This window comes from Meleagris gallopavo, chromosome 8 (genome assembly GCF_905368555.1).
Source record: "Meleagris gallopavo chromosome 8, MGAL_WU_HG_1.1, whole genome shotgun sequence".
NCBI classification, from domain to species: domain Eukaryota; kingdom Metazoa; phylum Chordata; class Aves; order Galliformes; family Phasianidae; genus Meleagris; species Meleagris gallopavo.
In genome coordinates, this window is record NC_139411.1 from 19,094,143 (window position 1) to 19,238,321 (window position 144,179).

The 144,179-nt window shown below is 38.6% G+C and overlaps 2 protein-coding genes across 12 annotated transcripts; both read left to right on the forward strand.

The window, feature by feature from the left end:
- The first annotated feature begins 1,036 nt into the window (after positions 1-1,036).
- On the forward strand, positions 1,037-58,313 carry PCGF5 (polycomb group ring finger 5). 5 transcript variants are annotated; one of them, XM_085229053.1, is made up of 10 exons: positions 24,499-24,650; positions 25,079-25,387; positions 35,154-35,250; positions 40,765-40,820; positions 40,942-41,001; positions 42,150-42,298; positions 42,884-42,982; positions 44,299-44,388; positions 46,236-46,295; positions 48,829-55,774. In XM_085229053.1, exons 2-10 carry the CDS (start codon positions 25,276-25,278, stop codon positions 48,874-48,876), a joined length of 771 nt encoding a protein of 256 aa, XP_085085179.1. In that variant the 5' UTR covers positions 24,499-24,650; positions 25,079-25,275; the 3' UTR covers positions 48,877-55,774. The 5 variants fall into 5 exon arrangements, with proteins under 5 accessions (XP_085085177.1, XP_085085179.1, XP_085085176.1 ...); XM_085229051.1 differs by lacking the exons at positions 24,499-24,650; positions 46,236-46,295; positions 48,829-55,774 and adding exons at positions 1,037-1,234; positions 56,742-58,313; XM_085229050.1 differs by lacking the exons at positions 46,236-46,295; positions 48,829-55,774 and adding an exon at positions 56,742-58,313.
- A 36,043-nt stretch (positions 58,314-94,356) lies between these two features.
- Positions 94,357-129,370, forward strand: HECTD2 (HECT domain E3 ubiquitin protein ligase 2). Of its 7 annotated transcripts, none has more exons than XM_085229272.1 (22): positions 94,357-94,944; positions 98,435-98,491; positions 99,803-99,891; positions 104,617-104,755; positions 106,928-107,030; positions 107,763-107,852; positions 108,465-108,529; positions 109,589-109,634; positions 110,740-110,849; positions 112,246-112,394; positions 114,499-114,622; positions 116,970-117,066; positions 117,968-118,075; positions 118,586-118,718; positions 120,544-120,632; positions 122,040-122,198; positions 122,669-122,743; positions 123,747-123,834; positions 124,091-124,197; positions 125,378-125,493; positions 126,036-126,179; positions 126,872-129,370. In XM_085229272.1, exons 1-22 carry the CDS (start codon positions 94,862-94,864, stop codon positions 126,990-126,992), a joined length of 2,292 nt encoding a protein of 763 aa, XP_085085398.1. In that variant the 5' UTR covers positions 94,357-94,861; the 3' UTR covers positions 126,993-129,370. The 7 variants fall into 7 exon arrangements, 6 of the variants coding, with proteins under 6 accessions (XP_085085398.1, XP_085085399.1, XP_085085400.1 ...); XR_014884647.1 differs by having other exon boundaries at positions 94,358-94,944; positions 99,762-99,891; positions 125,993-126,179; XM_085229273.1 differs by having other exon boundaries at positions 94,358-94,944; positions 98,459-98,491.
- Positions 129,371-144,179: the final 14,809 nt, after the last annotated feature.

A 144,179-nucleotide genomic window follows, 5' to 3' on the forward strand; every position in this document is an offset into this window, starting at 1 on the left:
GACTCGCAGGCAGGCGTCCTGCAGCCACTGACCATCTGCAGCGCGACCGCTGCTGAGTGCAGGGGGCTGCAGCCCAGACCACACACGGGAAGTGGCACGGCGTTGTTCTGTCACAGCACGCAGAAGCCGACTGCTGTATCGCTGCGTTTCAGGGAAAGTTGTTGGAGGTTACTCCCTTACAGATGAGTCGGGGGAACTCCTGCAGCGCATGATGGGGATTCCTGTTGCAAAGAGCTCTCATGGCATATATTCTGTGTTTTGACATTTTGCTTATTGTTACTGTCGACCGTGGGATATAACGGAAGGGGCTGCTTAATTAGAATTAAAGAGCACGAGTGATGTCACAGAGTTCTTACACACTCTCCATTAAAATAAGCATTTCACCGGGAATTACGATGGGTAAAATGAGTTACAACCCATTCAGCGGAAAAAGCCAGCTGAGGAGATAACATCCAGCGCTTTTGCTACGGGCAGCCGCAGCCCGGAGCTGCGTCTCAGCGGAGAGTGCCCCCCGCTCGAGGCACACGCCCCACTCCGCATCCCGGGCGAAGGCACCTGCCGGGACAACGAGGCCGCCCCGCGCCCACTGCTTGGGACGGAGAGCAGACGTCGCCGCCAGAGCGACGCGCAGCACACAACTCCGCCCGTACCCACTCGGGCGCGCACGCAGCGATAGCGGAGGACACCGACAGAGCGGCGCCCGCCGCCCCCGCAGCCATGCGCGGCCGCAGGAGCGCATGCGCAGCCGGCCCCCTCTCCCTCCCCCCCAGCAAGAGCGCCGCGCGTGCGCAGAGCCGCGCCGGGCGGTGTTGGGGGCGGGGGCGGCGGTGGCCGCGGCGGCGGCGGGACTCGTAGTCGTGCCCGTAACCGTACCCGTAACCGTACCGCGACTCGGCCCGGCGGAAGCTGCCCGAGCGGCTCCGCGCGCTGCTGGTGCGGCCGCGCCCACACCGGGCCGCGCCCCAGTTTGTGTCCAATCAGAGAGCGATGTGCGTGCACCGAGCGGGGCGGCGATGCGTAAACAACCCCGGGAAACTCCTCCGCCCCCCGCCCGCTCCCCGCGCCGCCCCGCAGCCTCCCCCGCCGCCCGACAGCTCCGGCGAGGCGCGCGCTCCCGTCGCCCAACCGCCACGAGCGCCCTCCCCGCCCCCGCCCGCCCTCCGCCGGCGCCGCCCGCGCCGCCGCAAGCACCGCTCCCCGCTCCGCACGCACCCGCGGTGCCGCGCAGGGGAAGGTAAGGGCCCGGCGGGCGGGGCGGTGCGGCGGGATCCCGTGTCATAAGTAGTTGTGGGACGTGACGCCGAGCTCGCGCCGCGGCCGCCGAGTAACTTTCTCCGAGCGCGGGGCGGCGCGGGGCTCCCGAGGGGACGGCGCTGCCGCCGGGGTCGTTGCGGCGCGCGAGGATCCGGAGCGGCCCTCGTGCGGGGCGCCGTCCCCGGGTGACGCGCGGTGGCGGTGCGGCGCTCCGCGTTATGTAAGATGTCACCGCGGAGGGAGCGGAGCCGCCGGGCCCCGCGCGAAGGGGCCGTGTCCCGCAGGTACCGGGCCCGGCCCGGTCCTCCGCCCCCACCCCACGTGCGGCAGCGCGGGGCTCCGCCCGGCGGGCTCCGTCGTTCCTCCCGCTCCGGTGCAAAAGAAATAAACGTTGGAGCGTCGTAAAGTTTAAGAACTTGGTTTTTCCATTCGTGCTGTGCGCGTGCGGTGCGTTAGCGCGATCCGGAGCCGGCGGAATGAATCATCGCTTCCATGGAATAAACGCGGGTGAATCATCTCGTGCACACGGGCGGGGGGAGCCGCGCGGTCGCTGCGGACGGAGGCAGAGCCGCGCGGGGCCGGTGGGCGCGGAGTCCCAGGGGCCGTGCGAGAGCCGCGGGGCTATGCCGCACTCCGGGGGCACCGAGCGCCCCACGTCGGCCGCGCCGGGCGGCCCTCCCTCCGTACTGAGTCCGCCAAGGATGCTGCTAAGGGGCTTTGAGGAGCTGTGCTAATCGAACTGGATGATGAAGTTCAATTCAGATTTAAACAAACAAACCAACAAACCAAAGCCCACCACCGCCAAACCAAGCACCTGAAATTGTATCGCACAGTGTCCATAGCCTAAAACCAGAGACAGAAGCCAGATCCTTTCAGTCTGGGATTTGTTTTGTTTAGTTTTGTTAAGCAAAAATACTTAGTCTGCATTAGAGTAAATACGTAAGTAGGTATTTGGAAAACAAATGAAACCCGTTTGTTTAACAAACACATTGGAGTTGCACTCAGATGGAGTCCTGTTCCTGATCCTCCTGCCTGTTGCTGTTCAAATGGGATTAAAGCTAGCTCTCTGTATAGTTTTTCTTTCAACTCTGACTTGATTCTAGAGTTGTCTCTTTGACATGTTTATCTCTCCTTGCACAGAGGTAGTGCTCGGATTTTCTGAGATTTACTCCTTTTTCCTCTCTGGATATACCTGCCCAGGTGCAGAAGTGAAAGAGGGGAGGAGGAGCTTCACAAACAGGTGGTTTCAAAGTATAAAAGCATGTGAGGATCACTAAGCATCTTGCTGCTAGGCCTGTCTGTTGCCTTGGGCATCAGGGATCCTTTACTTAGCTGTGTGTTCTGTACTACCAGCTGTTCTCCAAACAGGAGCAGGAAAATGAATTAGCCATGGAAAGGGTTGGTATTTGTTGCTGTTGGGAGAAAGGGCATGTTGCTGGTTTGGTTTGATCTGAGTGCATTGGCCCTTGACAAACAGTGTTGTAACATTCATTCATTCTAGAGTTGGAGCAGCTGGGTGTAGGAGAACTGTTACTTCAGCACTCGTGGCGTGGCTCACAGCTTCCCTGCAGCCAGAAGGCTCTGTGCTTACCCACACTAGGGCTGTGTGTGGCTGGATGCACTGCTGGTCTCTGGTGTGGCCAAACCAGCAGACGGGAGCCAATGGCATTCTATTTCAGGTTTAAGTCAGTAGTCGGTCAGCATTCAACCTTTTTTATCTGATTTCTTACAAAGAAGGAGCAAACATACGGTGTCTGTAGCATGTTGAGTTCAATTCTAGAGTTCAAAAATTGTAAGCCCACAGAGTGTGCAAATGAATTGAGGTAAAAAAGATTGCTTGAGGGTTGCTTCTGCATGGTGCCACTGTTAGGGCTGACAAGCAGCAACTTTGGGAACAGCAGAGGGCAATGCAGCTCAAAGGGGAGCACCTGAACTTTGCATCCTGGAATGCAAAGTTGGGATACACAGTGTTTATTTTAAATGAATGACACTTTGCTCAGAAAATGGCTTGTGATGCACCTGCTTTGCAGATTATGTGCGCTGAAAGGCTGATGCTGCAGCACTTTCACGGGTTCTCCTTCCAGCTCTCTCAGCTGGAGATGAATGATCCCAATGCAATTTGAAAAAAAAAAAAATTAAAAAAATTAAATGAATTAGTGACTTTCCTCTCTGCAGTTTAAAGGTTTTCTCTAGATAGATGCAGCTTCTCATGCAAAGTTTTGAACTACAGTGCAGGACATGGTTTTAATAATTACAGTGTAGGAAACAGCTTTAAACTGGAAGAGGGTAGATTTAGACTGGCTGTTAGGATGTTAGTAAAGAATTTCTGTGAGGGTGGTGAGACAGAGATACTGAAACAGGTTGTTCAGCAAAGTTGCGAATGTCCCCTCCATGTAAGTATTCAAGGCCAGGCTGGATGGGACTCTGAGCAACCTGGTCTAGAGGCAGGTGTCCCTGCATATAGCAGGGGGTTGGAATGAGATGATCGTAAAGGTCCTTCCAGCCCCAACCGTTGTGTGAGTCTGTGATTCTATGACATACTGCTGGGTGTTGAAAAATAGAATCTTTTCTTCAACTTCCTAGTGAAAACTTGGTAACAAGTACACATTTGCTCCCCAAATCCTCAATTCGAAACATTTGTTACAGTTAAATAGGTTTAATTTCTAATAGTAGTTCAAACAGGGTTTCAAAAAACCGAGAAAATTACTAAGTTAAAAAAAAAAAAAAAAAGTTGACCCTATTACAAGGCTGTATCTCTTCGTGTTACTTTGTTACTGGAGTTGTAGCTGCTCCATTCTTGCATGTTGATCAACAGCGCCCTGGATACTTCCTACAGGGAAGCTGATTTCTCTGATTACCAGGTCTTTCTCATTTTTTGTTTGTTTGTGTGTTTGTTTGTTTGTTTTCCAGTAAGTGTAGTGCCATGAAAAGTACAGCTTGACAGAGGCTGAGGCTGGCAGTGAGCGGAGCAGGTGTGGTGCAGGCAGTGACCAGGCTGCATGAAAGCTGCACGGGTGCATGTGGGAAACAACACTGATACCCACTTCATCTTAATTGTTGTTTATAAAATAAAAATTGTCATCTGCCTAATGGGGCACTTCTGGAATGAAGGATACATGGTGTTACTTGACCACTCTGGTCTCAACAGCTGCCACTGTTAGTTCTTGCATGTGAAATGCATAAATCTGGCTGGTTACCTAAAACTGAAAACATTTGTCCCATTTTAATAGCTGAATTCATCTATGTCTCAGCAAATTTCCTAACATCTGGCCAAACTGGTCATTTGCTTCTGCTCATCAGTCATTTATTTCCTGTTGGGAAGAATTTTCTTCCTCTGTTTGTCATTACTTTGTATGTTTTTAAGTTTGGCTGAAATTAAAAATAGTCTGCCAGTTTGCCGTAGTGCTAGTAACCATCTTATTTTCATAAAAGACCTAACGAAAATAAGCTTTTCTGTCCCAGAACAATTTAAAGACGAGAGGAAAAGTTTTTGGAAGGATCTTCACTTCGTTGAGGTACTCCTGCTGATGGGAGGAGGCATCAGGCTGCGGTTGGTTGCAGCGTGCTGTGGGTCACACTGAGCCTTCCCTGGTGGCTGGGGTTGCTCTGGCTGTTGTAAAGAGTGTGCCATGAGGCACTGAGCAGGGACTGCTGTGTTTCTACACTATCCAACAGTACAAATGGGGTGTTTTTGATGACCCCCCCATGTGTCAGTGCTGGCTCTTCCAGGAAGAGGAGAGCCACATCACAGTCTTAGCATTTCTACTCAAAGCAAATTCTTATAAATAAGAACTCTTTCTGCACAGTAAGTCACTACTGTAGATGCACCAAGAGACAGTGGTGGGACTTAAATGGTGAAACTGTATTCTTATACTGATTCATTGGTATGATTCATTCTATGCATATTATTGATGGCAGCTTTACAAAATTATTTTCTGACAAAGATGCATTGTTTCTGGCAACTTTCTAGCAATTACCTACTTCTCGGAAAAATCTGTGGCTCAGTATGGATAGCAGACAGCTGAATCAGAGAGTAAAACGTGATACCAGCAGGGAGGGTCAGAGTCTGTAATTGCCATAGAATTGCTTGCATCCTTTTCCTCACTCCCGTCTTCCCAACTCTGCCCAGTGCATTTGTTTGGTTCACCTGTTGCAGCTTAGTTTTTGTACTGTGACCTTTGGGGAACACTTTGTCATTCCTGCTGCGTTGGTAAAAATTTCAGCACTTTGGTGTCCTGGTTGATTTGGCTTCCAGTCTCTATGGAAATAATAGGAATACCATCTGCTTTAGATGTTTTTGCCTGAATCTCTACTGTATTTCTATCCCAATGTGCAGAAAAAAATGAACAAACCAACAGTTTTTTAAAAGTTTTACAGTTTTCATAGAATATTTGTCCAATGACCACCACTTGGAGTAAAATAAGACTGAGTAGACAATAGTTCAGATGAAAGAGAATAACAAATCTAAATTGCAAAGCACATGTGAGGGAGCCCATGAATGCCACCAAAAGCAAAAACAAGCTCTAGCAGAAATAAAACTTCAGTATTGTTTTAACATTGTTCAGCAGGAAAAATCTCATAGGAATTCTTAAATGTGATGAGAATGAAAACAGTTCTAGTGATGACCTTCTGTAAGGCACAGATTGCTTGTAGTTTATTTATGCAATTTTTTTTTATACCATCTTCTAGACCTTCTTTAAAAATTTTCCTTTGTAGCCAAAACACCCCACAGTGCCACAAGTAGAAGTTGGTTCAGCTGTGGACTTGGAATCACACAGTTCTTTACGCACTTGAGCTTCCCTTTGCAAAGGTGTGGAGTTAGAGGTTACTTAAGCTGAACTTATAGATAGGTGAGTTTGCCACAGCTGACTTCTTCCATGAGATACCAAATGACATGGTGATAAGTAGATGATGGAGAGACAATTTATCTTCGATTTGTAATTACAAGGGTGATTTCACATTGGCACTACATCAAGTATAGGGAATATATAGGTTTACAGTGTAGGGTTAACTCATACACTTACATTCATCTTTACAGTGATCCTTGGAAGCATGGCTGTCCATTGATTACATTTTCCAAACTAGTGTCATTGTTCTGTAGCAATTTCAGCCAGGACTAACGAATTCCATATTACCAGACCAAACAAAAAAAAAAATGCCCAGATCCATTTGCAACATCTATGATCTTGTAGTAGGATCACTGATGATTTTTTGACCTTTTATCAGACAGTGGCTGCAGCTGACAAACTAATTTTCAGAAGCAGAATATCCAAGATTTCTTTTTAGAATTATAAAGTAGAACATTTTCATATGCATTAACATTTGCATTTTTTTTTTTAAGTTTATGCCATCATATAAGAAATCAGTGTGTTTTAGCATGTACTCATAGAGATAGGATGAATATAGGAGGGCACAGTTGCATTAATTTTTATGCTTCCATCTGTCTACAGACATTTCATTTTTGTTTTCAGTCATATAAAAGTGAGGATAAATCACAGAAGTAAAAAAATGACAAGTCAGGAACATAGGCTGTGATGTATATTGTTCCCCAGTTGTTTTGAAGTTCCCACTGAGTGTCCTAACCCGTGAAAAAGATGCTGTTATGCAGTAGTCCCAGTTTCCAGTCTTGGCTTTCTTCTAATCACTGCATTTTTGCACAATTTCTAAATTTGTGATGCATAAAGGAGATACCTGCAGATTGAAAGTATTTGTAAGGTCATAATTTCTCTTGTAGCTTTGTCACTACAATGACAGCACTTGCTGGCCTTGATCAATAGCAAGGATTGATTCATAAAAGAAGCTCTCCAAATATTAACACTCAGTCTCCTTAGCAGTTTCTGACATAATAATACAATGTAATACTGATTACATGACCTAGAACAAGCTATTAATTTCCTGAATCTGGAGCTGTATGTAAAGTGTGTGTAGAGACACTGGAGTTCCTTTCAGTAGCAGAAGACTTCCCATTGTGCTTTCTAGTTTTGGTTCCTTTTTTTTTAACAGCACTGGTAAAATATCATTGCCTGATTAATTTTCTTTGATTTGGTGGCTTGTTTATTAGATTATTACAGTCTGTGTTCAGAGAAACTATCACTTTCCCTTGGGATGTGAAATGTGTTTGGATTATCTGTTTAAGTTTCTCACGTGCAATTTTCAGATGACTTTTTGCGTTGTGTTGTATCTGGTGGAATCTTTATGCGCTAACAAAGCACATTACAGTAACAGAGTCCAAACATTAAATATTCTGAAGACATATTTCAATGCTAGTTGCTGCTGATCAGATCTGACAGACAGATAAATTCTTTCTGCCACAAAAAAGCAGTTGATCTTGAGATAAGAGAAGTCTTGATGACTTTCTTAGAGAAATGCCACCCTAATTAAAGGAAGTGTAATTATATTTATCTCCTTCCTCTAGAAGAAGAATGGAGCACGTAAGGAACCAGGCTTTTGATTATTTTCATAATGAAAACGCGTCTTTTTTTGTGGAAGATCAGCTCTTAATAGCCAATGTGTGGATTAAATGAAGTTAAAGATTTTTCTTTCTTTCACAGTTTTATAAAATTGTTATTTACTTCTTTGAAGAATCATCAGTGGTTGCAGCAGAGACAAAAGAGCTTTTATGTGATATAAATGGTATTTTGACTAAGTACTCTTGGTTGATTGTGGCTGTAGAATTTTCCTGCTTACAAAGTGATTTTGAAGAGCTGTTTAATCAAACCAGTATTTTTCAGCTTCCTATCATAAGGCTTCTGATATATCACTGTATGGTAACTGTTGAGTGATGGCCTGAACCACTGATTGAGCACCTGGGGAAATGACCTGGTCAGCCCTGGGAGCACAGGTGAATGCAATTCAGCTGTGTAACCAGAAGAGATGGAGCCTGCTTGTACTTCTCCTAGAACCCATATAAGGGCTGACTGCCAATGAGGAAAGATCTCTTTCTGGAGATTCCTCCTTGGTGAAGCTTTCCCCTGGGAACCTGGAATCTTTTTACCTTTTGGTATGGGTGAGCAATCTTCTTCCCTTCCTTTATAGTGCCTTTTTTTTGTGCTAGTTCTTCTGTCATCACACATTTGTTGTAATGCCTTTCCCATTGTGCTGATCTGTCCAATTGCTACAGCTTGTGTATGGTTAAGCTTTCGCAGACCTTGCCTTCAATTGCTTATAAAACTGTGAATTTTAAAATGATTGCAAGAGTAAGATTAGGGGAAAGTTGACATTTTGCCCAGTTAAACAATTTTTTGTAATCTTTTCATTAAGCCAGGACCTAAAATCTGGCTTAGATACGGCCCTTATAATATGATTTTGTGTGTGTGTGTGCCTGTGAAAATAGAACAGTTTGGTCAAAGTACTGAGTTTATGTCTGTTCTGGGAAGAGTTTGGCAGCTATATGTTCCAAAGACACCTGCAGCCAAGCAGGAGTGGAGCTTTCCCCATCATTGTTTGTCCTCGAATCGCAACATGCACTTTGATACAAATATTGAAAAGGAAGAAATCAGCTGTGTGCTGAGGTACAGCCATCATGAAGGAGGAAGAGGTAACAGTTCTGCAGTGGGGTAAAAATGCAAGTGGTGTCTGTTTGTAAATATCAGAGAGTGGAGGAAGCTGGTAACTACATGGGGGATCTAGACACAGGGAAATGTGAAGATGTCAGTTGAGTAATTGGTTAGGGATCTAAGACCAACAGGGAGCAAATTTCTTAAGCCTCATTTTATTCTCTGCTATCAGCAAATAGCAGAGAGAACAACAGAGAAAAGCGTCTCTTTCCTTGAGGCCTTACTGTTTTGTGTTGATCCTCTTTATGCACACATGTGAGGTGCGCTTGGTGGGTGCAGAAGTCAAACTACTGCTAACCAACAGTGTGGAGTTGTACCAACTGCAGTGGAATTTGAGCACGGCAAGCTACCAAACGTAAAAATTGGGCAGTTATAACTATTTTAAGACCAAAGGACTAAAATTAGGATGCTTCGTAGTTTAGGCTATTGACGTGACCATGGTTTATCTGTTACAGTACTTGTAAATTCTGCTCTCTGAAAGTTATCGCTGCAGCATGCTCTTGTTTATGATACTGGTGCAAAGTGTTTATGGAATGAATTGGAGATTCATCAGTTGGATTTGTCTGCAGAAGAATATAGAATGTGCTCAGTTTGAGGCAGAAAGATGAAGATATCCTGCTTAGGGAATCAAAATGCCACTATGGATCACTAGTTTCTGCCCGTCTTGCATGCTCAGTGACTATTGGAACAGATTTTATTTTGGAACCCTGTTGGAGTCTGCATTTTTTTGCTGAAGTTACATGAATCTCAGAAGATTCCATCTAGCTGTGGGACTCAGCTGAGTTTGCTTTCATGGAGACATGTAAGAGATTGCTTTGTCCAAAGATTGTCTATTTAGACAAAGGCACGTAGTAGACAAATAAGTTCAGGGAGAAGTGCTAGTTATACAGGTACATTTTTTTCCATAAGGTAATTGATTATGCTGTTTGGAGGTACAAAGTTTCTATTTTCCTCAGAGTATATCTGTGTTAAGGTACATCTGTGGGATTTTAGCAGTTCCAAGCTCCTATTGCCTGAGCTTGGAGGAGCAGGGGAGATCCATCCCTGCTTGTGGTCAGCAGCACCAAGGTAGTGCTAACTGTGGCTCAGTGCCATGGTAACACCACAGCAGTTTCCAGCCAGCTTACAGCACAGGCAGATCTCATTGTGTTGAGACTCAGCATTCAGCCTTTCTTGTCACTCAAACAAGAGTCAATAAAATACTTTATTAAAGAAACAAGCTGTAGCTTGGAGAGCTGCAACAGTGATCTCATGGATGAGGTCTGAACGTGGTATCTGTGGGAAGGGACAGGCAGAATGTAGGGAAGAACTAATGTAACTGTGTGCTTAAAACCCACAGTGCTTAAAACTGGATGGTGCTTTCCTCTATACCTCACTGAGTGGGATGGCACTGGTAAGCGCTTACTGGAGGGAGTGAGATTTACCTTGTTTGCAGAGATAAGCCTAATCACTCCCCAGAAGTAGCAACTGACAGAAAAATGTTGATTTCTGTGTTTTCCTACCACTAAGAATAGCATAAGCATACCTGAGCATCATGTGCTGAAAGATGTGTTGGGAACCTGTGCTGTAGGAGCATTCTGTAATTGGGGGAAGTCAGGCAGCTCAGTGCTGCACTGCTCTAAAAATGAGTGGTAATATTTTGGCATTGGTGATTGTGAATATTCAGACAAGTATGGGAAGACTCTTTCTGTATCACTCTGTTAATTTAGCTGCTAAACAAGAGCAACTCTTCTTTTAATCGATCACTTTTATCCGTGTGTTCTGTGGGCTGCACATTTTAAGCAGCAGCTAAAAAGCCTGGTACTCCATCGTGCTCATTTCGTGATGTTAATATGTGCAACACTCACTTGGAAGTCACCAGCTCTGCATGCATTAATTCCTGGAGCTATACCAAATACATGGATGCAGTGATTCCATATGAGCTATAGAGCTAAACGGTGCAGAGATAGCAAGTTCATAGTCAGCAGTTAGATGTCCTTTTTCACCATGTACCAAAAGCAATCAGTCTAGTATATCCAGAACCAGAATAGAGCCAGAGCCTCAAAACTTTTTCAAGTGCTGCTAACAAAGGATGAGATTTCTATTATGGAGTAGTTGTTTCAGCATCTCGTATTCTTCTCTGGACCATACACAGATGCTGGAGATGAGTAAGCTGTTTTCCTTCTCTAGAGGAAAGTCAGTAGATCAGGTGTTTGCAGGATACTAATCTGAAGGATTAGTATAGACAGAAGGTCCTTCCAGAAGCGAACTGCATTGCAGTGTGTATCAGATAATTACCTGTGCCAGAGACCACTGAGCTTAATGACTTAAGTGTCTTTATCAAAAGTGCTTTCCTCTAAGCAGATAGGTGCTAAATATTTTCAGGGGGGAAGGGCAGGGGCTGAGATTGCTCTTAGTGTAAACAACTGCAATCTTTTGGGTTTGATGTCTTAAGCTTGTAACTTTCTCTATAACACCTATGTTTCTGAGTTAGCAGGGTTTCATATCCAGCATTTAGTCTTTTTATTTATTCGTTTGTTTTATTTTGCTTGTTCTTGTTCATATCACAAGTACAAGGAGCAAACCAGAACTCAAGGTAGAAGATAGATTTCAGAATAAGAAGAAATTTGAGTAAACTAAAAGAAGTCACAAGAGGACAGTGGAGCAGAATATAGAGTATGAGTCTGGTATGAAATTCTAAATATTTTCCTTGGAATTCAGATCACTTCCCTGGAAGACAAACCTTACTTAATATGGAGCATGTAAAATAGTTCCACTGAGTCAGTGCTGGCCAGGCAACAATTTTTTCTTACTAGAAAACTTAAGTTTAAATGGGTTCAGACTAGCATCGTTCTTACTCTGTTGTACAAGATAAAATACTGTGGTATTTTTCATGACTTATCTAAAGGTTAAAGTATCTTATAGATAAGAAAAAAATTATAAATGGAAATTGTCCGGAAAGACAGGACAACTTTCTAGTACAAGTTGCTGTTGTCTTCATTCACCAAATTCCAGAGAAATAGCTTGGTTATTCTGTATCTTATGTAGATGGACTTAGTGGTACAATTACCTAAGATTTTTATGTGCAACAGAGTTGACTGGAAGGTTGCAGTTTATGTTTTCTAGGCCCCTATCCTAGCTGCTGTTGCATAAAACCACCCATTTTTGAGCTGAAATTCAAGTTATGTTCTCAGTGTTGCTAAGTACTGATTTAAACTGGTTTCAAATGCCAGAGGTTTGTTACTTCTGTGTGCAGGTTTCCTGTAAAAATACTGTTCCCCGTTTGTTCTATATTAAACCCTTCTCCGTTTATATATTTATTTTCAAAGAGTACAAAATACAAAAAAGTGTTGTTTTACCAACTGATAAAAGCGAACTAGCTGGGGTGCCAAATGGTCCAAAATCAGTTTTCCATAAGTTTCTTTCTTAAAGAAGAAAGCCTGACTTAAGTGAATGTCTTTTATTTTGCAAGCAATCATAGAATAGTTTGGATTGGAAGGGGCCTTAAGAATCATCCGGTTCCAACTCCTTCAGCGGGCAGGGACACGTCCCCTTGTGCCAGGACCTGGGATCCCATCCAACCTGGCCTTAAATGCCCACAGAATGCCCCAGACCTGTAGGCAATTTGTGCCAGTCCATCCCCACCTTCATGTAAAGAATGTCTTCCTTATATCTAATCTCAGCCTACCCATTTTTAGTTTAAAAAATTTGTGAAGATCTGTCTTATACTCAGGTTTTCAAAAAATCTCCATAATCATTTAATACAGGAATTTATACGCTGCATTTTCCATTAATATCTAGAATGAAAGAGATAATAGTGAAATAGATTCATCATAATCTTTACAATGTTTAATACTGTGGCTGAATTCTCTTAAATTTAAGTGGTCTGCCCCACTGAAGTTACTCAATACCTGAATGAATTAAAAAACAAGATTTGGTTTTTTTGGACACAAATTTGTACTTTAATCAATAAGTGTAGAAAACAAACTATATGTACAGTTGTGTGCATTGCACAGTAACTGGGGAAGTATTTAATGCTCAACTTTTGCCAAACAGATTGTTTATTTTTTTTTTTCCTGCGGGAGTCTCATAGATGTTTTGCTTCCACCTACTCGTGTTTAACATAACATTTCTTTCATAGAGAAATGAGATCTGAAAATTCATGTTTGGCAGTTGTATCGAGTGAAACTGATTTATTTTTTTGCTGGAATCTCGTAAGTGTTGTGTAGGTTTACCAACAGTGCTCATTTAGGAGAATAGTGAACAGGTGCATGTTATTTTTGTTGACGTGGAGTCTGTAGGGATGTAAGCAGTCCAGCATTCTTCATGTAAGCATTTTTCCTTCCAGAACAATGTCTGAATCTTGTGTGAAAACCTTATTCTTATATCTGCTCTCACCTGTCATTAGTGAAATGGGGCATTGTGAACTGGAGTTCACTTGGGTACTTATGAAGTATTGAGGTATTTTAGAAGGCAGGGAAGGAGGTATTTAGTATGTAAATATCCTATTCTTGGAAGGTGCAAGGAGGGATCTAGAAAAAGGGATGGAAATGTGTATTCAAATGGGCATTTTTGCATGTACAGTGTTCATCACAACTTAACTATATGCTCAAACATAACATGACATCTGCAGGATTCAAATACAATCTCTGTGGCTTCCAAACTAAGAGCTGTAATAGAGCAGAGGATTACCTCAGTTCTTAACTGTGTTCACGTCCTTCCAGAACACTTTTTTATTAGATAGCGTAGTGTAGGGAGTCTTACAGGAGCTAAAAGGAACAATACTTGTCTGCTCAGAGTTACTAATGCACTATGTGGACACTGGTGTTATTTTGTGCTTTGCATCTTCCCTCCTAGTTGTTGGGAGATTGTGGTATTTCTAGAATAAGATTAGGCATCTCCAGACTACAAGTACACTTCTAGCTATGCTGCACAGAGTGCAGTGATGAAAATGTTATCTATAACCTAGCTGCAGAGCATAATGTGTGTGCTTGAATCTGTAATAGCATTCCTTTATTTGTCACCAAAGGTATTTTCAGTTAATTACAAATATACAGTGAGACAATATTCCTTTTCCTGCTACTGTTTAACTGCTGCTTTGGAAATGAGCCTAACTGTGCATTTTTATTTCCTTTTTAATAATGAATATGTAGCTGTAAAGCAGTCTATCAATGCTAGATGTATATTGCCCAACGACTTCTTCATCACAACACTGGTAGAAGTATATTTAATTACATCATAGGGACATAAAAATAATTTGTTCAAGGAAGTTGTGTCAGCATTGTGTGGGATTGGGCTGTGTAAATGAGATGTTTGTTAATAAGAAAAAGAAAGATGGGTTGATGAGACTGGTGCTTTGTCATCTTAAGTGGTCATTACTCCTGCCTAAAACTGAAAGCAAAAATTTAATCAAAGCAATGTTCTGTTCCATTCCCATTTTGTGAGTGTATAAAATTACATACATAAATACACAAACTGGATATTGAATGAAGTATGAAATTCTGCCCAATCCAACTTTTACCTTTCAACTATTTTTTCTTGTAAAATGTTTCACATGCCTCCATTTTGAGGAGATTGGAGACTTACCTTTCAATTCTTTACTGATCCTGTTTTAAAAGTAACTGCTGATAACTTCTTTGATCATTTTCAGGATCTAGTATCAACAGCAGTATGAGATAATGGGTAGGTTTAGTGCTCAATATAACTATTTTATGCAAAATAAAATCCCTCACCTCAGAGATTAAGTGCCTGGTTTAAATCCATGTCAAATGAACATTCAGATGAAGAATAATGTTGTGATTAACACAATGTATTGAAACTTGAAAGTTAGAAGTTTTAATTCCTAGGCAGTACCTGTCTGTGTGGCTGGCATCAGAAATTTCTTAGGAAAGCAACAAGAATATTTTACTCTTTCTGTAAAGCAGGCTCAATAATGTATTCTTGTCTTCATGAAGCTAAACTGCAGCTGAAGGTATGTTTGCTGAATGGATATATTTGTACTGATTGTAATCAAGCCAGGTTTGTTAAATAACAATAAAAATAGTGTCAGAGATTACGGTAAATGGTACCCAGCTTGTTCTGGACCCCTATGTGACTAGGTTGTACTGATAGATGTTCTTTTTGTTTGCTTCCATAGTTGCTGAAGCTAGAGAGATCAAAAAAGTAGATCTGCTCTTTCCTTTCTAAAATTTGTTTTATTTTGCTCAGTTTTTGGGTGAGGACTGTGTACTTCTACACAGTAGTCTAGGAAACTTATTCTAATGATAAATGTGTCCTTAAATTATTTAGCATATACAATAGCTGCTTAATAATTTCAAGTTTTTCGACATATGGAACAAATGGAAACAGATTCAGAGCTGATGAGTGATAGAATCTTACTGGTCTGTAATGATTTTTAGGAAAACTTGGTGGCTCTTGTCTATTTTACCTTATGATGCTAACCAGAACAGATCCCAGGGTCCAGTACTTGACACTAAGGTCAAGGTAACAGAGACGTGCATGCTTGAGTGTATCCCTATAACGAGCTTTGGTACAACTGGGACATACGCTTGTATTGAAGCTTGCTGTGGGCCCAATTGCCCTAGGTTGGAAGTAAGGCTAAGTTGGTGAAGAAAAAACTGAAGTGCAGGGACACATAGAATCACAGACACAGGGCTTTTAGTCTTCCCTGCATAACTTATTCTTAGCAACTTTTCATACAGGGAACTTGCTGTATGTAAAATGACTAGATATGCTGAAACTATGTTTTTTTTTTTTTTTTTTTTTTTTTAGATAAATGTGTGTTTCACTTTGATAAACAACGTACTTTGCAGGTTGTTTGATCACTAAGGCTGTGTTTTTCCCCGATCTGTATCGGTAATTCCAGATAAGTCTGTGTTGTATCAGAGGTATGAACTGTGATGAATGCTGAGCTCTTGTCTCGTGGCCCTCATGAAAGTACAGCATGGGAGGATAGGAAGATACGTGCTGAGGTGTGGAGATAAGGCAAAGACGTTCACACATCAACCTTTTGAGATTGGCAGCTCAACCAGGTTTCCGTCCACCTCTTTGTTTATCTAGTTCATACAGTTAGTGCTGAAAGGTTTGCTAAAACCAAGGTGAGGTCCCTTTATCTTCAAAGCCAGCCGTCTCCTCATAGAAGGCTCTTGTTCTGATCAGGTCATTTTACCATTCACAAACCTGTGCTGGCTAATCCGTTACCTTGTTTTTCATGTCTAGGATTTTGCATTCTCACCTTCCACTGTGATTGAGGTGAGACTGACCAGTCTGTGTTCTCTGGATACTCCTTCTTGCCTTCCAGACATTTGCTTTCTTCCAGTCCTCAGGATCAGTTTCAGACACCTATGATCTTTAATGGGTAATTAAGGATGGGCTTGAGCAATGTCGTGTCCGCTAGCTCCGTCAGTGCTTGTGAATGTATCCTGTCAGGACGCATGGACTTGATTAGGATCATCTAGCCTGTATAAATGCCTTGAATGTGCCTTTATTGCCTGAGATCTCACAATCTCGGCCTGGCTGCAGCCAAAGCTGTCCCTAGCCTTCACTGCCCTAAACAGTTCTTCTCTGTAAGAATCAGATCCAGCAAAGCATTTCTCTTTATTTCTATCAGAAAGGAATTGTCAGTGCTCTGTGAAAGCCTCCTTGGTTGCTTGTGCCCCCAACTGTGTTGCTCTTCTAGCAGATACTGGTATGGTTACAGTCCTGCATGAGGACCAGTGCATGCAAATATGTGATTTCTTCCACTTGTCTGATGAGGACCTCATCTACTCTTTTCTTTCTCATCAGGTGTCTGTAGCAGATGTTTACCACCTACAAGTATAAAGTATTTGCTTTAGCACAGAAGGCAGGCACTGAGAGGTTGGGGGGCTCTGAGTTACAATAGGCCCACTAATGGCAACAGGGCTGCTCTGGCTGTTCCCTGTGAAGTAATAAATGAGAAGCTAATATTCCCAAATGCTTTAAGTGTTTCTGGTCCTGGATTATTACAGTAAGTAGTGTATAACAAGTACATGACCATTGCTAAACTGATGCTGCTGGTGAGCTTGTTTACAGATATGCTGTTAGAGCATTCCTGCCCTTAGCAAAGGTACAGCTTTCTTTAAATTTGGAAATTAGAATAAACTATTGTCTTTAGAATGATTGATTTATGAGATCATCACAACATCTATTATAGAGTGTTTTACAGTAAATTAATTATTTTTACCTCACAGAATCAGATCACGTTTATGGTAGGAAAAACAAAACAGTTTTATGTTTAAATGGGATTTTCCTGTTTCAATTTGTGTCCACTGCCTCTTGTCCTGTCACTGGACAATATGAAGAAGACTCTTACTTCATCTTATTTACTTCTCCCCTCAGGTATTTATATGAATTGATTGTTTCCCCCCTGAGCAAGGCTGAAGAATCTCAGTTTCCTCAACCCCTCCTCATATAATACATGTTCCAATCCCTTAATCATTTTACTGGTTCTTCAAGCACTTTGTAGGATGAAAGCCATAAACAGGAGAAAATGATGTGGTAGAACAGCAAAATGAGGAAAATTATGAAACAGATTTAAAATATGCTGGATACAAGTCTAAATTGGCAGTCTCTGTTTGAAGGTACCTCTTTTTGATGTCTTTTGTAACAATGGTTTCTCTTGTGATTTTTGGTAAGATGCTGCTTAGCAGAAGATGTAGCCTCAACATACATATTTTAGTTCCTGACTGACAGAGGGTTATGATGGCACAGGCATTTCTGACAAGTTTAAAAGACACGGGTAATACACCAGACAGCATTCCAGATTTCTCAGTGCGAAAATGTAAATCTCCTTAATTTTATTCCTACTGAGCAGTGGCAACTAAGGTCTTGTATTTAAATGTGAATTATTAAATAGACAGCACGATGATGATAGGAGCAAGATGTGTTATATGTATCAACAAGTTCTCATAAGCCTGATACCTTGTCAAAAATTAATATTCCCATCTATGCATTTGTGATAAAGGCAAATCATTTTAAGAGTATTATGCCTTTTATTCTTAAAAGCCTACCAAGGATTTTAGATTAAGGAATGGAGTGAGATTTGCCATGTAAATTGATAGATGAAAACTCCTAGCTTTAGGCCTCTAGAAGCTTAACTTACCACAACACTGAACAATCACATCTGAATAATCTGAGCCAAGTGTTAACAGGTTGTAGTGATGTAGTCAGATGTTGTATGACATCTTCATAATTTATCTTCTGCATTAGGAAGCTTTAACGAAATGCATTTAATGGGCAGCTCAAAACATTACTGATGATGGAGAATCTTGAAAATAAGGCTGTTTTTTTTATGAATGGATACAGTTAAATAGTACAAAAGCTGCTAGCAGTCTGAAGATGCAGTATTATATCTGAGATCAATCTTGGCTCTTAGAATCCAGGGTGTTTGACAGTGACTGCAGGACTTGGAACTGTAGCAGTTCAGATTAGAAATAGCACTATGGCATAAAACATAGAGCACAAACCATTCTTTACCTGTTCATTTTATGCACCTTTGAAAAATATGAGAAGATGAGCATTGTATGTCTGCATGTACACTGCTGCATGGACTTTGGTGCTAAGGTTGATGCATGTGAATAGTCACCCATTTGAATGAGCTCGATTGTGGACTTGTATGGACCATGAATGTGCATAGTGAAGCACGAGTGATAGTGTTTGTAGAATCAGGGACTAAGTAAGAGATATAAACATAGTTGACTTTGCATTTAAATATAGTACTTCTGCAGCAGAATGCTTGAGGCTTTTTGCACACACAGTGCTAAGTAATAGCTCTATGGAGGTCTCTTTTTAAATATAAATATCTCCTGAATTATTACCTACATTTCTTAGCATGTTTTTCTTCCTACAGAAGTAGTTCATGATCCTATCTAGTTGATGAGATTGGATGAGTTGCTAGGTTGAGAATGAGCTCCTGAAGACAGTTCAACTTTTTTTTTAAAGCAGAATTATGTATATTAATTGTATCTGGGAGGGAATCAGTCCTCTTCTGTCCAGAGCCTAAAAGGAGTCCAAACTGTAATACTTTACGCAGCTAAAAGCCACGTGATCTCACTAGCACCATGTTGAGCCCAGACTTCTAACTGCTGTAGTGAGAAAGCTCAAAATGTGGGGACATAATGGAAAGCTGGAAACTGTTTCATTTGATGCTCGGTCTGATCAAATGTACATCAACGCAGAAAATGCAGTTTGAATGCGAACTGAATCTGAAGGCTGTGCTTTTTTAATCATAAAAAAAAAACCTCTGAACATTTTGCATATTTGAGAATTGTTTTATAAATGATTTCTGTAGAAAACTCTACAGATGATCTGTCAAGCAATGGCAATACTTATGCAAACTTTTATGATTTGTTGCAGTCATGGGAATAAAGTTGTGAAACCAGCACTGTCAGCTTCCTAAGCTAATATGACTTCAGAACTGGCATATGGTGCCAAGTTCTGGGCTGAAGAGTGATTGTTCACTTGAGAATAGCTTCTGGCTAGAATCCTCAGCTTGTCTCACCCTAAAACTGGTCCATTATTGAAATGAGGAATCAATTAAAAGCATCAGTTTTGCTTAATCTTTTCCCACCAGCATATTGATAAGTTATTAATATTGAGATAATGCTTTCAGCAAAATGTTATCTGAAGTGACTCTTGTTTGTAAAAGTTAATGTTAACAAACATCCAAAATACAAGATGACATTTTTTTTTTTTTTTATTAAATAGAGGGGAATATGGAACTAATGCCTTTTATCTAACTCGGTAGGTTAAATTCATCTGTGACCATAGTTATATGATTGGGTAGAGACGCATGGAAAAGCTTGACTCAGTATATATTCTAAAGTGCTGTTAAAAAAATATAGTGTGAGGATATGAAACTAGGGCTGGAGTGTCTTACCTTACCCCCTATTTTTACTTAATTTGGGGAAAAAAATGTCATTATTTTAGGAAGTAAAAAATGAAATTCACAAATACCTGTACTAGGTTTCCTTCAGTGAAATCTATTGTTTTAATTGGTACCAAAATGGTGTTTCCCATGAATGAGAGAGTCTTCTCATACAGTGCTAATGAAATGTAGTCTATCCAATAACATGTTATTGAGTTGAAGGTTTTATTCTTGAGAGAGCTGGAAATAGAACTCCTGTTGAAAATCAATTGAAATAGAATGCTTCACTTACTTAACAAACCCTGAGACATTTTGAATGTTGTTAATTTGTTTTGCAAAATATGAGGAAATTTGTTTGTTCCTTCTCTATTGCTTTGTTTGCTGGTTCTGACATTGAGGGGTATGAGGAGCTTTCTTGAGGATTGCTTCTGCTGAGCTTATTGGAGTTTCAAATTTGCTTTGACTTAAGATCTAGTAGTCTTGTTTTTAATTTGCAGTGCAAGTTGATTGCATAATTGTGAAGCTGTTTGACATGTGTGATACAATTTGATTTGCATTCCTGCCAGCTTTCAACTGTAAGAAACAAAATCTGTTAGTAACAATTTTAGCAGGAGCCATTGGAGAGTTTCTACAGTTTGTTTGCCATCTCCCAGAGACTGAAAGATGAGGCTCTTTTAAAGGTATTTGAACACTTCATGTGATTGCTTGCTTGAGCTGCAGAGTATGGTGGTGTGAGTGGCTTTGATATATTTAGGGAACAAATACTAGAAATGGTATAATGTATGTGTGATACCATACATATAATGAAGTATAGAGTGGAAGAAACGTGATGCTGGCTGAAACAAGGATTAAAAATTAAAATAGTCATTAGGAAGTATTGCGGGAAAGAACTGACCAGAGAACTTAAACGATTGTATTGAAAGAGAACTACTTTGTGCCTCAAAGGATGTGTATATGGAGAATGACCAACATATCCTGGACATCTACAAAGGAGACACAGTCATGCTTGTGCAGACAGCAGCCATGTTCAGGCTGCCCTATGCATGTTATATTGCTTCAGTGTTTCCAATAATATCACTGATTTTCACGGTCTAATACTGTTCTGTCTCTCTTCACTGTTGTGCAGTAGTAGGGATACTTGAGGTAGGATTAATTCCTGAGTAGTTTTTCTCTGGAAAAGCCACAGAATAGGCACTTGATTCTCTTGTAGAGAACAGAATAGAAGGAAACAGATTGGCCAGAAGCATATAGTCAGACAGCATGTAGGTAGAGAAGTAGTATTTGAGTATACAGTAGTAGCAATGGCAATGCAGTTAGTGCCATGAATTCAGAGGAAGACTAACAAGCAGTGGAAGTGAAATAACTGGCCAACAGAAACCAGAAGAGTAATTCTTTGTTGTGCATGGAGAGCAACTGGTTCACAGCTGATGTGGGTCATTTCAAATTATGACTTTAACCCATTATCAAAATGGGTGACCTTTACTTGCCTCAACTTTACACAGAATTGATGTGAGTTTACATGAAACATAGGAGTATAAAGGACTACTTTGGTCATTCTGTGGTTCCCCACAATCACAGACAACTGTGAAATAATGCCTCCTCCATTTCACTCTACAGAGGATACCACAAGCCACAAAACACTTTTTCGGTATCCTGTAGGAAACTAAAGATGATGTATAGGAGATCAAAGTCCACTGAAACTGTAGTCTGCCATAATACAAAACAGGAGAGATTAAGTTTATCACCAGTATTTTAGTTGCTAATAGTTGCTAACCCCATCTCAGATCACTGTTTTGAAACTTGGTGCCTAGGCAAATGGATGCACATCTAGTGTCCTTCCTGCTGTTGCAATCTTTAGTGGTTCAAAGCAAACTCCCCTCTTTGTTTTGTCATCAAAAATCAGTTATGTGTGAAAAATACTGTTATGGCACTATGCAAGACTATACTAGATGGAAGAACTGCTTCTGAAGCCAAAATAATGCCAGTACATTAGATCTGTTTTTTGTACTTGAGTAAATATGTGGTGATTTCACTTAAGCTGCTAGCAGGTCAAGAGAGGTGATCCTTCCTCTATGTTCAACGTTCGTGAGAACACATCTGGAGTGCTGTGTCCAGGCCCAGGCTCTTCAGTAAAAAGAAGATATGGAGCGAGTCCAGCACAGGGCGACAAAGATGGAGCTGGAGAAACTTATGTATGAGGAGAGGCTGAGAGCACTGGGCCTGCTCCCCTTGGCAAAAGAAGGCTCTGGGAGACCTTAAACAATGGGTGTAAATATTGGAGGGAATGAAGATGAGCAAGTCAAACTGTTCTTTGTTGAGATCATTGATAGGGCGCCTGAAATTCCATCTGAACACAAGAGAACACTTCACTAAGAGGGTGGTCAGTCACTGGAGTAAGTCACTCTGAGAGATTGTGGAGTCTCTGCCTGTGGAGAAACTCAAAATCTGACTGTACACAGTCCTGAACAGCTTCTGTAGCTGGCCCTCCTTGGCTTGCACTAGATCTCTTTCAAGCTGAGCAATTCTGTGATGTTTTCAAGTTTTGAAAGTCTTTAAATTCCCATCAAATGTATAGGTACCTTTCAAAGACGTCAGAGTTGCATTAATGAGTAAAAATAATGAAATGCACAGAGTTCTCAAGTTATTGTGTGTTCCTTTAAATATGCACTTATTCATATCAAATGTGAAGAATTACTTTGTTTTGCATTGGGATGATTCAGCAGTTGTTTAAGGCTTTCAATAAACCATTGCTTTTTTCAATAATGCTTAGACAAAACCTTTTTTTTTTTTTTTTTTTGTTAGACCAGCTCAGGTATGTAAAGGGCTTAATAGATTTATATTAAAAATAAGTAATTACTGTGTTAGAGGACAGTGAGTATAACTCAGACAGTAGTGAAGTCAGGTTTAAGACACAGAGAAACGAGCTGTATTTTTATCACTGTCTTGAGGGCCATAGCATGCTCTGTAGCACATTTGCTGCTGTAAATATACAATACATATTTACCAGAACTATCTCTGTTAATTTTGTTTTGCTCTTAACCTGAAAACAACCACTTTGATTCAAACACTGCACTGTTACCTTCTAACTGCACTAAGTAAATCCAAGTGCTCACATCAGTTCTGTAGCCCTGTGCTTTTATTATACCTGAAAGATGCAATGTTGGGAGTTAACTACTTTTGAAATAACAATAAACTCGGAAGCATTTATTAATGCAATTTCTTTCCTCCTGATGTAAAGTAGGAACAAGCATCAAAATATTTTTGAACTACTTTCCTCATGTAATAAGAGTTTCTTTTTTTACAGTGCTTCTCATTTCTGCTTTATGCTGTGGTCTTAAGAGGTGCTAAGTGCCTCAGCCTTGTTTTCAGAGTTAAAAGCATTCAGCGTCTCATAAGTACAGCCTGGTACCAGCAGGGCCAGCCTCCTAAATTTCAGGGAGATGGAGCAAGAAAATGTCATTTGCCCTCTGCCTGGGATGTGACTGGTGCCCCTTCAGAAAGGTGTGTGGGAATCCATGCCAATGGGCAGGTCTTCCAGCACCTTAACTGCTGCACAGTTACTGCTATATGGGCTACACAGTAGGATAGAGACAGGGCTCTGTTTTTAATGTGTCTGGTTAGAACATTGTGTATCCATTATTGTGTAAACATAAGCTTTGTTGATAAATTTAAGAAAATATCTTTTTTCCAGTAGTGAGATTTGATAAAATGTGTTTTGGAATATTGAACTTAGAATCCAGTTTATTTTTAAAGCAAGTCTTACTGGCCACAGTCATGTTGAAACAGCCAGGAGAGCATTGGCAGATGTTTGTTATAAATGTGTGTGTAGTCTAAGCTGGGTTGCTCATGCTCATTCTGAAATTGTCAACTTCTGCTAAACTGCCAGAATGCAACTGCTGACTAAAATACTCCCTTTTGCTAAGTAAAATGTTTACATGAAGAACTTATATTCTCTCCTAGTAACATGCTTCACAAGCTGTGCTTTCAAAGGAGCAGTGTTCATTTAACAATGATCTTGCCACCTTTCAGGACAGTGCTTTCTGCAATTTTGACTTTCAAGAGGGATTACCCTCGGTGTCTTTGTGTCGGTGCTGTCTGTTTTGTTGTGCACTCACCGTGGCACCGAAACGTTAATGAGAACACCTTTCTGCCCCCGGCCCGGCCTGACAGGCGGGTGCTGGAGGGCACGGCCGGGGGCAGAAACCGAGGGGAGGGAATCCGAACGGAGCGCCCTGCTGCAGAATGGCCCGGGTGCGGTGTCAGGCAGGGCGAGGACATCGCAGCTAACAGAGGAAATGCTTCCATGTATTGTCGTCTTCAGTGTTTTACGAGAGTTAACATTTTCTAGAGATACCGCAGTTGAAAAAGACCATTAAGGCCGCTTTGGTTTTATGAAGAATTTCCTGGTGCCGGAGCGTTCTTAGGAGCAGGGTGCTGAAAGCGAACGGGTTGGACCACAGAGACAGTTTTCACGCGTGCTTAGCGTTTCCCCGGCTGGTTGGAGGCGGGGGGCCTAACTTGGTCTGGCGCCTCACTGTTTCTCCGTGAAAGTACGAGAGAGGGAAGGCGAAGGCAGGGAAAGGGTCCGAAGCGTCGCTGCCCCATGGGCAGAAGCTGAGGTTGCCTTTAAGGACCTTTAGGAACCCCGCAAGGACCGGAGCTGTGCAGCTAGGTGCCGCCGAGGCGGGGGCCGCGGTGCCACTCCGCTCGCTGCCCGCTGCGGCACTTACCTGTGGCCCCCGCGGGGCCACTCGGGGCTGCGGGCGGCTCCCGGCGCGGCGCTGCGGGCGGTGGCGCAGCAGGGCTCGGCCGGGGAGCAGCGCCTGCGCGCCCGTCCCGCCCGCCCTGGGACCGACCGCGGCAGCCGGCGGGGAGGGAAGGAGGGAGGGAGCGCTCGGAGGGGGCGGGAGGCGCACGCCGTTTCCCTTTCTCTTTCGCTGGGCGGCTACCCGCCCGAGGCCACGGGGCTCCGCCAGGTACGGAGGGGGTCGGTGGGCGCCGCGGGCGGGGCGGGACGAGAGTTCGAGCTGAGCGGGGAGAGCACGCCCGCGGCGGGGCCGCCCCGTCCGGAGGGCCGCGGGGGGGTGTAGGGGGGACAGGAAGGGCACGGCTCCTCCCCGCGGGGGCCCGGCGAGGCCTGCGAAGCGCGTCGTGCCTCCTCGGGGCCGGGCGGGCGGCGAGACGGCCGCGGGCCCCGGCGGGGCGGGCGGGAGCTGCACCTGTCACCCCGCGGCGGACGAAGCCCCGGGAGGGCAGCGGGGCGGGCCCGGGGCTCGGCTGCGGAGCGGCCGCCGCGGTTACATAAACAGCGACCCGCGCGCCCGGCAGGCTGATGGCGACGCGTGTCAGCGGGCGTCGGCCCACACCGCCGGCTCACGCGGCTCTGCCTCCACGTGTGCTGCAGGTCCCGAGATGGCTCGCCTGACGCCGCGGCGGGAGGTGCGAGCCGCGGCCCCCTGAGAGCTCCCGCACCGCGAGCAAATGCCTGGAAAAGTCCCGCTGCGCAGAGCGGCACCGCAGCTCTCCTGAACGGCGGGCAGCAGCACCTCCCGGATCCGCTCCCTGATCCCCGGCACTCCGGCAGCCTGTCCTGCCCCACGAATGGCTGCGCAGAGGAAGCACTTGGTGAAAGATTTCAATCCTCACATCACCTGTTACATCTGTAAAGGCTATCTCATCAAGCCCACCACGGTCACGGAGTGCCTCCACACCTGTAAGTACCTCACAGCGCATCTGTCCTTTGTAAGTGGCACCCCTGCGAGTTTCAACTGATGTCTCCTTGGACCTCTGTGCAGTGCTTTGTTTACTGGTGCTGCGCTGCATGGAACGCTTGGTGATTTCTGGCGGGGTGTACCTCTGTGCCACTTGGGTACATCTGAGGCTGTGGATGTTCTCTTCAGCATCCCGTAGGGCGCGGATGCCCCTTTCCTCCTCCCTGAGCAGGGTGGTGGTGCTGGGCACAGCACACACGTGTGTCACCACAGCCTGCTCAGAATGAGACTATTGATCGGGTGTGGTACTCTGATGATGAGGCTGTGCCGCTTTGAAACTGAAGCAGTGCAACTGTTGGTGTACCACAGTGCACACAACTACTTGGGTTGGGCCTAGCTCTCCTAACTCTGTAGTGCCCTCCGTGGCACAGTGAGTAGAAGTACTTGAAATTTGGTAGAATGCTTACTTAGGGAGAAGATCTCTTTGAAACTGACTCAGGAGAGATTATTCAGGTTATCTTATGCTCCCAATGCTTCTAAAACATTGGTGTATGAATGATGCTGGATGTATCAGTGATCCTATCAGGCCCAGAAGACTTACTTCTGTAAGTGAAATTGCTTACACGCAAGTTTTTTTTTTAAGATTAATTCTTGAATATAAAATAGCTTGTTTGGGCCTTCTTGGCAATTTGGAGTATTTCCAAATAAAAATTGGAATTCTCTAGAACTGCGTGTTTTCTGGTAATCTTCCACTTTTAAAACCCGTAGAAAATTCCAGTTCAAAGCTTTGTCTTAGCATTTCCTGCCCATTCAGTGTAACATTGTTGTTGTAGTTGTTACTTTTGATGCTATGTTGTTACCAAGCCAAAACCTTGTATGTTCTAGTCAGCAGGATATCAAGCACATAAATAATTAAACCTCTCATTCCTATGGGTTGTTCATGGTATAGAGACAGTATTGTTTACCATTACAACATTCTTATTATTAGCTTGCTTTCTGAGAAAAACTAATTTTGAACAGATTTTTCCCAAGTCTAGTATCAGTATCAGCTAAGGGTTATAAAATTCTTTTAGTTTGGGTTGTTTGGTGAAGGAACTTAACTGCCAGAGGAAAGAAGTTAAGCAGAGCACCCTTATTTCATTTTGAAATGAAATGGGAGGGGGGTATATTAGCTGTTACTGTTAATCTTTCCCTTTAAAGAAAATGGAAAGCTTCCAGCATTAGTCTTTTTTTTTTTTTTTTTTTTTTTTTTTTTTTTTTTTTGTGGCTGAAGTTTAATGGACAGTACTAGCTTTTAAAAAGTTGGGATGAAGCAAAGATGTTACATCAGAAATCATGTCGGATTCCAAAAATAAGAAACAACAAAAAAAAAACACTTTGTTTTTATTTTGGGATTTTTCTGTTTAGATAATTTATTTGTTTATTTACTTTCATTCCCATTCCAAAGCAATAATGGCAGAAGAAGCATTTTCTCTCAGCAGCATCTGTTGCTTTTGTTCACTTGTGGATTGTGAGCTGTTTGCTGAGACATCTCTGTTACTGTCTGCCCCCCATTCTGCAACTGGTTAGTGTAAGTAAAGCTCACTGAGCTTCCATGTAGGTACACAGATCTCCTCCAGCAAAAGATGTCCTGTGTTTGAGTTCATTAAGTAGACATGCAAGAAAGAAGGTATTGAATCTTTGTAGTGGCTAGTTGCCAATATATGATGCTTACAATGATGGAAAAGAATTTAAAAAACTTCAAACGTTGATAGGGAAGCCCTATGTCTGTAGAGGAAGAGATGATATGTATATTGCAGAATTTAGAAGTGTACTGTGAGGAATTATTTTACATTTGGGCTTTTAGAATACTTTTTTTTTCTTTTTCTTTTTTTTTTTTTTTTCTTTTTTGACATGTTGGTATGATTTTTCATCCACAGCCAAATAGTGATTACAAATTCTAATACTTTTAACTCTTCTTTGGTGCTTGTCTTGCACTGCTCATTGCTGTAATTCAAAACTGTACAAATGATTAAAATCTGCAGATATGAACAGTTTAAAAAGCAAGGTAAACTCTTTAGATGCTGGGAATGAGGTCTATTTTTATGGAAAAAATGGCAAGTGCATATTGACATAGATGTTCTCTGGTGATCATAGTAACTAATGTGATGAACAGTAATCAAATCAGTTAGTGGTTAATTAACATCTGTGTTTACTGAAAAATGTTAAGTAATGAAGTTCTGTGTTGAGAAATGTGTGTCTTTTTAAAAGCAGTTTTTCTAATGAGGTTTTTGTAAATGTTGGACAGACAAATGAACTCCACTATTTCACTATTTACTGGAAAGATTAAATGTAACTTAGGCATCAGTGGTATGAATTTCCCTGCATTTGTTGGGAAGGAAATGCTTACAACACTGCAAGAATAATGCATTACTCTACAAATGCACCTCTTCGTTCCTTTGCTACTTTCAACAGAATGATTTTGCCTACTGTACTGAGACCTTTTTCTGTTCTCTTACATGATTGTCAAGGACGTGTAAGCACTACTGGCTGAAGCAGGCTAGATGTGAGCTGGGGGTATGTCCCATTATCTTCTCCTAAGTCACTCCATTGTTTTGCACAGTGCACGCTTAGAAAAATTGTCCCTGAGGAAAGTCTATTTGCCAATCTTTAGCATCCTACAGTATGTTGGACTGTTTAAGTGACTTCCAGAGGTGTTGGTTGGAAGGGATGCGTGAATCTGTCTCAGCCAACTTCATGTATGAGGCTGTTTAATTGCCAGCACTGCAACAGGTCGAGCCATGGCTCTGAATAGCTGAGCTGTGAAAACTTCCAAGTGTGGAGTCTCCACAGCCTCTCTAAATAGCATATCAACACTGCATAATTCACCTTGTGAAGAAATGTTTCTGAATGTCCACCCAAACAACTCGTGACTGATGCTTTTTGTTACACTATTTGCCACTACCAGGAAGAGTTTGGCTCTATCTGTTCTATTAGTGCCATTCAAATGGTATAGGCTGTAATTAGTGGCACCTGTCAGCCTTAACAATGATTTTCTTTTGCTAAATCTACGTTAACTGCTCCTGATTGCCTTTTTGTCCTTCTAATTGATTGGACATGATTCCAAGGGACATGGGATGTTCTGTTGTCTTTCCTGGGAGTTAGGGCAGGCTGTTTAGCTGTAGTTGCCCCAGCTGTCCTTCTTGTCCTTAAAGCTGAGCATAACACACTGCCCTTTTCCACTCAGGCAGACACCGTGCATAACCACTGTGATTAGGGAGGTAGCTTTCAGCTTAGTGAATCCTACCTAGCCCATAGATTTGAATGCATCTAGTTTTTGTAAGTAGGCCCTAACCTGCCACTCCTTGGCTGCTGGTCATACCTCTCCTTCCTAAATCACTCTGGTGCACTTAGACATCTAAGTTCAGCCTCTGAAAGCAAAAAAGACATTGGAGACTTCAGGCCTTTTGATGTTACCTATTCCTGAATTGTCTCCCTCATTCATTATCTGGCCCATGTTTTCTATGAACTTCATACAGCCACTGGTCTACTTGTAGAATCCCCTCTAAGTCTCTCATTAGTTTTAGCTCTGGCCATGCTTTGGCCTTCCTGATTTGATCACTAAATGCCCGACCAGTGATTTTACATCCTTTTGTTTCCCATCCTTGTTTCTACTTCTAATATGTTCTCTTTTTGTGTATTAATTAGGAAGCTTTTGCACCAAGCAGTTCTTGTGTCCCAGGCAACTGACAGAATTCCCTGTACATTAGGCTGCTTAGCTCTTGACGTCTAAATAAATGTTATTTAAAAAACAGCCAGCCCTCCTGGGTACCTCTCTTTCTAATGACAGCCTCCTTGGGAATTCAGACTGGAAGGTGCTTGAAGAAGCTGAAGTTTTCAAACTGGGGTTCAGAATCCTAGTTGCTGTTTAACTTTGCAGCCTTCCTCAGAATCCTGAGTTCAGTTACATTGTTGTCACTGCAAGGCAAACTGCCACCCATGGCTGCATTCATTGCCAGGTTTTTACTGTCTCTGAGGAGGAGATGAAGTGATGCATTACTCCTACCTGGCCTCTCTAGCATTTGCATTAAGAAATTGTCAACCAGTACAATCTAGGAGCTGTGGAAATGCCCTTCCATCTGGAAAACATCCAGAGATGAAAATTTCAATATAAACTTCAGTGTTTTTCAGGTGTTGCTATATGCTCCAAAAAGCTAGTGCTCTCACCAGTATATCCCAAAAGAACTTTATTGGAGCAAAGCTTCACATCCTCAGACAAGCAAGCTGAGCTACTTCTGTGCTCCTTGTCCTGCAGCAGCTCCAGTAAATGTCATGGAGCAGCTTAGCAGATCTATCTTACCTTGAAAGAGATTTCAAACCAAGTGAGCTTTCTTGGTCAATGCTCTCTGCTTTCTAACAGAAGGAAACATGCCTGACTGTGCCTGATAACTGTAATTAATAGCAAGTAGTCTCACGTGTCTATTTTCTGAGAAGAGCAGTTAAGTATATTAAAGACTTTTGTCCTGGTTTTATGCAGAGACTTTCCTGGAACTGCTTTTAATGCGTTTTTAAGGTAGCTAATTAAGTACTTGTTACATGTCTGTGCCATCACTGAGATGAGTTTGATATTTCACTAGCTGTGTGTATACTGCATTCTTCCTTTCCCCCCTGGCTGAAGGAGTGCTTAAATTTGAGAGAGGACATTCTCAGAAGAATTCAAAGGATCAGTTCTAACAAAGAATTTATCCCATAATTAACTAATTAAACTTTTTCTTGTGGGATATTTAGAAGAAAAATGCGGTAATAACTTTATTTCCTTGGTGATCAATATTTTAAAAATACCCTCTTTTCAGTAAACAGTATCTATGGGTGCATCAGGCATGTACCTCTTTGTTAGTTTAAGATGACATACAGTACAATCTTGACACTTGTATATGTATTGTGCAGGTGGGTACAAAGATCTAAAAGAATGTGTAAACCAGATAGCTCTGTACTGGGAAATGCAGCATTGTGTGGTATGTTATGGTTGCCAGCCAATTAGCATATGTCAAACAAATACCTTTATCAATTGTAATAAATTATCTTTTGTGAGTTTAAGCTTTATTATGGTTCACCTGAACTGTCATAATATAGTCAAGAAATACAAGTTCTCTTTTCACTGGCATATGATGTATGAACCTCAAAATTCTACAGACTGAGCAACTATTGGGTAAACTGCTTTCTTCTGCCTGTTCACCATCGCTGTAACCTACCACAAAGCAAGTGCAAACCATGTCATTTTGTTAATCTGAACGAGAAGTGCTAAAGGTCTTCTTTTTTTCCCTGAAGTTGTGAATTAAATATATCTGTAATTTATTTTTATTTAATGAGTCCCTTTTTCCTTCATTCATAGCACTTAGGCTCCACCCGATTCTCTGAAGCTTCAAAGTGACAGGCTTTAATGTTCAGTGTTATACACTGGGAAGAGGAAAATTATACCTATCGTATCTGAAATTACTGCTTGATTATCCTCCTCCTATTAGGAATATCACGTATGAGTTCATTGTTAGAATTTGTGTATATTTTTTACTATATTGCTATCAATAAATCACATTTGGCCTTTTTCAGGGAAATTCTCCTAGCACCATAACTTTACATGAGAGGGGGAAAAAAAAACGCTGTGTTGGATTATGACAGTATTGATTTACAATTTCAGTGTCATGTTTTTTAATGGTACAAGATGACTTCATGATTTGTGTTGGCTGTACAAACACTTGGTCCAGCTCTTTATCTTTGTTGGGGGTAGAAATACATCCATGTAGGTTTGGCTTACGATTCATAGTTCTTCATGATGATGTGTCAGTTTGTATTCTACTCCAAGACCTCTCACACCGGACACTGAACTTTTGTTGATTATTAGTACCTTTCTTGGACCCATGTGGCTTTCAAGGCTGCCATCTTCTCGCAGAAAATGTTTGATGAGAGCATGTAAATATATCCATATTGAGGAATTTGATTTCTTTCCATAGATTAGTTTATATAAATAGTTCTTCAAGTTGTATTAGTTTGGATTTTAGTAAGCTTTATGTTTAATACTGTTTAGTATTTGTGGGGGTCAAGGAGTCTATCACCTCACTTTAAATAAACATGCTAATTATCTGTGGTTCTGTGGCATAGAGTTCTTTTGAGCGGTAATCAAATCCTTCCAGCAGTAAACAAAAGTCACAGCTCAGATATGTCCCTTCTGTTTGAAGAACAATCACCAGGTCCAGCAGAGTAGGGTTTAATACATCTTTACAAGGCGCGTCAACAAGTCCTTTTCAAAGGATCACTGCCATCTTCTCACAGACTACAAGAACTTCTCTGACTTGATATCCCAAAAGCAAATGGGAAGAATGAAATTCTCGAAGAACTTCAGACATTGCTTTCTTGAAACACAGAGAAACTTCTTCTGGGAGTTTTTGTGCTAATCTTTTTAGAATCTTTGTTGCAAGAAATTTCCCACAGGAGAAGAGATGGCTAGGATTTAGGGCCTGTCCGTTCGAAAATTAATGGTGACTAATACTGACTTTTTCCAAAACTTAAATTCTTTATCAATTGTTGAAAATTGGCATCAGGTAGGAAAAGCTGTATAGATAGGGACAAACACTATTGTGATCACCAAACAGGAGGCTTACAAAAAAAATTAGACCAACTCTTTCCTTTATTAAAAGAATAGCAGAACAGAATTTTTTTCACTTGCTGGGTTGGGGGTTGGTCTCGAGGACCTCTAGAGATCACTTCCAACTCCTACAATTCTGTGATTCAATACTGTGTGCTGTTCTCCATTGAGATAGAGTTATCTCTAGCTCAGTTTCTGTGAAATTAAGTCACAAAAGGTCTAGAATAAACCAAACCCTTATGTTACTTACCACAGTGACTTTTGGTTGAATTTCCATGTGGCTGTTGTTTATGACTGTCAGACTTAATGATTTCATCATCATACTAGCTTCTCAGCTTTTAAAAAATGTTTAAATTGTGATTCTTCAAATAATGGACTTTCTTGGATAGCAGACGGTTCTTAACCTTGAGTTTTTATCAGGATTGTCATCTCCTGCCAATAGTTAGTACTTTCTCTTGTCTAAGGTAGAATATTATCTCCACCTTCAGCACAGTATAGATGCCACGATTGAGATACCACGTGCTGCATTTGAAGAGCTCCAGTGACAATAGCACGTTTCAGATTCCCTGTGAAAACCGGGCTAAGTAAGGTTATTTAGATTCTCATTCAAATCATCTAGGAGATGCTTATCTTAGGACTTTTGTTTCAGACTTTTTATTACCTTTGATTTGAGGCTTAATGGGCTCATCTTCATTAGACCTTTGACTTACTTCATCCCTACATCCAGTATCTACATTTATTTGCTTTGGTGTTCTTTGCTTCACTAGTATATAGGAATCATGCACTCAATCTCCTGATTTATTATTATTAGGAAGAAGGCACCTCCGTTGCTAATGAACAGGAAAGTTCTAATTTTCAGCAATGTTAATTACTGCAATTTTGGCAATATTTCATTTTCTAGGCTACCTTCTCTTAAAAACTCTTGCCTAAAATAAATGTCTCCACACAGTCCTGTGTTTGAAATATTTTTCACTTTTCTACAGGGAGCACAATGCACATTACTATTAATTAATAAGCCTTCTCGATCAAGTTTTATGCCACATGGTATACTTTTTCTCTTTTTTCGTCAGTTCAGAACCAGACCTTTTAGTGGTTGGCTTGTTTCTGCTTGCTGGAGAATAACAAGATGAATTAATGACTTGATGCTGGAAGTGCCTGTTTCAGAAAGGCAAGCTCATTTCATATTTCATCCTACCTTTCTCCTGAAGAGTATATCAGAATTTGTATTCATCAGCATTATTGGGTGTTGCTTGTTTTTTGTTTCTTTTTCCAATTCAAATGACTTTGCGTGTTCTGGAGCCGCTTCTGGGGGGCAATCTTTAGTTCTACTGAAGTATCAAAAAATTAAAATTATAGTAACTAGTATTTGAAGGTGGGCTAGAATGTTTTTGGAGAGTATCGAGTTATGTTGTTTGATCAACTAATGAAAATCTGTCTGTGCACATTTATATAAACTCAAATGGTGTGGTCTGTTTGTAAGTAGTTCAGGTCTGGACACTTGGCTTCTATCTGTGCCCTAGTGTTATGTTTTTGCAGTGCATTATGTCTTGTAGCTACATCTGTTCAAAAAGTATGACTTAAGGAAAGTGATGCTGCTTCATCTGTGATTTTGCTGCTTGTGTTGCTTGGTTGACCTCGGGATCAAGCACCCTGCCATCCAGCTACAGATGAGAGGAAATGGGATTTTTTCAGAATATTAGTTACAGAAAGTATATAGAAAAGTAAAGAAATTTTGTTGTTACAAAACATCACACTCATCGTTCTGTAATTGATTTCTCACCCTGTGGATGTGTTAGGAAACACACGTGCTAAAATCAATTAGGTGCAATAATTCAACAAATTACAAAAATTCTATGACATAAGGAGAGTTCTGTGATTACAAGTTCCTTTATTTGTTTGCCAGTGCTAAATCTTCACACCTTTGGTTTAAGAAGAAATGCACTCATGTCCTAAGTGTTGAACTGAGCTCTTGTGCATCTCTGTTTGGAGGTCCCTGTCTGCAGAGGGCCGTGCCTTGCTCCCTAGACATAGAAGGGGGGTTGAAACTAGATGATCATCAGTCCTTTTCAACTCAGGCCATTCTATTCTATGACTTGGTTGGCAGCACTTAGGGGCTTTTACCAGATCATCAGTGATCTACCAAGTATGCAGCACTGCTGGAGCTATTTCACTTGAGGAGAGTGCCAGGAGCCACGCTGAGCTATGCAACCAAAGCAATGAAGTTCATGCCTTTCAGTCAGTGTCTGAAACCACTTTGGAAAAACCTGCGCCTACACAGACTCAGCTGACATGTATTATCATTACATTATCAGAGTCAGCTGATGTGTAGTAACTCTTTTGGGCATTTTAAGGCAGATAAGTGCAGCCTGAGCACATTAGGTGACATTTGCTTAAAACAAACAAACAACAAAACCCAACAAGATTGTCCTTAAAGACTATCATATAATTAGAGCTTACCAGTTCACTTTAGTGGTGCTATTAGTTCTTTAGGTAACTGATCAAAGAAATTAGTGTTTCAGCAGAAAACATATTGCAGTTGCAGCAATCCATTTATTTTTTTAGTCCATTTGCTGTTGAGTTTGCAGCTCTCGTTTCACTTTAAGTAAAGTAATAATAAACAGAGTATAGAGATTATCTCCATCCTGAATGTTATAATGCATTAATAATAGCAGATGTATTTGTTCTTGTCAGCTCCAGTTACATGTTCTTAATAAAGGCAGTAAAATCTACAGACTGCAATTAATCATTTGAAAGCAACAGTAGTGCAGCACCTTCTTTAGTTTGATTTCATTTCATTGGATTTTAAATTCAAGTTGTTGTTCTGAGTTTGTCATGGTCATGACTCTGTTTTCTTTTTTTCATGATAATATTCAAGTATTAAGTATTTTCTGTAATTTCAGTCCAGAGGCAAACATCGCTGCTTTGAACCAGTGTAGAGTTTCTGTGAACTTTTCTCTTACAAAGAGCTTGCAGAGCTGGCTATCGCTTTGAGGAACAGGAAGTGTAAAGCAATTAGTGCTTTAAAATAATACTCCTTCATCTGTGATACATGAATAGTTAGCTCAATTAGCTGGCATCATTAGGTTGTGTTCAAGGAATACTACTTAGATCTTGGCCTAAGTTCTTTTTCTTTCTTTTTTGTCCCTCAGTTTGTAAGACTTGCATTGTTCAGCACTTTGAAGACAGCAATGACTGTCCCAGGTGTGGCAACCAAGTGCACGAGACCAACCCACTAGAAATGTTAAGGTAAGATGACATTACACAACTTTGCTGACGTGAAGGGACTCAAAAATTAAAACAACCAAACAAAAAGCCCTAAATATCATTGTCCTAAAATGAAATTAATTTTTTTGCCTGTTTGTAAAATGAGTCAACTTTGCTTGACCAGAGACTATCAGTTTCTCATCTTGTAGCAGACTGGAATTTTTCACGAATAATTTAAGGAGGAAAGACAAAGAAAAATTGCAGCAAGGTTCGTGTATGTTGTACAAATTAAAATATTTTAAGGCCTCTATTAAAGAAATGAAGCAGAAACCTTTTATGCTTTACATGATTACGAACTTTATTAATAGTCTTTCTTTCCTTCCTTCCCCTCCTCAACAATTTAGGAGATTTCAAACTGCATGAAACCCTTCTCTTCTTCCAGCGTTGTATAAAAAGGGTCATGCAAATAACTGAATGTTTTCCAAGGGTTATACTTGCCAATCTATATTGTCATCTGCCGGTCAGTCAGGAGAAGCATAAGAGATGGTTTGGACACTGAAAATGTCCATTCTTGGAAGTTAGTTTCTATATAACATCACCAAAAGAGAACGCAGAATTTCAAGAAAAATAATTGTTAGGACAAGATGCGTCAGTTATTACAATATATGGAAATGCAAAGTGATAGCTATCCTAGAGAAATCAAGAAATGTCATTAAGAGTAAAACTTCACATTTTTCTAAAATGATGAAGCCACCACCCTCATTCCAACCCACTCTCTGCTTTTCCCAAGGTAACTGATTTACCTGCTTTCCACAGTGTATGTGCTGGAAGTCCACACGTGTTAAGCAAGAGTTTAAAACGTGAGAAAGTCCTGCAAGAAAGATGACAGGATATCAGTACAGGGCTATGAAGGCAGATGGACAGACTCTGAGGTAGTAAAAGTAGTTTTAAGGTGTACATAAAAGCCAGGTTGAATGGGGCCCCTGGGTAGCCTGGTCTAGTATAAGATACGGAGGTTGGTGGCCCTGTCTGCTGCAGGGGGGTTGGAGCTGGATGATCCTTGAGATCCCTTCCAACCCAAGCCATTCTGTGCTTCTATGAAAGGGAGATTTTTGTTTGTTTCTTTTAGTCGTATTTAATGAAGTAGATTCAAAAATAAGTTAGCTGGATTTCTATTCAACATTCACTTTTCTCTTGATGTTTGATAACCACAGCAATCGTTAAAAATTTTATTGCAGACCTTAGAAGGGATTTGAACTCTTCACCTTTTTGCTTGTTATATCATATTACTGTACTTTTGCTATTTGCATAATGATGATTATTTGTGAATAAAGAAAAGTGCTTCCCACCAACCAATGGATAGAAGCGTTCACTGCTAGGGACAGTGTATTGTCCTTGTAAGTTTGAGCTTTTACTTTGCTACGAGCATGAGAATTTCTGGAAGTTGTCATGAGGGCACTTCGTTACAGTACGCTGGGATCTTCTGGCTTGGATTTGCTTGCCTAGAATGTCCCTGTTGAGCTACAAAAATGATGTATTAGCTGTGATTGCATGGGACTACTGGATGTGAATAATTTTAATTACTAATTGCATAAAAGGAGCTGTTTTTACTCTCTTGATCTGTTTTCTTTGGATTTTAATTCTTAGAATACCTTTATAGGCTCAATTTTCATACATTTTATACTTTGTTTCTTTCATATACATCAGTATCGCCAGATGTGATCCCACAAGTTTTAGGGGAGATATTCTTTAGTTGATCTTTCACGTGATTTTTTTGGGCCTAGAATTTGGATTATTCAAATCACAAACTTAATTGGCCAGACACTGAGAGAGTCAGAGAAAATGACAGCATAATCGTGCCTATGAGATCTGATTATTTGTTTATTTTTCATGGAATCTCTTTGAGATTTTATTTTTTTAGCTGATAAAAGAATTGAATGAGCTAGATTTTCAGAGGACTCCAGATAAACCAAAGCAGTAAAAAGGAAACTAGCTGTGTACTGGTCACTGCATATGCAATGAAAACAACTAAAACTAATCACCGTTTGCTCAGTTAAGGCTATCCTGAGTGTCTCATTCCAGTGCTTAAAATCATAATTTCATGTTACTGATTGGTCCAAAGGAAGCCTTCCTGCCTCCTCACAGCTGCCTTTTGTCTTTTGTACAATTTAAAAACAAACAAAATAAAACACCAATAACAACAAAACATCCAAAGGGTACAATTTTTCTTTGAGACTTATGTAGTTTGTAGCACTGTTGTGAACTCAGGAAGAAATACTATTGTGTCAGTGCTAAGATAAATATTTATACCTGGAGTTTACGAGAGGTGGTATTATTTCCTAGTTTACTGGTGTTTGCTACAATTTGCTGTATTTTGCTTTGATTTTTGTGACAGATGTTGTGTTTCAGATAGATACCAAGACAGTAGGTGAGAAAGAGTAAATCCAGCAACTCTAAGTGGTACCATTAGCTGAAGTCTTTGTGATCCAAATGTTTTTGGAGAGGTAGAGCTAAAAGGGTTTGTGTAGATGTTTACCACAAGTATATTTCTAATCTCCTATCAGTATAAGGAGCATTTTGTCTGCCATAGCAGGAGATGCTGTACAGAGTATATAAGGCTGCTAAATACTGGAAACAGAAACATTCTAGAAGTACATATTTCATTCTGACAGGACTATTACAAGTGAGCTAGAAAAATATTTTAGAAAATGTCTAGTAGATGTTTAGTAAAATAGTAACGTGCTTTAAGTAGGAAGGGCTAAAAGGGTGAGATAAGTTAAGCTCAAAAGCCAGAAACGAGGGAAGACCTATTTTCTTTATAATTATTTCATGCAACTCCTTCTAGAGTAACTAACTGGATCAATTTTCCAGCAAACTGCATGTAACTTCGTTTGCTGGTTGCTTTTTATGTTTGCGTTTGCTAAACTAGTAATCGGAAGAGCAGTATAATGACATTATCTTTTTTGGATGTTGCCTGTGTAACATTATGCACACATTATACTTTGACTTAGAGATGAGCCCCATCATTGCTCAGGAATGCAGCAAGTTTCTGAGAAATGACACTGACCACCCTAAGTAGTATTTTATTGGAGATCTTTGAGATATACTTCATAAACTCTTTTATAAACTCAATTATGACTAACTTCATAGCTGTCTGAGTTATTTAGATGCATCTTTCAGTTGGCAGTATGGAAAGGCTGTTGAAATGAAAAGGCTGAGTCTGAAATTCAACTTTGAACTCCAAACTGATATATAGGAAGAGTATTAAATTTTGGAATTCACCTTCCAAGTTTAAAAGAATTCTGTGTTATCAATGTTCAGTAGTGTTTGGGTTGGTCATACTATAAAGGCACGCTTCTTAGCAAGCTTGCTTGGATGCAAGTTTTCCTGACTGACGCCTTCATTTGCTTCACTTTAGATAATTAACAGTTATTAGAGTTGCTTTGTTCATAAAACTCATTTATTACAGAAGGTGGGAGAGACGGGATCTATTCAAAGCTAGCATAAATACTTGGTTCTTCTTGCCAGACAGGTTGTTTTGATGGTTGGAAGATGTGGGGATGCAAAGAGGTGTCTAAAACAAATGATTCTCAGTTTGGCCTCAGCAGGAAGTGTCATACTAAATGACTGAGCAACTTCACAGTTAGGTCAAGCAATTTCATTTTGGAATGAGTTTGATGCAAAATACAAAATCACTTTTTGAGTTCTTACAGGCTTGGAGGATAGGAACACTGTTGAAAGCACCTAAAATTGAGAATATTTTTATAATTTCCTAGGTTTATTACTATAGTTTATGGTTAGTTTCCATGCACTTTAAGATTGGATAGGTATTATTTTTTCTACTTTTTTCTCTGTAGCTACAGGGATATTTTCCTTCTATTAGTGTTTCTGCTTCATTAGGAAGAAGTAGTTCTTTTAGTTTGCTTTTTCAAAGAAAATAATTGTCAAGTAGAGTATGAGTGCATGGTGCTAGCATTGTAATTGCTATGTACACAGGTTTCTTGCTGTGATAGCACTGCCACTGACTTTTCTTTTGGGCCATTGAAGACCAGTTAAAAAATGAAAAATGGAATTTCTCAGAAATAAATGTAGAAAAAACAGCATGTATGCAGCATCACAAGGAATGTTTAACAGGATTTTTGAAATAAGGTACAATGTGATTCTCCTTTGAAATCCAAATTTTTCTAAATGAGTAAGTTATGAAGATTAGAACTTTCTTGCAGAGTGGAATTGTTTCCAATTTTTTTTCCATTTTCTGGATAGATTCACAAGTTCCCAATGCTCTGCTCTGGGGACTTTAAAGAAAGCAGTACCACCTAGTTGTGTTTGATCTTGAGAGGTTAGAAAAGATAACACCGTTTGAAAAAGTAGACCTACAGTTTCTCTATTCAGACAGTAAGTGCTTTGGTGTCATATGACTTTGTTTTCCTTCTTATCCATGAGAAACTGCTTTCCATGCATCTTTGCTTTAGGAACAGTCTGCTTCACCTGGATTTTCTTTTTTTTCTTTTTATCTTTACAAGAAGAAACAATTGAAAAATGGATTACAGTAGTAGCTTAAATATAAATATTCCTATGATATGACTGTCTCCAAGAAGTGAGATAGAGAACTGGTCTCAAAATAGACGACTGGTTAATATGTCTATTTGTAAGCTTTAGATTACAAACGCAAATAATGTAGAGAAGAGAAGCTGGAATGCTGTTGTATTTATTCTAAGAAGTGAATCCCTACCTACTAAAATGCTTCTCGGTGTTCCTCAACTTTAAAATCTTCGGGTCATCTTAATTTGCCACTTCTAGCAGACAAGAGGTAGTGAATTGTCATATGCTTTATAGCAGACCTAGTGTGTATTATTAATGGTGTGTACACATACGTGCATGTATATACACAAATATAAGTATGTATATATAGAGGTACATATATATCATTATATATATATATATCATTATTGAGAAGACAAATCAGAGCAATTAAAAATGTACCAAAGGAAGATATTGCATTGTGGTTTTTAGCCAGGGCAGAGTGGATGCTACAGTGTGAGCTACTTTATCCTGCCCAGATTGATTTGTATGTGTTATCGTGAGTAGGGAATCTGTTCAGCTTTCATAAAATGTATTACAGGGGATGTCTACACTTACTTAAAATCAATATGATAATGGAGTTTATAGTTTCCATGCTTGTTATGCATTACTCGGTCTTTAAAATTTGGTACTGCTTTTCTAATGTCTTCTTTTTGACAGTATAATTCTTTCAGTGTAACACAAAAACAACGAAAACTTGTCAGAATGTTTTTTCCCTTTCCTTTACTTTTTATCTATTAGAAAGTGAATTTCTTGGTAATTTCAAGAAGAAATCCATTTGAGCAGTAATTCAGATAATCTTTAATGCATGTTTTTCTCCTTTATAGCTAAAATCAGCTATTTTTCCATGGTGTATTATTTACTAGAAATATGCAATTCATTTTGCTATTAAAAATGTATTTGTTGTTTAAAGGCTAAAAATATTTAAAATGCAAGTTTCTACTTAATGTGAAATGTATTTTCTCCCCTTGAAAGGCTGGATAACACGTTAGAGGAAATTATATTTAAGCTGGTGCCTGGACTTCGAGAACGTAAGTTCTGATTTGGTTTTGGGTACTTGCTTGGGGTGATGGAGGGAATATGACTGTTTCTAATGCTATGTCTGTATTTCTGATTTAAAAATTCATATTACTGTTTTCTGGTGTTAACTAGAGGAACTGCAGCGAGAGATTGAGTTTTGGAAGAAAAATAAACCTCAAGAAAATGGGCAAGGTGATGACTTTTTTTTATGTCATATTTTTTTCCCTTCCTCACATGTACGTTAGGTAATGTCACAGCTCCTCATCAAACCCCAATTCTTCAAACGTTCATGCATGTACTTTATTATTACTGAATTCAAAGATAATGCACGATCTCTTAAAAATCTTTCTTAGTGTCATCTGGAGTCTTATTTACTACTGCTCACCTCTTAACCAGTTGATTTAAAGTGCTAGCTCTTTAACTGTTATTTTTGTTTGCATTTCCCTTAGCACTCACAGTCATCATTCATGCAATTTTCCATTTGAATTCTTAATTTTTTTCATATTACATAGAGTAAAATGTAGAACTGCTTGAGCATTTTTTACAGATTATTTTATGTTACTGAGTTTGACCAGCTGTTAAGTAGGAGGTTGTCAAGAATTAGTAACGACAAGTAGTAAAACAGTTTTCCGCACAATCTAAACAATTGTTTTATGTAGATTCCAAAATGCTTTAAATGCTTTTTCTTTTTTCTTTCTTTTTTTTTTTTTTTTTTTTTTTTGGTAGTTGACCCATGAACTTTGAGAGTTCATTATTAAGCTGCCAACGGAGAAGGGCATCTGTTTTTGAAGCCCCTTTGATTTCACTTCAGGGTTTTGATACCACTACATGATTTGGGCTTTTAAAATACCTTTTGAAAGGCTCCTTTGCTTTATTTCACAGTTATGTTTCAGGAACTTGTCTCTCCTGTTATTAGAGCAGACAGTTAATATGTGTTAATTATGCATGTTGCAGGTGCTGAGATTAGTTGTTCCATGGTATATATACAAGCAGTGTTTTCTGGAAGTGAACTGCCACACCATAGAGTGGGTTTGCATTTAATACATTCAAGGTTGCAGCCTTTAAAAATCAGTGGACACAAACAACAGTAGACAGCTTGAACTATTAGGGGCACATTATTTCCTATCATATAGGAATCTGTTGTGCATTTTACTTCAAAATGTCAGTAGTAAAACTTCATTTTCATAGGTTATAATTGATCAATTTAATAATACACAAAATTAAAATTGAAAAGTTAATTTGAAGGAAAGTGTGCTCTTGAATATTAAGTATTACATCAAACAAGTGTTGGTACTGTGACTTTTGTTTTACACTTAAATAATAATCTTCATATTCCACAGAAGAAAGCCCAAAAACTGATAAACCCAAAGTTGATGAGGAGTGTGATGAAAATGAAGAAGATAAAGACTATCACAGGAGTGACCCACAGATTGCCATCTGCCTCGACTGTTTACGCAACAATGGGCAGTCCGGAGACAATGTAGTAAAAGTGAGTAATAATAATAATTTGTGGTGGTATTGTTGGAACTAAATCATTCTATAACAATACATTTTAGTGAGACAACATTGACCTGTCTTGATTGTACCTTTAGTTACTCTCTTTTGTTTGAGGTGTTTCAGTGCATCTTGGAATTTTAGAAGAATTTCATAGCATTACCTATTGATTATTGTGGCTATATTTTTTTTGTAGCTCCAATATCTTCCATCCTCAGTGGTAAATAACTGCTTCCTACATCAGATTAGGGCATACCAGGGAGTTGCTTTAGAAGTTAGTTGTGAGAGAGCTGTTTCACACTTTCAGGATAGTTGTCTTAACATGCCAACATGAAACTACTTCTCATGTAAGTTGTGTACTGAATGACTGGAATACAAATCTTTTAAAGATGTGAACAGGAACGAAGCTACAATGCTATTATGAGTTAGAAGAGAGAGTAGTAAAAATGGTTGCTGATTGGAAAAAAGATTTCTTACAGCTGTCCCTGGACTGGAAATTGCTTACATGCTATTTAATGAAAAATGAGAAGGCATGGTTCTGTAATTTCTAACATGTTTTTCTCTTCTGTTGTCGCTTTAGGGTTTAATGAAGAAATTTATCCGTTGCTCTACTCGAGTGACCGTGGGAACTATCAAAAAGTTTCTCAGCTTAAAATTAAAACTTCCAAGTTCTTATGAGGTACATTTGGAAGAGCATTGCTTATGTTTTTATTTCACTGCAAAGTGGTATTTTTTAAAATGAAATTGAGCCATATTTATGCGTGAGTTTACACTAAGTATTCTTCAATATTTCTAAGGTATATTTCTGCCCTTAAGTAAGGAGTCGTTGTTTATCACAATGACTAGAAGTTGTAATGGTGCAACTCATGCAGTTGTAGTAAGAATCCAATCCTTAGGAGAAGTGACAAAAATGCTATCAGAATTTTTTGAGAGGAAGATGCTGCTTTTTTTTTTTTTTTTTTAATATGTCATTTCCAGAAGTTAATAGAGAAAGAGACATGTCTTTTCTCTGTGAGTGATATGATTTTGGCCATAACTGTTTTCTGGAGAGACTTCCTGACATGGTAGAAGTTGTGATGTAGAGTTGAGATAGGGAGCCTGAAACTCCTGCATTAACTTTCCTTCTTCTCAGGAATACAGGAGTTTTGACTTCAGTCAGTTCTCATACAGAACTCAATGACTCCACATGTTAGGCTTGCTTTAATGAATAGCAGCATCCCAGCTTCAGTCAGAGGTAGGGCTGAGTAAGATCAGGTCCATAGGTTATTGCAGAGTTGTCACAGTATTATGATGTTCCAACCAGCCATTTTGGTGTCACTGGTTTTGTTTTAAAGTGATTTAATCTATCTCTGACATCTTAATGTCATGCGTTATGTGGCGCCTACTTAAAATTTTTTGACATTTTTTTTTCCTCTTGAAAATAGGAAAGCATTATGGCTATTGTAATGAAAGAATAGTCATAGATTTTCAGTGAATGCTGTAATATCTTTCACAGTAAGAGAAGTACTTGTTTTTTCTTATGCCTTTAGTCCTTCCAGATAATGAAGAAACATGTCTGTATACATGCATTTTCCATAATTATAGTTATTTTTAAACTAAAACATTTAAAGTTAGCTCATAATTTATTTTTTTAAGATGAGAATTACAACACCTGGATTTTGTATGTTTGGTTTTGAAAGAGCATTGATGTAGCAAGAAGGCCTTTAATAAGCAACGTACAACTTTCTCTTCAGAGAAACACTGTGTAGTATTGGTAAATATAGACAAGTTTTGTCTACTAATAATTTCCTATTTAGTTTAGAACATTACAAAGAAGTGAAAAAGTATATTGGAACACTACTGTACGAAATGGCCTGTTATCAATATGTTGTATTTATTAAGCTTTTAATAGTAAGAGAAATTCTGGGCTTAGTTCTCAGAGATGCTCTTAAAAGTTCATTTAGTCATTAATTTTTACATCAGTTTGTCTTACCATTTGTTCTGTTGTATTTTAAGCTGGATGTACTATGCAATGGAGAAATCATGGGAAAGGATCATACTATGGAATTCATCTATATGACAAGATGGAGACTAAGAGGCGAAAACGTAAATGCTGTTCTATTACTAATAAATGGTGTTTGGGGATTTTTATTACCTTATTGCTTTCATAGCTTGATACAAAATATCTTCTGTGATCTTTCAAAAAGACCTGTCCTTAAGAATACGTTTTGCATGTTTTCTGTATTTCTTATGTGAGACAGAATCTAGTGAGTGGAAAACCTGCAGCAAATATATTGTGTAGATTCTGAAGCTTAAAACTGAAAGGTATACTAAGTTTGCATGAAAGGTCTGCTCAGAATTTCAAGTAAGCTATCTGAAAACCTACACACTTTACTCATTTTCTGCAAGTTTCCTGTTAGTGACATTTTATGTCACAATATTTACAAATCTACATACAGCAGTTCTTTATTTAGAATCTGTTTTATTCAGTCAGTAATGAACTGTAACACTGGCAAATTATTGGAGCAACCTGATTGGTTTATGGTTGTTTCAGTGAGTACCACATTCATGGTTTTTAGTTGCGCTGCATAACAAAGACTAACAATCAGGTAATACAGCTAGATGGATTTTCCTTATTGTGAGCATACATTTTAGAACTGCAACACTTCACTTACTTGTAGACCTTTCTTTCAGGTATGCTTTTGTTTAATTTAGTAGACCTTACATTGTCCTGTATACCTAGTAGATTTTGTTAGGACTCATATCTCCATTTCTTCTCTTGTTTTTTAAATTTATCCATTTGTTTATATCTGGCTGTTGGTTGCTTTTTGCTCCTTATTGCTTAATGCTACGAGCAAGTTTGTTGCCTGCCAGTGGAGGTTATACTGGAGGAGTGATAAGTTTAAGCAGTTAACATAATTTATTAATCTGTATACTCAGATGTAAAATGCAGTGGGAAGTGGACAGAGAAGACAGGATTAAGCATACTGTGAAATTAATAATTTGCAAGTTTCTTTATTTTACCTTATGTGAGAAAAATCAAGATGTATTTCATAGGAATTAAGAGAGTAATATGTATAGGCAATTATTAGTTAAATTTGAACGTTGTATTGCACTGGAATTTGATGGTTACTGAAACCCCAGAGTTGCATCAGTGAGTACCATTTTTCCAGTACTGCTTTGAAACCAGCAGTGTCTGTTTGCCTTGCCATTTTATTTTTTATTAGCATTGGCTGTACTAGTAGGAAATTTTGAGGCAACAACTTAAGTGATAATGGAATTCTTCTCGTAAAATTTAAACCTGCAACCCCTGCTTACAAATGGACCTATGGTCCTTGCAGTCATTTGTAAGCAGCAGTAACTGTCATCTTGACAGAAAGGATACTATTTGTATGGGTTAATTTTTTTTTTTAATCTCAGAATTATCATTTTAACCTTAAATGAGTAGAAGAGTTGACAGCTCTTGCTTAGATTTGTAAGTTATGTTTATATACACGGTACATCAGCTATGTGTTCATCTTTTCTTTTATGTTGTTTAAGTAATTCCCCTGAAGTCAGAGATGACAGACTAAATCTTGTAAAAATTGTGCTGGGGATAAATCCAGTAACATCTGGGCTTTTCTAATTTTGTTTTCTTCAACTGTGTTGGATCTTCTAAAATAACAGTAGTTGCAGTGCTAATTAATTCTCTTCCTTTGGATGAAGATCAAGTAAATTCTTTATTTTTGTCTTTGGTACTATTTGCCACCAGCTTTTACTGGCACACCTGTGGACCTTACAAGAAGTAGAGTAGTTAAGTGGAATATCCATTTATTCATTAGAGAAATCTTTCTTGTTTTAAACAAGGAAATAAATTTTAAACTTTACAACTGAATTTTTAAAAAAGGAAAGATAAATGTCTATGTCCAGCTGTGGATGCCTCTTATCTGATCAGAAAATCATCTCCTTCGCAGTTTCGGTGTCAGAACTGCTCATCTTCGCAAGTCTACTCACAGGATGGCACTTTTTATCAGGTAAGAGGCACTCACGACTGTACATATTACAGTCAGTAAGGTCCTGTAAACACTATGGTTATAATCGAAACTGGAATTTTTATGATACCTCACAACAAAGTGCAAAAATACCACAAGAAAGACTCAAGCATTTTTGTTCATTGAAAGAAAGCTTAATTAAATTAATATAACACTTTCAAATTACCAGGTTTTGTAGGTTTAAAATATAAGACTTCTATCTTTTATTTTTCGTTAGGCCAGTTATCTTGTTTCATTCTTCAGGCTGATACCTGCATCAGTATGGAAGGGTTATTCACCTTCCTATCTCATTTTTCTGATAGGTAGCATTGGGCAGCCACTGACTAAGGACCAAAACTGAATGGAGTGAAAAAAAAGAGAATGTATTGGTGATTTTGTATCTTTATGACAATTCATATTTTCTTTTTAAACAAGTAGAGAAATTGCAAATTGAAGCTGATTCCTAAATCTCATTATCAGTTTGGTATTCTTTTTTAGTATATATCAAAAATCATAAAGATTGGAAAAGACCTCTTAAGATCATCTAGTCCAACCATCCACCTGCTGCCAATAGTGCCCACTAAACCATGTCCCTAAGTACCACATCTTCACGTTTCTTAAGCACCTCCAGGGACAGTGAACAGTATTTCAGATTGTTCATTGGTAATATTCAATTGAACTTTCTTCTAAAAATTGCTGTGAAAGTAGTAATAATTTTTCTTGAGCAAAAAAATTAATGATTGAGCATTGCTCTCATTACGGATGGGAGTGATCTGTTTTACAGTCATAGCTACTTCAATAATTAGAATCACTCCAACCTGTTTCATTTGTCTATACAGTTTTGTCATGGTTTTATGTTTTTTGTTTTTGGTTCTCAGTATTCCGCATCAAAACATCATGTAGTGTACTGGGAGTTAAGTGTTAATGCTCCAATTCCAGGCACCTATCCCTATACATTACAGAAGTCATGGGATAGGTGCCTGGAATTGGAGCATTAACACTTAACTCCCAGTACACTACATGATGTTTTGATGCGGAATACTGAGAACCAAAAACAAAAAACATAAAACCATGACAAGTTTGTAGTTTTTCAAAGTAGCATTCAATCTTGCAAAAACACTTAGTGATGTGGGTTTGCATGATGTGTTTTTCAGTGAGGTGACTGCTTTGTCTCTGCCTGTATGGACTTCCAGTTAGAACTGAGTGCTTTTAGATACAATTTATACAATCAAAATATTTGTTCTGAAAAAAGGAAAAAGCGAAATAGTATTTAAATAATATAGTCATATCCTGTGTGGAAAAAATCAGGGACTAAGTCATTTGGACTGCAAATACATTTGTTAATTGCTAATACAGACTACACATGGTGCTCCATGTCTTCTCTTCCTAAATGCTCTTGCTGCTGTTGAATACCTCTGTTTTTATGTTTTGATTTCTCTGCACTCCAGTTTGTAAATCACCAGCAACTATGGTCACGTTTAGGTCTGCTGATCATTTCTACCCAACACAAAAATTTGTTAAGCTGTGAAGGTCTCTGCAGTGATCTCTTTCTTTCTTGGTACCTGAAGTTCATCTATCTTGCATTAGAAGGATGCAGTTTTTTATTGTTTGTTTCCAAATTGGGAAAAATCAAGACTTAAATTAGCCATGCTCTGTAGCAGAGGCCCATACCATTTCTGAGTCAGTAAGATTAGCCTGTTTTATTTGCAATCAAAACAGATCAATAAGGTAAGAGGAAAACATCTTCAATAAAATGCTGAAAGACTGATAAAAATGAGATGTTAACAGAACAACAGCAACAGGTGTTCAGCTATTCCGCAGCACTTCTTGGAAACCCTCTGTTATCACAACAGCCAATTCAGGGATTCCATTACGTTATTCACTTCCTCCCTCCGCCCTCCCCCCCCCAATTAATAACTACTGAATGTGTATCATTAATTATGAAGTTGAGGAGCTTGGATTTCAGGGAGGGGAAAATGTTAGCTGTCATTTTTTCAGTATGTCAGTTGACAGCAATTTTATCTGATTCTTTCTTTATTATTTAATACCAAAGGAACCTAGCTCCATTTAACTAGTGCTAACTACTGCCATACCTATGGGAATCTCTGTATATTTAAAAATCAAACTCTATGCATCATCTGCAAATAGACCTTATTTTACATAGTATAAAAGTTAAAAATTGCTTATTCTCAGTCACAGCAACACAAATAAAAGTTGTTTGAATAATCCAACATATTTGTTGTAAACCATAAAAGTTACTAAATATGTAAAAGTCAGATGTAAGAATTTTATGTTCAAAACAAATAATTATAGCTGATTTAGAAATAAGATAGCTTTGAAGTACAGCAATGGAATTGTTGAAATGTATATTGCAATCATTTTATTTATATTTTAAATAGTTATATATACATATGTTTGAGGAATAAGTTCTTACTGCTCTTCAGGTAAACTTTAACAGCATTCTTTTGTATTTTTAATGAATCATATCTTGACGTTATTCTTGTCTTTGTTGTTTTTCTCTTGCTTTTGTTTTTAGTCTTACCCTATGGTACTTCAGTATCGACCTAGAATTGACTTCGGTTAGACCAAAGGGCCAAATCCCATTGTGATGAATCCTGCACTATTTGTTTACCCATCGACAGATTGCACAATGAATGGATGTGCCTGGATTAGGGGGACACAACCAGATTTTCAGCATGCAAATAAGGACATTGTCTTTCTTAAAATTGTCAACTGCATCTTTGTTGTTTCTATTAGAGCAAGCCAAGTGCCATTCTGCTACTGAAATGTGCATAAGATATTTGTGAATTTTATGTGTGCTGCAAGTCATAGCCAAAATCATGAAGTGTACAGTCAAGATTCAAAAACTCCGGAATATTTTTGCTTGCGTGTTAGAAAATCCTTCTGGTCCTCGTATTGATCACACTAGCAAAATGGCAGAGTGCTCATTCCATGTGGTGTTGCAGTTTCACATGCTTACTATTTTACTGAATATTGTTGTTTAAATCATAGAGTACTGTACAAATAGGTAAGGATTATACCTTGACAATATTTTGTATAGAAAATATATTTAGAGAAGTGGTTGTTGGGCCACTATCTTTTTCTCAGTAAGCTTCTTATGGGTCCAGGTATAGCTCATTCATGAGTGTGCAATGGTCCTTTTGCAGTGTACCTTTAACAAAAGTGTAGAATGTGATAATTCGAAAAAGGAATTTTAAAATAGTCTAAATAGATTCTACCAGTATTGCTTAAAAGCATTGGAGCTTTCATGATTGCACTTTTTTGCGGCTACCCTAAGGGTTGGAATTTGGGATATGGCTTTTCTTTGGAAAATGGTTTCTAGTCAGATAATATTTCTTCTAATAAAACCTTTATAGAAATGAAGTTAAAATCATCTGTCTATGAGATAAATTTCATTGTGAGGTTACAGTCAAAGCAGAATCTACATGTAGTTACTGCATTTTGTGGTAAGCACTTCCTTTTAAGATTGGGTAAAGATTTATAATAAGCTTAAGAAAAAAATAACGTATAGCCTTAGTTATGCTATATATCTCTCTTGAGAGTATCTGGAGCGTAGAATTCATTGTAGAAATGTTTCACTACTTGAAGTCGCATCATACAATTATTTCCATAAAATTAGAGGCAATACAATACTGAAGATAAGCAGTCTGACCAAAATAATTCTTTGGGTCATTGTTTTTTCCTGAGACCTGATAGTACTGGATAAAGGAGTGATTGTTGCCTTAGATACTGCAAGTGTAATCGTTCTGGTATAGAATGTTTATTGAGGTTTCTGGTAATGTTGCAGGGGGCATAATAATGTGTATGTTTTCTGTAGTCTTCCGTTGTCTTGCTCTGCTTACAAGTCAAATGAGTTTTTTACTTCAAAAGCTGTGGAGATAACTGTAGTTCAGCACCTTTTATATAATTCTTTTTAGTGCACACCCACTATATTGTAGATAGCTACTTATGTCCTTAAGCCTTCTGCATACATCAGAAAGGAACCAAATTAGTGTTTCAGAAACTACTCTAATCATACTTGGGTAGGACAAAGTGAAAATTCCATATTGACTACCATGGGATCAAGTATAAAAGGTGGAAACAAGGCTGTAACTTCTTTGTAAATGTGTATTCACGTATCTTATGATGTTTCTGTAGGAGAAATGCACATGTTGTGGATTAAATTTGACCCCTTTAGTACTTGCAGGAGTTCTAACATTGATGACTTGAAGAATTCTTATATCGTTGGGTTAAGTCCCACCACTGCACTCCGAAGCCCATACATCATGCCGAAATAGCGATGCTGTCAGTAGCAGTCTGTTTAGGAAACCTGCCATTGCAGGTCAAAGTTGCACATATTGTGCAGATGCCAGTGAACCTGGGGAAGCAAAATGTTAGGAAGCTGCTGCTCTGTTCTGCAGGCATAACGTGCCAACTGGCGTGGGCATTCTTTTGCCCATGCTGCAGTGGGAACAGGTGCGCTTGTGGGCTGCAGGAAGTGGCCATCTTTTTGCCCACCTGAGCTGTGGAGTGCTGCTTCACAGAAACAACCACACGCTCCGTGTTAGGAGGGACCTGCTCATCTGTGTACGTGGAGCAGCTTGTCAGATCAGAGCATTCATTCTAAGTGCAAGTCATTGCTATCTTTGTTATATACAATTGTTTTGTATGGTAGAAATAGATATTATTTGTAAATATTGACATGCACATGCAAATGACACCTTACAATTTTATATACTTCATGTGATTTTATACCAGAATTTTCACTGTAGATTCACTTAACATAAAATGCCTGTTTCGTTTTATCACAAAACTAGCATTAGGACTCTTAAGCATAATTTCTGCTTGATCTGGGGGACCCTTTTTCTCAACTTTTGCTGGTTTGACAAATTTGAACAGATTTGGTGGAAAAAAACCAGCGCATTAATTTTAATCCATTTTCAGTTACCTTACACAGAAGTCTGCATCCAGCTAATGGGACCCTCGAAATTTAGTCTACATCGTAGCGGCTTTTAAATGACATGCCAACAGAAGATTTGACTGTCTGATGACTTTCTGTAGTCACAGTTCAGAGAACTGTGAGTTTGTCTTGATCAAAATTGGATAGTGGCAATTTATGGTATTTTCTTGATGAAACTTCAAGCTAGGTTACAGAAGGCAAATCTTCATTTTAAGCATGGAAATTACAGACATACATGATTCAGTGTTCCCAGCTGAGAATTATGCCTTTAAATGCTTTTAAATGTGTATAGTTTAGACAACTACCTACAATTAATGCATTTCTGATTTGATGGCAAAACTCCTGAGTGCTGTTCTAGTTTAATAGTTTTTGTATCAGCAAAATACCAGTGAAATACATATCTTAACTGGGCAGCTTGTTTAACACAGGCATTGCCTTTCTTTTTCTCTGTAGTACATATGTGCCATGTATCTACATATAGGCATATTTGATTCCTTTGTGCCAATTAAAGATATCTGAACAGCATAGGAAGATTGCACGTACAGATTCCTATGTGCCAAAGATGGAGTAAGTGGAATAAGTACTAAGCATTCCATTAAAACTACACCATATTCCATCACTGAGCTGATTACTGTGTACAGTCACACTTGCTGAACTTTTCCATACTGCCAGAATCTAGCTGCAGAGGAGTAAGACCGAAAAAAAAATATTATATATATATATCTCCATACTACTGCCTAACCTTGCTATCTCTTATCTAGCACATTTGGTGCTTTTTTTCCCTGAAAGTGAAAAAATTTATCTGCTTTTCACTCTGGGGTAACTTATTAATGAGTGTTTTAAGCAATTTTTCATTGGACATTAATGTATGCTGCATTTGTCCAGCAACAAACTGTAAGATAAAATTTACAGGTGAAGTCCTATAAAATCTCCAACAGTAGGGAATTCAATAATCAAGAAATGCATCTTCCATTGTGCATTAATAAACTGCATGTAGTTGAGAGCCTAGTGCTATAAAAGACATTTATTTGGATGAAATGCCAAATAAGATTGCTGTAATTTTCTTAAGTGACTCATCACTATATTAGTTACTGCTCACGAGTGCTTCTGGGACTTGGGTCCTAGCAGTATGCAATGACTATTGTTCATACTTAGCAAGCTTGCAGCTATTGTGCAAAGAAAAGTTCTAAAAAGTATTATTTTTACTTTACTGAAAATATTATATAAAGTGCCTGATTATTAATACAGAATATCTTTTATACCCATTATTTGTATTTGGCAGGGTAATCTTTGCTCCTCTATCTTGTCAATGGTCTTAATATTTTCAGCAAGAATATTTCATGATCGCTCTGTATTGAGAAGCCTTCTTCCACATGAAAAAAGCAGAAAAATAAATGTTATTTTTTTTCAAATTGTCTATCTCAGTAGAAACTATGTGAAAAGAATACTTTCATATTGAAATTATTTCATTTTCGCTATGAGGTGACCTTGAATTCTGAATCTTTTTTTTCTCCTAGGCTCCAAAGATGTGATTGTACTTTTCTCTTCTGCAGTTATCAAAAGCAGTTCCAGTATATCTATAGGTGGAAAGAGACTGATCGCATTCCCTTTAGGCATAAGCTAGACTTTTCTCCACTGCAGACAAAGCAATGGTCCAGAGTTTCCATCTCTTCCCTTCTATGTGCAAAGGCATGACTTTGTTAGAGAAAAGAGGAATTTTTCTTTCTCTGCTGCTTTCTGAAATAACAGAAGGTACCAGTGTTTATAGTCCTTTCACTGAACCAGTCTCTGAATTGTGTTGTTCCTTTTGTTTGCAGCAGAAGGAATAGCCTCCAGCTCTGCCAGGTACTATGTCTGATAGATATTCTGCAGAACAGGTAATTGTTCAAAACCAGTCTTACATAGCAAAACAAACAGGCTGAGGGGCTACATTACCAGTCAAATACATAGCATACTCATACTTGTCTGTAGTTGCTTAGAAGAGGTAAGAATTAAATATGTTCAAGGAAGTGAATAGTTGCAGAAGAATAATGTGCTAATTCATCTGTCCTCGCAGAGGGACATTTATATAGGTACAGCCCCTAATAATGTGGAAGAACACATGAAGTGTCTTTTCACAGTTATATTCTGCAAGTCTTCTGGTCTTCCCATTTAAGAATCATTTAATAGGTAAAACTGAACAGGATGGAGATTCTCAAAAGAACTTGGGACCTTCTTGGAAAAGAGTTTGCAGATGAAAGCAAAACAAAACAATCCTAGAGTATGTGACGGAGACCTCCTTTTGCAGTGCAGATACTAAAATGCTGACTGTTAGATAGAAGGTTTATGGGCACGCTTTAATCAAGTCCAAAAAAAGCTCCAAAGCATCCGTTTCCTAGCTCTGGGAAGCAGTAGGTGACACTCTGGAACTCCACTGTATGTCTTAGAACAAGTTAGAATCAGGTGCCACCATGATGTTAGAAAACTAGTGCTTAATGCCAAAGAAATTCATGTTTTCTTTTGGGATTAAGTTAGTCTCTGCTGGATTTTGGTGAGATTTTCACAGATCTGCATTTTGAATCCTTTATAGCCAGTCTGAACAAGGTCATATTTCCATGTGGTGTTCAGCTAGAGATACCTGTTTGAGGAAGGATTGACATCTACTGGAGCATGTTCCAGTATTCCAAGACGTGAGCTTTGATCCACTCTAAAGGAACAGTGAAAAGCTTCCACCTTCTCACTTACCACCACTTTTATAGCATATGGGAAATCTGCCCTTCAGACCTCAGTTGAAACATCCTTTTGTAGGAGTGTCCCCTAGATGATTATCTTATAATGGTAGCATTTTTTTCTTCATGAGCAGGTCTACCTGTTGAGGTTTTTTTTCCCCACTACTATGCTGTCTGTAGATCAGGTAAAAACAGCAGGTTCCAGAACAGGTGATTTAGTAAGGGATTTCTAATGGAGATCCTTCCAGCCCAGGTGTGTGCCATAAGTTTGAATTCAGGTGGCTTGCTGATGCAGCTGTGTAAGGATGTTGTTTCATTCTCTTGTAAGAGATGTAGATCTGTGCAGTGGTGGGGTGTGACAGTGGAATGGAAGAGCTCTATAGGCTGCTGGGAAGGTCCTGGCTACCTGTTGTACTTGTAGGGAACCAGAACCTCCTTCTGTAGGCTCAGGATGGGTGAGTTGTACTGGAATGTCTGCAAATGTAATCTTTTGCAGTTACATTAATTTTAACCAAAGAGAGGCATTGGTTGGAATTTGCATGTTTATCTAAACTATTACACATACTTTTCTTTGAGGTAAATTTTGCATGTATTTTTAGCAAATACTTCTGACAGGGTTATTAATGTGGCAATTGACGGGGTGAGATGGATAGGAGCAGTTACTGTGCATTTTTCATAAGAGTGAGTGAAAGGCAATTGCTATACCATAAACAAAATTGCTGCAACAGTGACACATTTGTGCTGCTACTGAGGTTTGTGCTACAAATGAAGTTGTAATAAAGATGTTTATTATCAAAGTGCAAGGCACATATTTTCTGATGGTATTCTACTCCTCAAATTGTGTTTTGTATTATAGTATATTGAGTAAATAGACGTTCTTGCTGTTGTCTCATGAATGCAGTAAAATGAAACATGCTCCTTTCTTTCTGAAAAATATAACTTACTGAATGATTCAAAATTATTCTTTGCCGTTAGATACTTAGTTTGTTCATCTAAAAAAAAAAAGAAATTAAAAGAGAAATAAACTATTTTTATGGATAATCTGATTGCCTAGTAGTTTCAAGGGACTTACTTAACATCAAAGGTAAGCCACCCAGAAACTGGTGTGAGTGAGGCAGTGCCACGTTCCTGCAGTGCAGTGATGAGAGTTAGCCTTGGGGCTGGCAGAGAGGAGCTCCCTGCCTGGGGATGTGCTGCACCACACGCCCAGCAGTCCCAGAACAAAGCAGCCAACAGAAGTGGGATTAGTGTACAGGTTGAGCTGGCGCACTGCAAGCGGCTCTGTGGGCATAACTAATGTTGGAAAAGAGGAGTGCAAAGGTTTGCATTACTGATGTGTCAGCTATACCTGGCCTGTGAACTGACAAAATACTTCAGTGTGTTGTCAGTCCTGTGAACCTTCCGAAGCACAAAATATTCACCAGGCTACTTTGGGGTTTTCTAGCTGTAGTTCAGTGTTATTTTGGAGGGTGGATAGGACAGACTTGGAGGATAATGAGAAGATACTAAGGTTGTCTTACAGATTTTTATACGTATTTTTTTAGCAAAAGGCATTGCTGTACTCAATGTGAGACCTTTGGTTAGCAAGAAGTCAGTTATTTTATTTGTGCAGAGGAAGATAGAATAAAGAAATCTAAATACCTTCATTTTCTTTTCCAGGATAGTAATTAGCTAAACTGGAAAGTAATAGAGCAATTTAATTATTTAGCTGACTGAAACATTTTGATCTGTATACTTACTGATAGTCGTTTCTCCTCAAATACAAACTTAGAGTAAGCATGAAGCAGCGAGTCTTTTTTTTTTTTTTTTTTTTTCCCCTTACTGCAGACTTAACTGTTGAGAGGAAAAAAACTTCTTTTTTTTCCCTTTGTTTTTAATTAATGCAGATCCGGAATGGTTGGATGTTCCAGGCTGCTGAATAGTGTTGGTCTGAGTGGAATTTTTTTGGGATGGGGGCCTAAGTGTCCTTATATAAGCTGTGATCCAAGTTACGATAAGAAAGGAGCCTATGGTGAGCAGTAATAATGTTCTAATGCTTCCTTGCGTTTGATCAGTAGCTATCAGTTTTTAATGTTACAGCCCTCACAGTACTTAGAAGCTCATAGAACATATTGTGATGTTATGTTGCTAATTTGTTTTAAAATATAAAATGTTTTAAGCTTTTTGTCAAAAGTGGTAACATCATATTACAAATAAACCTTTTTGTGGTTGTAAAACTTAGCTTATAAATCATTCAAATTGAAGTGAAAAAACACAGGTCATTGTTAATGACAGTCTATCCTACTATGAAAAATATATGTATTTTTGTAAAGGAAAAGCACTTGTAGATATTTAATCGGTCCAATATCTGTCTATGTTAATGTTTTGAGAAAAAAAAAAATGCTGCTTAGAGAATCACTTACATATGTTTTATCTTTTGTGCTCAGATGCATTTTCTGTTGATTTATTGAATGTTTCTTCCGTGTGAAGCTGTATAGTTAGTACAGCTGGGCTAAATGCATTTCTTACCTTAATGGGATGCAGCATGTCTGACTATGCCATTACATATTCTGTCCGATCAGAAACACGACTGCAAAACATGGATTAGTGGTGCTGTTTTTCATCTTTGATATTAGCTTCATCCTGCTGTATATCATTACTACTTCATAATGATTATAAAAATGCTAACAATTTTTTTTGTGGTGTTTGTGTTTAATGGATGTTTTTAGGGCATATTTGATTATTCATTTGCATTTTATCAAACCTACGAAGATTTATATGTAAATATATTTACATTTACAGATGGTATTTGAAGTACAGTTCCTCCAGACAATAAAACTTTTCTCTGGAAGAAGCTTCAGCCAGGTACATGCATGGAGTATGATTGCATCACTGAAGTATCTGAGCACTTATACAAGTAGTATTTTTCTTAAATTCAGAATAATTAATTTCTTGTAATATTGTAAGGACCATTGAAACTTCATCCTTATCTATTTAAATTCTGCATAGTGGATTTAATGTGTTTTGATTCTGTGTAGGGGATTTACATAGTTTAAAAAAGTAAAGCAAGGAATTTTATTGAAGTACTAGTAGAGAGCAGTGAGCGTATTGGTTTACGGTTTGTGTATAGTCCACATCTATTTAATTTCAGTGGGATTCTCCAGGATCTTCCCAGTGTTGGAAATCATCAGTGGAGTTACTTTGCTTATCCTTCATTGTAGTTAAGACTTGAAATGGCCTGGAGGTCCCTCCCTCAATGAGTTTCCTTTCATTGGTGGCTTGTTCAGTATCTAATGCTAATACTATCTAATACTAGATGTAATAGCCTACACTAGCAGTAGACTCAGTGGTATGAAGTCAGTTGAATAAATACTTGCGTAGTTGTGAAATAAGCAGAGAATTTCACTCAGACAACAAACATTGGTTGTGCCACCTTCTCATTAACGTGCATGCTTCACAAAGACCTGTCAGTGATCAGTTTCTAATGTGTTTTACCATTTGAATATTGTATGTTTTATAATTTTTAGTAATTTATATATGAATTCACTGGGGGTCAAATCTCAGGTTCTGCAAAGTAGCATTTAAAAACTTCAATCCATGTGAGTTATGAAAGGAATGCAAGATTGCAGCCTTTTGTTTCTTAAAGGGACAAATAGGTTGGGTTCAAAGGATTTTAGAGTTCTGTAAATTTCACCCAGTGAAATTTAATTCACCAAATGAATATTCTTTACATCTGTGCTAAAATCATCAGAAACTGAGTGATGGTCATGGGGAAAAAAAGAAGAGAGAGGGCTCTAACTGAGTTAGCAGTAGTGAGCAGTTCTACAGTGCAGTAAAGAGAATGCTGGCATTAAGTTTCATTTTGGCAGAGTGCCGCAGTTCCTCTTTTTGGTGCGGAGTGACGTGTGCCTGTTTGAAATTGCATCTCCACATGTGTTAGCAAGGTTTATTTCAGAGCAGAGCTTGTGCAAACTGTAAATGGACCTTTTGGAATCCTATGTATTACATATAATTGATCTGTAGTATTTCTAATGATCTACCTACCAATAAGGTTCAGTACCAGCGATGTTAAATCGAGTGCTTCACGCTAATGTCAAGAATGTTCACAGCACCTTTATAACTGCTGATAACAAATTACAGTTTGGTATGGCTCATGTGCTGCAAGATGCCTCTAGCCCAGTTGGATTAATTCTATGAAAAATATAGATGAGCAAGAAGTATAACTAATCTGCTTACTAGCACTGAATTGCTCCTTTCTCAAAGCAATAAATATATCCATGTTGTGACATCTGTTGTGCAGCCTACAATAAGAATTGTTTTGTTGCATTGTTTCTATATAATTTATTTTGTGCAATAAAAAAATCTCTGGTTTTATCTGACTTTTCTCTAATTTTTTTATAATACTTCAATTAAAACCTTTGCTGGCTTTATATCTTCATCATATATATATGATATATATAATCATGGAAGTGTGCTATCAACTCACAGAAGTGCAGAGCAGAAAATGGAATACAGAAATATCTCACCTCATAGGAAAAAACAATGCACTTACACAGCCTGATTTTGTTCACATTAATGTCATAGAGAGTGTTACCATTAATCTTAGTGGGTACGAAGCCAGCTGAACACCAAAGTTGACTGAATTGATGCTCCAATCTGTAAAATACACGTGCATGCTGAATTACTAAGATGAAAAACAAAGGAGGAAGAGATGTTATTCAAGAGAAGTTGTATTTTTTTTTACCTGAGATGCTGCTGTGAAAGCTGTGCTACCACCTCTTGAGATCTGAGATATATGTTTTGGATTAGGAAATGATAGAAACGGTTGCTGGTTAAAATGACCTGAGACAATGAGCTCTTGGCATCCTCTCGTAAAATTCTTCTAGATGACAGCAGAAAAAAGGTAGCAGCTGCTAGAACTCCAAGTGTGAAGGCATACATGATATGTTGCAATGCGTACATATGCTTAAATGCAGCACGCTTCCCATGGCTGGTTTGGGTTTGTCAGAAGCACAAGAGCAGTCATACGGTGGTATTTGTTGCTGTGTGTCAGCAACAGGGGCACAGCTTCTCTGGCTCTCCTTGGGACCTTCTTCATGTCGAGTATGTGACCTCTGTAGTTTTGAAATATGTAGGTTTTGTCTATTAATCATAGACTAATAATTTCCCTTTTCTTAGAAGCGTTCTTGAGACTTTGGTCACTTAAGAAAAACCTTTGTGTGATGCCTCTGCAGTCTTAATGAAACAGATGTTTGTTGAATGGTTCTAATAGTTCTTAACTGCAAAGTTCTGCTCCTCTGCAGTTTCTAAGCAGTATTTCCTCAAACAAGATTTCCAGGAAAAAAAGTTGATAAAGTTATTTTAAAGGTTTTCCTTGTTCAAGGCAGCTAAGAAGAGGAGGAGGATAGAAAAAACATAGGACATAGTAACAAATGTATGATCAGTTACCTGCCCTGCCTGTGGTTTATTGAAGGACAACTCTGTAAGTCCTTCCTGGAGCCAGAGCTGCAGGTAGGTGGTGTACAAACAGCTATTTACATCAGGGCTGGAGCTCATGAATTTCCCTGTTAATAGAGTTGGGATTCAAATCTCCTTATATCCTGATATTCTGTTGTTTTATTTTAGAAGAGAATATGCTATGCGACATCATTATAGGCGAGTTTGTCAAGAGACAAGTGATTTAGTATCTAGTTTTCATTAGAGGAACAGAAATTTGCTGGCAGTACGTAATGCGAGCACCTCGTTCCAATGGCAGACTTCCAACATCTTCATTTGGAAAGAAGACTGCTGCATTCATAATTCATAAAAAAAGCATTGGCATCTGTCCCATTAAGCTAACACAGGAAGCAAAAACATTCTTATACTCAGAAACACTCTGTCCATCTTTTCTATTTATAGGTGAAGTTTTTTTCCTTTTTGGCAGTACACAAAAAACTACATTAATTGCCTTTATAGGTACAGAAAATAATGACAGTGATAAAACAATTGATAAGAAAGCTGTGCTTTATACCAGCTACGGAGAAATTTTAGATGTCTTGGATTAAATTTCATCCTCTGTTGATTGAAGATGCGTAACGTGTGTTGATGCCTCTGCAGACTTCCAGTCCTCCTGGCTGCAGCCTGTGCAGAGGTTTAGTGCTTCAGTACATCTACTGGCCTGTGTTCTTCCTTCACATTTCTGTTCAGGTTTTTCCCAAAATTGTAAGATTTTTGCTTTTATTACTTTTTAAATGTTTTATTCTCATGCTCCTCCCTCTAAATTCCTAAATGGGATCCAGGCATAGAGTGCTGTGTATGCTCATCTCCGTGCCCTTGTGCTGCACCCAACAGCAAGACCCCTGAAGCTCTGACAAAGTGCTCCCAGGAAGCTCACTGTTGTCCCATGCATTGCTGGTTTCTGATGCTGAGTTTTTAAACCACCTTACTGTTCAGGAAGAGTTCCCAGCAGGAAAATGCCTTTGAGCAGCTGACCTAATGATCTCTTCTGAGACGGGTAGTGCAAGAATCATTCTCATAAATAAATGAATTACTTACGAGGGGTTACTTAAGTAACAAGGGGCTTGTTACTTAATTCCACAGGATTCACAAAATTCAGCGCAGTACTTGAAAACCAGGCTCATGTGAACAATTTGCCTGGCCTTGATAGAAAAGTTAGCATTGCAAAAAATAACACTTGTTGTGGTGTTCAGTGTCAGAAAGCTGGAAATGGCAGATTTACCATTATTTATTGTAAAACCTACTCTGTAGCCGTGTATGTAGATTACAACTTTGGTTTCATAATACATATATTAAATAGTTCGTATATTAAATAGTTCCATGTATTTCCTCTGTCGCAGCATTCAGAGTTGCCTATCTGGATAGCATTTGTTTTTTCTGAGTTCTGGAATGTGTTTGAATTCATTGCACTGAAAAATTAAAATGAAGGTGCACTTCTAGAGGGTACCTCTTGGATGCACACAGCCTCCAGTCAGTCTCCCCTTTGCCACATTCTGCTGATTGCCAGAACCTTCCTCCTGAGTGAAAAGGTGCCTTGAGAGTTCCTTATAGATGAATGGAAGAACATTGCTAATCTGCTTCACATAAGTGATAGGTAACTTGTTCTTCAGTTTTTGAGTAATTGCTTTACTGAAGAGCTCTCTGGCTAATACTTTGAGAGGACAAACATGCTTGTTCAAAGCATTACCCATCTAATTTGACAATTTATTCATAGAGTTGATATAGAAGTTTTGTCAAGGTGACAGGCTGTGCGAATTTGTGTTAATATAACAATAAATAACAATACAGCTTGATTTAGGAAATTACACTATGAAGGGTAAAATCTTATTTTCAACCAAAGGCTGTCAGTGGCAGATAGTGAACCGACTTAATGCTCATTGGGAAATGCTGTGGGAAGGGGGGTGATGGAAGGGGAAGGCACCTGCTGCGGGGCTGTTATGTCTGCTTTGCTTTTATCTGCCCACAGAGTGACCACTTCTTTGGGGGTGGAGGCTGTGGAAAACAATGTTGTAAGGAGTGCACAGTTGTGAATATAAATAAAGCACTGCTGTGAGAAAGTAAGCACTGGATAGTGCTTCATACTATTAATAACTTCTAAGAAAAGATACCGTGTCCCGAGAGAAAAACACACTGGGTTCCAGCCTGCTGCTAAGAGAACTTATCTAAATGTAGTCCCACAGAGTCTGACGGTTGTTTCCATTTATTCTCTAAGTCAAATGTGTTTTTTTCCACTTCAGTAAAGGATCAATTATACATATCTCTGAAAGCCCACAGGTATGAACACCTCTGATGCAGCAGGCTACGAGGCACATCCACATTTTTAATTTGAGGAGTTGGGGCTTAATTGAATCTGTATCTCTTCATGCATCAGCAATATTTAGAAAAGGAGGAGAAATTCAGGTTGGTTGAGTGATGACCCATGAAGGTTGAATTAAGAATGCTCAAAGCATCATGGGTCCCTTCCAAGCAGCACTTGGATGCTCCAACTGTGCTTCTACAAAATCACAAAGAGAAGGCAGGAATATTTCCCTTAACTTCTATGGGTAAACAAGCAAGCTAGCAGTGTCAGATGCCAAAGTGATGTTGAGAGGAAACAGGGAGCGGCACACACTGATTGCTGTCAGCAGAGCAGTATGGATGTGTGCAAGGCCCAAGCTCCAGAGCAGGACAGAGAAAGCAGGAGTCTGCCCTAAGGAGCTGGGGGAGAAGCTCCTCCGTGGCTCTCCAGAAGCACATGGAGCTGTCACCCACATCTGGGGCCTTGGTCACAGGCAGACTGCATATGGAGAGTTTCTCCTTTGCACTGAACAAGAAATTACTTTTTGACAATTTCCCAAAAGCCCCAGGCATTTTTTTTCTAAAGTCAACAGCATGAAAAAAGCAATACTGAAGGATCAGAAAGTGGAGATCCTTTCTCAACAGTGATAGCCCCTCAGTAGTGTGGGGAGGCTACAAATGCAGCAGCAGGAAAGGAAGAGGGTTCTGTAACTGGAAAACACTTTACTGAATGTAAAGAATAACAGGTTTAAAATATAACTCACTGAACTGTGCATCAGATAAGGAGCCTAGGGAAAAAGAGTTTTGGAGGGGTTTTTTGATGTGTGTTTTTTTTTTTTTAAGCAACTTATTAATGGTGTTAGAGATGTTTTCTGTTTTCATTAATATCTGGCCTTTTTCCTGTGCAAAGCCAGCACTTGAGCACTGAGCTGTTAGAACAGAACTTACTGCTCTTAATGATCAGCACAGAGCAGCTGTTCTTGGGTTCAGATGTGACAAAGAGACGATTTTGAACTGTAAATAATGCTTTTACAGTGGTAAGGTAAAAACTAGCCTTAAGTGCAGGAGACAGCTGCTGGGAGTTATGCTAAGGTTGGAAGCCCCATCTGTGTGCAGTCTGTCATCAGCTCTGACCTTTAGGGGCTTGGCATTAGTTAAATAGTGCAACTCCAGCACCAGGAGAGCTGGCATACCAAACAGCACTCAGCTCCTCCAGCTCTCTTATGTGGTAAAGATTTCTAAACCTTACATCCTTAATCTCCAGAATCTGTTATTTTCAACAGGTGATGTGGCTGGCACTGGGCTCTTTTGCTAGCAATTGTGCTAGGTAATTATGTAGAAAATCCTCAGTAAATTGCCCTGATGGTCTGCCAGCCAGGAGTAAGCAGAATGAAAACTGGCAGTCACGTTCAGGAGCTTTTGTCAGAGACAGGATGGACATATTTTTTTTTAAGCTCTTTAGATATGATACAACACAGATACTGAAATTGTAGGACCTTGCTCACAGTCTTTTGTTATCAATCCTTTTCAAGCAGCAGAAGCCAATAGTTTTATGAAGCCATGAGTTTTAGTAGGTAATTTATCTGCAACAGTGCCTATTCTGTTTGCTGTGCATACCACCAGTTCATCTAAGAAGCCAGCTGCGTTGCATTACCTGTTTCCATCCTCTCAAATTGGATCTCCTAACGAACCAGGTGCTGACTTTTCCAGAAGATTTTTCCTTGTTGAAAAAATGTCTTTGTTCTTTTTGCAACAACAGCTCTGCTTAAACTTGCAGCAATTAATTTCTTTGAAACAGGCTCTCCTGGTGCCAGTTGTCTCTGCAAGGATGGAAACTGCTGACAAATCAAAAGTCACAGGTATGTGCAGTTGTGAGGCTCTGAATGTGAAGTTGTGGGCCTCAGTTACTCCTTCCCTGCTAGCACAATGGCAGAGCCGATGGCATCCTCACATCCTCCACAGGCAACTCCTGCTCCCTGGGAAAGCCCCTTCCTGTGCATGGGAGAGGGAGAGGACCCCCAGGTCTCAGTTCTCTGCTCTGCATCCTTCATGCAATGCATTTCATTCATTCTGTGAGGTTTGTTTTGTGCGTGAAGTCCCTTACTCCATAATGGAGAGTTTTTGCCTTTTCTCCCTGTGCCTCCAGTCTCAGTGAATGCCTGCTTCAGTTAACAACTTTTCTTGATATATTGGTGCTGACTTCTCCAGAAGATGCAGCAACACAGCCGCAGCTTCTCCTCAGCATCCCCACACCAGATTGTCCTCCCCTTCCATGGGGGACCTCCTATGGGAAGAGGCATGATGAGATGAGTTCCTCTGTCCCACAGTATGTAGAGCAGAAGTGGCTGACTGTAAGCATAGTGAGAGTGGACTCCTCAGTACTGCTTGTTAATCTTTTGGTTAGCTAATTAAGGAAACAGAACATGGCCTTGCTCTCTGTATTGTTCTCTACTGTAGATAAAGTATCAATTTCAGCGTTAACTGTAGGAGAGCTTTGGCAAGTGATATTTGGAACTGAGTCGGTTTCTAGATTTGTTGTAGTCTGTTTCTGAACATCTGCTGGGGTGGGTGGCTGCCACAGGGAGAGTGAAAATTAAGTTTATTGATTGATTAATTTTCTTTATGAAGGATCTGAAGAGGATGGCTGGCTGTAAAAATAATGTTAAATGCCTGTATTTGGAAAATGAGTCAGTGAGAAAATAGCATGTAGATCCCCTGATTTATCTCCAGTGGGGAAAGAACAGAATCACACTAAGAAAGGAGGAGAGATGCTGACCTGGAGGTGTCAAACTAAAATGACCCTAGAAGGAATTTTGTGTGAGTTTGAACTGGAAAGATCTATTAAAAAATGCTGTCACTGACCATGTCAAATTTTAAACTTTGAGTGCAATTTTTTCAATCGGAGAATTGTTCATCTGTAAGCTATTTCTAGGTTCTCAAGTGTGTGCTGTGCTGGGTATGTAAGGTCTTGCAACTCTATCCCTTATCTACTTTCACCTACTTTGCCTAGAAAAAAAGGCATGAAGACATATAAGGCTGTTCAGGCCCTCAAAGTCAAAATAAAGCATGTCCCAGACAAATTCTTGGGTTTCAGACCGCCAGGCAGCCCACCTGAGCAGCCAAAGCTGCCACCTCTTCAGCAGCTTTGTCACCACTGACCTTTTGCATTCATGGTGAGCAGTTGAAGAGGATGTTTTCCAAACTCAGTCTGGTAGCTGGCTCTGTAGATCCCAGAACAGACTCCACCAGACTGTGGGTGTTTGTGTTCTTGTGTTCTCCTGCATTCCTCCTGTTCCTGAAGGGGTGTCATGGCCTCATCTGGCTCTGTGTCTGTGTGGTTTGGAGAGACTGCTGGGAGATGGCAGTGCATTGGATGGGGACACTGCTTATGGCATAAGAGAAGCTGAGCCCTAGGCAGCTCAGAATGGACTGGAGCTGGTGTGTGATGCTCTGTGGTGGACAGGCCTTGTGGCAACGTGGTGTTCACCATACAGAGACCTTGGGCAGGGAGGTGTGGAGAGGCCACAGTAATTCTACTGTGTAATTTTTCAAAGATGTAACTTTCAAAGGTTACTACAGGAAACCAGTTGATCAGAGTTGTATTGAAGGACTGTGTTGCAAGTAATACCAACAGGTATATAAGGTGTGAAACGCACAAAGCAAGCTGTACTGCAGCAAAGAGTAATGGGATACATTTGGGGTGGCCCTTCACAGGAGGGTGGGGGTGTCCTGTGGACAAAACAGGTCAGAATCAGTATCAGAGGGTGTTAGATCTGGCTAGTGAGGGTTGTGGTGCTCCTTTAAAGATAATCCTCATAAAAATAATATTTAAACCATTAATTTGCAGTAAGGGCTGCGTTCTGGTCCTGGACTGCAGAGTTATCCTTGTTTTGTTTGCTTTAATAAGGATGGCTGTATCACCCTCATGTCCCACTGAAATACAAATTAGGTTATTTCCTTCTAGCTAAAGCTTCCTCTATGTCTTAATTTGATGTGTTTGAATTTGCCTTGTGAGATTAGGGAGGAAGAACACGCTGTGCAGAAAATCCTGCTTAGTCCTGGTCATGTAGGAGGACTAATGAAAGGGCTGGAGAGGCTGCTCCATTGACTCTGTTGGTCTGCCCCAGAGCCCACATTTAAGCACTCAGAGGCTTGCAGAAGGAGGGAAGACAAATATGTGTTGTGTGAAAGGTTTGCACAGTACTTACAGAGGGATGAAGGTCTGCACTACTGTGTGTAGAACATTTATTTAAATGTACCTAAATCTTATAAATTCTCACAGTCCTCCACTAACGGTTTTCTATGGGCAGCATATTCAGAATTTGAAGTACATATTGCCTTTGCCATTTTCACTCTATCCACATTTATTCTAACTTTGAGCTGCTTGCTTCTTCCTCTTAGAAGTGAGATTTAGCTGGAACCTGCAATTGTCTTGGGGAAGTCAGACAGGCAGCGCTTCTGATCTGTCCCAACATGGCAAGCACTGATCTACGCTGGATCATCTTTAAGGTCCTTTTCAATGCTGCCATTCTATGATACTTTGTCACTGTATTTAGCATGAAGGATCTAGTCAGTTGCACCAGTGTGACAGACACAAACAACCCTGAATTTGCTGTAGCAAATTTCCTCCAGCTTTGTACTGGTTCCAACAAGGGCACAACTGACTCTTGGGAGCTAACCACTCTTTAAAGAAAAAGCCAAGTTTAAAAGCCCACAATGTTCCTTTTTCTTTTTTTTTTTTCTTTTTTTTTTTCTTTTTTTTTTTCTTTTTTTTTTTCTTTTTTTTTTTTTTTTTTTTTTTTTTTTTCTTTTTTTTTTTTTTTTTTTTTTTTTTTTTTTTTTTTTTTTTTTTTTTTTTTTTTTTTTTTTTTTTTTTTTTTTTTTTTTTTTTTTTTTTTTTTTTTCTTTTTTTTTTCTTTTTTTTTTTCTTTTTTTTTTTTCTTTTTTTTTTCTTTTTTTTTCTTTTTTTTTTTTTTTTTTTTTTTTTTTTTTTTCTTTTTTTTTTCTTTTTTTTTTCTTTTTTTTTTTTTTTTTTTCTTTTTCTTTTTTTTTTCTTTTTTTTTTCTTTTTTTTTTCTTTTTTTTTTTTTTTTTTTTTTTCTTTTTTTTCTTTTTTTTTTCTTTTTTTTTTCTTTTTTTTTCTTTTTTTTTTCTTTTTTTTTTTTTTTTTTTTTTTTTTTTTCTTTTTTTTTTTTTTTTTTTTCTTTTTTTTTTCTTTTTTTTTTTTTTTCTTTTTTTTTTTTTTTTTTTTTCTTTTTTTTTTTTTCTTTTTTTTTTTTTTTTTTTTTATAATCAATAGACTCCGATTAATTCATTGCTAAACCACTAGAATGGGGTAGAGGAAGGGCTTAGGAAGAGGCTGAGCACATAATGTGGGAATAGTACTAAGGGGTTGGGTGTGTTTTTTTTTTTTTTTTCCTGGAGTAGAAGGTACTGGTGGGATCATGTTCCATTCTTCTGATACCTGAAGTGGTGTTGGAAGGCTAAAAATGGTAAATTTGGTAAGCAGAAACTTAGTTTAATAGCAGAATTTCTTGTAGGAAGAGGAATAGCGACCATCACAGAAGTTGCAGTGTGCCAAGAATTAGCAATGTGCCCATGTGCTTTTGGTACCTGTGCCCTGCTAGAGGAAAGTCAGCTTAAGCAATACTCATCTCACATTCACTTCTTGGACAGTAGCTGGGGTTTTTCAGCATTCTTGCCATTTCTGAGCACGTGTTGCCATTCTCTGAGTCTCTGTTCTGACAGTGGGTGGGAGAAAAAAAAAAGCTTTTGAGTTTCATGGGAATTGTAAATGTCTCAGCAAATTTCAGTGGAACTTGAAACAAGCAAAATGAGACACTATTCCAGTGCCTCTGTGTAATCAATTTCAACATTTATGTGACTCAGACTATTAAACATGCAATGCTGGATTATTCACTGTGGGCCAAGAAGAAAAAATAGGTAGTGAATTGTACCATACTGTGAAAAATTATTGCAGGGCAGTGATGTTATATATTGAATTTTAGAAAATCCTGTTAGTGTAAATTAATTGAACTGTAGCAAAACATGAGGTTTGGCTTTTGGACATTTGCTTAATTTTATAGCTGGGGTTGGTTTTCTTTTGTAAACATAACTTTTCTCAAAGAATAGGGAAAGCTGACATGAGAATATATATAATTGTATGTATAGAATCAATGTTATGCAAAACAGCAATCCTTTTTTGATTGCTTTTGATGACCCTTTGCATACAGGATAATAGAGCTTAAAGGACTGGGTGAGTTCCAGTCTCTGGGCATCTGCTATGGGTGCCTGGGTCAGCAGAAGCCCCAGGAGTTGTCTGTTGTCTTTTAACACCCTCTCAGCAGGAGATGTAAGCCCAGCTTATGAACATCTGTTTGAATTTTTTCACAAAAATCATGCCCAGAGACGACCTTGTGAGGCTTGTGCTTTGACTAGCTCTGAGTAACCCAGGTCTGTTGCTAACAATGCTTAGGCAGTGGTTATGAAGGAAAAGCACTTGTCAGCCCTCCCTCCTCACAAAAACATCAGCTGTGAGGCTGTTTCGCTCAAACCCTAAGGTCAGCTTAGCGCTTGCACATTTCAGCTCAGTCCTGGAAGCACTGTTACCATACCGAATTTTAGACATTAGCACTGACTTTTATTTTCTAATGCTTTTGATTAGCTATCAGAAACCCTGACTAAAGGGTCACGCAGAGTCTAGATGCTCAGCCAGAGGCTGCTGGGTAATTACCTGAGTAAAATGTCCTGCTAAGGGGATCAGGCTCCAGAGATAAGCTGTCCTGCAGGGCCCATTCCTGCAAGGAGCCTCTCTGGAAGCACTCAGTGTGTGCCTTTCCCACAACAAGAGGTGGGTACAGTGCTGGCAGAGAAAGCAGGGGATTTGCATTCAGTTCCCTGCTCAGCCTGAGATAATTCAAATCTACATGTCCTATTTTCAAGGCAACAGCTTATCCTGGAAGAACACCCTTCCCTCTCCTTTTGAATGTGTGCCACCAAGCCAAAATTAATTAGAAGGAGAAAAAGCATTAATAGAAGAAACAAAAAGCTGCAGGGCTGTGGGCTAATGCTTAGGGCATTGAGGAGGAAGAAGGGAGCTCTGAACTGTGATTCACGTTCCCAAGGCGAGTTGTATTTGGCACTTGATCAATAATACATGTGACCATTTCTGGCGGCAGAGGTTATAACTGGGGCTCCCTAATTATACTGGAGTTCCGTGAGCATGATGAGTGCTGTCAGGGAGTTCTCAGGTCTTCCCTGAACAGCCACTATGACATCTGTCTGCACCTCTGAGACCTGAAAGCCAAGAGCAGTGGGACTGTTGCCTCCTGGTTGAGCTGAAGTCCTGCTCTGGGAGCAAAGCAGGCTGGAGGCTGAGCTCCTTCTCTGACCAACTCAGACTCTTCTGGGCATCTAAATCAGTGCAGCTCAGGGCACCTGGGCATACTGCAGTGGAGAAAGTGGGTATCTGTCAGTTTTCTCCAGAGCTAGTAAGCATCCAAGCAAGGAAAGTCTGGAATCAGGTAGCTGAGTCTTGCCCGTGTTGTTTTTGGTGTTGACTTCTATCCTTTTATGTCTCTTTCAGCTCAATTAGTCTGAAATCCCTCATTGCACAGATCTTAACAGCTCTCTGGAAAGATGAGCAACTCAAGGCATTATGTATTATTAGTGCAAATAAGAATGAGAAGTGCCCTGCAGAATTAGGAAAAGCTAGTCCTAAACTGCTTCCAGTTTCCCCAGTAACCTAAAGGCTATCTGGTTAAGCAACTTCTGACAACAGCACTGTTCATTTTAGTACTTCCTGATACCAGCTGCTTTTGAGTGTGTAAGTTCGGCTGCAACTTCTTAGCCTGGACACACTCAGCCAGGACGTGTTACTGGAAGAGGGGATCAGCACTGGTTGCTTCAGCGGCATTGGCAGGTGTTCCCATCACTGATGCCTGTTTTCTTTGCCTCTGGAGCCAGAGAGAGAAAGCTGAAATGGAAGTTAGGATTGGCAAGAGAAGAGCGAGGTATAAAAACATGAATCTCAGCATTCTTACCACAGCTATGGTTATAGCTAGAGATACAGCAAAGATAAAATATGCAGAGTGCCTGAAGGACCTATATATCCAACTGCTTCTGGATTGCTATCTGACAAGTTAATTAACCACAACACTGTTGAAATACATACTCAGAATCATTGCTTGGAATTGGACTTAGCATTATCTCATCAGAGTGCCGTGGAGAGAGCAGACAGAATCTTCAGTAAGGAAAGAAGTGAAATAAGAGAACTGTTTTTCAACCAGAGTGAGAGCATTCAGTCCAGTAAATCCCTCATTACAAGTGATGTTCAATATGATTGAGATCCTTCCAAACCACAGTCTGGACCCTGAGCATGACTGGAGAACTCAAGCAACAAAGGAATTGGAATTTTTTTCTAAGACTGGTCCAGCTCAAAATAAATAAATAAATAAATAAAAATAAAAAAAATCTGGTTTTTAAAGAGGCTTTTCTTGTACTTCTGTTGTCTATTGTTCAAAGTAGGAACTTTGAATATTGGGTTTTCTGTGGATGATAGAAAAAGTGTGCAAACCATGTGATTATGATGAAGTATTTCTTCAAGATGAGAAAAATGATGCCTCAAATTTGGGTTACTAAATCACTTGCTCAGCTGTAGGATGTAATGCTGTGTATCTACACTAAGGTACTTCATGACTGTTTCTGTGTGCTAACAGATGCTGGTGCAGGGCAATTAAATTCTTTACCCAAAGGAGAAAAGTGCAGAGGTGGCCTCAGCTGACAATTTCTGTCATGCAAAATGCTGATGTGTCAGCATTTGTCCTTGTCTGCGTGAAACATGGAGGTGAATGAGTTTGAGGGATGTGGTTTGGTGATAGACAAAAGACCTATCTGTAGGAGATGGCAGGCCTGAGTAAACTGGCTGTCTGTATGTACATTTATTAGAACATTTTTTAAAATACCTTTAAGAATCATAGGTTCATAGAATTGTTTGAGTTTGAAGGGCCAATTTAAGGCCATCTGGTCCATCTCCTCTTCAGTGAACAGGGACATCTACAGCTAGATCAGGTTGCATAGAGCCCAGTCAAAAAATTTTGTCTTTTCTATTTCATTAGCTATAGAGGTATACTTGTGCGTGGTCTGATTAATCTCTTGTGTATCTTGTGTTTTTGCAAAACTTTGCTATTAAATGAGCTGCTTCGAGGAACTGGCACGTTTGTAGGAGGGGTTCCTTTCTGCATGTGAATGTCATCGTTTCCAGAATAACTGATGATAAATGGAAAGCATCTCCGCATCTCCTCTGAATTGAAAATTAATTGCAAATAAACCATAGGGAACCCCAGCGATGATAAACAAAAATAAACCACCTCATAAAAACTGAGCTGAATGAGCTCAGGCTTTCTTCTGCTCACAGATAAACATCACTGTTTAATCAGAATCTTTAGTTGCAGTGCTATTCACTTGGGAGCACTGCAGCACATTCTCCTTCCCGCACCACAGGTTGTTGTTTTCGTTGCAGCCACTAATACCCTGTTCCAGGAAGCAACCTGGGAGGAGGGCATGGGGAGGGATTAAGAGCCAGTAGAGCCCCATTTGATTATTGCAGGCCATAGGAAATGCTCACCCACTGCTTTAACATAACCCCTAGCACAAGTTCTAAACGTCACTGTGTTTTGTATAGGGGGCTTATATTTATTGAAACAAAACAGTAAGATGTGATAGATTGGCTGAAAGTTCATTTTCATTTTACAGTGTTGGGTATTTCTGATTGAATGAAAAAAGCCCACAGATGAAAATAAAAATGCAGATAGACCAAAACAAAGATTTGGAGTAAACCTCACTTGCGATCCTTAATCAAGGAAATCTCCAAATAATTCAGATGAAAATCTTGCTGCAGGAAGGATCCTTATTGTGGCAACGAAATATAAGAGCTACAGCAAAACATGGATAATTTGGACATGATTTACTGAGTTTCTTTCTTGTAAATGGCTTTCTTCTTATCTGTGCTTGTAGCAAGAAATCTCCTCCTTCCTGAACAGCCACAGAGCCTGCTTTAAAGCCTAAAAATTGTTATTGGCCTGTTTTCAGCTGCTCCTCTTGACGTCAGTAGGGAGATCTGGCTCTCTCTGAAACACATTAAAGTAGTGGATATGAATGTTATAAATATATCAAGAAATAAAGTGATTTCTTCAAAACAAGGGGGATGCAGATCCTACTTCAGCTGATACCCTGTCATTTCCTCAGCAGTAGGCAGAGGTCTGGTTGTTTGGATAGGTGCCCTTCTGTGCTGTGGCTTCTTTTCCAAAGCACGTCTATTATTTCTGAAGGATTTCGTCATATCAAGTTAAATCTAAACAAAGAAAAGTCTTGACAATCAAACTACAAGGCAGAAACTTTTTACTGCAGAAGCAAAAATAAATCAAATATTTGCAGTAACTTCATATTCCCTGAGCAGAAATAATGCTTGCTATTCAGGTATGATGATTGTGTTTTTTCCCTGTGCTTTCCAGTCGAAGGAGATGCAGAGGGTAACCCAGGACATCACTAAGTGCCTTTTCTTGTAACATGAGATTTTCATACAGCATGTCTATGAGCACAGCATTTATGCGCAACTCAGCACAAATAATTTTGTAAAGATGACCGTACTTTGTTATTGATGGAAAGCTGATAGGGCTCCTCAGCCACACAGAAGCAGCTCTCCCGATGGTTTGCATTAGTTCATATAGAAGGCATCCAGACTATGTCGCCAGCAGACAGCTCTGCCTTTTTAGGGTGAGGCAGTGCTCATGTCGGAGTATGCACTTTTCTGTGCTGCACAGGAGCCTGGTGAGCGGACAGATGAGATGTTATACCAATCTGACTCTTAGCTTTTTCATGCCAAATTGATTATTCTGTTTCAACACAGCACAGATCCCCTTTGGGGGTATACGCTGGCATTTCTTTGAGTCTAAATATGTAATTTTCTATCTTTCTAAAGACATAGATTGTGTTCATCGCCATCTGTGGGTGGAAGCTGTATTCTTCACATGCTGAAGTCCACATGATATCCTAAAGATTTAGGTGTAGGAAGGAGAATTTCTGCCTGAGCTTCTTTCCTCCTCAGTCTGCCAGCAGGGGATTTTTAATGTGGAATCTTCCTGAGGAGCTTTTATAGTGCTATTAGGCAATTATTGTCAATAGTACCTGTATCAGTCAGTCCCTGGGGCTTGAGTGATGCTGCAGAAGTACTTACATACTGGACATTGAAATTTTTTATTTGCACATATCTGCTTTTTTATTCCAATGAATTCTGTACTGAATGCTCAGATAAAAAGCTAAAAATGTTGTTCCTCAGTAGACAACCAAGTAACTCCAACTGTTGGAAAAGTAAGTCAGACTCCAGACCACACAAATCCTTTGAATGTTGTCTGACCACGTCTGTTGGGACTTGATGTCCAGCAGGAAGCATGGGCTTTCATGGCACCATGGTGCCAGCATCACTGGGATCCATCAGTGGTGAGATGGGTGAGTTGTGGAGTCCTGCACATCTTATACAAATTGTAAAAGAGTGGTCAGTCACACAACCCTGATTACATCCCCATGTGGTTTAGAAGTTCTTTCTTTCATTAATTACCATTGCAGCCATAACTGAAAAAATATCAGCACGGGGTGATTCATTTCTCTGAAGGATCTATATCAGTTCTCTTATCTATAGCTTTTTTTTAACTTTCTAGCTTTTGTTTCTGTAAGTTTCCTCAGGGACATTCCACAATACTTCCTGCTACAGATTTTCACCAATGCCAAAGAGAGATGAAGTTACACCCATAACTTCCTTAGACAGATTCCTGAGAGAATGCGTTTGTTTTTTTTTTTCTTGTTTGGCTTGCTATAACATGCTGAAGTTTTTTTTAAGCATTAGACTTTTCAATTGTTTCTAAATGGGTAATACATAAAGTTCCCAGATTGCGTCTGTTTGATGCTTTCTCTTAAATATACTGGAATCTGCAATGCCTCTTACCAAAGATCTGCACCTTTAGTTAATAAAGGCTAAAAGAAGGCCTCAAGCAGAGGCGTTGTCTTGTAAATCATTAAACTCTTCGGTCTCATTTTGGAAAAGAAGAAAGGAAGAAAAAAGACAAGTTTAGACAATTAGGTTCATATAGAGCCTGTCTACCTTCTCTCCCAAGGATTCCAGACTCCAGCAAAAAAAGAAATGTGCAGGGCATGTGAGAAAAGGGGAAACTGAGGGAGAAATGTTGTGCTGACCTGGAAAGTGTACTGTCTTTAAATACATGTTTTTATTAGCTACAAAGAACTCATTTCTCCAATATGAAGTATTTACAGCAACAGTTACATCACTGGCAAAATTCTGCTTCCAGTTAAATTTGGAACAGTAGCACAAGATACTTACAGCCATTTTTACAGTAATATCCGCTTAGAATATCCTTGAGTAATCTAACATTTCATTCCTCTTAAAGATTGTTTCTTGGTGTGTGTGCTATACTGGGTCATCTTCTCTTCTTTCCTTGGAGTTTTTGTATAAAATTGAAGTACTTGTTAGAACTTTCTCATTGTGGGCTTCCCTTAATTTTGTAAGGGATGAGTGCCTTTTTTTCTTTTTTAAGCCCCCCTGCAGTGTTGATTGGAAAACTGTTTCACTTTGAGAATGTCCATGCTTGGTCTGAAAGGAACAGATTGTGGCTGTAAATCCTGAAGAAACGTCAAACAGATGTCAAACAGTTGCTGAAGTTTGAATTATGTAGAAATTTCATAGCAGGCCCACTCTGAAATGTCTTCCCTCTGCTGTGTGCCACCTTCAGTCTTGTAAATGATTTAGCAGACCTCGTTTCCTCAGCTTCCATGGAGCAATGCATGAGCTGTAACAAAGAAAAAGTTTTAGAGATTACAGTTTGGGGGCTTTGTTTCTGTAAATCACTTTGTATCTGGTTTTGTTTCCATTAATTTTAGTGAAAGTTATGCCAGAACCACTGCCACCAGGAGCCTGTTGGGGCTTGCTGTGAAACCTTAGTCATGATGTACTGCTGATCCACCCAGCAGACCATAAAGCCACCCGCTGGCTCCTGACAGCCTAGCCAGCAGTGAAGATGAGGACACAAACATGCAGGGACTATTGCTATGCCAGCACTTTGGAGGTGCCATGATATGAGCTGCATGCTTCCAGTCCTGCTGCAGAATGCTGCTCCATGCACAGCCTTCACAGGAAGGAAGAAATAGCAGCAATAGTGCTAGAGCTGGCTGCCAACCTGAGAAATGCATTGCACGCCATGGCCCTGTTCACCTTTGCCTCCCTCCAACCCATAAACTAGTCTGGTAATGAAAACAATTTACAAGGCAATAATTTTAATCGCTGTCACCAATTAGCAGCCACAAACCCAGAGGCATAGCTGAAGATCAGCTACTATTCTTCCAAGAAACATCTCAACCATTTATTGAGCCCTACAGAAAAAGGGGAAAAAAAGCCACTTAGAAAGATTTATCTGAAATGTTCTGCTTGTCTAAGCAGATCGCTGGTATGAGAAGATCACTCTTTGAAACTGAATAGAGCACTTTCATTTTTCTACAGAAAAGAAAGCAATCTTTGGCTTTGTAGATTGAAATGAAGTAATAAGAGAGATGGGAACATTCAGTTTCCTGGGTCCTTCCCTCATTATTCTTTCTCATCTTTTCTGATCCCTCCTAAGTTTTTGTTTTGTGTAGTTGTGAATGCCAGTAGGACTGGAAGAGTAACTGGATGGCATCTGTCTCCTCATGCCGTATTTTAGGGTCCTTCAGAGAGTTTTCAAATCACCCTCCTATCTGATGTCACTTGAACAGCTTTTTCTATAAGATTTATGACAAGTTCAATTTTAACTCCATCCCTTTTGCAAGCAACAATTTATTTCATTTTACTGAAAAATAATATTAGAAGCAGCACAAAACCCAAAAATAATCTGAAGTTTTCTGGCAACTAGAGGAAGGTGGTAATATAAGACAGGGAAAAATCTTCCTGTTACTGACCAGCTCAGGGCAGGTGGGGACTGGCATGGCCCCAGTGTAATTTTAGCCCATATGTTGCATGGAAAGCAGCTTCTTACTACCCCTGCTGAAGCCCAGAGTGCAGCATGACAGCATGATGAGCTAATCTGATGAATGGCCATCCTTGTGCTGTGCAGGAAGGGGGACAGGGCTGCCATGGCTCCTTCATGGGGCGTTCCTTCGTGCCTGTAAATGCAGTTACTTTGGGTTGAAGTAGTCACGGAGATGCCACCTTAGAATTCCAGCTGAGGCCAGGGTTAGTTCCTTTAGCTTTAAACTTGACATTTTATCTTCATGCTTTTCCGGCTGCTTTAACCATGAGCCATTGGTACTGGAGACAATCAGCTACAGAGGTTTATTTGTGTGATTGTTTATATCTGTTGTCACGATTCACTGGTTTTCTACATCACATGATATATGGGAGAGGTAAGGCCTATTTTTCTCCTTCTTGGGTGTTAGTTATTCCAGAATAGGATTAGCAGTACTCAAAATGTATTTTTTTCAGTATCGTCTGCAAAGCACTATCTCGTTATTGGTTGTTGTGTTGACAATTACCATAGGTTTGAGGCTGATTTGGGTCCCAGGTTTCCGTCCATGGCAGATGAGTTGCTCAGTACAAAACAGGCTGTACAAGAAGTCTCCCTCCAGTATCCTGCAGCATCACCAGGCCTTGGGAATCATAGAGTCATAGAATGACTGGGTTGAAAAGGACCATAATGATCATCTAGTTCCAAACCTCCTGCTGTGTACAGGGTCGCCAACCACTGGACCAGGCTACCCAGAGCCACATCCAGCCTGGCCTTGAATGCCTCCATGGATGGGACATCCACAACCTCCTTGGGCAACCTGTTCCTGTGCATCACCACCCTCTGTGTGGAAAAACTTCCTCCTAATATCTAACCTAACTCTCCCCTGTCTTAGTTTAAACAGTCCTGTTGCTGCCCCACTTCATACCTACGTGAAGTGAACAAAAAGGTTTCATTCTGTGGCTGGACAGATGGGTGGCTGTTCTGCTCTTGGCTTGAAGCTTACCAGACCTGATGTCTGAGTATGATTCAGCTGCAGTACCTACAATGAACATTCATTCTCAGATGGTGTAGGAAGGAAAACAGCATGTACATTCACATGGGCATGGGCTAGAGGAACTACATGATCTTCTTGAAATATCTGGGCTGTGGTCTGTGGAATGGATAATCAAAAATAGTGGTGAGGCACTGGAACAGGTTGCTCAGGGAGGTGATGGAGTCACTGTCCATGGAGGTGTTCAAGAACTGTGCAGATGTGGCACTGAGGAACACGGTTAATGGGGGGGATGATGGGGATGAGCTGATGGTTGGACTTGATGATCCTAGAGGTATTTTCCAACCTTTATGATTCTATGATTTGCCTGATGCATCTTTCAGCAGTTTGGAAAGTTTGTGAATCCAAGATTGAATTCTGTCTATTATGCTTAGTAGTCTCAGCCATTTACATTTTTTTTTAATTTCTTTTGCTAGCCTGTTTAGACTTACAACCAACACCATGAAACAATGAGTTCCACAACTTAATTTTGTAGGGGCAAATTAAAAAAAAAAAAAAAAAAAAAGCATTTCTTCATCATTTTTTTTTTTACATCTGCTACATCGTTGCATTCTGAGAGTGAAGTCTGAGAGGCACTCATCCCTGCTTTCTGCTTGAGTTCTTCTAATGTCCTAGACCAGTGCTGGATTAGTGCCAGTAGTGGATTAACATGCATTTCCTTAATGTGGGGAAGTGGGACATCACATGAATATTATCTTTGAATTGCCTCTGGCTGGTTTTGCCAGTTATCTGTCCAAACTCTGCAAGAATAGTCATTTGTTTAGATTTAATGTGGTGCTCTGGTTCAGGCCTGTAACACTGATCCTTTCCACAGGTTCTATATTACTCCCTCCGCTCCAACCAGTACATCCCAACACAGGGCATTCATAAACCACATGACATACTGAATTGTCAGTTTAGTAGTGTGAGAGCTTTCTCCTCCTGACACTCTGAGAGAGGCTTGTTCCAAAATGGCCAGTGGCCTTGTGTTCAGGGGTTATACACCAATAAGGCAACAATCCTTGGGCCAAGCAACAGAGCAAGAACTTGACTGACCATCCTACAAGTGCCAGCTGCTGCTGCCCCAAAGGATCTTTTCTCTTAATTCTGAGTAGAGAACCTTTATCTGAAAGATTATGTTAAAAATAAATAATAAAAAATAATAAACCTTTGCAACTACTACCTCAACTCATGCAAGTGACAGATCCTAGGTCTGCCCTGCCATGATGAATCTGCGGTCAGGCTTGCATAGGCGTTCTGAAAAGATGCTTCTGAAAATCTGCTAGTGAGGCAAGCTAAAAAGACTCCAATTCCTGCAGGGAAAACATATGAACAAGGTTTTTAGAGGCCTAACTGTTGTGAAGTATGGTAATTTCCACCATACATATCTTATTTTCAAGCTGTAATTCAGCCAATTTCAGTCAATAAACCGGATTCTGCATTTGTTTACAGCAAAAAGAGAAGTCACATTTCTAATAATCACGTGCACGTGGAAGTCATTTTCTTCATCGTATCAGTTGTTCATGCCTTTAGAATATTCCCCTTATTCTAGTTTCTCTGAAGCAACACGATCAGTTCAGAACACGATTCAAGAAAAATTAGTTAAGCAAGCTTATTTGCTAAGCAGCACAGATGAAGTGAGAAACATTGTTGCTCTGTATCAGATCTATTCTGGGATTTCTGCTAATGGAGAAAGCTGGTGTGCTCTGGGCCTGCCCACAGGCCTGGCCACATGCCATAGGAACCTGGAGCTGCAGCTCAGAGACCTGCATCACCTTACTTTTCTTCCCTGTTCCAGTCTTTTCCCAGAGTGAGTGTACATGTCAGATTTTTGACAGATCTATTTGCTGCTGTCACCCAGTACAACCTTGCAAACAATCTTTTTCAAATACTGTTCTCTAGATTGTATAATTCCCATGCCAACTAAGCCAAATGTCTTTTTAAGTCCCTATTACAAAAGATTAAAAAGTGTGTACATAGGAGTTTAAAGGAGCAAGGACTTGCTGCCAGAGCTGATGGAGAACTTTACATCATAGTCAATTGTTTTTAACAGTTGCAAAACAGAATGTTCTTTTTTCCAGTTCATTTAAGTTTTATGATGAGCTTAGTCTAAACTATGATTGTATTACCAGAAGGAGGTAAATACTGATGGATTTCCTATTGGAATATGTAATTTTTTTCATTGTTGTGCTTCAGCTTTCATGTGAAGAATCATTTTAATTGATTTACTCTATACCTAATTGATGTAAGTATTTATAATATGAGCTTAACCACTCCAAAAGGTTTCTTAATAGTTGTCTCCTGTTGCTTCCCCAACTTTCAAACTGCTAGCAAGCAGAACAATGTGAGATACGTTTACTCCCCTTGAGAGGCACCTCACTTCACAGTGAGCTTCACTGACATCAGTGAATGTCCTTGTTATGTCTGGCAGCAGCTACCAAACTGAGATTTATCAGCCCAGTTTGATTCTAGCAGTTCCAGCAGGGTCACCAGCCTGACAGCAGCACAATTGCTCATGTAGTTTATATGGTCACAAGTGGGATAAAACTGAGGAAAAATTGAGAAGGGCTGAGGATAAAAGCTAAGTAGCTCTGAATACAGTTCAATCTGGCCTTTGTTTATAAATAGTGCTGTTGAATGCCATAAAACTACTGGAAATGTTTCTTCATGCAAAATAGAGAAGCAATCTTTTGCACTTGAAGATCATCACATCACAGTGGTCTGTGGGGACAGGACAAGAGGAAATGGCTATAAAATAGAGCATAAGAAGTTCTGCACCGATCCGTGAAAGAGCTTCTTCACAGTGAGGGTAACAGAGAACTGGAACAGGCTGCCCAGTGAGGTTGTGGAGATATTCAAGACCCACCTGGATGCCTACCTATGCAGCCTGCTGTAGGAAGCCTGCTTTGGCAAGGGAGTTGGACTTGATCTCTACAGGTGTCTTCCAAGCCCTACAATTCTGTGATCATTTGTGTTCTTAAAACCATTAAGGTCACACCACAGAGTTCCAAATAACTGTTTGCAGATACCATCTCAGTTTTGCTACAGAAATTGTTGCAATATCCTTTATGGACAAATGGAAAATGTTATGTCTTGTTTGTTTTCAGTTACAGTGTTTTAAGGGATTTTCCTTTAAAAGAATTAATCCTAAACATATCATGTCCCCCCAAATTGTTCTACTTGTTCTACTCTTTCAAAAGAACCATCTGTCAAGCATTTACGCTTGTGTTTGTTAAGTAATACAGTAAAAGCTCATTTTAAATGCAGAGCTAATCCTATAGCATTTCCTTTCATTTCAGCTAGTTTGTTGTTTCATCATTTTTATTAGTGCTTAAGAGGCCGTAGTCACTTTTGTAATAGTAAAGGAATGGGAGTTAGTTAAGTTCCTCATCTAAAAGTAATAAACTTGTCAGAATCTGTAGAGTTTGATAATAAACAGCAGTTTGTTTTGTGATGATATCTCCATCCTTATAGAAAGCTGCACTTCATAAAACTTGAATTGACTTGTTTCATATGCCTGATTACTGGGAATAAAGATGCCAGACACCTAGGAGATTGGCTGTGGGAAGTGGTAAGAGCATGTAAAGCTCAGAGCAAGCAAAGCTCTCCAGCTCTCAGTCAGAAAATGTAGTGGTGCTCTGTAAAGGCCATGTGTGGCTATTGAGGGAAAAGCTGCCTGGATTATCTGAAGCAGTGAAGCCTGGTTCCTGTGAATAGCAATTTTAAAAAGACAAAATTGATCTTGGGCATTCAGCTTAGAGGTTGGAGGACAAAAAGTGGAAATATGAAATTCCAGCTTTTTCCTCCTTTGAGGTGTTTTCCCAGCTTCAGGCTGCTCATGACATGAGAGCAGAGATTATCACCACTGTTGTTCATACTGTTTGTTGCTTACTCTTTGCTATTCCGGCAATAGATAGCAGCCTTTAGCACTTCATGCTCTCACCTGGAGGGTTATACCAGCAAGGGACAGGCAGAATGCCTCTGTGAGCCTCTGTGCTGTGTTACTGCAGAGCCTACAGTGTAGGACATTCACATCTACTTTTGTTATTCAGGGTCCAAATGCAAGGGTCCACGAGTGTGGGCTTTGCTTCACACATTTTCTTCAGTGTGTACAACATATTAAGGGATTGTGGCAACGGCTTCCAAAAGTACATCTGAAACACTGACAACCCGGGCTATGAAGATCTGGCTGTACACAGAGTTGCCTTGACCTTGGTCAAGGCACGTGGAAAAAAATCCCAGCTTTCCGTTTGATCAAATGACAGTCTCTGCGTAAGTGCAGTGTTAGAAGGCTGTTTTATTACCTCTGGGCCCATCAGGTTGTGAAATTATTACAGCTAGAGGGTTTTCTTGATTTTGTTTTTATTCAGAAAAGAGTAGTGAAGTCTAGCAGAAACTAAGTTTCTTATCTTCACACTTACAGGTGTCTAAACAGGCTGTGCTGTCTTTCTCAATCAATACACGGTTTCAAACTGACCTGGAGGGTTAAACAAGACTTTCTTTCATACTGCCTTTGGAATTTCTAGTACAGAAATCAAAGATGGCTTTGGTTTCAAGGGTGAAGAAGATAAAGATTAAATTTTAGTAGTCTTGCTTTTTGTTTTTCCTTTTTGTTCTTTTTTTTTTCTTTTTTTTCAATGAGGCTGTAGCTGGTTAACTACTGAATTTCTAAACTCTGTCACTTCAAACTATATCAGTACTTAAGTGGGAGTTTCTAAAAAGTAAAAATTAGGAAACACCGTAAGAACTTTAACTGCTGTATGAAGCTAGTTTTATAATGTAAATGCAGACAATCTAGAGAAGTGACAGGATTTGCTTTCAGTATAGGTCTTGTTGAAATAATTAGCACTAAAGAGAAGAAGCTTTGAAGAGCAGAGTACTGATTTTCCATGCAATATTCATTTCTAGTAAGTCGTTTAAATTAGAAGTGTCAAAAAAGGAAATTGTTCCAAGACTTCTCACAAAGTCTGTCAAACACTTCGTTGGGAAAAAAGAGGGGGAGGGGAGAAGGAAGTGTTGTTTTGGTTTTGCTTTCTTTTTTAACTTAAAGCCTTGAGCTGCAGATTGCCATGTTTGTATTATTGATTAATCCCTTCACATTTCTCTTGCAAAGTCATATGAAGCTGACCAAAACTCAGAAGGAAATGTTTGAAATTTATACCTAAGTTCTTTCTCTCATTCCAGCAATCTGCATTGTGAGATGTTAAGTAATGTAAACTAGCAAGATTGACCCAAGTGTTGGTTAGCATTGTTCTGGAAGATTTGTTACCACCTAAAGCATGAGAAATTCTTCTCAGTTGTGACTGGCTTTATAATAATAAGATCTCAATTTAAAAAACGAAAAACAAAAACCTCATACTGTGGCAATGTTTGAAAAAATTCCCTTTGTATCGTGTTGGAGCAAGCTGCCAGGCAATGTCATCCAAATGTCTGTTTGGTAGTGGAAAAGATTTTCAGACAGACTTCTTACTAAAATGAGATGTTATATATATATATATACATTTCTAAAGCATCTTGTCATTTTAAATTAGATTGCATACATTTAAATTTACTCTGAAAAGGAAAACAAGGTTCACACCATTTATAGTTTGGCTTCACTTCATATCACTAACTTTTTATCTCCCTTTTCAACCACCTTTGAGCAAAAACTCCACTATGCCACCAATTTTAGGCAAACTGTTTAAATTAAATGGGTCTAGGTTTTTACCACAGAAACTAAAGGGCACAGTGGTACAACTCAACTTAAGGACTTGCCCTCTGGAATCTGCTTTCCCATGTGAGCTGAGCTCACATGAGCTCCATTTTCAGCACAGTGAGTGCTTTGCTCACCAGAAAGGAACAAGCCATAGGAACAGATAGTCATTGTAACATGAGCAAATGGAAAACTACAGGAATAAGAATGCCTTGTGTCCTTGACCTATGCTTTCAGTTTTTCAGCAATATGTTACCATCTATAATTTTTACTTGTATTATGGAAACATGTAGGAGCTCCAGTATGCATCAGGACTTGATGCAGTACACAGACTCAAGAGACCTTTTTAGTTTGGGATGTGTTTGCTATGACCCATAGATGCTCAGATAGTCCTTTGTCTGATTCTTGTGAAAAATCTGCACCAGAGCCAGAAGTGCTGTGTTTCTGGCTGCAGAGCACCACCACAGTGTACAATGAAGAACTTTGGCAGGACTACATTCAGCCCTGACACAGACCACATTTCCCTCCTTAATCCAGAGATTCCAGCTTTAGGACCATCCAAGAGGTTTCCATAACTGTTCATCAAGCACGCAAGAAGTAAAGATTAAGGACTTCAGACTCACTAAACAGGCTTTAGCTTCCTGGAGAATTTCCCACCAGATTGTAAGAAAATATAGAACAAGGACTTTATATTTTGGAAAATTGTATTTTTGCTAGAAAATAAGAAGTTCCCCTTTCTTATTTTCCTTGCAGACTCTTTCTTCAGATCACTGAGCAGCCTATTTCCTTATTTCCAACTGTTAGCATTCATTTAGGGTTTTCCGTGTCATGCAGATTGCCAGATTTCCTTATGTTCCTTTTCCTCTTTCATACACAATGGCAGTAAAAGAAAATTGTTCCTTCCATAGCTGTCGCACTGCACACAGAACCAGTCTGCCTCTCAGCAATGTTACTGAGTGGAACAGGCACAAAGGAGTATTCTGGAGTGTCACCTCTCATGGGCAGGGCAAACAACTTCCAACAACTCTTCTAAAAGAAACTTGCTGCTCAAGGACAACGTTTGTAGTCACCCCTTTCTCTATGTAGCATGGAGAACTGTTATAAGCATGACAAATTAAAAAAAAAAAAAAAGGTAGTGTTAATAAAAAAACTTGGCAGAAGCCACTATGACATTAATACTGCTACTTAAGGGATAAGAAAAGGGAGGGCAACTTTTCCAAATTAATTATTAAAGTTACGAAACCTTTATTGTTGTGTTGATTTGGGGGTGTGCCTTTCAGATACATTTAAAAGACACACCTGTTTTTTTTATGGCAAATAAATGTTACTGTCCTTGCATCGTGTTGTATTCAGTGGGACAGGCAGTTCTGGATGCTCAGCATACCTCTTGTGTGCATCAGATGCTGTAACATTTTGGTATGGAATTCACCGGGTCCCACTTTCTGGATCTACCATCCTCATAGTTCTGCAGTGCTGTGTACCTCCTATGGGCAGAGTGAGCAGACAGTTGCATCGTCGCTCTTGTGCACCTGTTCTGGATGTATTTACCTGTGCTCTAACTATTTTGCATGTGCTAAACCCAGAGTCCTACAGAGCAAGGAAACTGGGAGGTCTGGCTGTGTGATGTGAAGGGCATTTGCAACAAAGGAGTATAAAAGTACAAGTTTTAATGGTTATGACTAGAATTATAAAAACGTGGCACAAGAAGAACTAAAACAACAAGTTTAATTGTTTTTATTATAACTAGCAATTTACTAAGAAGCAGTTTGCTTTTAATGAAACTACTCATATGAGTAAAATGGGCAGGAATTAGCTCAATAACTGTACAAGGCTGAAATCTCATCACGTTCGTTAGTTAGTTATTTATCCAGAACATTTTGTTTATTACTTTGTTGTCCTTCACAAGTAACTCTCCTGATTATATGACTGTTGTACCTGAATGTACAAATCTAAATAATTTAGCGGATGCTGCCCTCTGTAATCTGAATTTCACAAAGAGTCATGGGTACTTTTTCTAAAAAGGTTGTCAGAATCACCTTTCTCTTCTGCTGCTCTCTTAAATCACAGTCATTGTGTGCCACCCAGAGTTGGGACAGCAGAGTCAGGGCACATGACAGGCTGCAGGGCAGCAAGAGTCACTGCAGTCCTCCTGTATCAAATAGCATCCCTTTCCATGTATCTCCAGAGATGCGTGATTCTAAATGCAGCTAAACAGTAAATGACTCTTCCTGTGACAAAACAACATCCCCAAGGAATCCAGAGATAAAATGTGTGGCAGAAAACTGATATTTAATATGGTTCACATGCTTACCTGTAAGCTTTTTTTTTTACTTATGACTAGCTTCCAAACAGATTGCTTTCTCATCCTGTGAGGGACAAAGGGGAGGGAGGGATAAAGAATGGCAGCTTAAGTCCCAGCTTATCCTTCTGGCAACTTAAAAAGCCTTACCTCAGAACATTCAGTGCTAAGTTGTCCCTCTTCTACAGTTGCTTCTAATGGGTCTGACATTCCTTCTTCCCCTCTGTATGCGATAACACAGTGTATTCCCATGTGCTCAACAGTATTTTTAGCACATATTGCAATTCCTTAGATGGGAAGCAAAACCACAATGTTGTATCTCACTCCAGTGGTATCACTTCAGACTGCTGCCATGTGCTGGTAATTAAGTCATACATCCTTAATTATATCAGATACATACTAGGATAGCATTCTTTGCCCTAGAAACTTGCTGTGTCAAATTACACCATGAGCAAAAAATATACACTGTACTTTCTTTGGGCAATTCTCACAATATAAAATATATGTGAGCATTCCCTTCCTGTGCGGCTAGGTGACAGAAGTGGATTTGGACTCCAAATCCCAGTTCAAACGGGTCCCTGTCTGAGTCTCCCCTGTGAGTCAGCCTTGGTGCCCTTCGTTGTACAATACCTGCACCAGTGGGGTGGATGCCAACCTGGAATTGGTGCCTGAAGTACAGACACAGAAGGACTGCTGGGCCCAGGCATTGCCACTAGTCCTTGCAGCATTGGGACATCTTTTCATGAATGTTCTACCACCCTTGTTTAGTTTTCCCTCATTGCAGCAGAACCAGGTGATGGCAAAAGGCATACCTGCAGACACAAGGGAAGGCGAGTGGTGGAATGACAGCCGGTAGCTGGAAGGCAGGAAGGGTGGACAGCTTCTTTCAACAGCAGAATTTGTTTCTACTATCTGGAAGCTTTCATGGCATTACAGCCTCTGCTGACTATCACCAGAATGGATAACTTACAAAGAAAAGCCCCAGCTTATATTAGTCTCACTTGAAGATAGCTACAAAAGAAATTCTTAGGACATTGAAAGCTCCCACACAAGGAAAAAAGTTAGGAAAAAAGTGCAATCCTTAATTTTTCATTTATCTTTTCAAAAGCAAAGGATTTATAAAGAAGAACCCCTTGTGGGCTTGGTTGGGTTTTTTGCTGTTGTTTTTCTTTGTTAGTTTCTTTTTAATTGCCAAGTGAATTTAACAGTTTGAAGTTCAGATTTGTACAACACTGAGGATTTAATTTTTAAAACAAATATGATTTGGATCAACCTCCAGACTGTAGAGTTAAGAAAGTGAATCCCTGAGTTTTCTGTAAATAAGCTTTTGCAGAAATAGTTCACAGAGCACATAGTGATCAGAAAATGTTTGCTATTTTGCAAGGAGAGCAGTAGCAGGAGGGGAGGAGACCTCCTGACAAGGTTCCCATCAAATGATGGCATGAGCTGTGTGACCTTCCTCACAGCATACTGGAGTATTTGTTTGAAAAGCAAGCTTCTGCTGGTATGATTTCAAAATGTGGCCATAAATCAGTTCTCATCCACAGCTGTCTGAAACCAAAAGAAATTAACTCAGGTTCTTCATATTGCTTCATTCTGACAGGAGGGCCTAAAATATTTGCATGTCATGATTACCATAGGTGTGTGTTGCTAAATATTGGCCAATAAGTACCAGTGATAAAGTCTCATTATCTGTTATTTTGACATCGCTGAACATAATATGAAGTAATTACTGATGAATGCCTTTATAAAGAAGTATATCCAATGAATGTTGAAATTCTGTTGTTCTTCAGGAAAAAAAAAAAAAAAAGATTGAGCAGTGGATACACTACATTATGTATGAGCAAATGTATAATCTTGGCTTTATTCATTTTTGAAGCTAGTTGAATTCCATGGAATGAAGAGATCTAATCTTAAAAAATATTTTTCTGTAACATTTTTGATAAATTCTTTTTGCTTTACAAACAAATGGAGTATTCCTCCCCAAGAGGGGTAGAATAAAGAAGTCATTGGTCACAGTTATCTCTGGGAGGAGGCTCTTCCTTACCTAACTGGTAGCAGTAGGCTATGGTGCTGAGGATTTTGTCAGTAATATGTCATTATTTGCAGTGATGTTATGTCCACTTGAGGAGTTCTCCCTCTCTCTCTCACTTCTGGTGAATCCATTAGGATATTTCTATTTCACCCCAAATGAATGCTACTAATGAATGTTGCTAGGGGATGCTGCCCTGGGATTATCACTTCTTATTGTTCAGTGATAAGAACTGTAATGTTGGAGAATGGGGGAGGGAGAGAGGTGATAGAGTAAGCTTCTGCATTAGTTAAAAGTGACTAAAACATCTGCAACCAGTGCATAAATAAGCCATTCCACACCTTTAAAAACTTTAACACACTCTATTTTGGGAATAAACCAAGCATCTGTGCTGACAGCTTACATGCCAAGTTTCAGCTTGATGAAAATTTGAGCGGTCCTAGATAAAAACTGTGAAATATCAGGAGTTTATAAACAGTACCTGATCCTAACTGACATTCCAAATAGATGGTAATTAAGCTGCAGTATTTATATAGTACACTACTTCATACACTGGAAAGACAGAAAGCAATCTCCTTCTTTAGAAGTACTGCACCAAGTATATGACTGGGTCACCTGAAAGGTTATTATAAATAGAACAACTTGGCTGAATACAAATGACATTATAACTTGGTGCTGCTGTCTTAGGAAGGAGTATGTACTCTAGCTGTGATCTCCAGCAAATCAGATACCTCTATACTCAGCATCAGCAAATTCTGTGTTATCAGCTGAAGATATGGGAGATGGTGCTATATGCCCCTCTACAGGCTTTGCAACACAGGGCAGATCTACTCCCATCCGCTTATCTGCTTCTTCCACTGGGCAGAGGTTCATAGAAAGCTCTGCAGGACCCCTCCTCTGCTCATTTCTTTTCCTAGAGAGGTCAGTGCAGGATGGAAGAGTGAGATGAGCTCCATCCATCACCCATACTTATAAGGAAAGTGATGTTCCGCTCACACCAGCTCTGGCTAACAATGCTGTGAGATGAAGCCAGTCAAGAAAAAAGCTTTCAGATTTATTTTTGGGAGACAGATTACAGTTTCAAGACTAGTAATGGTTTATATAGGGACCAGCATAGCTGTTAGTTCCAACATCTCTTATTTATACATGAAAAGTGTTTGTAATGCCTGGATTCTCTACTGCTTTGCTGTGTGTCTTGGGGACTCCATTGAGTGAGGGTTTATAGACCCAGTGGGGGTCTACAAGATTACGTAGAGGTGAAGATCTTTGTGAAAAATGCTGGAAGATTTATTTTTGAAGGAGAATAAGTTCAGGAAAAACACAAAGGGGAAGCAGGGAAGTATTTCTTAAAAGAGTACTACTCAGGAAGAAGTTAGATACATCAGTTCTATTATCTAGACCAATGCTTGGTTTTCATAAATTTCTACCACTGCAGTTAAAAACTGTTTCTTTAAGTTATTCACAGTTTTATTAGCATTATTCCTGTTGTTCCATGCCTACCGATGAGATTTTGTTGTGCTTTAAGTTCAAAAAGGAGGTTTACTAGAATAGAAATTGTTTAGGAAGAAAGAAGTTCCAGTTGCCTGAAGACACATCCTGAAGGCTGCTGTGAAGTACAGCCACAGGTGGGTTCACACATGGCTGCAGCTGAATGGGAGGAATGGGATTTGGGGAAAAACATCCTTGAGGTGTACTCCACTGCAGGAAAAGCGCTTCCAGCATCCAGCAGGAGAAACTCCCCTTCTGCTTTGGGTTCCTGTAGATTTGTAACAACAAATGAAAAACAGAGTTGGCCTGCCTTATAGAGCAGCTAGAAAAGAAATGCAGGAAAGTAGCAGGTTCAAGAGCAAGAACAGCGCCTTTCAGCAGACGGGGGCACTGCCCCTGCCCTCTGATTGCACTATCTGTTGCAGCTGTCCGGCCTTTCCCCCCCGTGCATTTCAAGACCTCTGTATGTTGCTCAGACTTCTCTCATGTATAATAGTCATTGTCTTTTTAAGAAATAGGAAACACAACGAGACCCATCATGTTTAGACATGACAAAGGGAATATCAGATAATGCATTAAAGGTAGGAATTGCTCAACAGCCTGCAGGCATCCAGCTCTTAATCCTGCCGACACTAACATATGAGATTGATAGGCCAAGTGACATAGGTACAATTAGTTCCCAAGGCACGCGAATTATCGCACACGTGATCTGACCCCAGACTTCCTATTTTCGAAGCGCAAACTCAAAACAGATCGCAGCAAAGCTCCTTGCAGAGCGGGGTAGCAGGGTGGGAAGCGCCGAATGGGCGCTGGAGGGAGCTGCCGCCATGGGCACCGCGCCGGCTCCGCGAGCGCAGAGGGAGAGAGCGCTGCAGGGCTGCTGCATACGGCATCTCTCGCTGTCTCTTCAGCTCAAGAACGTTCTCTCTTTTTAAAGCGAGACAAGCTAGTTTTCTAGACCGGTAAGTAGGCCAAAATCTGTGAAGCTGAGCTGAACAGAAATCTTAATTCTAATCAGTGTTGTATACTTTTCCCCATTAAACATCACATACTTCTCTTTGTGTTTTAATAGAAACTAAAATCCTGCATCTAATATCTGTTTCTATCCCATTAAAAAAAATAATAATAAAAATAAAAATTCCAGGTCAGGCACAACAAAGGTACAGTGTATCTCTGAGCCTCAGCTGCTTTCCCTTGCAGCACCTGGGGGAAGATCATGCCACTACCGCATCTTTTAGGAGGTTAAGTGAAGTTAGCTAAGACTGAATTTTTGAGATTGAACATAGTGGTTAAAATATATTCAGGACAAAAGCAATTCCCAACTAATGCCATTTTTCTGGAAAGAAAAACTGGAAACCTTATTAAAATTGTGTGGTTAGTAAGGTTGCTTTCTTCTCTTGGTGATTTTTTTCTCTCATTGTTTCTTCTGATGTTATCATTGGAGATAACTTCACTCTGAACATCACTCAAATATCCACAGTGTTTTTATTTTTTTCAACCCAAAGGTCCCATTCCCTGGCAAGGGATAATTTAAAATTCAGCTTACTCTGGTAGACAAAAACAAAAAGAGTTAATCAGTGACCTAAAAAATCAGCTGTTGCCTAGGCACCAGTGACCAGGAGCCTTTTACAGTTTGCTGGTACAAATGCTGTTTTGCATCAGGCAATAATGTCAAGAAACCTGAAATGAAAATGTAATGGGCTGAAAAGACAGAACTGCTTATTAGCTCTTCCTTCTCTGTACTAGGAATGCACAAGCAGGATGTAACCTATGTGATGATGTATCTTCAATCAAAGGTTTGCATTTACCAAAGAGAAGGGTAAAACTGAGTATCTGACAGTACAAAACAATGGCTGGGTAACTTGCATGTTACTGTCTCAGATGAATTCACTGCTGAGTTCTCTACATCACTTTCCTGTTTATAAGCACTTTAAAAATGGGTATCCCTAAACACTGGAGGATTGGCAAAGAGTAAGAGAGACCTATAGATCATTACATCTAATGTTAGTCAAGGGGGAACAATGTAGACATCACTGGGGAGAGTTTGAGTATATACTGCATGTGTCCTCCTGGAAAAGAGGGAGCTCTTTTACCTTGCGTGTGATCGAGGGATGGAAAGCTAAACTATGACAACTAGTCTACCTTAGTCTAATTTGAAGGAAAATGAATGGTGCCACCAGGGGATGTCATGCAAGAGTGGGGTCATTCTTCACAAGTGCCGGGGCCATGCAGTCTCAAAACTCAAAAACAGGTATGGAGCAGATGTGACCTTCCATCTTGCCTTATCAGTGATGTGGGTAGGTGGTATGGGAGGGCAAAGCAGCTCAGGAGTTCAGAAGTCATGAAGTCCCTGCTTTTGAAACGATTCACACAGCAAGTGTAGTGAACCTTCCAACTGTGTTGGCAGAGTAACAGGTGGATTTTGATGGAATCCTGCCTGAGTTCTCTAAAAGGTCACTGAAGAAGATGCTTTTTTTGTAAAACACTTCAATTTCAATGAATCAGGTCTTTCTGTTGAAAATGAAATGTTTTGCTGAAAACCTGTTGTGTTGGAAAACTCCCAACCATTTATGTCTCTTCTACTCCCATAGAGAAGAAATGGATTGTCTCCAGCTTTTGCTTCCCCTTTCAATGCATCAACCCACCTATGCTTCCTCTTGTGCCCACTCAGGGTCCATCTCATGAAGCATGCATCTGTTAAAGGGTCCAAATATGTTTGTACTGGGAAGTATAAGATCTTCAAGGTATGAGGAGGAAGAAAAAGTACTGCCAAATAAAAAGACACAGTACAGCTGCATGATGAGAGTGTATCACTAACCAAACATGAGTTCAGCTTATCTTTACTAAAGGAAAAAGGCCATTTCAATTCCTGAAATTAACAGCTTGTCTCAGAGATCTTTGACATTCCCGCAAACACTACTAAAAGCATTTGAGGGCTATCTTAAAAAAAACAATAACAACAACAACAAAAAACAGCAAAGCAACAATATAGTTGGCAAAAAGCACAACTAACATTCCTGCATTAAACCAGAGCTGAATTTGGCTATGGTTGAATTTTGAATTCAGACTGTATAGGAAGACGTGACCAGGTACACTCAATTATTTGTCATGAAAATACTAGCCAGGAAATTTAACTTTGTGTGTGTGCATGTGTGTGTGTATCATTCCCAAATGCCAGTCTCTGTGAGCATATCTATTACTTGTAAGCGTTTACTAATCATTTGTGAACAAATGTTAGCAGTTGGTTTGTTTCCATCTGTCATTCCTGTCGCTGTCTGTGCCTGGCCACGTCATTGCACAGAGATGTGCAGTTGACTTTTTCCCCTTCCCGACAACTCAAACTTTTTAGATAGGATAAAGATGTTTGAGAATAATTCTAAAAAAAAGCTGACAGAGCCATCTCCAACTTGAAGGGACTCACTACTAAGGTGATATTTTTCTCCCATCAAGAATATATATTCAGGGTCATGCACAGCCTGTATCCCTCACGTAGTCATTCAGGGGAGTACTGTAGCTTACATATGCTTCTCTGAGCCAGCAGTGGTGCATGCCAGCATGGGGTCCAGCACAGGCTGCAAACGTATCCAGAAACCAGGGCAAATGTGTAGGCCCAGGCAGCATGTTCTTGGCATGAGGAACAGTTTGTGACTGAACACTATCTTCCACCAAATGCTGCAAAGGAGACGGTACCATGTGATTTAAGATTTTTAAGTTGCTCACGTGAGATTCTAAAAAACAAACAAATGGTCTCTGGAAGGATAAAGGAGAGAATGCTGAGGATGAAAAAGCTACCACTGAGCTAAGCCAAAACAATACTGATCTCAAACAAAGAACTGGAAGTAAGAAAGTTGATGCAAATTGCAAACACTTTCATACTAAAGGTGCTGACTGGGCATGGAACTTTGTCTGGGCTTCAAGGCCGCTTGCCTACGAACTTTGCAAAGTCTTTTAAACAGGAGTTACGTATCTCTGTTTAGTTTTGCAAAGTTTTGGATGTTGTATATCCCACAGATCTTGTCTGTTAGTAAACAAACTATCCTGATTGCTCCATTTATTGTTTTCTGACTGCTCCATTGCCCACTACCCTTGTTTATCACTTTGGCTACAACTGATTGCATGGTTATACGCATTGCCTCATTACATGTGGCACTGCTGCAGTCAGCTACCATCCATCCATGTTTGCAAATTTAAAGCCGGTGTAGACACATCTTTCCCATCCATGGTTGCTTCCTGGACTGTGAATATATGAATTATATTGAAATACTTTCAATTACAAACCCTAGGTAACAGATGTTTGCTTCCTCTATAGGAAAATGCACTTGTGTTCAGTATGTGGTCTTTTCACTCTTCTACAAAAATAAGAATAAACATTTTTAGCAGTATATTTTTTACTATTTTCATAATTGTCATAAGTAAAAAATTTCCCCCAAATTAGTTTAGTTCAATAGAATATGGCAGCTTAAAATAGGACATGCATATTTTTCAATATTTTCTGGACAGCAGAAATTGATATCTTCCTCTGGTGTTGCATTAGCTTTTTGTGAACTAATCCTGGTAAAGGGCTACTTCAGTATTTTTGAAGCTATTGAAAATTAGACTTTTGTAGTTTTATGCAAAAAAAAAAAAAAAAGAGAGAGAAAAAAAAGAAAAAGAAAAAAGAAAAAAGCATTATTAATTCATTTGCATATTTACTTTCCTACATTTCCATTCCTCTCTGCTTCTTCCCCCTCTGCAGGCTCAAGGGAGCAGATCCTTCCATGTTTCCAGTTGGCATTGCTACACAGAACAGCTGTGCCAATTACTTCCAGTTGAGGACTACCACTGGGTGTATAGCTGCTTGTACTGAAGTTGTTGCAATTACTATCATTATGTTATTTCTTGGCAAGGAAAGGAGAAAGATAAGTGAGTGTCTGGGGTGCTTTGTTTAACTGTGGTGAGCCACTTATTCATGCCAACCACTGAGAGCTGCTAGGAAGCAAGCACAGTGAGAAGTGAACTTCTTGGAAATTTTGAATTTAACATGGTAAGGAGACAAAGGGGCTTCTTAATGAAACCTAATATACTTCGAGTCTGCCAGTTCCTTCAGAAAGGGAAAGCATTTTTCAATGTGTTAGATTACTGCCACAGTAGCTATTATGTTCTTGCTTTTATGCAGCTTACAGAGATCTTTACCACTGCTTCGACCTGCAGGAGGTACTCATGTAATGCCAGCACTGAAGAAAACTATCACATGGTTTACCTCCACCCGAGAAACCATCTTGATGACTTGCTCCAAACGGTACACAATTATTCACACACCTATGAACACGGTACTGCGAAGGGAAGTCTTTAGACAGAATTAAGAGTGGGCTGGAAGTTTCAGATGGCAGTTAGGGGTGTGAAGGACTTCAGTGTTTTGTTGTTCAGTGTGCACAGCCATGAGAGCCCTCTCACATCAGGAAAGCTTCAGGGCTCACTTCTACCAAACCAACTACCCCTAGTGCTCAGACAACCATTGCATTACATCTGGTCTGGATGTTGCACTGCAACATGTATTGTGAAGATCACTTTTTCCTTTTTTTCCTCTTTTGTTTTGTACAGCAAAGCTTCAGCAGTTCCTGGCTTCAGCACGGAGGCACTGAACAGTTCACCTCAACACTCAGAGGCTCAGACCAATCCAAGGGCAGCTATCACCAGCAGGGCCCTGTCCTGCTTTGGCTTTGGCAATGAAATACGGAGAGAACCCTTTCAAATTTAATTTATGTGTTTTACTCGTTAAAGAGTGCAATTTGAAACTGTGACAGCATTACCTGGTGGAAACACTGACTGCAAGCATAGCATGCATCACCACTCAAGCGTTGAGGAGGAATGGGAGTGCCACACTGATGCCCACTAAGTCCCTTATCTGTAGTTCAGTTTGTTGCTCATATATTTGCCCTGCCCCTGCCAGCAGAACCCCTCGCAGCAAGGCTGCGCAATCCGCCGTATCAGTCCCGATTCCCGTACGGCCGGCGCCGCGTGCCCGGCCCCGCGCCCTTTCCTGCACTACGGCGTTTCCGTAGCCGTGTCCTCCGCTGCCCTCGCGCGGCGCCCCCGGTCGCCAAGCGCGTTTCTACGAGGCGCCTATAAACAACATGGCGGCAGCGGCGACGGCTTCTCCGGCTGCCCGCGGGCTGTAGGTGGCGCGGCGGTGTAATTTTACGGCGCTGGGGCAGCGGGTCCTGCCGCCTCCGCGCCGCTCCGTCCCGCGCTGCCCCTCCTCGGCGGGCCGCGGTGAGGGCGGTAGGGCAGCGCTCCGCCCCGCCGTGCGGGGGTGTCCGGGCGCTCAGGAGCAGCTCCTCTGCTGCATTACGGCGGAACGGCGGCGCCGAGGCTGCCGGCGGGGCTCCTCGGCAGCGGGTGGGAGAGGCGAGGGCGCGGGGTCTGGGTGCCGGCAGGCGCTCGGGGGCTGCCGCGAGGGCAGCGGGGCCATGTCGCTGCGGAGCTCGCCCGCGGCCACGGCTGCCGCCGGCCTGCCTCCCGGCGCGGAGCTGGAGCAGGAACAGGGCAGCACGGCTCCGCCGGCGGCTGAGGAGGACGGCGAGGATGATGAAGAAGAGGAGGAAGAAGGGGAGAAGGAGCGAGACGAGCTGCCGGCCATCCCGGCGGCGTGCGGCGCGGCGGCCGGGGTAGGTCGGGGCCCGGCGGGGCGGGTCGGCGTCGCTCCGCGGGGCGCTGCGAGCGGCTCCTTCCGTGCTCTGCACCGCTGGGCGGCTTTCAGTCAAGTTTCTTAAAAATAACGCTTGTGTCTGTCAGCAGTGACATACCGAAGCTAGAAAGGCTCCCTCTGCTTATAGTTCTGTAACGTTTTACAGCGGTCTGCTCCCGGGTTAGTCATGGCTGGGGCTCCGCGGCGCTGCTCGGGGAGGTTGGGAGTGGGGGGTATCTGCTTTTCATGCGCTTACAGCGAGAGAACCTCCTGGAAAATGCTTCGGTATTTTTAACTTTTTGTTACGTTTTCCGTTTTCTACGGTTGTGTCCGATGAATGACTTAACATAAGTAGGAAAAAAGCCGTGAGAGAGCTCTTTGCCGGGATAATTCCGTTTCGGAAACCTCGTTCGAGATCTTCAGTCCTCTTCGAGCTATGAGTTACTTTCTGCTGGCTGCCCGGCGTTATGAAACATACGTTTTTCCTGGCATAAGTTGCTCGTTGTCTGTAGCTCCACGTGAAAGCTGCAACTTCAGTCCCACCCCAGAACGTCACCCATCCCACCGTAATACGGTTATGAGACTTAATTGAATGGTTCTGAGGAGTATCTGATTAACTAGAAATTATCCTTATATATAATTTGAGTCTAAGTGATTGAGTGTCTAGTGGTTATGACTGTCATGAAATAATTGTAATGTTAAACCAAGTGATTGTAGGCAAACTGCAAACTCTTTTGAGCAATTCTCAATTTATGTTTTGCCTACAATGTTCCAATCATCTGAAAGGCTCTCAGCTTTGCAAATCTGTCAGAATTCGGGAGAATGTGTTTGTTGTTGTGATTCAAATAGAGATTTGGGAGAAGTCTGTGATGAACAAATACTCAGGAGTGATCTACACCTCTGAAAACATCAATTTCAGACTCTGAAATGACTGGCAAACGCCAGTCCTGTAGAATAAAGATGCCAGCGATGCTCTAAAATGTGTCAGGCTTAGCTTAGGGAATGAGAAATATGTGCAGCTAGTCTGCCATGTAGAATTTTCGCTGCCCTAAAGAATCAGGAAAGAAATCTTGTTTGCAGCTGGATGTCCTGTGTGCATCTCTCTGCTGCTGCCTGTGGGCTGAGATGACTGCTGCAGAGCTCAATCCGGCATGCACTGTCAGATGTACATGGGATTCTGAATTTACAGAGATTATAATAGCATGCTACAGAGGGAGAATTTGGGGGGGGAGATGTAATAGATCTTTGTATAGCCCTAGAGTTCTCTGTGTGACAGAATGCAGTCTTTGATCCAAATGTACCAAATAGGGAATATACTTTTGCACGACCTTTATTGGTTGCAGAAAAGAAGATATTGGATGGTTGATGTGCTTAGCCTTTGTGCTGACCAAGCTACACACCCTATTTCAGGATCTGGAGAGTATGTTGTTAAGATCACGTTTTAAACGTTCTGCTTGAACATCAAAAAAGAGCACCACTTAATCAGATCATCTCAAGTACTTTTAAAGATAGGCATTTTCTCACTTCCATCTTCCTCATTAAGCTGTAGAAAACTTTGTAATTTGATATGGTGACAGAAGGGGGAAATTATTGTCTTAAAAAAATACTTGTTAATTCCATTGTTGTTATTTTTTTTTCATTGAAATTTATTTCCTTTGGAAACAAAGGCCTGATTATAATCATGATGATACTTCAGATGACATAAATTTTCTCATTTTCTCTGCCTATTATTTCTCAGTTGACAGCCATTGGATGATGACTTACCTAATCTCTATGTGATGAGTGAGCCTCAGATGTCCTTGCTCAGAACACCTCCCCAAGTTATTTGTGTAACTGACATTTTCTTTGATGTGTTCAAGACCCACCATTGATTGTGCAACTGATATGCCATGACTAAAACTTCCTAGAAGGCAGCATGAAAGCATAACACATCTTTTAGACAGTTTCTGGTCTCCACAGTAGTTGTGGAAAAGGTCAGAATTTGAGGAAGTCAATAGAAAACAGTAGTATGCTTTTTCTTAAATGAGCACATGTGTGAAAGATGTCACATATGGAGCAAGTTGTCACATCTGGCTGCAAGTTGTAATCAAGTGTTTGCGTGACTGCTGATATTGTCATTCATTTTCAGCTGAGAACAATGTGGAGTTATTGAAAGAGGAGGACCTTTGGGGGTATTTTTCTTTTGTTTTCTGAGGAATCTTGTGGAGATTAAAGTACTCCATGAATAAATTAGTGTGTTCCTGCAGCACATCGAAGTTTTTCTTATGGGTTGAACAGTGCATAAGGCTTGGATGTCAGTTTCTGAAAAGAAACGTGGAAATTTTAAAAGCTTGCCCTCTAGTAAGCAGAAGCAAGTAGAGGTTTCTGTAAGGCAAAAGCGTTCCTACATTACACCTTTCAAGATATAAGAGGAACGGAAAATTTCACTTCTTGAGCAGGCTGTTGTGCTGGCAGCTGCTTTTGGGTAATTGAAGCCTTCCGTGTGTTCTTATACAGGGAAGAAAACCTTTTGCTCTTCGTTGGCCTTTGCCTGCCACATGTGTAGAGTGTAGAGTGACTGAGCTAAGTTAGAGCTGAAGAACAAGGAGTTCAAGAAACTCTTCTAGATGGTCTTTGCTATCCCAAGGCACTCTGTGCCCACTCTTCTTGATTTTTTTTTTTTTAATTTTTTTTATTTTTCCCATCTGATTTAATTTTAATGATGAAAAACATAAATTTATATGGTAAAAGACTGGTACCTTTCTGGCCTCATGAAAGACTTGAAGCTTTTGAAAAATTCTACAAAGAAGCCAACAGTGTTGTGAGTTAGTAATATGCTCTTATAAAGGAGGATTAAAGATCACACTGATCCACTTACCTCCTCTCAGCATACTTATGTGAGGGTTTGGTTGTCTGATGGCAGTGTGTGCAGTATCTTAGGCTCTAGAGGCTCATTGACCTCCTACAGAGTTTTATAAATATGGCACAGTGCTGCATGCTTGTCCTACATTACTCTCCCAGGAGATGTCAATGATAGTCTTTAATGAGCATGTAGCTCTCCAGTTTTCCTCCACGGCTTTCCATAAAGCTTTTATCCAAATAGTTTGTTTAATGTTGTTGCAACTGCACTTGGAGCAGGATGATGGAACTGAATAGCACATGCGAGGTTGGTTTTTTTTTTTTTTTTTTTTTTTTTTGCTTCTTGGGATGGTGGCATTAAACAAATTCTTTTAACGTAACTTCTCAACTATACTATTGCAATGGTGGGGCTGGAGTAAAACCTAGAGAGTTGAGAGAAGGTTATGTCAGTCAAAACGGCTGTCATGACAGCCTGCTTCATAAGATCTCTGTTGATATTATCTACTTATTCCCTACTAATCATATTTGGACTAATCCAAAATCCAGAAGGTTTTCTACCTAGAACATACATGTTGTGACCGAGCAGATTAACCTCAAAACTGGATTTGTTTTAAAAGTCCTTTCTCACGCAGTCACGTCTTGCTGTGCTTATTCAGGGTCGAGTCACCCATTATCCAGTCACATCCCAGGTAAGTTTTAAAAACCATCTTAATGATATTTCAAGGTTTATAGAATAATAATTTAAAAACAGGTAATGTGAAAATACTGATAATTACATTTTATGTTTGTACATTTGTTGCATATCAGGAATTCGGAGATAGAAACTGAAAGTTTCTATTTTTTTAAGCCAGAAATCCTGCTGATTGCTCAGATTTGTAATTTGCTGAGTTATAAGCCATGGAAAAATAGCTCATTTTGCAGTTATTTAAAATTCCTGGCAGTGTACCAATGTGCACACACCACAGTGTGGCAGGTTTATGGGCTGCATTATTACCCTCCTGTTGATGTTTCAGGATGTTGTGGTAGAAGTGAAGTACTTTCCTCAGAGCTCTGGCTGCATGTCTTAGTCAAAATTCATTTCTTTAAAGAGGAAAGGGAAATGTGTGGGTTTTTAAAATAATGTGAATTGTTCTGGAATTTCTGTTCTACTTTGTAGAATTACAATTTTGATCTGCGTGAAAATATTTTTTGTCACTGAGAGAACAAATACCACATAATGATCAAATGAATCTTTATGTTTATCAGTGTATGTTTAGGCTCTTTAAGTGAGGCTGAAAATCATGATGCGCAAGAAGATTGCGTTTGGTTTTTTTATGTAGATCTACTTTACTAGACATCAGCTGATGACTTGGAGCTGAGATACAAATGAAAAGTTCTGCTACGTGACTTGTTTTGGACAAGCCTTCTATCTTCCCTGTGTGTTGCAAATTTTTTTGAAGTAAATGACTATATCTAAATGGAAAGAAATCTGTCTAGTCATGTAGTGACTATTGGCACTTAGTGTCCAACAGGTTGATTGGCACAATCTTTTAAAAGTGTGTTGTGTTACTTCACTTCTGTTCACTCTTTAAACACAGCAGCACCCAGCATTTCTTAGCAAAAGCTTAAGCAGACTGTCTTGTGGCAGGAGGTGCAGATATTAAGGAGATTTTTTTAACATTGTGTTAAGCAATGTTTGTTGGATAGCATTTTTTTAGTGACAACTGGTGCTGAGAACTTTGAATCAGGTGTTTTTTTATCAGGTAGCCAGTAGTTAAATTTTATTAGTAGGGAGTCTGCATAGAATTTTTGTCTCCGTATCTCGAGTCTGGAGAAGTTTGTCTAAACTATATAAGGTTTCCTTTCAAAAAGGAATATGTGACACTTGCATCTGTTCAAACCAAGCTGGCTGCAGTGAGAAAGATAGAATTAGTTGGAAATGTTCTATCCCTTTATAGCATACTGTCATCTTAATTACAGGGATTGGAAAGAGGAGCAAAAAATCAGTTTTCTACTTTCAGCAATTTCATCACAACTATCAACCAAAAGAAAGAAGGCACCGGAAACAGAAGTTCGCCCACACAGCTTGTTATACCAAGCATCAAAAATGGTAAGAGAATAAAAGCCTTATGTTATTTAGTCATCAGTTTAAGAAGATGCTGAGCATTCCACCAACATTTCTGTTGCACTAGTGCCAAGAAACCCAGAAATCTATGTTTCATTAGATTTTAGTGTGCTTTATGTTGTTTAGTCAGTAAATCATTATGGTTGTCCATCCTCAGTTGAGATGAGTGGGAAAAGAATGACTAACAGACCTGGGGAATGAAATAATCATCTGAAATGTGAAAGTTACAGATTCAGAACTGCATTTCCAGATACTGCTTGTCTAACTGCAGTCAAATAGCACATTTTTCTAGAAATTGTCAAACTTCACAGAGATTTTTCTAACTGAATCTGCAGTATGGCAGTAATGAGACATGTACAACACTTTTGTGTTGGAAGAGAGTTGCTGTTCTTCGGTGAAGATGAAGGCCAGTGATAACATGATATAAAACTTACAGGCAAAGCGTGGTGTGTTCTGGAGAACTTCATAGGTGAGAAGGAATATTGTTGTGCTGTGATGAGGTAAAGATAATCAATGGAAAGATATCATGTGGAACTGTATCTTCAATCTGGTGAGTTAAAATCACAAAGCCTGATGAGGTGACATTGTAGTTAGACCTGATATTTTTAATAGCAAAGTTATTTCATTGTTGAAGTGTTTCTTGAGGAAAATAGGTTATGGAGTTTTAGTAATTTCAGACTTTTGATAAAAGGTTGTACAGACATTTGTCACATTTGTGTTCTGCGTAGCTGACCTTACCTGTGAGCAGGTTCTTTAGTATTTTCTGACTCCCTATGTCTTTAGAATTCTTAATGTATTTGAGGCTAGAAAGAAAGAGATGGTGCTAATTGAAAGATCTAAGTAGCATGGATTAGGAACAGAACAGTGGACATTGGCTTAACTTGGAGAATTGGTTCCCTTAATAAAGCAATACTGATGTCATTGCTGGCTGTTCTGCAAATGTAAAAGGCAGTGCAAGACTTTTCGTAAGTAAAGGTGCTTCCTACTTTATTTAAAAAAAAAAAAAAGGCAGAGAAGAGGGGAGGAAATGACCGAAACACAAAAGTTATGTGTAAATGAGAGTTTGAACATGATTTTGTTCTGGTAATTTCAGGATCAGGGTAGTCTGCCTGTATGAAAATAGATTCTTTTGTCTAACTGTCCAAGGTGCACTCAATGTTATTTGAGGACATATGTTTGTATTCCATGGGGAAAAAAAGTAACATTGAAACAACACAACCCTCACAGTTTAGAATGCTTGTATTGGTAATCTGGGATTAGTGAGTGATGCTTGGCTAAGGATTTTTTTTTTGTCTTTTTTGTGCATTTATATACATCTGATCTCTCCCTCTGGATGTGTATATGTGCACATATTATTGTACTTCAAGCCTGAGCTAGAAAAATATTTATTTCTCAGGGGAAAAAAAAGAAAGTGTTTATAAAGTAAAGTTGGTAAATACAGTATGAAAGCTGGACTTATGTTTGTTATATAGTTGCCAGAGATAGTTTTGTTGGGTTTTTTTTAGACCAGATGATTGTTGCATTGCAAGACTTGTTGTAAGTTCTGAGAAATCTGTATATGAACTGGATTTTTATAGTTTTTTGATGTTACAATTGTGAATAAGACTTGTTTGCCTTAACTACTTAGGAAATTCTTAACGACTTGGAAAATCTGCTGGTAGCTGTGTTGGTCACTGGAAATACCTACTAGTTTAGATTCATTCACCCTAGATTTGTATAGTAGTCAATTCTCCTTTGTATCAACAAGATTTCCTTCATTGATTTTTTTGATAGTTTCCTAAGCAGTCATACAGTGCTGAGTCTTTTTATGTAACATAACTGGGCAAGCAGCCAGAAATGATTACAAGTTCTTGTCTTGTAATAGGGAATTGTTGCTGTTTGTCAACTCAGTGCATATAAGTTTGAAGTTTGTCTTCAATGGAATTAAATTGATGGATCTTAATGAATATTTTTGCATGTTAGGCAACTAAATCTATTTACAAGTACACTGGAATTATGGTGAAACATTCTGAAGTTGACAGTATTTATTAAATGTATTATTAAAACACAGTTTTAGTATTTCTAACTTAAGCAGCGTATTTCAAAGCAAATTGCATCGCTGTCAGAGTGGAGTTTACCAGGCTTAGCACCTGCAGCCTCAGTTACTGGAACGAGAAACAGCTTCCATCAGCAGCTGTCTCTTCTGCAGGTGCAGGGAATATTTTCCTCGGTGTATTCAGCTGTTTGTAATTCAATGCTCAGTCCATTCAAAAACTGAGAAGACAGAATGAGTGTTAAATTAAAATGACTTGTTTTTCTTGGAGTGGAAAAAATAACGCATAGTCTTAGTTTCTTGTAAGTCAGCCCATCTGTAATAGCGCAGCACTTAGACAGTGGGGTTGTTGGGCACTTTGGCTTGAATTAATTGAGTATGTGTCCACTGTTGTTGTATTACTACTCTTCTTTTAAAAATCTTAAATTTCAGCTGTCAGAGTGACAGGGTTCAACAGCTGTAATTGAAGTCATGCTTGGGACTTAGAACAGCTCTGATCTGATGAATAACATTGATCTTAGTTGAATGATATTGACAGTTTCCCTATCATTAGCATGAGGGAAAAGAATCTCCTTTGTGCTTTGGCGATGTTACTAGCATACATTTGCTGTGATAAATAGGGTAGGCTGTAGAGTACTGATACTACTTTGGTGTTTTGTTAGTTCATGTAAGAAAAAAAAAAAAAGCACCAAAAAAACTGATCAATCTAGAAGGAGAAAAATAAGCAAACAAAACCGAACAGAAACTCTTGGAATTGCAGAGAAAAGGCTTAGAGGGTTCTTAGACAATTCTTAAAGAATTTTGGTTCAATATATTCGACTTAACTCATATAAATGCTTTTAAAATATGCAGTGTAAGTCACACTGGAAAAAAGGAAAAACAACAAAGAAAAGCACATATAAGGATATTTGAGAAGACATTGGCATTAAAATGGGTGTTTGTGTTGTACATGATATCCCAATCTGTTTTTCATGTTTACGGTGGTTTGGCCTTGGCTGGCTGCCAGGTGCCCACCAAGTACTGACACTCCCTGCTTGAGCAAATGAGGAGAAAATAAGGTGAGAAAGCTTGTGGGTCAAGGTAAGGACAGGGAGCTCATTTAAAATGGGATTGACCTGAGGAGGATTTTTTTTTTTTGCTTATTAAAAATGGAGTAGGATCATGAGAAACGAAACCCAAACCGCAGCCAGCTTTGGTTTGCCTGCCACAGAAGCTCAGCCAGCTTCCTCCAGGTTTGAGCACACCTTTGGCCAACAGTGGGTCCATTTTGGAACTGCCGGGATGTGGCCTTGTCAGGTGTGAGGGCAGCACAGGGCTCTTCTCACAGAGGCTGCCACTGCCGCTCCCATCCCGATCAAAACATTGCCATGTAAACCCCGTACAGAGTTTTCAAATAAAATAAAATAAGGAATAGAAGAGGAAGACCTCATTAAAGTGCTGCTATATTAGTTTTAGTATTATTAATTTAGTATTAGACAACCAAATTTATTGAGTAGAAAGTTTAAATGTAGTGCTGTTTCAGCAGTAATTCTCTGAAAGGCGCAGGAGACTTGCACAGTTCATTTAATTTATTGCAAAAATTATTTCAAAATGTTGTAGATGATTCACAGTCAGCTCTAGCTGAAATAATGTATGACTATAGAAAACTTGTTGTGTTATGAAAGAAAATGATTGGGCTTCAGTGTGAAGTTTCAGATTTTTCATAGATATTGGAAACACTACTGTTGCATTTTGTATGTTACTTTTGAGTGAAATACAATGGCAGTGCTGCTATTCTTGGTCAGTAGCTGTCAGTCATGGGCTGCTCAGTTTGGCTTTCACGCAGTAAATATTCCAGGAACACCCTGGATACCTATAATTCCATGCCATCCTTTGATTTCCTGTTTTGTCTTTTAACTTGCATGCCTGGAGTTCATCATAGATTCAGGTGGATGTAACATTCAGAATAGGCACGTTCATTATCAGTCTGACTTCGGAAGGTACTTGGCTTAATGTTCAGAAGTTCAAGCATCTGTGTCCACAAATGAAAATTCTGCAGCACTCATGTGAAAATGAAACTACATTTCAACTTGAGTTTTCTTGTATGATGTGCTGTTGCTGTAGCACTAGATGTATTACTAGTCTGTCTTCTGTAAGTAAAATATTTTGCTATTTTCCCTAATAATGAGTTGGAACACCACTGATTGGTTGTTCAGGCTTTTTTTTGATCAATATGCTAGCAACTTAATTGTGAAAAATCCAGTGTGATTTTTTCTTTGTTTTTGTAATGGACAAATAATTTTTTTGCCACATGCTCCAGCAGTTCATTTATATGGTAGTAAAGAATCCCTTCTTTTTGAAAGCCTCAGGCAGGAGACAGAGGGGCTGATTTTTCTTCCTCGCTTGGCATTGGGAGCACTTTGTTCAAAAAGATATAATTATGGGCTCAAGATAGAGGGGTTTTTGTATATGATTTTATTCCACTTCAATTAGTGAACGTTTCCATCCTGTCTGGGATGAGCATATGGTAGGAAAAGTACTTGGATGAGCTGGAATGTAGTGAAATATAATTAATCAGTGTGAGTTTTCATTTTTCTTCTCTACTTCCTCTACGTTTGTGTTTTGCTAGCTAACTGTTACGTATATGTTTGTCTTCTATTTATTTTTTTTTTTGCTTTTTTTTCTTTTTTTAAATTCAGTGAGAGACCTACCACCTATTTGCCTCGATGTTAGACAAAAACAGCGCATCTCTATAGATACACTGCCCCAAGAACTCAAAGCACCGGTCCCTCATCAACCTTCCCTTCCCATCCGAACCAAAACTGTGAAAGACTTTCAGTAAGTTTCATTGATATTCCTAAATGTAAACTTTACTTCTTTTCACTTTTGTTCTAATTCGTGCACTTGGATTTTTGTTCATCTTGAGGGAGAAATTCAGTAAGACTGTCTAGTAGCAGAAGTAGTTATCTTGGCTCTAATGGTGTGATGAATAACTCTGTTGCTGTGAAAATTACCAAAAGAATTTCTCTAGCAAAAGCTTGCTGTTCTGGTCAAGAAATGGCAAAGTCTGTACTTCAGAGTTGGAAATTCTGTTTCTAACATGGAGTTAGGCTTTAGAACAAATATGTATGGCTTACAGTAGATTGGAAAATACCTTTCAGTGCTAAGTTTTTGTTGTTTTTTTTTTTTTTTAACTGCCAGCTACAGTATGTCCTGTCCACGCAGGTACTGAGCATTTTTTCAGTCTTCTGTAGAACAGTGCACATAAGGCATCTAAATTTGTAACGTCGTATTTGAGGATCTGGAGGGATAACTAGGTGGCCTACACATTCTAACTTGATAAAAAGAAAAGCAGGTGACCTTTATTTATGCATTATGTTTAAAAGAACGTTAATTTTCAGTATTGAGTTTATGGCAGAAACTTTTTATTCATGTATCATTGCTTTTGTGCCCACTATTTTAAGCAGTGTATGTGTAAGCTATTTAAGCACTTCTCTATTGAAAGTACTATATTTTATCTTCAATAAGAAGAGTTTTAAGAGTCTGCAGACAATACTTACGGTGTTATCCTGTAACTGTGATTTAGCTAAAAGGAAATTAGAATAAGCTGAAATAGCATCCAGTTGCACTTCTGTTTGTTCCAGTTCAGTGTAGACCCTTTGTCAAAACTGTATCTATGTTCGCTTTCTTCCAGCCATGTCATGCTGTGCAGAAGAAGGTGCTTGGTTGGCTTAGTTGGACTTGCAGAAGTCCCCAGGGAAACCAGCAGAACTGTTTTTAACTCATACAACCTGACTTCCTGATGTCAAGTCTGCACCACTAATTTACCTGGTTTTGCTCAGTTTGATTTGGATGTAAGGGAATAGAGAGTACTTTTTTTTTTTTCTAGCTAACATGGCAACGTGCACCAAAATTATGAAATCAATGCTTTCACTTGCAGAAATGGCATAACTTAATGAATAAAACAGTGGCACAAAGTACTTGCACTAGGGGCTTCTGCCTGCTTTCGTGAACTTGCCTACATTATCGGCAGAGTGTTTCTTTCTTGTTTGTTTGTTGTTTAGCATTAGCACCTACAAAGCAGCGTTGTGATACTGTAGTATCCTTGAGTGTTTTACTGGTAAGATAATCTTAGCTAGGAAATAGGGAAAAGTGTTCCGAAGGAGAAGCTTGATTCTTCTGTTTTTCTAACAGATGGGGGAAAAAAAGAATCACAGTTGCTCTAGGAGGCATGTGAGCATATATATTTCATTGCTCTTCTCAGTGTCTGAAATTTTGTGCATTCAGTGAAGAGTAGGAATACTGGTTTATTGGTCAGTGTACTTATTTGGTGGAAAATCCTTTGCTGGCATTCAGGTGTTTTGAAGAGCTGTGATTTTTTTTTTTTTTTCCACGTTCAGATTTTTCTATTGATTGCCATTTTGTGATGCAATTATTAAGAGTTTCATTCTTTCAAGAAGTATTTTTTAAAGTCCCATTGATTTCTTCATATTTTTACTTCAGATTTGTACTTTAAAAGGACTTCCAGTGTAAATACAGATTTTGTTGTAAAAAAAATGTGTACAGTCCCCTACAAAGATTAATTTTTTAAAAAAATGGGAGATAATTTAGTACAGTGGTAATGAAACTGACTACTTTAAGAGCAGCATATGTACTTAATTTATTAAGTAAATCTTAGAAGTGTTAGAACACTAACACTGTTAGTGTTTCTTCAGCATGATTCTGATCTGCTAATGATTTGTCTTAATGTACTGAACTGTGACACTGTGAATTAAGATTTTGAATAAGAGATGTTGCTCAGATATATCAAACACAAATTGTGCTTTTGTTCTCTTGCAATACCATGATTGTGCAATGACAAGGATGATGTTGGTAAGGGACTGATATTATACTTATCTGCCTGTAAGTGTGCTGAGTGAGGAAACCATGGAGTTATAGTGCAGTCCGAAGTCTGAGGGACTGGGAAGATTCAACTCTTGTATTACTAATATTTTAATGCATTCTTTCTAGGGATGATATGGAAAAGGCAAAATCATCAGGAGATTGGAAGGCCGTACATGAGTTTTATTCTACAACATTTGATTCTTTCCTGGAGATAAATGCTGCATTTAAGGTAGAAAATTCATAAAATTATTCAGTAGTTACACTGAATTTGGATTTGCAAAGCAGTTAAACAAACTTCAGTTAAAGGCTTGCAGCTGGTTACTCAAACCCACTAAGATCATCTTCTCATCATCTTAAGCATCTTTAGTAGATGATCTGTTATGGCATTGATTTATTCATTCCAGTTTATGTAAGTATATTTCAAGCAAATGTGAAGCTTTAAAATTCCTGTGTTTAGTTTGCTTTCTGACACTGTGGCTGCGTAAAGTGCTTCTTACAGAAACTACAGTTAAAAGAGATTCAAGCTTATGCAGCTAATGAAGAGGTCCAGGTAAATCAAGAAATAAAGTTCTTCTCTGGCCCCTTTAAAAACAAAAACAAACAAAAACCTAGGTAAAATAACCCGTGAACTCTTAGTTACTTAATGAATATTGAGTACTTACAACTTTGTTCTTGTCTCATGAGCGATCTGTGGCAAAGATGGGATGAACGTTCTGAGCTTTCATTATTTGAGACCCTCCTAGATTTTAAAATAGAACAGCTGCCAATGTGCAATATTAGTATGCTTTAGTTTCATCTTTCACATATTAATGAAAGTGACTTAGATTCTCATGTTTTGATAAGGAAAACAAATACTTGTGCATATGTGTTTCATTTTAACCTACTGTTGGGTATTTAATTTTTAAAGACATATTCAAAATATTTCAAAACCAAAATGTTTCATGTATTATCTAACTTGCAGAAAGATGCCAATTCTCCATTTAATACAACTGAAGACTCTGGAATCAATGCAAAATTTGTGAATGTTGTCTATGATGCCTTATTGAATACTGTAAGTAGAAGAGAGTAGAAGTAGAGTTCATGTTTGATAACATTGTTACAATCTCTTCAGCAAAGAAATTTTCAAAGAAGCAATTTATCTAAGCAAAATTTTTGATATAGGTACAATTTCTGAGGAATCTCTCAAAACATACTTAAAATGATCCCTTGTGAATTGCCATACAGTCAAGAAAACCACTCTACTAAAAGATGAGGAAATTTTTGTTAGTAGTTATGCAGTTCATACTGTGGTAGATCTCAAAGACTGTTTGAAAGATAAGACATGACTAATGGGACACTGCATGATGGGAAACAAGGAAAATGTGAGGTCTGGGGTTGCAAAAAGTAAATACTGTGGCTAATAAACTCAGAACAGGAATTATATTGAATTGATCTTTAAAGTTTTGAAAGCCACAACTGACACAATTCTAGGCCTCACCTAATAGCTTTGGGAGGAAAGGTACAGAGGAGCTCAGCACCATAGTCAAGCACTTTATGTCTGGCTTGAATTACAAGAAAAACAAACTTGCTTTTTTGTACAGTATCTTTTGTAGAGTATACACAGTCTGATCAAGTAAGGGGGTTTTTTTTTGTTTTTTTCCCCCCCCTGTTCCTTTTTCCACAGCCTCAAGATGTTCAGAAGTCAGTCCTAAAGGGAATAATTAATGGTCTGCTACAAGAATGGAAAGGGTAAATGTAACCAGTATTTGCATTAGTACTGTTTCAACATTTACTTACAACTGGTATACTTCTTGTTTTTTACTTTATTGTTCTAGACAAAGAAGGAAATTGTTTTGAAATATCTTACTTGACTCATAAGAACTTGTCTCCTTTTGGCAGGCAAATCTGTTGAAATATACCCAAGCTCTGTAAGCTGATGCTGAACCTCTGAGTGGCAGACTTTGCCACATACACCCTTACAAAATTTCAGCTGCTTTTTGCCAGGGCAGTCTTTCAGGCATCCCTGCTGTAAGATGAATTAAGTAGATTATCTAGAGTAAAACATGTTCACCTTGCCTCCAGCTAACAGGCTTTAACCTAGGTAATGCCTTGACCTGAAGTTCATTTTGCAATATCATTTATGTGTGGCAGCAGCACTGGAAGGGCAGTACAGAATGGAGAAAGGGTTAGCCAGGAAGCATGGAGAAGGCAAGATTTTAACAAGAAGTAATAGAAGTGGGAATGCTTCGTTTGATTCAGAAAGGATATAGAAGGAGACAGGTCCTTGTAGTGACTCATCAGTGACCCAGCCATTAGTTATTCCTTTCTCTGCACTGCCTGCTGTTTTTGTGCTGTTGCTACATGTGCGTTTGTGGGTACATTAAGTCCTTGAGGCAGATAAACAGGCGGAAACAGAGAGGTTGCAGTGATAGAAATGTGTGGAGAATTCTAGCAAGAGATATCATAGATGGGGCAAACAAACTCTTCTGGAATGTTACCAGTGATAATGGCATGGAGTACCCTTTTGGTACGTCTGCTTTCCAATGTATTTTTCTTTCTTTCTTCTGTTGTACTGTGAAAGACAGATGCTAAAACAGGTAGCTGCCTTTGAAGAGTAGTCAATCTTCAAAAGACGGGGTCTTCAAGTGTCCTTTTCAATTCCTGAGAACAGTGAAGCTCCTGAATATGGTATTCAATACATACTTACAAAACAAAGTTAAATCCTAGTGTGATTTCATGACTATTAGTCTACATATTTTATATCATGTCTATATCATATATATCATTTACTATTTCATTCATTCATAGACCACGGACAAAAGATGATCTTAGAGCATACTGTATACTTCTACAGGTAAGAAAAATGCAGTATTTTTATTTAAGTATATGTGTTCACAATTCCTAATCTATAAACCAGTATACTATGCGAACAAGATAGTATAACTGAAAAAATTCACATGTAATTTCCTGTTATTTATATAATATTATAAGAATATATTAACATTTGGAAGAAGCATAGGGTATGCATGACTTAAGGACAGATAGCCAATGGGTAAAGGCCACCGTACGTATGAGCTAAGAAGCATTAGACATGCAATTGTTTCCTAGCACTATGTTGAAAAGGCTAATGTCTCCGTGAGTTCAGTATTTCCAATTTATTGTCAGATTTTCTTTGTTGAGGTGCTGCAATGCTGATCTTCCCAGAAGGTTTCAGTATATGCACTTTTTGGTATTACTGTAACTTTCTCTAATGTTGCAATTTATCCAGCAATCTACTACTAGTCTACATCAGTCTATTGACTGCATTGTCTGATTTGTTTGTGTTAATCAGTGAAATTTCCTACTAAAATTGATCTACATTCATAGCAAATTTCCCCTTCAAGATATGCGTGTGTAGATAACACCACGAGAGATTTGTCTGTTGCTACTTGAAAAAATCAGATAGTTATATAATTTCTGGAGATGGTAGTCGTCGTCTTTGGAGTGGGTGTGTTAGTTGTGAATTATGTGGAATAAATACTTCTGAAAAGTGGGAATTTGAACTCATATGTAAGAGGGAAAATAAGTTTGGATTGTGTGGAAAGAAAGCAGAATCTTGATTATTAAAACTGAAAGCTCATAGTGCAGAGGAGTGTAATTGTGCTTTATAGTAAATGATAATCCAGAAATAATATGTTGAATACTGCCTCTGTTACCTTTGGACTTTCTTTCAAAACACACGCACACAAAAGAAAACAAACAACAAAGAAAAACTGCATACTTTTACAATATAGAAGTTATGTTATGTATTTTTCACCTGAATAGAAGTTGTAAATAATTTTTTTTATAGTTTTACCACTGTCACAGCATAATTGTTCTACATAACTGTATTGGCAAAAACAAACATAAGAAACAGTCCTAATGACTTCTTTCCTTTTATACAGTTTATTAACCTAACACATTTTTTTAATCTTTTTCAGAATCCTCAATTTAGTAACACTTCTACTTATGTCATCTATGCTCACTTGCTAAGACAGATAGCAGCCTTAACAGAAGCTGACCATCATTTCCTAGTGCACTGGTCTAAAAAGTAAAAAAAAAAAAAAATTAAAAAGTTTAAAAAAATTAAAAATTCAATTTTTAGGATTACAATTGTTACTGTAATTCCATTGATGTTGACTGTTTTATATTATATATAAATTAAATGAATTGTTTTTGTTGTTTTCAAAGTACATTTGGACATAGTCCACTAAGTGATACTGATTTATAGATGCAAACTACATATAAAATGTATGAAAATTATCATCTTTATGCAAAAGGCTTTGATTGCAAAATAACTTGTGTAAATTATTTTTATGTAACTTATGGAAAAAAAAAAAAATGAATGTACATGTTCCAGACACATGCTTAGATTGTATTATTAATACAAACATCTTTATGACTTCTTTTACATAAAGTTTTCTCTTGTATTGTTTCCAAAAGATACTGTAGCTTTCCTGTACTATGTGAAAACCACAAATTAAATCAAGTCCTTGCTCACAGTGTAATGCAGATGGTTACAAAGTACAGTTAAGGTATCAGATTTAAATGATAGCACCCAGTCATTGGCCATTTGGAGGTAACTGCCCAAAGAGTGGCTTTTAAGTTTGTATATATGTTACCTTCCATATAATGACTGTGCAAAAGTTTCAGTCTAGAGTTTAAAATAAATAAATAAATGAAATTGTATTTACATTTCCCTTACCTTCTGGGGAATCTGCTAACTACGGATTTTATTCTCTGCAAGGTTGAAAACGGTATGCGTATATTTGTCTCATTCCCCCTGAAATATGTCCAGATTTGCTTAAAATTTTGGTGATCTATTATTTAATTGGATCAATGTTCACGAACCAGATGAACCCACTTGGTTAAGGATGCAAAAAGTATATTGAAATTCTTAGAAAAATCTATTAGAAATCTGAAAAAATTGAAGAGAACAGCTTTTGTTTACAAAATGATTCTTTGATACATCTGCGTATATCTATCTATCTATATATATATATATATGTAAAGTTTTTGCTGTATTCTGGAAGTTGTGCAGCACATAACTTTACATGTGCTATTGTCACAAGTGCGTGAAGTATTTTCCACTGTTGATTCAATAGGACTAAGCTTTTCAAAACCAAAAATTAAGGGTCTTTTATTATCCAGAATGCGTTGTGAAGGAATGATTTTTTTTTGTTCACTTTTGTTCAGCAAAAGAGAAGAATAAGTATTGATTCTTTTGTAAAGTTTTTCAAAATTACAGAAATTAAAAAAAAAAAAAAAAAAGTTTACTGAAGAGTATTGCTACATGCCAGTATTTCAAAATATGCTTCTGCAAACTTTCTATTTGGAATTTTATTTTGATAAAGCATGTTCTTCAGAACATAACATTGAAATCTAATAATATAGGCTTCATTGTGGGCAGAGATCATATGAGAGTAATTGCAGCATGTTTGTTTTAGGATTGCACAGAGAAGATTCAAGCAGGTAGTGGAGAGGTTGCTGCAATTTATTTCTTTACGCCTGTTTCCTGCAAAACCTGAAGAGTTTCCACCAATGGAGAAATGTACCTGGTGGATTCCATCAGCAACCAAAGTCCTGGCTTTGTTTAGTAGGTTTCTTCCTTAAATTGTGTATTTATGTGCATGTATATGAATATATATGTGTATGTTTTTTTGATGTAGTACTCCAGGTGATGTTTCACTAGAGAGGCTTGATCACCTCCCTCACTCTGCTGGCCATACCTTTTTTTTTTTTTTATGCAGCCCAAGATACAGTTGGCTTTCTGGGCTGTGAGGGCACATTGCTGATTGATGCCCAGCTTACCATCCACCAGTACCCCCAGGTCTCTTTCAGCAGGGCTGTGCTCTCCTGACATTCTTCTGGTTGTACTCTTAATGGAGGTTGCCACAACTGAGGTGGAAGACCTTGCGCTTGAATTTGTTGAACCTTGTGAAGTTCACCCGTGCCCACTGCTCAGTCTGTCTAGGTCTTTCTGGATGACATCCTGTCTCTTAGATGTGTCAACTGCACCACTCAGCTTGGTCATCTGCAAACTTGCTTAGGGTGCATCCATTCGCACTGCTGATGTTGTTGATGAAGATGTTAAGGAGCACTGGTCTCAGTACTCACCCCTGAGGGGCAGTGATTTCCATCTGGACATTGAGCATTGACCACCACTCTCTGGCTACGATCTGTGTTTTTATACCTCTCTTTTTCAAGGGGGAAAGTTGGATGTTGGTGGTGGCACAGTATGAACTACAATAAAAAAGAATGCCAAAATTTAAAAGGCAAAGGCATCTATTAGCAAGCCCTCACACTCACTTTTTTTGTAAACGATAATTGCTCTGGCATCATTTTCCTGTAATAACAACAGGAGATCATTCAAAGAAAAATCCACAGAGGTAAGCAGTGGAAAAAGTTTCCCATAGATCTGTAAAAGAAGTGGTTTTGAATGTGCAATTGCTAGAATTTCTTCTGTAATGAGCTTAGCCTCCTGGATGTTTTTAACATCTAGGTGAGTTAAACAATGTTTGTGCCTCCTAAGTTCAAAATTACAGTCTGGAAAAAAATAATTCTATGTCCAGTTCAGTGTAGAACACAGCAAATGTGGCCACTGCAGATGCAAACTTTCTCTTTGTCCAACCCTCAGTAGTTCAGTGCTCAGAGCTTTTACTATGGAAATGCAAGGCATGAGGTCATTACTCTTTCCTTGAGGGGTAGAAAACCCTTATTTACTTCATGGTTTCTAGGAGGTAAGGAAAGCATCAAGAAAATTGACTGTGGCAAGTGTTTTCATATCCCTGGCTTCTTAAAAACAAACAAACAAAAAAAACACCCAACTTTGCTGTACAAGAATCCTGTACAGTCCTACCTATCCACAGGGGCAGCTGGAACATGCAAGTTCAACAGTATCCAAAACCAAGACTTTTGTGTTCTGTAGTCATATGTAAAAGAGTTGCTTATTTCTTTCTGTGCATATAAAACTGTGATAAAGGTGTTTAGTAATTCAAAATACACTGCTTCCTGCCTGAATGATCAAAATTAAATTACTTAGAGAAAACTTACTAGTTGCGTGTTACATGAATTTTACATAGTAAAGCTATTTAAGTGTGAATTAGTTTTTCTTCATTTGTTGAGTACTAAATTTTTGTACTTGTGGTATAGTACTCAGGTAAGGAAAAACATCATTTGTTGTGCTTCTCCATTTCCTTTTTACAAATAGACATCCAATTCAAACAGATACTAAGTGGAAAGCATGCAGATATTATATACATTGGTATATATTAAGTGAATATATTAAATGAATATATATTATATCCATTGGTTTGATATTAAGTGAAAATGTTTAAGAAATCTGTCGTTTTTCTTTGATTTCAGCAGAATACATCATTCTTTATCTTAACTTTGTGCATGTCATTAGGTGGGCTAGATTCAAATGCCATAGAAAAGTTGATCTTGACGTTAGAAATAAGAGAAATGTAGTACACTGTATATTATCATAATCAGAGTGATCTTAGTGATTACTGCTTTTACAGCTGTCAGTATGTTGTCATGAAGTGTAATACCATATTTGTAGTGCTGTAATTAAGACTGAAATCAAGTTATGAGTAGCCCATTTGTCTTAGTTTCTTTTCTTTCAGTGTTGCTCCCAATGCTTAGAAAATGTGTACTCAATCCAAGGAGTTTGAAAGACTCTTGTATTTTCTTTGTAGATGCTGCAAATAGTCTGGTCAGCCCTCCTATTATTTCATATACGGATTTCTATAATTCCACTCTTGATCATATTGATCTTATGGAAGAATATCATAACTGGCAATGTTATGGAAATTCTCACAGGTAAGAAAAAGTTGGTTGTTTCTTTTCACATATGTAGTATATCAAAGCACCACATATACACATATGTACTTATATACATGGTATATACAGCCATATTAAATATTGTGTTTTGTTGGAAAGATGTACCTTCTACTTGCAGAAGCTGCATGGATGTGAGGTTGACTGTAATAAATTTAATTCTACCTTTGCAAACTGGAGAAAAGATGTAAAATGTTCATAATAACATGAGTTTATTGTTTATTAGCATAGATTCTGCGGTGCCTGTTTATTAATTGCATGTTATTACAAACACATTCATAGAAAGTGTTGTATGCATGCTTATCACTTAAGGATGGTAGATAAATATCCTGTGTGTATGTGGGCCTGACTATTTGTTCCAATGATATTAGTTGTGCTTATTTCTTAAGTCTTTACCGGTTCAGGGCAGCCAGAAGTATGATCTAGAAATGTGGAAATAGGCAGTAAATCTTTCTGCTAAGTTTTAAGATCTACTTGGAAAGGAAGGGAAAAACAGCTATGACAGCAGTAAATGCACAGCAGGCCTTTGTGTAGTCTCAAAGTGCTGGAATCTGTATACTGTTCTGTACTGCTCAGCTTCAGATTTTATTTATTTATTTTTTACATGAGCACCATCTGGATGCTTTGGCATCCACATCCAAGCTTACAAGAGAGATTTCCACCTGCTTCTTTTCAGTTAGCTGGGATGCTGGAAAATCAGTATATATCAAAACAAATTTTTTATGATGCATAGTTTTGGCAGTAGTGCAGACAAGCTGTATTACATTTAAAGTACGTTCTTGCACTGTCTTACAACTACTTTTTTTTCCAATTTTTACATCTAAATCTATGTTGTTCTATTTAAAAAAATCAATCACAATCAAGACTGAATGCTTAGAATTAAGAAGGATGAGTATGAAGAAGTTCTGGTTTACCTTGCGCATGAAATATTTTGGAATACGTAGTTCTTCCAACTGTCTTGACACTTCTTGATAAAACATTCTGTATTTGGATTTTCAGCAGACTGAGAATCTTTTTTTCATTTTCCTTTGTTTCCTAAACACGTTAGAATACAGAGCTCCTCACAGGCCATGTTCAGTGCCCACACATTCTGAAGTCAAGGTGCACACAGAGTCTCAAGCTTCGAATTTCTCAATGTGAACTTGTTAGGCAATGCGTGAGCTAATCAGCAAAAGTCTTAATAGAGTAACAAGTGACCAAAAAAGTCTTTTATCCTGTTGATTTCAGAAAACTTTAAAAATTCTTTGACTGCGGTGGAATATAGCTGTCATGTGATCTAGAAGTACTTGTAGTCCTAAGAAGCACTTGTAGCCCTAAGTTAAATCAAAAGGACCTGAAGAATATCTGTGCCTTTGGAAACCAGAGAGCCAAATAAGTCAAGCCAGAAATAGGTATCTCCTGTATACCTATGACTGCTACGCTGAGATAACTATCCAGCTTGTATTTAATAAAATATTCTCACTTTTCTCAATTCACTGTAACAATTAGAAATTAATATTTAAAGCAGAAGTTACTTCTTGACGTTTGTAATTGAAGAAATTCAAATTTGTTAGACCTACTGATAAACAATTTTAGAATTTTATTCAGAATGTTTATCACAACTAAGTAGAATTCCTAGTAGCATTTTTCTAACTAAACAATTTGAGTTCTAATTTATTATCTATGCATGCAATTAAAAAAAAAAAAAAAAAAAAAAAAAACCACAACTATTTCTAAATTATTCTAAAGTAGAAGTGATTGTTTCCCTCTGCTCAGCTTCCAGTGTAGGAAGGACGTGGAGTTCTTGGAATGGGTTCATACGAGGACCAATAAGATGATCAGAGGGCTGGAGCACTCTCCTATGAAGAAAGGATGAGAGAACTGGGCTTGTTTAGCTTGGAGAAGACTCTGAGGAGACCTCATTGTGGTCTTCCAGTACTTGAAGGGAGCATGTAAACAGGAAGGAGAATAATTGTTTATGAGGGCGGATAGTGATAGGGCAAGGGGGAATGGTCTTAAACTTTTGACAGGAGAGGTTTAGGTTAGATATTAGGAGAAAGTTTTTCATGTAGACGGTGGTGACACTGTGGAACAGGTTACCCAAGGAGGTTGTGGATGCCCTGTCCCTGGAGGCATTCAAGGCCAAGCTGGATGTGGCTCTGGGCAGCCCGGTTTAGTGATTGGCAGGGGGTTGAAACTCAGTGGTCATTGTGGTCCTTTTCAACCAAGGCCATTCTATGAATCCACAATACTGAATGATAATGTAAAAATTCATTCATATTTTCTTAAAAAGCAAATATTATGCTAGATGCTAAAAAGGAATGTTTTATCTTTTTTTCTCATCACTCAGGTTTTCTTTCTGTCAACACCCATTTATTATCTCTATAGCAGCGAAAAAAGTTATTATTCAAAGAGATTCAGAACAACAAATGATAAGTATTGCACGGGTAAGTCATTTAGTGATAAATCAGTTTGTCTAATCAATTGACATTTTATAAATTTTTCTTAGCTAAATATTCCATACAACCTTTCATCAGAACTTTTAATCTGGAAAAAAAAAAAGTGAGCCATTTTACTGCTACTAGTCTACAAAGGTCCCTGCTAGATCATCTCAGTAATTTTCATTTTAATAGGCTCAGTTTTAAGATGCTTTTAAATACCAATTTTGGGGAAAAGTGTTGCAGTTAAATGTGTTGTTGGTTTTTTGTTGGTTCCTTTTTCTTTTGGAGGAACCAACATAATACTCTGGGTTTGATAAGAAACCATGATGTTAAGTGAATGATCTAATTATGAAGAAAAATACCCTGAGAATTTTGGTCTGTTTCCTATTTTATTCTGTGAATATGTGTTGTTATGGAAAACCAAGACACAGCTGTATGTTTACAAGGTGCAGAATAAGTACTCCAACCTCTTACATTTTGAAAGAGGCTTTGTCTGCTTGTCTAGGTGGTAACTTTCATCAGGTGCTAGCAATTACTGGTTTACTCGGTATGTGGCAGCACCACATCTCCCTTCCTGGCTTGCTAGATGTATCTTGTGAATAGCTAAGTAACATGCAAGCCATTCTCCAGAATCCTATGAGTGTTTTTAACTATTTAGGGAGTTTAAAAGTTTGCCATACAATTACCCCCTACTTATGTATCCCAATAGTTTTACAATATGTGAATGTTGTTTTCACTGGAAAAGAGATTGCATTGCTTTCTATCTCTCAGAATGTATTGAAGCAGCTGTCATATTAGGATAATTTCTATAATGCAAGATGATAAGGACTTCTTATGTTTTACGAGAGTGGCATTTCGTTTTTTTAAATGAAGTTGTTACATGCATGTTTCTTTTTCATTCAAATAGCAAAGCCTTGTGGATAAAGTCTCTCGCAGGCAGAAACCTGACATGAATATGTTGTTCCTAAATGTGAAAGTGAGGAGGACACACCTCGTTAGTGACTCACTTGATGAGGTATCAAAAATAAAATTAAATGGTGTGTTGCTGCAAAATTGTTATTGCACTTAGAATTCAGTTTGGTAAATCATGTTTAAATCTTCCTGTGCTAAGGCAGGAAATATAGCTATGTAATTCAAAACAAAAGAAAATGAATTACCACATCACAGTAGGAGTGCTGCTAAAATAGATTTAAAAAATCAGAACTTTATTTTCTGTCCTTAAACTGTTCTGTAACTAAGCCTATAATGAAAATATGTTGTAATACTACATGGCATGTGCAGGGTGTTGTGTGTATGTTTGCAATTTTTGTCTTATGATTACTGTGCATGAGTATCAAACTGTGAAGGATCCAGATCCTTGATAGGAGCATAAATAGCGGACCGGTCATCTAGAGTTTGTGATGCAAATTACTAGTTTAAACAAAGCAAGAGTGATATAGAAAGAGAGGCATGTTCTCTATGGATAGAAATACTGGTAGTATGTTAAATCTCCTCTATATTTTTCCCCCTGCATATTTTATAATAGCTAACAAGGAAGAGGGCAGACTTGAAAAAGAAGTTGAAAGTCACATTTGTAGGAGAAGCTGGTCTTGATATGGGTGGCCTGACAAAAGAATGGTTTCTTCTTCTCATTCGCCAGATTTTTCACCCAGACTACGGTGAGTCTGTATGTTAAGTACAACTTGAAAATTTATTGATTTTAAATTACCAAAATGGTGATGGATAGGGATTATTCATTATTCCACTACTAGGCTGATCACTTACTAATTGATGTAAAAAATGAAAGCAGTCAAGTTAAAATTTTATGTCACAAGTATGGGAAGATCTTTTGGAATAGGAGATAGCAAAAGAGTGTGAAAAGTACTGAAAAGCTTGCGAGATCTTGGTTTTTGGCAAGGAGGTTCAAGTGTGGCTGAAAAAATGAAATGTCATTTTGCTTGTAGAACAAAATTAGAGGATGAACAAAGCTCTAATCAATTCAGAGTTGTAGAATTGAGATTCAACTTTTTAAGACTTTAATCATGCTAAATATTTCAGTTATCAGAGACTCATTGTTATTGGTTTGTTAGTGAGTGGGTACTAAGGAAAGTGGATTCAAGAGTAAGTAATTCATATTCTCTTGAAGTTTTTTCTCGTGGTATATCTGTTGTGTTAGTGTTTCCAGCTGTATCCAGAGACAGGGTCTTGATTTATGTCTGGTCAAATGGGAGAAGACCATCAATTCTTTTACAGAGTAAAGCAAGTATTTGCGGGGGGGAGGGGAGAGGGGAAGAGAGTTTTTTGAGTAAATAGGAAGCCAAAAGACATGAATGAACATTCTTAAAGCAGCAGTTTAATGTACTTGTATATTGCTGTAGGTGGAATGGGTGTTTTTTTCCCCACACTAATTTTTTACAAATGAGTCAGCTCTGTGTGGATACATTACTAATGTTATAATGTGTCAAAGTGTTCCTGAGCTGACTTAAATTTAGAAACATTGATTCCAGAGATTTTAGCATAACACCTCTGATAGTCCTTGATAGAATCTGAGAGCTTTTGTGTCTTTGAAGTGTTTGTGTCCCTCAAATGCATGGTGCTTGATTGTTTATTGGCCTCCTTCTAAAGGTTCAGAAATATCTGCTCAAGTCTGCTGGAATCATTATTTGCTTAAAGTTCTTACTCTACTGAAAAGGGCACTTTATGGAGAAATAATAATTCTGTAGGTTTGACAATTCTGTTAATAAAAATATCTTGTCAGTAGAACTTGGTAACTGATGAGTTTGAAAACATTCAAGAGTTTTCATCAGCTTTGGCAGGCTTCCTCTTCTTAAAATGTAAATTCTTTTATTGATATGGCTATCAGCCAAGTGTGGGAAGAGTTCAGAAATGTTCTCATCCCCTGGGAGGGGACTGTATAGTCTACTGTTGTTATTTTTTAAGTTATAAATGATGCTTGTCAGAAGCTGTTAGTGCACTCTTAACCTAGAGTGCACTGTCTTTTTTGTCTGAGAGCTGCTTCTTGCCTGAGTATCCTAAAGCTTTTATGTGGGTTTATTGTGTAGGTTTTTGCTTTCTTTAAAACGGAATAACCTGTACTTAAAGCAAATATCAGTCAAGCTAGTTTACAGTTCTGATTTTGATGGGATCTAGCTTGTAATTTAGACCAGTGGGTGGTGCTTTTATGGTATTTGTGGTGTGGCTTTTTTAAATTACGCTAGTATACTTTTTGCATAGATAAGTACGAAGCATTCTCTTTGGTCGTATATTCACAAGATAAAATTTTACAGCTTTCAATTCTAAGATGGTAAAGTTTGTGGTGTCTGTATCATGGGATTCATGCCAACACTTTTTATGATTGTCATCTGCTATTGTAGCAGGAAGGGGGGAGGAGATTGACTCGCATTGCAGCAGGATAAATGTTAGTTGGTCAGTTACATTTCTGACTGCACAGATTATGAGGCATGTGAAGAAGGCTTTTTGAAGTGCAGCTTTCCTCTTCTGCAGGCATGTTCACATACCACAAGGACTCTCACTGCCATTGGTTCAGCAGCTTTAAGTGCGATAACTATTCTGAATTCCGACTAGTTGGAGCTGTATCCTTTTGTCCTCATGACAGTGCTGAAGAAGCAGTGATTTAATTACGGGGATATAGTAAGACATGAACATCTGATCAGAACTCATTCTGACCTATGTACAAGCATGTTCCATTTTAAAGGTATAAAAAATGACATTTTAAGCAAGTAGAGTAAAGAAAAAATAGGAAGAAAATGGTTGTTATGGGTACATGGTACATTTTACAGTTAGAAAATTGTGGAATTAAGATTACATATGCAACTTTATTGTGTATAAGTTGTAATTTTTTTTATGTATTTCACTTCTGGCTTTCATTCAGTAACTATAATTGTCCCTGGGTTTGTTAATCTTTAAGTTCTTTAAGTTCCTACTGGGACGTATGTGACCTTCTGTTGGTTTTGTTTTGTTTTAAACTGGGTGTTTTCCATGTGAGCATAAAATTGTTTCCTAAACCTTCTGTTGTGCTAATTTATGGAGTCCTCAGACAAATGATTAATGCTGATATAGTCCTATAACTCCACTAAGATGAGGTGGTGTGTTATGCCTCCATTTTACTAGTAGGAAGCTGAATCATGAACCAGATTCTTCTATTTTTTTTATAATAATTTCAAGTTTTTACTATGATCTGTTAATTCAGGTAATTGTCATTTTTAATGCTTATGCCTTCTTTAAATATCATAAGGACATGGATGACATTTTCTCATTTACTATGACTAGTCCTTGATGGCTATGTGCAATGACTTGCTGAGGATAGAGTCTTTGCTATGAAATAAAAAATTAACTAAGTGCAGTGTGTAAAACTTAAACTATTTGGTGCTAATTAATATGAGTACAGAAGACTGTAATAGCAAACCTGATATTAACAAACACAAGCCTAAGAGGAAGGATCTGCTTCTAGTATATGCAGATCTTTCTGAATGAGAGTGATAGCCAAACTCTCTTCCTGTCCCCACTTCCCAAACTCTGGAATTACAGTGTCTTACCAGGTATGCTTCAGTGTGCTAGCTGATGAGCTGTTGTGCCAGTGCAGGTTTGCCATTATGCTTTTAAATGTATTTCAAATAAAAATTTCTATACTGACAGCTCTCTGGATGTTTTTTGATTAAAGATGTACTATAGATGTGTACTGTTTTAAAAAGCAGAACAAAAAGCATTTTCATAACAGTATGTTGGAACAATTTCTTCAAGAAATGCTTGTAGAGAATGCAATAAAGATTTTCAAGTGTTTTGGTAATGTGCCTCATTTGACCCTTTTAACTGTTACTTAAACAATTTTGTAATAGTGTTTAAAATAACTTCCATTCCTTCAGTTTCTTTGCCATGTTTTAGAGTATGCTGAGTAAAAATTGTAAATATTAATCTAAGTTTTTTAAAATGTTAGCCATGATAAATATATGCGGATTTTGCCCTTAATATTTGACATGTAGCTAATGGGCCTTGCTGTCTATAATAGCATCACCTTGGATATTCGTTTCCCACCTTGTTGTTACAAGAAATTGCTGAGTCCTCCTATTGTTCCCTGTGATCATAACACACTCGTGGGCATCTGTGATGTCACATTAGATGACCTATTTCAGATAATGCCTGTAAGTATTAAGCCTTAGAGGATAAATTACCTGTTTAGAACCTGTTCTATTTTTAATAAATGCTTGATTTACAAACTGTTTCAGAATGACTCTTATTTTTATTACTAACTAATATAGTCTCTCTTGTTCTGTTGAAAATGTAACTTTTCCATGCTTTCTTGCATAGCAGAACTTTTGTAGGTTTGCTTAAGTTAGAATAACAAAATTTGATATGTCATTTTTTGACATCTTTTCCATGATAAAAGGCAAATTTTAAGTTCATATGAAATTCAGTGACAAAAAAAAAAAAACCTCTTCTAAGTACTCTGATTAAGCAGTGTGGCGTTTTTGTTTTTGTTGTTTTTCTACATTCTTATTTTGAATATGCAGCTTTTTCCAAGGTAGTTTATAAAGAGTAATTTTGGCATGTGCTTGCGAAGTACATCAATTTGCTTTGTGGGTTTTCTAAAGAGCTTGTACTTGTATTGTAGGAATTAGCCCATGGACTGAGTGAACTTCTGTCCTATGAAGGCAATGTTGAAGAGGATTTTTACTCTACCTTTCAGGTCAGTAAGTATTCAACTACAAGTGATTCTCAAACTAGTTCAGTAATTTTACCAATGTTTCTGCATGGAGTGGTCTACTACTGTATGATTGGTTTTTGTTTGTAATATACCTACATGAGCATTAAAGTTTGCTTCAAAAACCAGTCTAGTGCTTGGGGCATGTAGTGACCGGCTTCATTATGGAGCTTTAAGCTGTTGTTCCTTGACAGTGTAAGTGGACTTGGGCACTGACTTCTGGGCACCCATGCTCAACTACTGGTACCATTACAGCTCTTTTCTTGCTCTGAGTTTGACTTTGCAGTCAGTGATCTGCTTTTGGAATTAATCTGTCTGCAAAACAATCCCTTTTCTGTCTAACTCTAGTGCTAGACAGAGCTTTCTCCTGTTAATTTATATGCTTTTTCCAGGAAATCTCACATAGCCTATACTTGCTTGTTCAAGTTATAATAATTTTGCCAGACCTATGTGTCTAAGAAATGAGTGTATTTCTATTCAGTCAAGACTTTTTCAGTTGTTCATTGTTTTAGGATGCATGTTATTTAGCAAAATTTCATGCTAGTTTAGGAACTTGTATTGGACTTGTATTGACTTTTTTTGCCTCAGCTTTCTATTTCACTATTATGAAACTATGTGAGAACTCTTATAAAGTGGCTGTTTTTGAGTTCCTAGAGAGCTACAATGGAAGAAACACCTTCTTAATTATATTTGATATTCCTAAATTGTTCTTAGAAATGTACTCTTTTAAACTTGGATTTTGAATCCACAGCTTGCAGTTTGGTAGGTCACTGTTTAACGGGGACAATTTTTCTACTTTGTAAATGGGATTTCTTAAGCACTTTGTAGAAAACTGTATTATTTAACTGAAAAAAAAAAATCGACAGAATTAAAATGTTCTTAAGAGAGAGAAGAAAGACATAGAGTTATGAATACAAGCTTTGTAATTTACAAGTATTTGAATTATTTGAATGCTTAAATACTGAACTTCAGTTCTCTCTTTCTCCAGGTTTTTCAGGAAGAATTTGGTGTTATAAAATCTTACAACCTAAAGCCAAATGGAGATAAAATTCCTGTCACAAATCAAAATAGGAAAGGTACTTCAATACATGTTGGCTATACACATTTGGCAGTATTAAGTTTATAATTTTTCACTTATTATAAACATTAATTTTGCTTAACAAAGTATGAAAATTAAATTCCTGTAGTCTTTTCTGGTATGCCTAACAATTTCATAGTATATAAAAGAAAAGACATTCATTTTTTAAAATTTAGTACAATTTTGAAAAGCACTGCAAATGGCTATTTAAATTATTACAATCTAACAAAATACATTATTTTTCCCTTTTTTAGAGTATGTGCAACTTTATGTTGATTTTCTTCTGAACAAATCAATCTACAAACAATTTGCAGCTTTCTATTATGGTTTTCATAGCGTCTGTGCTTCATATGCATTACTGGTAAGAATGAAAGAAAATATCACTTCTGTTTCAAATATGTGATCATGACCTAAATTATGTAACTTATTCTTAGTAACTCAACTGGATGGCTTTAGGATTCATAAAGAATGTTAGTCAGTGGGTATAGTTGAAAAGGAGAATTAAGTTGGCAATCAGCTGATAACTGCTATTAATAGAATACTACAGATAAATAAAGCTCCATGTTGTGTTGATCAGAATGTATTCACAGACAATTCAAAGGCTGTCTTGTGTGTTTACAGAACTTGTCTGCACTTACTACAGTTGTGAGCAGTACAGTTGTGAGCAATCTGTTTGTCTTGAGTGACTTCTCTGAAAATCACACTACTTTTTGCAGAAGGAACTTTCAATGAGATTGAGATTAAATATTCTTGTTTAATCAGTCATATTTGGTTTTGGAATTTTTTTTGTTTTTGTATTTTACATTGTTCCTTCTGCAGTAAGGAGAAAGAAGAGGCATTTACAATTTTCACAAGAATTTCCATATTCCTAGGAAGTTAAACGAGTATGGCAGACTTTTCAGTAAAGTGAAATGTAACTTACTGCAGGGAAGTTTCAGGAAGAATCATAATCCATTGAAGCACAATGAATTATTTTCAGGCATTTAAAAGATGATGTAGTAAATGAATGAGAAGTAGGTTCTACAGTGGTAAGATTAGTGATTGCAAACCATGATTTATGATTACATGCTTTGCACAGCAGTAAGTACAACTAAGAGTAAGTTCTGTCAGCTGCTGCTAAGAACATCGGGATATTCAATGCAGGTGTAATGGAGATTGTTAAAAAAAATAAATAAAAAAATCAAGATACTCTTTCTGAATTCCAGATGTAAAATTTTATTTTCTTCACGATCTCATTGAAATCTAATCAGAAGACAAGTTATTACAATAAATGTAAGAATGAAAAGGAAGGGAAGAACAAAAGGAATATACTAAGATTTGTTATCCGTTAATTTTGTTTTGTACTATATACCACAATAAAAGATTCCTCCAATTTCAGTTGAAGCATTTTTTCTATAAAAATAATATTTATACATTTAACTTATAAATTGTATTGAATAATATTTTAATTTTTCAATCATGAAAAAAAGTTAATCTGATTCTAGTAGCATTATTTCTCATCTTTAATGGAAATAAAGTATTTTATACTTAAATTCTGGCAGCTGCTTCGTCCCGAAGAAGTTGAAATTCTTGTCTGTGGTAGTCCTGAGCTGGATATGTCTGCTTTACAGCGAAGTACCCAATATGAGGGCTACCAGAAAACTGATGTTACTATACGGTAAGCTTAATGTTTTTTTCTTTCTAAACTATGAAATCAGCATAGCATGGTAGGCTGTTGGAATAATCTTCCTGTGTAGTCTGAAAGTGGATCATAAAGTTGCTAGAAAGGAACTTTTAAAATATGTAAGTAGTTGAAAATAAAGATATGAGGTGTTTGTTTGTTTTAAGCTTAAAATCCCAGAAAGTGAAACCTGAGTCTTTAATTTTGTTATTCAGTCCTATAAAAAATTTTCTGATTCAATTTCATTATTCATCAATTCTGGCTCATACTAAGAAGTTTTATTTCTTTCTATAATAGAATAGATTTGGGCATCATTTGCCAATACGTGATTATAAAATTAATGAAACTTGGTGCCTTTCAAGTCCTTGGGAAATTTTTTAACCTTGAACACTAGGGTAATACCCTAATATCCTATATATTACATTAAATAATTTCTAATGAGTGTTAATTCATCATATACTTTTTGTTGTATTATATCCTAATATGTCTTTGTCAGGATGTTGGACCATAAACCATTTTCTTCTCCTGCCCGAACACAGATACTTCTGGGATGTTGTACTTGGATTTTCTCTTGACCTTCAAAAAAAGTTACTGCATTTCGCTACAGGAAGTGATAGAGTACCTGTGGGAGGTATGGCTGATTTGAATTTCAAGATTTCAAAGAGTGAAACATCCACTAATTGGTAAGTAGTCTTCTGCTATTGGTGATTTTTTTCAATTTTTTCTTTTTAATTATATCCTGTAAGTCCTTATTGCTTATTATTAGCAAACTAATGCACAATGTTCATTAATTTATTGTTTAATTATTCCTAACTGTCAACATTCTGATCTCAACTTTCAGAAGACCCGTGCAACTTAGAATGCTGCTGTCTAATGCCAGAGCTTGTGAACTGTTCTTTTTCCAGGGCTTCCCTCAGCTCCTCGGTGCTCTTTCCGGAGACACAAGTCTGTGAGGATGCCTTTTACCTGACAAAACTTTCTGATTTCTGTCCTTACAGTAACTGTGGTTCATCTAGCTCTATTTGTACCAACTCTGTGTCCAAGCTTCCTCCCTCATGTTGTGAATTCTGATTATACACAGATTTTGTATGGAGAAGAACTAATTTTAAAGTCATATGGCTACTTGGACTTTGAAAAACTTGGATACATATGTTTACATTTTTTTTTTTTAAGAGATAGAGAAAGAAAGCTGGGAACGAAGAGGCAGGCAAATTTCATCCAAATACTTGAGGTGCATACGAGTAGTGCTATTTCTGATGTTTCTTTTACTCAGTTTCTTACTTAAATATTGTTTAAGTAAAAATATGCTGGCAGATGACAGTGTCCTACTTCTTTTGTGTTATTAAATAAGAGATGGATTTTGTTTTTCTTTTAGGTTGCCTGTGGCACATACCTGTTTCAACCAGCTTTGTCTCCCTCCTTACAAGAACAAGAAAGAGTTGAAGCAAAAGTTGATCATTGGAATTTCAAATGCAGAAGGTTTTGGCCTAGAATAAAACAAAATACTTCAAAAACAGCATTGTTATGTAGCACTCACTCTCCTCTAATTGTGCCTTTAAGCTTTTTGTTGTCTTGGTACTGTGCAAGTCTTATCCAACATACGTATTTTTTAATTCGGTATTAAGTGTGTGGTTCTCTCCTTAACGGCAATACATTCACTGCTAGCTTTGTCACAGAAAGTAATTTTCTTCATAAACTAGCTTATTTGATAAAAGAAACTTGATGAAGAAAATTTCTAAGTTGTATGTTGTTTCCATTTTTTTCTTAATGGCACTTTAATTTTAATTACTTTACATCATGTGTATTCATCTGGGAAATAGTATAAGAATATTTCTTCATTAGCTAGTCCCAGTGATGGTTTTCCATTAATATAAATAGTAGAAAAGATATAACTTACAGCATGTAGCCATATTTTTTCAACAGCAAATAGGAATTTTAGTCTTTATAAAATGTATGCAGTTTTAATATTCTGGTTTCCCTCTCAGTTAAACAGGCTGTGTAAGAAGCATGTAAATAAGTGCCTGTGAACAAATAGAGTTTTGATAGTCCCATTTACTGCTAAAAATATTTTTTATTAATAAGAGGTTTTAGATGTTCTATACTTGGCTTTTACAAATCAATCGTATCATCTGTACAGGGAATGTTAAGAGGTACTTTATTCAGCATGAGGGAATCGAGGCCAAGCTACAGGTACTGAGCAACTTCTCCATTTCATTCTTTGAAACTGATGGCAACTAATCGGATCTACTCCAGTGTCATAGTAAGCAAAGCCAGATATTTAAAGTAAATTCCACATACACTGAAAATTTTCAGGAAAATAATGAAATCTGCAACACTTAGAAAACTGATACATATTCTACTTACCAATCACTTTGTCAGGAACTTTTATGAAAGTGTTAAGTGAGCTATGGCAAGAGTGAATACAATAACAGAAGAATGTGGAAGACCTCTTTAGCCTGAAGGCCAGCATTTAAAGTTTTCTGTGGTTTTCACTTCACAGCTACATGAAAACAATTCTTGGTGCGAGTGTTCTGAATTAGTAAGTTAGGAGCTGGAGAAGATACTGGTTCCAAAATGCAGGTGTAATCCTAAGTGTAGGTTTTATTCACTAAATTGAATCTATCAGTAATGCACTATAGAAACCTTTATAATATGAATAGCTACTGTGTATTCTATGGATCTTTCTTTCATTTAAACAAGGCCCAGATCTTTCAAAATATTTAGGCATCCAATTTGTCAGTCTTCCCAGCTGACTTCTGCTGGAAGTTGGATGCTTAAATAGTTTGTAGTGTCTGTGCTCAGTTATTTATTTGTGATAAGAGTACATTATTCTTCTACAATCAACAGTTTCACATGATCAACAAATTAATCTTCTGAATTTGTAGTGTCAGAGCTGTTGTGCAGTTTCTTCAGCAGCTAAGTGTGAATTGTATTTTATTCTCTTTCCTAGAGAAGTTATGGATGATTTTACAGTTTTTGAAGGAAAGATAAATAGTAGAGTATTTTATGATATTTGGCACTATTCATTGTGCTTTACTCAAAATTGATATTAAAATTTCTATTGATTTCAGCCTGCGACAAAGCTAGGTTAGCACAGAGAATTTTAAAAGCAGCACTTCAAACTCATGCATTTTGCATTATTGCTCTCAAATGGAGATTTAAAATAAATTTGAATTGACAGTATTTCACGTTAAGAAAAAAAATGAAGCATTCACTGCTGCACTGAATGATGAGGACAGAAATTTAAAATTGCTAAAAGCTGAATGTGGATATACAAACACCCCTCCCTTTCCCTTTATAGAACTGGGCTTACAGAATGTTGGTTTGTGAATAAATATCTATACAGTTTATCTGAAAATGTGGCGAATTAGCCAAAATATTTTTTTATGGCTGAAGCCCACTTTTAATAACTATTTATCTATTATTGTTAAATAAAAGCTTTATTTTATTTTCACTGAATTGCACTTTGCCTTGGGTTTAGTTTTATTTATTAATGCTTTTTTGATTTTACTGTGTAATATTACCTCAGAATTCTAACAAACCTATTGTATTTGCATTGGTTTTTAAATAAGATGGTCATTCGATAACATTTTTATATATTTCCTGATGTTGATAAATAGTAAATTTTTGTATCTGTTAAATGAAAGCATTGCACTGTATTTATGAAACAGGCCTCAGATCATTTTAAAACTTTTCCTCGATGATGGTTTATTTTTGTTCCTTTGTCTTGCCTGTCATCCAGCAACTTTTTTTTCGTTCTCCATCATTGTTTTTTGTAACATACAAAAGAAATCTGATTTGTATAAACTTGTTCATTCCTAAGTATCTATTTTTATGTATTACAATTGTGTGGTCATTAAATCAAGTATTTCAATTCCTGGTCTTATTAGTTTCATTTCAGATTTCTAGAATGTATCATAATGAGGATTGAAAGCATGATCTACATCTTTTTTTCTTTTTATCTTTCTTTAGAAATGTTTAAATCAGGAAGGATAGGGAACAAGGACAGCATGCTTTCCCATCGCTGCAGCTCCCTGTCATAGGGCTGACATCTGACCAGATTTAAGCTTGCTGCTTGTCTTTTTTGAGTTACCTACAGATGGCAGCAAAGAGGAGGATCAAAATCACTTAATGAGATGTCAGACTTTCCTCTTAACTAAGATTAGACATTGTAGATAAGAAATATAAATATTCTTAAGAAAATCATTTTTTAAATGTTACTTCATATACGTTTGTCGCTAGTCTTTTCAGATTAACAAAATCAGCAGATATAAATTAGTAAATGAAAATGGTGGAGAGAAAAGAAACTGCTTCTGTCCCAACACTGGCTCTTGAAAATAAATTCTCCTTCCGTGAAAACTCTCTACTGTGTACTGGGGTAAATAAGAGACTTTTATGAAGCCTCAACAGGAACAGATAGCCTCAAGACTGATATTTAGAAAGAGATTAGAAAGCTTAGCTTGCTTTGTCTTATTCCAAATAGGTGTCAGATGAATGGTGCTGCGTCTTAGAACCATAATGGTATATTTCACTTTGGTGGTGATGTTTGTTTGTTTTTTTCACTCTTCTTTTGGCCGAAAATAACGAGGTTCTTTCTCAGTAATTGTAATTGGTAATGATACTGGCTGACTAGCTCCAAAAGCAAATCTTGTATTTCTTGTTTTTTTCATAGATGTATTTAATATTCTTTCAGAATCCACCCCTGAAAACACTGAAAGCTCTCACAGCTCCCTTAAAGGTCACTTTCATGTCATAAGGAGCAAGACTGTAAGAACACCCATATCCTTCCCAAGATACTTGGAAAAAAAATTAATTTTCCATTCTAGTTTGATTTTATTTTTTTTTTTTTCCTTCAGAATCAGTGATGATGTATATGCTGAAATTCTTTCTACTTCTAAAGTTTCATAGCATTCAGAACAATAACAATGGGGTTGCTTGGACTGCTGCAGATGCCTCACTTGCATGTGTTAAAAATGTTCGAATTCATATTCAGGTGCATTTTGTTGTGTTGTAAATTAATGAGGGAAAAATAGGCCCTTAGAGATGTGCATGTTTCAAGTTTTTAATTAAATTCTTATTAGGATCTTTAAGCCTGAATGGCTTTATTTGAAACATCAAGAGGGAACAAGAACAGCAAAGGGTTATTATAGTGTGATTTTTTTATTATTTTTTTTTTCCTGGAGTAGTTGCATTCATATTTGGTTCAAAAGTAATTTGTTCTACAAACTAGACTTGAGAGCTGCTCTGAAAGTAATGCCTCCTAGTTTTTTATGTTGGCTCATGATGTCAGAGGTTGATGCTGGTGGTATGGCAGTAGAGATGAACCTTCCCGATGCTGTTCCATTCTATGTTGTTGCCATGGAACAGATGAGAGCAGAGAGGCAATCCAACACAATGGCAGATGATATGGAAGTGTGTGTGAAACAAAGATGTGTCATTGAATTCCTTCATGCAGAAAAAATGGCACTCATTGATGCTTCCTGAATACGGAGCCCAAACAGTGGATGTGAGTACAGTGAGGCAGTGGGTGATATGTTTCAGCAGTGGTGACAGAGACAGTGGGTCACCTCCACTGGTGCAGATGTTCATGGGTGCAGCATGCAGCTTTGGTTCATCATTGGCAAAAATGCAGAACTAATGGTGGTGACTGTGTTGAAAAAGAGTCCTTTGTAGCTGAGAACTTGCTCTATCAAATGGCGTTATTGTGGTCTTTCTATCTATCCACTGAAACTTCTATGGAAAAAAAATATGAGTCATTACTTTTGGAACAGCTTACATAGGAAAGAACTTTAAGATCAAGGAAGATGGAGGGATTGTGTGTCTGAAGAGATGGTGGAGTAGTCGTCCAGTAAATCTGGAAGGGTGGGAGAAATTAATGCAAGTCAAAACAAAAAATAACTGATTACGGGAGGTAAATACTACCTCTGCAAATTAGAGATTCTTACATAAGAAAGCAAGCACAGAGTCTCAGACTCTTCTAGGATTCTCACAAGAGGAAATAGAAATAGTTGGGTGAAGCCAGTTATCTTCCAATTTTAAATGAGCAGTGATGCTCTCTTCTTTCTAAATGATCTGTATTTCTATTAAGCCATCATAAAAATAAGAGTACATCTCACCTTTTTGCTTTTTCAATATGCTGTTTAGCATATTAAATTTCAGACAGGTTAGTTTATCTCTTAATGCTGCTGGGATTTTTCCTAGAAAGTCATTTCACACATTTTGAGGCTCTTTTCTTTGTAGCCATTTACTGGCTTTGAGAGAACTGCAGAGAAATTCTATGGTTGCTCTATTAAGAACAGAGAGGAGGGTGGCTGGCAAAAATAATAATAATAATAATAATAAAAAAGATGTGATTTTGAAATAAATAATAAAGGAAAAGCCAGAAGAGGGAGGAAGGGCTTTTCTGTGTGCACGAATGCATAGTTCTTTACAGAACTGTCTGCTTACACTGACAATGTACAATGTTCTGCCTCACTGTTCCCTCAGAACTCTAACTTGTGTAGTAATTGTTTTGCAGTGAAAGAAAAGCTTCTCCAAGCATTGGAAGCATTTGATATTCATGCAAACTGAAGCTTTTAAGGTAATAATGTTAGTTTGGCTGTGTTGCTTATGAACAACCTAATTGCATTTTGGTTTGGGCAGTTTTGTTTCAGGACTCAGAATCTATTCAGTAGCATATCTCTGTGTATTGATTTGAATGCATTAAGCTGTTATCTTAAATCGAATTCTAGAAGGTGAAAATTCTGCTTAGGGTAGCGTGTGCTATTGGAGATCACAGTAAATCAGTGGAAAGGATTCCACGTTAATAATTACTTTGTTCCAGTAGTTGCCAGATAGGGGCTGCAATCTCCCAGGGTATTATGATAAAGCTGTGTTTGAATTTCTGAGAGGCTGTTTGCTTTTGTTCTATTGATCATCTCATAGCCCATGCTCACCTGATTTCCACTGGCAATGGCCTTCATATGCCATTAAAACAGAGTTTTAAAAGGTTTTTCTTACACTGAAATATTCAGTATCCACAAATTCTTCAGTACAAAATGTGAATTCTTTTTTGTCATCTATACTCTTGGTCAGCATCTCAGGCACAGGACCAAAATCTGAATAAAATGGGTTTAGAAGACAAGGCTTTGTTTTCCTGTGCTGCTTTTAAAAGTTAAACATCATCCTGTGATCAAAGCTGTTGGACAGAATCAACTCGGCTTTAAGTAGTGTATCCTCTTCCTCATTCCGTGGATTTGGCATTGGCATCAGCAGTAACCAATTATGAAAGATGCAATAGGCGTAATGTTTTAAATTAACCTGATATTTTAACTGGATTTTTCTGAGCTTTGCTTGATTTTTCCTTCACCACACACTAGCTGTTTTTGGCAGTTCATTTCATCTGTAGCAGTTTGCAGTGCATGCACTTTGTATACATTGTGTTTATGAATCTGTGTAATTGCTTGTGTCATTTGTCATACCACACTATCTGTGTAATTGCTTGTGTCATTTGTCATACCACACTACTTTCAAAAGAAGAAATTGACTTAATGTTTTTCCCTTCCCCATCTCCGAGGCACCAACTGGTGCATCAGATCTATTTCTTACAGTGTAAAGGTATTCTTAATTTATCCTTTCTCTTCTCTCAATTTATTTATTGCTGATTTTATTAGCAGAGGTTATTAATTATATGCCATAAGCACAGATTCTATACTTAATCATGCATTCAGCATGATTTTCTACTTGTAGGTGTACCGTGAAGAAGAAATTACTACTTTCATACAGCAGAACCAATCCCTGGCTAATCCCTCCTGTCATCACTTAGAGCAACAACCCATGTTCTTTTCACACTGCTGCTGCCATTGCTATCTTCAAGATTACTGTCTTTCATAATACAACAGAGATGTAATTGTAGAATGATAAAGAAATTGAAGCTTTCACTTTGAACTTCCCTACAGAATCAATCCCTTTAGGCTACTTGTGACATATTTAGATTTTCTCTCCTTTTTTTTTTTTTTTTTTTTTTGTCTAGAACTCAGGTTTCACTTGGTACTTTTTTATGACATAGGATAAGTTAACAGACTTTTTAGAACAGAGTTTTCACTTGCATACATGAGTTACGTGGCTGTTCTCCTGTCAGTCCTTATCCTCACTACCTGCAATGTCAATCCTCTATTTGCAGTACATCTTCATAATTCAGAGTGATTCTCATATTAATGAGGAACACTCAGTCTTGTAAATGTCTTTGCGATGTTTTGGGAGGTTGTTTTTATTTATTATTTTTTATTTTTATTAAAGAATAATGGGTCAGGGTATTCGAAGGAATGAGTAGGGGCACTGTTCTTCAGCTCTTGTTTCTGAGATCTGTTTAAGAAAAATTCACGTGGGGGTAACTCTTTGAGTTCCAGACCAGTCATTAAGTCATCATTATTTAATCTCTCCTTCCTTTTTTTTTTTTGTGATTATCTTATTAATTGAATTACTTGCAGATGTTTGCTTGTTCTCCTATTCATCTTTTCAAATCCCATGCTTACCTATCATCTTCTGGTAATGGGTTTCACATGCTTTTGGATTTTCAGAATCCAAATTAAAATGGAAGAGTTGAACTCCATTATGAGAAAGAAAGCTCGGCTTGTTTGAACCACATGGAATCCCACCCCAATAACATTTGACAACATTTAGAAAGCTGAGGAGTTAACAATATGCCTCAAATCTGTCTAAATTGATTGTTGTTTTTTTTTAAACTGAGGCTGATTTCAGTGTGGCTTGGTGTTTGTTCAGCCATGGCACAGCCTGCTGCCGTACCAGACACTACTAAGGCTGCCATGAGAGCTGGCAGTATGCTTTGTTCAGCAGCACCATGCCAGGGATGAATTGAGCTGGCTGCCAATCCCAAGAGGCTGCAGTTCTTCCCTTGTGCTTTTCAAGTGCTTCTTAGCTTTTTGCTCTGGCAAAAAAGGTTACTGGCACTTACATCAACCAGACGGTGAAGGTTATATACCAGCTGCAGCACTCTGAATGTGGTGCCTCTGTATTGTGTTTGATTTCCTGTCCTTGTTTAATAAGGTCTGCTAGAAATTGGTAAGTGGAGGTGAACAAAAAGCATAAAATGCACATTTATTACCAAAGTGATGGTGGTAGTTGGTCAACTGTGAGTCATTTTTTCCCTCTTATTATCTTCCTTTTTTAGGTCTCGCTTGCTCATGCTCTTTAGTGTATGAACATGTTGCTATCCCACAAATGCTGCCTTCGAGCTTTTTGTCAGTAGTAGCTAGCAGAGATTTTTTTCCCATAGCTTATCAGACCTAAAAGTAGTGCTATAAAAGTACTGGAGAAGTATTATTTAGATCAGAGCTTTGTTACAATTATTGAATACTATTTGAGCAAAGCATACAAATAAAGCTATCTCATATTATCATATGCTGATACATGCTGGGCATTGTATAGAATGTCCATTATACCTAGTAACACTGAGGAACAGGCTTTCTTTTCTACATCTACTACTTTTTCAATTAGGTGGCTTGTGAAGAAAACAAAAATATATGTTGGCAACTTGAATAAAATGAAAATAAGTTGATTTCATTTTGGTGTTGGCTGTTTATTTTTTTGGTTTTTGTTTTTGTTTTGTTTTGTTTTGTTTTTGTGTTTTTTTTTTTTTTTTTTTTTTTTTGGTGGTCTGTGTGTGTGTGTATTGGGCTTATTTGGATTGGTTGATTTATTTGTTGGCCAAGTTCCCAAGCACAGAATGGCTTTGGCTGAAGCAAATTAGGAAACAAGAACTAAAGTACAATGTCCTAGTTTGTAACCAGTATTCGGTATTAGATCTAGCCAGCAGCATAATGATTATTTCACTCACAACTTACTTTTACAGCAAATGTCTATTTTTTTCTGCAAGATACATGAATGTACTTCAGAAAATACATATAATAAGGAGATTATCCATAAATTTTATCTGTGTTTTGCATACTTACAGCTATTCAAAACTATGCCAGTTCTCCCTGATACCTTCAGAATCTACAAGAGATTGTCAAGACGTGTTACAAAGTTACTGATAGAATAGAATGGTTAATTTCAACTAATAATATCCTTCCACCACGTGATTTGCAAAGTGAGAGTGGTGTCGTGCCTGTCCATTCAACACTCAAGTGGCTGTGGCATTTACTGGTGATGGGAGAAATGACATTCAAGTTTCCTGAGGGCAGAACTTGAATTGCTCATGGACCACAAGCTCCTAAGTCTAGGGTTTGCATTGGGCAGAGGAAGCCTGGGCCTCTCACATTGGAGGTGAGAAAAATGAAGCAGTCAAAGCCAGCTCTGATCCTGTTATGAATCCTCACTGTTATGAAAGGTGTTTGAGGTCTAGCTCTTAATTGCTGTGGGTTAAATGTGTTCAAATGGAACACAAGCTTTCTTTCTGCTTCTGAGTGAATCAGAGCCTTCTCTCCCCTCACCTCAGGAAAATAAAGCAATATATGCTGCACTTTTATCTGGATTTGATCTCTATCTTTGTGTTTATAAAAATTGTCTAATTGGCTAAACCAAAATACTTACCCTGCTAAGGGGTCTAGCCTGTAGCCTTCTCCTTTGCTTGCAGGAGAAGTGTAACCTAAGCAGAGGAGGAGGCTGGAAATGGGAAATAATTAAGAAATTGTGATAACTCTAATAACTAAAGTACCATCATTCTTCATGTCTCACTGTGAAATCCTACTGAGCAATATGAAAAAATAAGAAAAACAATAAGCCAGAAAGTTATTGCTGGCTGAAAATACAGAGAATGCTGTAAAAGTCATCATGGTAAATTGTTCCAGATATTACCTAGCACCAATTTCTTTTTTATTACTGGACTCAGAAAATGACACGTGTTTTGTTGTACTGTCACTGCAATATTCTTCCAGCTGTGTTTAGCTGTTTATGTAGCATTCTAAACCCCAGACAAGGGCTTGTCTGGACTCTGAACCATTAAAGAGATGATTTTCTACAGGGAAACTGTCTTCTCTCTGGGGATGTCAGGGGCTGAACCACAATCTGGACAGCCCCTAAGCAGAACAAGATGAGAACTTTCAATATCCCAGACACAACTGCCTTTCCCATCAGGTGTGGAGTTTATTTCTTGATGCCCAGTTTATTTGCAAATGATTTATTGTGTGAGAACAAGAGACTTTATCACCAATAATTTACTGCTTCTTTTCAGTATTTCGATCAGCATCCCATCCATCGGATAGCAATTTTGTGAGGAGGTACAATTTAAGGCATTCAAAAATTTCTGCTTCTATAACATACGGAGAGATTTATAAGTGTAATTTTTTTAGTGGGTGTTTGCAGAAGCTGCAAAAACCAGTTGATGCTTATGAATGTTTTCTGGGCCATTTCTTCTGAAAAACCCTGTTCTGGATTTCTTCTAATTACAGAAAGAAGCTTAATTCTCCGTGGTATGTATTTATTGCTTGTTAGGAGAAAAACCTTTGTTCTTCAAGTGCTAAAGGATGGCATGCCTATGGAATTCTGGAATTATTTTCATCACAAGAACAGAGAATTTTGCTTGAAATCGTATATGATATAAAAGCCAAACTGAATTTCCTGACTCATGGTTCACTGTTCTAATTATTAGCTGCTTTTCTCATGCATATAAATGACATAGAGATGGCTTAGAAAAATACTGGGTTGGAAAGAAAGAAGAAACATTTGGAGTTTCTATGAAGTGTAGTATTTTTAACATGTTTTGTTAGGTGAAAGTAATCCATTTTGATTGTAAAGCAGCTCTGCAGAGATAGATGTTGAGAACACTGTGTTGCCTGCATTTTGAAGCATAGAGTCCTTATTAAAGCCAAAGAGAAACTGCCATTCATTGCAGCAGCCTCTCGCTGAGTTCCATATTTGCCAACTTTAAATATGCTGTCAATATAGAATTTAAGTTTTGACTGAAGAAATTTCATTTTGACAACTCGATTGGCAAAGTCTTTAATACAACTGTCTATGCACTTGATAATTTACAAAATGTGTTCCCCAAACTTAACGATTTGATCATTCATTACTATTTATGAAAATCCTAACTTTTTGTATACAACTGTGGTCTGAATAATGAGAAGGTGTTTTCAGGGCTGTAATTTTTCTCTGTATCTAACTTGAATGTTTTGCAAGCATTATGCCCAAAGCTAGGAGCATGCTAGAAACACAAAAACAATTTTGTCTGAATATTCCTAAATTGTTTTGTTGGTAAGTTACTTCTTAGAATACCCTTAAAACACAAGAACAGAGTTTAAATTGATGAGCTGTTTGTTTTCAGATGCCAGAAGATAAATATTGTTCTGTAGGTTTTTCCCCTTGACTTTAAGTTCTATTAGCATTATGGTTTTTTTTTTAAGGGACCTCTTATTCTTTAATGAATGATTTTGTAAACAGAAGTAAAATAGATTGAAATGCTCTTGTAACTCTCCAGTCTGAGGGGAGAGATAATAGCTTAATAGCTTCAGGTACACGGTAGCTCTGAATTCATCAAGGAGAAAAATCATCGAAACGGGAATAAAAAAAACTATGAGTAACTATATGTCCATTTCCCCTGGTATTATTCCCCTGGTATATTTTACAACATGTATTTATTTAATCTGTGCTATCCATTAATAATTAATTGTCCCATTACATCGCTGCTATAGTTCTATGTTTGGAATCAGTTGTGCCTAATCACTTTCTGATTCCACTAGTTCCTGGTGAGATTCTCCCTCAGCTGAGTTTGTCCATTTATAACATCTTCCATCACTGTCTTCTGTGTAATTATTCTGACAATGAAGCTGCAGATTGCAGAAACCTACCCTGGAGACAAAAACTTGCATAGGAATACCATCTTCCAAAAGTGTTGACTGCCTTTGAATCTTCAAAGTTTTGTTGTTGTTGTTGTTGTTGTTTTAACAGACAGACTTAATTAATGAAATAAGTCAGCATCCTCTGCAGTTTCTGCAGGTATGTGTTTGCACTGGGATCTCAACATAACAGCTAATCACCTGTAGCTTCATCAAGATCATATTTTGTAAATACTTCTAATATTAAAAAAAAAAAGACTTTTCCACTCTGGGGTTGTTGGTTGGTTTGGATTCTTTCGATATTTGTTCCAGAATGGTTACTTTGTTGTCCACTGATCACTTAGTCACTCCCTCTGGTTCTATTTATTTATTTTATATAGGAGAGAAGGTGTTTGTCAGTTGTCCTCTAGACTTATTGAAAAACGTTGATGCTGTCCAAGCCAAGAACTGGTGTTCTTCAGTTGACATGTAGTTCATTTGGGAAGCTTGCTCAGGTCACGTACTTTGTCAGCACCAATAAAGATGATTCACAGCCCTCGCAGCTATTTAAACAAGCAGAGCTGTCCTCCCTCCCAAAGGTGCCCATTCACACTAGGTAAGAATCTGTTCTGTGCTTTTATCTTCACTTTAACGTCTCACGGTATAAGTCTTATCTTGTAAATTCCTTGAGCACTGTTGAATGTTTTCTGTTATCTAAGACCAAATCACCAACTAATTATTTCACCTCTGAACTGCAATTCATGAATTTTTGAAGCCCTTTAGAAATTCTGCTTAACTCTGAGATTTGTGTGTGACAGACACCGGACTGCTGATAAAATGTCTCCAGAGTGCACTTGTACCCCTGACACCCCAGATACAGATGGATTTATGCCCTGTGCCCACCACACAGGTGGCCAGGTCCATCACAGGGGCTTTCTCCCAGCAGATGGTCGTGCCTCCAGTCACCACCCCACAGGTCACTCCTTTGGCAGCTCTGCCACATTCCTCAGCACCTTCCCTTCATGTTTTGACCAGGCAGGAGCTGGCTCATGCTCTGGGTGGGATTGGCAACTGGAGGAAGAACCTCCTGTGCTGGGCATGTCAGCCTGCCCTTGGGGATGGATGACTCCAGAGCAGTGGGCCAGGACTACTTGGCAATCACAGAGTGTGCTGCAAGTCAAAGGGCTATTTTGGACTTCACTTGAATGTGTTTCCAGGGATAATATTCCCACTGTTGTGGCTTATTGCAGAAGTTTATCTTAAAGGCTTTTGTGGCAGCTTACAGAGATGGAAAATTAAGTGAAGCAAGCCAGTTTTCAGGTTCTTTTTCCTTAAAATATCTAGCTCTGTGAGTTTAGACTTGTGTTAGGCCTGACTGACAGTGACAGCCCTGAGCATCCCATGTGAAAAGCACACTTCTCCAAGGCTGCTCAGCAGCATTTACATCTTGTTCTTGCAGGCACTGGGCTTTGTAATCTCACAGAATCATGGAAGCTCAAAAAGACCACTAAGATCATCAGATCCAAGCATCAAGTATAAGCCAAAGAGGAAGAGAAAGGCAGACAATGTGAAACAGCCTTTTCTCTCTCTGTCTGTTCCCAAGTCCTGCGTCATTCCTGGTTCTGCAAGACATGATGACAGGACTCAGCAGAATAAAAAAGCCACATCATCTATCAGATGTTGAGGGAAACAACAAACGAAAAAATTCACCAACTGGAAATAGCCCATCTGCCACATCAGCACCAGCACATGGTAAATGCCTGCTCATCCCTCATTTGCTGGTTTATGGATGACAAGTGATGTGTAAGCCCCTTGAGCTGAGGCAGCTTTTCATGCAAACTGTAAGGTCTCAGGTATAGCATTGAGTGTGCAAGACTTCATCAGCAAGACCTGCCCTATTTCCCTAAGGCCACCCATTGCACCAGGCTTGCTAATCCAGCTGGTCTGACAGCTGTGTACCTGATGCTGAATTTCTGTTTCCTTAGACCTTTTCTAAGCTTCACAAATGTCCTGTATAGCCCAGGCAGGGATCTAATCTCTCTTCTAATTTTCAGGCTTTCTTCAGGATTAGTGTTAGAAAAATTACATAGTGGGGTAATGAAAATCCATCTTTCTGACATCTGTTCCCATCTGCTCTGAGGGAAAATAAGTTCATGCAAGACTAAATTCGGAACTGACATATGTATGATAAGTCAGGATAAAATGATTTGCAAAATGATACCCCACTTCAGACTCAGGATTTGATACCCTTTGCTGTTCTGGGTGTGGAGTGCTCTTGGGCTGCTGGCAAGTCCTTCTTTCCAGCAACCACATGCTGGACGCAGGTATGTCAGCTAATGCTGCTAAAGCATCTTATTTAAAACTGACCTACCAGGCTATTAAGTCCCCTGGTATTTTGGCACTGACAACTGGTTACTGATGTCTCTAATACTTCCAGTAGCAGCTGGCATCTACAGGAACAGAGATACAAATCTAGCTTGGAATTTAAGACCTTCCCCACTATGAGTAAAAAACATGTTTGTGGGAGCTTTAACACTGTGACATTGTATATTCATATCATATGTATCTATTTTGTATCCTGGAAATCCTGTGCCTGATTTAAGGCATTATTAATAGACATACATCTAAAGACACAAAAATGCCTTTGTCACCTTGCAATACTTCACTTAAAAGGGTGAACTAAAAATATTCAATTATAAAGATAAATGAATTCTGTTTAAAGTGAGCTCTCTCTCATTTGAGTATGAAACTCCTAATTTGCAGAAAGCAGCAATTTCCCTGGTAATCTTTATGTAGGATCCAAATGCTTTCTTAAGCTTTCTGCAGAATTCTAAAGCAGGAACATATACGTTCAGATGAAAATAAGAAATTAAATTCTTGGAAATAAAATTTGTAGACTTTTAGTTTCTTTGGTGTTAATTTCTGTTGAATTCTGCAGCCATGCGCAGACCTGAGGGCATGGGCAGCAGAGTTCCTGAGAAGTGCCTTTGCGCGGGACTCTGTGGCTCCTCTCCACTGCTTCTGTGTTTGGCACCACCAGTCAATTCCCCGAGCTACATCGCTTGTGTGTGGCATTCCTTCTGTAATGCAACAAACTGATGTTTACAGCTCTGCTTTGAAAGCCGATAGCTTTTCCTGAGAATAATGGTACGCTGTCAAATGATGCTGCCTGCAACAAGATCAGAAGTTATCGATCCTAAAGTAAATTAGGTCACCTCTCCAGAGCTTCAGTTTCCCAATATGAGGCAGTGGGAGCTATGTAGAAGGTCTGAACACTGGAGGGCCCCAGCGAGAAGACAGCTGCAGAGGAGCTCTGTTGCTTGTGGAGTGGTCAGGTAACCCCGCTGGAATTAGCCTTCCTTATAAACATTACTTCTGGCTGTAGATTACAATTGATTTTAGGAAGTATGTGTATCTGAAAGGAATGATTATAGTTTCAGCTAAACGAACTGAATTCTGGATTTAGAGCAAATACAGCTGAGCTTTCAGCTAGAGTGAGAGTGTTTTGGTGCCAGAAGAAAAACACTCTTGTTTTCCTTCAGCAAAACTGGCTGCACACACACAACTACCAACTTCTGCTGGCTGAATTCACATGCTTAATTCACATGCTTCTTACAAATGCAGATAGAATTCAGTCAGTGATTACAATAGACTATCTTTGTCTTTATATGATTGTTTCACATTTCTCTGCATCTAGCTCAATTTATTCATAACAATCTCTTTGCAGATTAAGAAACAAGTTTTGTGTCTCCAGGGACACTTTGTGATTTCTTAAAAATAGTGTGGTACTTTTAAATGCTTAAAGGGTACAAAGCCCAAAACTTTTTGTCAACTGCTGAAACCTGACAGCATCAGCAAAGAATGATTCTGAAATAGGATTAAAGCAACCACCCTTTCACCCTGAGAAATTGTTCTTGGTCATTGTTCTCTAAGGCTGATGCACACTCAGCTTTCAAAAAAACTTGTTCTTAAATGGACAGTAGTTTCCTTTCACTTGGGATAAATCTTCCTCCAAATCCACATCATATTTAAGCAGGAGGTGTTTATATTCCCAAAAGAAAAGGGGTTTCTCCAGGTCGTGCTCTGTTAGCACTGCATTAGCAGCACAGCTCAGGAAGCTGCTCCATGGGCATCTCTGCTTTACTGACTTCTCTTTACCCAGGACCAAAGAATGTCCAAGATGGCGAGTGACTATTAAGCTCAACAATGACTTCTAATTTCCCCTCTCGACAGTTACCACTGAACATTACTTTTTTTCTCCGGGGCTAGGACTGTCAGAAGATCAGTGCTTATTTTGTCTTTGGCCAATCCAACAGAGGGAAGGGGAAACAGTCATGGAGAAAAGGGAACAAAGCCAGGTAAGAAAACACGAGGGCATATTAGCATAATGTGAGCAGTGCTAGTGGTTGTCACCAGCAGATTCTGCTGGCAGTAATTGGGCTCAGTTACTTTCCCCTGACCATATCAGTGTAGTCCTTGCCCAGAATGAATCCAAACCATGATAAGACGAGAAAGATGTATATATGTATCTCTCTGACATTTGTTGGATTTTCTATTTTAACAGCTCTAAAGACTACAGAGATTTCCAAAATTAGGATACAAGTTATTAAGTAGTATGATATGCTTTTAATCTTCAAATCTCATTGACCTATCTTACTTGTTTTAGAAAAATTTCTGTTATTTTTCTTTTTCAAGTATGTTTCAGATCATGTTACATAAACTGAATTCTACTGAAAATCTGGACGCATTCCTGTAGCTCACAATCATTTTTTAAATTCAAGATAAATTAGTTGGGAAAAGAAGGAAAATAATTCACTAGCCAAAGAAAATAATTAAAATTCTCTGGATTGAGAAAACTTCTTTTCATGGTAAGCTCCACCTTGCCCTGTTTTATTTTGGAGAGTAGAACAAGCAAGTACGTTGTGTGCAGTAGGAAAGCGATGCCAATTTCTCGTTATTTTTTATGGTGGTTTTCTGCTGTAAACCAGATTTATCTTGTGAGATTATTTTGTTTCTCCATAGGAAGCATATGTGGAGAGTTAATAGCATGATGTCCTGAATCTGTAATAGCCAGCACTGTAATACTTGAAGTTTTCTAACCAGCTTCAAACTTCCTTATTCCTGTGTCAGCTCAAAGTGTTGGTGTGCCAGGAGTGTTGCTGTTGTTCATTTTTACTAATTTGCCTTTTGTCTACCACTAATTTCTTATTGCAATAGCCCTTCTTTCTCTTCAGTAACCTCAATAACAGCCAACCTTACAGCTAGTAAGTAACAGTCAAGTTTGCACTTTATGACATCCCACTGCTGCTCCTGGCACTACTGCCAGGATCATTAGCAATACCGTAACACCCTGTTTGTAGTCACAAGAGCAGAATTCGCTAGACAGATTTTAACAGAGCTGAAAAATGATGCTGTCTGAGGCAGCAGAGGGCAAGTGGGGTTGGGAATGTTTGGGGAAAAGGTCTTGAAGCTGCTTCAGCAGAGAGAGGTTGAAACCAGGGAAGACTCTGGCTGGGTGCAGCTCCTGCTCAGCTGAGCTCAGTAGTATTTTCTCCACTTGCAATGTGCAGTGGATTTCTATGCTATCCAGTGCCTAGTTGGCTAGGGAAGAAAGGCACAACGGCTTTGACAACCAGAAGTGATGTGTACACAAGTTGGCTTGAGTTTCTACACCTACTGAAAAACCCCAGCATTCAATGTAGCTGAACACTTAGCTCTGGGGCTGGGCAGGAAGGAGCTGAGATAAGGAGCAGGCTGTCCAGCATACAGGTCGTCCAGCCAAAAGGGGGATGATTCCTTAACAGTTTGAAGGTTTTTTTCTATGGCTGTTTCTGCACCTGCCCAAAATGCCCTGAAGCCACTGCTCCTTTTCTGTAGAATTATACTTGCAACAACATCAGACTTCCTCAGGGACAGAGGAAGTGTGAAAAG

Coding starts and splice junctions, on each gene's coding strand:
- PCGF5 (XM_085229051.1), top strand. CDS start 25,276: ATGGCTGCGCAGAGGAAGCACTTGGTGAAAGATTTCAATCCTCACATC. Junction 35,251..40,764: donor AACCCACTAGAAATGTTAAG/GTAAGATGACAT, acceptor TCCCCTTGAAAG/GCTGGATAACACGTTAGAGG. Junction 41,002..42,149: donor ACCTCAAGAAAATGGGCAAG/GTGATGACTTTT, acceptor CATATTCCACAG/AAGAAAGCCCAAAAACTGAT.
- HECTD2 (XM_085229269.1), top strand. CDS start 94,747: ATGTCGCTGCGGAGCTCGCCCGCGGCCACGGCTGCCGCCGGCCTGCCT. Junction 104,756..106,927: donor AAAACTGTGAAAGACTTTCA/GTAAGTTTCATT, acceptor CATTCTTTCTAG/GGATGATATGGAAAAGGCAA. Junction 117,067..117,967: donor AAATGATAAGTATTGCACGG/GTAAGTCATTTA, acceptor TCATTCAAATAG/CAAAGCCTTGTGGATAAAGT.